This window comes from Ciconia boyciana, chromosome 15 (assembly GCF_034638445.1).
Source record: "Ciconia boyciana chromosome 15, ASM3463844v1, whole genome shotgun sequence".
Lineage (NCBI taxonomy): Eukaryota > Metazoa > Chordata > Aves > Ciconiiformes > Ciconiidae > Ciconia > Ciconia boyciana.
In genome coordinates this window covers 919,300-1,063,478 of record NC_132948.1, presented here as the reverse complement: position 1 = coordinate 1,063,478, position 144,179 = coordinate 919,300, and positions in this window count along the sequence as shown.

Genomic DNA, 144,179 nt, shown 5'->3' with positions numbered 1-144,179 from the left:
AGGGTTAAAAATGTCTCCCAAGATGAGAAATTTCCAACTCACTAGAGGTGACAACAATGCATAATAATTTAGTATTAACAGCGACAGTAAGTAAAATGCTGTGATGCTGATAAGAGAGAATCAAGAGCAAGAAAGCCTGTATTTTTAGCTAAGGGAAATATGATTTCAGTGACCAATGATAAACTCTTCACTATTAGATGAGTTGCAAAATCATTTCAAGTTTAGCTGTCACCAATAATTAGCCTCAAATATATCATTGAAGAGAAAGTAAAATTAATTAACAAGAAAATGGAAAATTTTTTCCAGCAAGGCATCCATTTTATTCCATACGTGTGGTTTGGTAGAGGGCATTGGTGTGCTTCCTCACCCCCTATAACCATGTGTGGTCCATGTAAACGTGATCCAAACTGCATGTCCAGCTGGAGGTGGACAGCAGCTGGAGGAGCTGGGTGCTGCAGTTGCTCTGCATGCGGCCGGTTCTGCCTTGCAGCTCCTAGTCACAGTTTTGGAGTCTACAGATAATTTCCTTACTGAAGAACCAGTTTAATTTTAGGAACATGGGGCTTTTTTTATGTTACCAGTGCATTATGAAATGCATGCGGTGGCAGCTGTTAAGCCTAATGAAACCCACAGCAGGGAAGAAAACAAAGTATCACCTACAAAAAGAAGAAGCAGCGACCATGGACAGTTGTAAGTGGCTGAGAATGCTGGATTTCCAGACAATATAGCCTTTTTTTTACCATTTCAGTGTGGGGAAGATGAGAGAGGACTGGGATGAATGAGGCCATGTGACTCCTAATTACAAGAGAGATTTTTTAGAGAAACAGATCTTTCCCTAAGGAAATACCTCCAAATAGCAAGGACAGATGAACTGTCCTTGCACAGGATTAACAGCAAGGAGAGCATGGCTACCCACAGTCCCTCTGTACACCCACTAGAGCAGAATCATGATAAAGGCTCAGACTGAAGGGATGCAGGAAGCAAAGTCACAGATGGATCAGGGAAAATGCAAGCATTATGATTCAGTTACTTTTGTGTGGAAAGCAATAAATACAAAAGGTAGAAAGAACAATGTTTGTTCTCTTGAAAGTAGGACAAGTGGAAGGGAGAGCTGTAAATAGTCTGGATGTGGAGCTTCCCACAGCCTTCATAAAGAATGAAACCCGTCAATGCAGGCAGGGACTGAAGGTGTCCAGAGATGTCCAGCGAAGAATCCACAGTGTGAATTCAGCTGATCCAGGCTGTCAGGATGCCTGCAGTAGAGAAGGCATCTGCCAGACATTTGCTTTCTAATTCTTAAAATCTGTCACCAACTCTGTTACCACTGGGTTGCTGAACATGTGGAAGTACAAACTCAGTAGTATTGATAAGCAGCAATGTTAGACTGGAGACACGCAACCCTCTTCCAGGGACAGTCAAACCATCCTAACACCACTGGGCATAACTTGGCCATTGAGAAGGAAGCTATGAAACAGAAGGTGTTATCACCTAGGGAGGGCAGGAGTTGGTACTCAGAGCAGGGCATGGAGGAGCAGCGTAATGCAGCACTGTAGTACTGTGGCATTCTTCACATAAACAGGGAGGAACAACAGTGTTGTTGGGATTTGGGCAGCATGCAGATGGAGTCTAAAGCTATATTCTGCAGCTGGATGTTAGAAATAGACCCCAATGTAGCCTACGAGGCAGCTGGAATGCGACGCTCCATTAGCACTGGTGGAAGAGGGACCGGTGAGTCTTTGATTAGAGTCCTTGTTACACCTGTGGAAATTGTGCAGAGTGAGCAGCAGCCAAACAGCAGTGAGAAAATGTCAGGTGAACTGAGGGTCTGCAGCAACCACAACTACTAAACCTTTAAGAAACATGCTCTTTGTTTGCTGTGCCTGGGAACCTATGTCTAGGTAAAGAAAGATCATGGACTCTGTTCTTGAGAGTATGTTCAGAAACATTGGGAAGGATGGGTTGTCCTGTCAGCTGAGGGTTTGTCCATGTATACTAAGGCTACCTATAAGGGTGACCAGCACTTGGTTCTGAAGGAGCTCACTCACCACCAGAGACAGGTGCCACAGTGATTCTCAGGCATCCAGGCTGTCAGTGGTGGATTCCTGTTGCTGGAGAAGGAAATATCAAGGAAGAGGATCACCAACTCCTAAAATCAGCAGTGGAAGTGAGATAATGCAATGGCTGCAGGTAAGTTGAAGCAGGTGAGAACTGGGGCCCCTTATTTTGGATGCCTGATGGCTGGAAGGAGCTCTTTCTGAAAGACAAAGTGCCCTGATGTTATTCGTAGGCCAGTAGAGAAGGGTAACTTCTTCCACTGATGGACAAAAATCCATTAACATCCACATCTGTCTTACAAGGTCATGTATAAACATACACACTGATATAACCACAGTCTCTCCTTTCCTTCCTATCCTGTTTTTTTCATCCATGTCGATCTGTGGAGCTGAAATGGACTTCTGATAGCAAGTATGATTACAAAACACACTCTTTTTGCCAAGCCTGAAAAGTTTCAAATCTGAACTGCAGGCAGATATCCCCTGAAATCTCTGAATTTCCAGAACAGAAAGACAATCAGGATTCCAGGGTCAGCCGCTCCAGGGCAGCCAGCCACGGAGAATGCTTGAGGGCCAGGGACTCCTCGTGCCTGCCAGGGACATGGCATGTCATGAGTTTTAACTAAGGCTTTGCATGGACTATCAGTCCTGGAGACCTGCACAGGCTCTGCCATGGATGACATTTCTTCTTCTGTGGGGGCTGATTGTTTTTCTGCTGAAAAGCTTGATCAGCCAGTTTTGTCCAACAAACTCCCTAAGAAAAAAAAACCCAAAATCAACAAAACAAAAATGTGCACTTCCCTTGATCCTGTGCTCTTGTAGAATGACTGCTTGTTCTTATACTGAGGCAACTAATTAAACTCATTAATTCTGTACAGGAGCAAACTCTGTGTGGCATTGGGATGAGGATACAATCTGCCCTTATATGACGTTATTACCAGAAGAATTGAATTGAGTGGTGGTGGTCAGGTTTTGAGGTTCCCGAACTCCACAGAAGCTGTGCAGGATGACAGAGAAAATAAAGACTGTGCAGGTACAGAGAGGTTAGTACAGAAAGCATGTCTTGAGTCACGGTCTGGGACTCTCTGGGAAGCTCTAGAGTAATGATATGGCATGATATATGTGAACAAACTTGTTCTACCAGGAAAGCAATCTGCCTGTCTCTCTGGTGGTTGATTAAGCTCAGTTGTAAATATTTACCCTACTTCCGTGCATTTAAGATTTTAAAGCAAAATAGCTATGACACAAATGGGCTGCACTTGGCCTGGAAACTGAAACCAAGTATGGAGATAACAGCATGTGGAAGTGTGTAATATAGATGCTGGCAGCAGTGTCAGTGCATGCATTAGCCTGGTGAGGTCATGGCTGCAGCGGTGGAAGACAGGGTCTGTGCATGCCAAGTTGGCAGACTGGGTTAGAGTGGGATGGATTCCTCCCATGAGAGATTCACACAGGCAAATGAGAAGAAGGGAAAGACTACAGATACGTCTACAAGAGTCCTGCAGGCTGATCCTATTAGTGATGTGTGTTGGTGTGCATGGAAGCAAGTGTGGCAGAAAGATTTCTCTGGGTATTCATAGCCAAAGACTGGCTGCCTGGGGAGGATTGGGACTGTCCCAGGGTGATCTCATGGGCTGGCAGCACTGTGGAAGGAAGGGCCACTGAGTAGGAGATGCTTTGAGACCAGGAATGGGGATGAGGGACAAACCAGTTCTTATCTAATTTCTCCTCACAAACAGAAGGGTGATGTACCACTCACTTTCTCTTGCCCATTCTCTCTGCAAACTTGTCTGAAAAAGGTGATGGTGCAGGATAACCCGCAGTGTCCTTCATCATTGTACCTTGAGGAGACAGCCATGCCAATCTGTCCTGTGCTATGACAGTCTCAGGGGGTTGGGGCGTGGCATGTCATGGCACTACTTTTGCTTTGCTGACGCTGCAGTTTTTATGCTGATCTTTGTCTCTCTTAGCACAGAGCTCCAGGACAGAGGGCTAGAAAGTGATGAGGAGAATCACGGTGACTTTCTGTGGGATACATACAGCTGGACAGTGGGTCAGAGGAGTGCCCAACATGCCATCACGTACTCCAAGGGACTGGAACTGTTTGTCGTGGTGTTCATCTCCTGGAAGGCAGCTGGCAGTACTTGCTGGGGCAAGAGTGAAATCGTTCTGTAAAATTGAAATGGTGTCTCCTAGCAGACTTTGCCTGTGTCTCACTGAAAATCAGAGAGTCCTCATGCCGTGTTCCACTGAGAATGGGTTGTAGGCTTGCCAGGTATTTTAGTACTTTGGATGGTTGCTGTTGTAGCCAGAATATCTCTTTCTTGAATACAGGATTCATTTCAAGTCCTTGATGAAGAGCTCTCTTGGTATCGATAGGCTTTGTGTTAGCACTTGTGTTAGAGGGAGAGATTAATAAGCACGGCACTCATTAAAGGAGCCTCTCTGTTGATTGTAGCTTGAAACTCCACTGGCAATGACTGAATGGGGCAATGACCCTGGCAGAAAAGGACATGTAGCTTCCTTTCCTTGAGTCTCATTTTCCTCCCATGGTTTTACCTGTTTACAAGGAGTCACTGGCAGTGAATGAAATTTGTGACGTTCATTTTTTTAAACAGAAAAGTCAGATACAAAGCTGCAAGGCCAGGGAGTAGTGTTGTCATGCATTTCCTGATAACCTTTAGGGAACCTTGGGAATCAATAACATCCCAAGCTTAAAGCTCCCAGGAGAAGATCAAACCATCCTCTCCTGTAGCAACAACCCACAACTATTGGTTTCGCTCCAGTTGCCTGCAAGAAGCTTTCAGCCCTGCTAGCCCTAAGGGGAGCACTTTTCTGCTCCAGAACAGCCTTGGGCCTCTTGTGGACTTGCATTCCCTTGGATGTCCTTGGGCCACAATAGCTGGGGACAATTAAGGGGATGGTAGAGGACTGAAACAGTTTTTCCTCCATCCTCTACAGGAGCTGGACACAAAGCCTTGACTATAAGGGTGGAGATGTAGAGCAAATTGGGACCTGAACACTGGGAGGTGGTGAAGGAGCTCAGTGTGTGTCCGTGCCATGTAAGCTCGTAGCTCCACTTGCTGAGGAAACTACCAGAGCAGAGAGCACTACATAGATGTTATTTTAGCTTCTATGAGGTATATGATTTACCTGCCAAAACCTCTGCTTTAAAAGTGAGCACTGCATCATATTATTAGAGCACTTACATGGTTTAACAATCATCTAACTGACAAAATAGTCGTCAGCAGGGAATAATCATGTAATGATGCTCTTTGTAGGGGTTTCTGTTTCTTACCAGTTGGTCTTATTCAACACTAATTTGGGAAAGAGACATAAAATCGTTGCTAAGAAATTTAGAGTTAAGACAAAGGTTGGAATAATAGTATATAATGAGGATGGCAGATCATAGATACAGAACAACTAGGTTTGATTTGATGGTTAGATGTAAAGCACAACTATAAAGACAAAGGAGGCCTAGCACACTTCTTAGAAGAGGTACTAAAATATGGTGCCCACAGTCACGAAGGTGTCTTGCACTAGCATCCAGGATAATCAAGATGTCTTTACTGAGGAGATCTTTCCATCTGCCACCCAGCCCCAACAGTGGAAGAAGGGGAGGTGTCTCACTGTGGCAATCTGTGGCCCATTGCTGTGCCTGCTAGGGGAGTCAGAGCCTCTAGGAAATTTGCTTTCCAGCTCCTGGCACTCCATGTTTCCAACCTGAGAGCTCCTAGCTCCTCAGGGTCCCAAACTCACCCCAAATTGCAGGTATGGAAACATTTTTTGTCTGAACTGTTTCCAGACGAACAGTATTCTCCCGCTCATAGGAGTTATCCATCATCTCTCTGCACCAGCCAAGCTAAATGAACCAAATTTATCCTAGTGAGGAATTCAGTTCTTGATTGCAAAATTGGAAACACAGTGCACGTCCTCTGATGCAGTACTGGTAGCCTAAAATGTAGGCAGGCTGGCTCAGTTAGGTCTCGGAGCTCCTTTACTGACTGCAGAGAGAGAAGAGACCCTCCAGAAAGCATCCTGCCCAACCTTAAGCACCCATCTTAAGGTAGGATGGGCTGCTGTGGAAACACTTCTCTCTCCATGGACTTTACAGAGGGAATCTAGACAGCTCAAATGAGATGTAGCTTTTTGGTAGTGAAAATGAATCCACCTCAAATGGTGAAATCAATCTCACTCAAAACTAAGGAAGTGAAATGAAGTGAGTTTGTTCACCCGTGGCTGCTGCAGCAGATGATTTAGATGGAGATGAGGTGATCCCCAAGCCCCAGTCTCCTGCAAGGCTCTGTCTTTCCCTGCGCCTGTGGTTGAGATGGAGTCATTCTCCTTTCAGCTCTCTCCCTGTTTATTGTATTTCCCAATATTTTATCAAATAGGGCTTTAATACTGCATGTTCCTCCATCCTCTGCTCTCTAGGTTATAGGGCTTCCTCGTCTTTCCTTGTTTCGTGGAGCTCAGTTATGAAACACAAATGGCAAATGTTATCCTCTTCCCGGTCCTTTGTGGATTTGATGCTTTTACTCTGCTACACAATTAGTGCACTCCCTTTTACATTAACCAGCCTTTCCTGAGACTCAAAACATTTCCATGGCTGTTCAAAAACTTTGTAAGTCTTATAGCATAAAAAGCATAAACTGCTTATTAGCTCTTCCACAGAAGGTTACACATGAAATAATATTAACACTGGGGGGTCATACCAGATCCGACAGGCTGAGAGAGGTGATGCTGCTGCAGCTCCATGCTCCAGCTCCAACCTGCAGCAAGGCTCAGCATGGATTCCCAGTAGGCACATGCACATAAACACACACATATAGCACATATATACATATATATATATGTATACACACACACACACACATATACACATATGCCCCTGGATCCCGGTCTCACCAGTTGCTGGTGAGACTGGGACGTATGAGACCCTGAGGCCCCAGCTGCACTCCAGTTGCTGGTATGCCCTCCCCTCCCCAAAATAAAGTCCCTCACCCAGGAAAATAGTTAGAAATAGCGTTTAATACAAAGACAGGACAGACTGTGCTGATCAGGTGCAGGACATGGCCAGACAAGCATACACACCAGCCACCCATTTACACGTGACCAGCCCTTTTTATCCTTTTATTCCTCTATTTTCCCAGACTTGTTTCTCCCTAAATCACCTAGATACCTCCTTTCCCCACCTTTGGTTCCTCCCTAAACACCCCATAATAAGTCATCTGCCCAAAAGCCCAAATGCCCTTTGCCTGCATCCCATGATCCCACACTCCCAGGCAGCAACCCCCTCAGTCCCAAAGGTGCTCTGACATCGACTCATTGTGGTGGGTTTCACACCTGGACTGTAGGGTTGAGCCTGTCCTGGGACAGCCCTGGGAGGGGCCCAGAGATGGTGTCCCTTCCCCTGAGTCCATAATTTGCGTTCCTGTCTGCCTTTGTGTCATGGTTTAACCTCAACCGGTGTCGTGAATGAGTGATTTAGAGTGCTTTAAAAAATCACCGTCAAAGGTATTAGCAAAAGTGGTTTTAATGTGATTTATAAAAGTGCAACTTAACAAAGTTGGATGGCAAGGCTCACTCTATTAATTACTGCATGGAAGAAACAGACACAGGAAAATGGGGTTACACTCGAGTTAAAGTAATCCACAGAGAGACCGAGGATACAAAAGGGTACAGAGGACCCTCCCGTTGAGTCACGAGGGTCGGAGTAGACCCCCTTGCTTTCTAAACTCCTGATGGAGCTTAGGTGTGGCTAGGTCCAATCTTGGACTTAGAGACCTTGTCTGAGACCTTGTCTCAGACTTGGACAATGGTTTATGTCTAAGGGATTATATGTGCAAAATGTATCAATTCAGCATGCAAAGTTACCAAGACAAAATCAGTGTTACCATACTACAAGGTTATGTGCAATATCAGTCACTTACCAAAGATCTGACGTTGGTAAAAGGTCTCTCTGCTTTGAGGAGCAACCTTGAGAGGTGCTCAAGCAGGTCCCAGCTCAAGGGGAGATCACCGCCATGCATCCACACTACCTAGCAGGGAGAGCTCAAAGAAGGCTCACTTTGGCTGTCATATTTATAGATAAAGTGGTTGGCTTGTAGTCAAATTACATGCGATACGAAAGATACACGAGGCTGCTTGTACCCACAACTTTCTTTGTTCCTTGATAAATGAGCCTTGGGAAAGCCACCCGCTATTCATGTGTTAGTCACATGATGGGTGTTCCAAGCTCATATGCATCGATGCTCACTGTGCCACTCCACTTCTTTGTGGGTTTTCAGAGAACAGGTCGGGACCAGAGGAGCTCTTGGCCTGGTCACGGCTCAGGCCTTTACCTTCTCTGGAGCCTGTACCAAACTACTGCTGGTTTGGTTAAGAGGTCGAGTGCATCTATCACAGCCGGCAACTAAGCCCAACACAGCCACTCACTCACTCCCCCCTGGTGGGATGGGGGAGAGAATCGGAAAGGTAGAAGTGAGAAAACTCACGGGTAAAGGTAAAGACAGCTTAAAAGGTAAAGCAAATCTGCACATGCAAGCAAAGCCAAACAAGGAATTCATTCACCATTTCCCATGGCAGGCAGGTGTTCAGCCATCTCCAGGAAAGCAGGGCTCCATCACGCGTAACAGGAAGACCTGGGAAGACAAATGCCATAACGCTGAATATCCCCCCTTCCTTCTTCTTCCCCAGCTTTATATACTGAGCATGACGCCATATGGTGTGGGATATCCCTTTGGTCAGCTGGGGTCAGCTGTCCCGGCTGTGTCCCCTCCCAACTCCTTGTGCCCCCCCAGCCCACTTGCTGGTGGGATGGGGTGAGGAGCAGAAAAGACCTTGACCCTGTGTAAGCACTGCTCAGCAATAATGAGAACATCCCTGGGTTATCAACACTGTTTCCAGCACAAATCCAAAACATAGCCCCATGCTAGCTACTATGAAGAAAATTAACTCTATCCCGGTCAAAACCAGCACACTTTGTCCCCCTGTGCTCCTCTGGGCTTGTGGAGATGAGCCTTTGATGGCCTGGTGGCTCCTGTGATGGCCTGGGAGCAGCTGGGGCAGGGTGTTATTTGGGCTCTCCCCCACCCCTTTGTCTCTCTGTGCCCCTTTGTGGGGGTGCAGATGAGTTTTTATCACCTAAAATTATACAAAGTAGAAGATTATACAAAGTATAATCTTGGCATCAAAGTACGTTTTCCTTTCCACCCTCACCTACCTTCTGTCAGTTTTGGAGCCCCTGGAATTCCAGATACATTTTCTATTTTTTAATGATACTCTTTTTAGATGGTACAGCCCCCTTTACCCTGCAGTAAAAGTTTAATTTTTTTTCCCTTTTCTCCTCACAGAATCACACAGCCATTCTGCCTGAGTCTCTCATCAGATACCTTAAAACAGGTTTTGTGTTGGTTGTGACCTGCTTAACCTTTAATTTATCCTTCTAAATCCTTTTACCTTGTTTCCAGCTCGGATACAGTTGTGAAAGATGGCGGGGAAGGTGGAAAGCGGGCCCTCCGTGCCCTTTGAATTCACCTTCCTCTTCTGCAGAAGGAACGTGGAGGTACAGCTGATCTGGTAGGGCTGCTTATGGGAGTCGTTATTGTTGCTCAGCTAGAAATGATGAGGAAGCTGGAGCAATTCATGTGTAAGGAGGCAATCTATTTTTATACAGAAATATCTATTGCTGTGTGCTTAAACTAACTCCTTATCATTTATGTTCTCTTAAGTGAAGGAGATCAGTACTGGGGGAAAGAGATGGGCAGAAACACTGGAAGGTTTGAGGTCTGAAAGGGCGAATCTTGGTGGAGATTTCTGAAATGATTCTGTGCAGAGCAGGGTCCAGGAAATGAAGCAGAGCTGATATGAAGCAAGCACAGCTTGGTGCAGCCATTTGGCTCTGGTGCATGAGTGCAAACCTGAAAGGCTTCAAGACTGCTCAGCGTTCTGCAGTTTGTCCCAGGAAGGGCACTTGGAAAGTGTCTCCCCAGCATCAGGTCTGGAGGGCACCCATGGGGAAGGGCACAGGGTCAGTGGGGCACAGTTAGGAGTACGTCACTCCTCGAGCAATGCTTCTGTCCATTGCCAGGGGCCTTTTCTCACTGACCGGGGATCCAGCAGCCAGAAACCTGCCCTGTCCATATGTCTGCCACCAGTGGGCTGGTCCTCTACAGCTACAGGACCTGGGGGTGCCTGCCTCTGACCCTTAAATACCCAGATGCTCTCCCCCCTCTGCCCACACTTGTCCTCTCCTTTTTACTTGTACTAATTTTTTACCTTTGCCTGCTTCTTACTTGACCTTACTTCTTCCTTTTATTTCTGCAATAGCTGATGTTAAATGTTAATAATTCCAAGTGACAAACAATCACTGGCCCATATCCGAGAAATTGCTGCTTATTTAAAATCTCAGGGTGAAACAGTACCAGGGAAATCAGACAGTGATCTGATCCCATCTTTAACAATTCCACAACCTGATACATTCCCACAAAGTTATCACTACCTCTTTCCACATCATTTGGCTGAAATGTAAGCAGCCCAGCATATAATAATGTAACCACCTGAATTATGTGTTTAATAGGAAGCATGCAGCCAGGAGACAAAAAACAAGCATTGAATCTATAAATTATTAAATTTAAAAAGGGAACGAGACATCTTTGCCAGAAATAAGCAAAATGCCTTCTTATAAGCTTTCTGCTGAAATCTCCTGGTGTGCTCACAACTCACTGACACCCTGCCTTGAATTGTTGCTTCAATTCCTGTTTTGGTTGTCACCACTCTCAATTATTTTAAAAAAGGACCTAAAATAGATTTATATTTCTCAGATTTTATTAGACAGTAAAAAAGAGAAGTCTGAGCTGCAGCAGTTAAATAATTTATGACCTTTGCTAGAGGGGCAAGAAGAACTAAAATAAAAATAAAATACATGTATTGGAAAGAAAGGTTTTGGATCTTATTGTTTTTCCTGCCCACTGGTTTTGCTGGATGCAATTTTAAGATATATATTCAATAGAGAAGTTTCTTCCCCATCACAGCTACTTATTATCATCAAATTCTAACCACCAATTCATAAAAGACCCATCTTGATGGAGTTGATCTCTGCTTTGATTTCACGGTGATAAAGCAAAGGTAGGAAGCGGGTGGTGGGTGTACTTTCTCGCATGAAGAGGTATTTATTGTAGGTAGTGTACTTAAGCATTAAGCAATGATGTTTCTTTTTCATGCAACTTTGAAAATCAATATGTTCCCCTACAGTTCCTCCAATACTATCATTAGCTATCCCTCAAAAAAGGCACTGTTAAACAGCCTTTATGCATTGCTTTGCTTTAGCAGGCCTCATATGCCCTAGTCTCTTACTGCTGATCCACAGAGGATTTCGGTGAGGCACTGAATAGTTTTGGACGTCTGCAAGAGGCTCATTGCTGCTGTAAGTGTCAGGGGAACTCTTCAACCTGGCCTAACATTCCTCCAGGGGCTGAATTCCCAAATATAATACAAGTTTAGCACCTGACTGATACTATTAAGATCTGAAGATATTTTCTTTTTGGTGCCCAAAAACGCCAGTGTCAACCTCCAGCCCGCAGATACCCACACAGGAGTTTTATTCCTGCTGTAGTTGTGAAGACATGAATACAACTAAGAGGACATAGATCTACCTGGGGACTTATTCTGCCAGACATGGTGGACAGCACGATATGGAATAAATGTCCATAATAAGCAAATGTTCAATAGTATGCTACAATACTACATCTTTCCTGTCCATAGGGCTTAGTGGCTGATTTAATTTGCGAGCAGGAATAATTTATTCCTCCTAAATATGTATTCTGTCTCTCATTCTTAACACCTCTCCTTTTCTATCTCCCCTTGATAAGCTCTCAGTCTTTGACATGTCTTATAGCAATGAGTTCCACAGTTAATTATCTATTGTGGAAACCAATTACAATAAAACAAACAAAAACCAGTCCCTGCTTCTGCCCGGTCTTCTTCATTAGTCTTCAATCTGATGTGTGTCAATAAAGTATAATTCTCTACAAGCCAGAGTCAAGATTCTGAGTACACCCAATTGTCCTCCAGTTTGCTTAATGTGATGTTCCCCAGATTTCATCTCCTTCTAGACATGGCATGAAAATCTCATTGCTGTTTTCCAAGTCTCTAATCATTATGTTAGCTGTTCCTACAGCCTCCTCTATTCTTACCCTATCTTTTATAAGTTCACTTTCAAGCAGAGTTCAAGATAAGGTTGCCTTGCTTGTAGATGCATTGTCATTATTAAAGTATTATTTTCTTTTGGGTTTTTTTTTGGCCACAACTTCCTGTGACACTAAAAAAATTGGACAGATCATAGGATACAAGACTTAAAGGAGCCTCAGGAGATCATTTAATCTACCACTTGAACTGAAGCACAGCCAGGGATCAACCCTTAATAGATGTTTTAATATGGTTCTCTCCTGCAGTTGTGCCAATATAATTGTCCCTAGCCTGTTCCTGTACTTCTCTCTCTTGATGGGCAGTGGGTTTTTTCTTATTATATTGCTGAAATATTTTTTATGCAAAATCAGCTGTTCATTTTTTGCTCTTTCACCTTATACAAGATGGAGAGCAAGTTGCTGCTGCTCTCTTTGTAACTATTTTCATGTTGTGGGAAACTGGTATGTCTTCCCTTGCTTCCCCTCTTTTCTGGAAGAGAAAATTTACCCATTTCTCTGATTTACTGATTTTTCCACATGGGACCTCTCTTTCTGGTTTTCCTCCAAGCTACCAGCATGATTATTAAAGTCCATTGACACAGCACTAAGCTGATGACCTCCCATCTCTTAATGTCTCCTGCTATGACATTCCAAAATCAGGTTTAGGTTGCTGAATGCTGTACATCTGCTTATTTTTTGCAAAGGTATCGCACTACCAGCTCATAGTGAGTTTGTGGTAGACTCTAACTCGGAGCTGAGGTTGTGCTGTATTGTTGCTAATAAGCTATTCCCCATATTGTATTTGTACACCTGATTTCTCCTTCGTCAAAATGTATGTGCATGAAACTTGGCTTCAGCAATGGAGTTTCTGCTTCCGTGTTCCTGGCAGCTCATTTGTTTCTCTCTACTGCAGATTGCTTCCCCCACAGATATACTGATATGACTGCTTTTGGGGCTGTGCTGTGAACCAGAGCAGAGAACTGAACCAGGTTAGATATAACACTTTATAAATAAGGAAGAGGTATTTTTATTCTGAGTTGTCTCAGGGAACTGTTTTGCAATGCAGCCCCACAAACAGTTGATCATCACACCTAAAAGGGCAACAAACTTATGCTAAGGCAGAAATGAGCAGATTGGAGGTGGGGAGAAGGATAGAAAGTTCTCAAACCAGCTTTGACGGCAAGGGTAACCTCACCTGCCTAAATCCCAGACTGAGCGGTTTGCATTTGTCTCTGTTGGATTTGATGGCATTTATTTTGGGGTCATGTCTCCAGTTCATCAAGACCATGTTCAGTTCTGATCCCATCCTCCACAGTACTTTGAAGTCTTCCCAGTGTTTGTGTCTCAGAAACCCCCTGGTCCTATTCCTGTCTGTTATCTCCCTTCTGAACTATTGAGAGAGGCTGTGAGTGAACTCTATGGAAAGCTGAGAACACACCAGAGGTCACAGCATTAAAAAGAGTTGTGCAACTCATATTTTTATACTGTAAAATGTTTGGCATATTTACAAAGCTCACAAGGTGTTAAGGTTACAAATCATCTGCCAAAGCAGACAGGGAACACTTTATACTAAAATGTAAGGGCTTCCTGCTGAGAACATGGGTAGAGGTGGTACCCTGATGTGACAGAGATGCCCCCAGAAGATGTAGGACACAAGGGCTGAGGCAACTACATCACTGGAGGTCTGGAAGAACAGTGTCAGGAATGGCTCTTCCTACTTGGGGGAAGGATGCAAACACAACTCCTCCAGCTCCTTCCCAGGCCTATTTTTCTAGGAAATACATTTGCTTAAGAGTGGAGGAAGAAAATTTGATGGAACATCTAAGGAGGGGAAAGAGAGAGTGTTATCATGGGGATGGACCAGTTGGAGACCATTGCCACGTAACAGTTCTCTACAGTGTTAAACTCCACTGTTCATTGTGAGTGAACTACATGGAAAAAATTAGACGTTTCCCTTGTAGCTCAATACAAATTCAATTGTGTTTTGTGTTTTATTTCACTAGTCATCTTTTCTGTTTCCAAATTTGGTAAATATTCCTCTGAACTTTCCCCTGACATTGGCTATGTTTACTGTGTTAGAAGCCTATGAGACTGGTGACACTGCTACCGCTGAAATGGTAGCCTGGAGTACTGCAAAAGGCACAGGCACTCCAAAGGGATGGCCACGAGGAAGGGGTCAGAGAGCTGCAGGGTGAGGTGTATTTTGCCAATCTGTAGAAGGTCAGTACAAGGCCTGGATTGATAATTGCCAGGTTTGGGGAGGGCATCAGCAGAAATCAACTCTATTTCCAATGAGCAGGCATCAGGGATCCATCTCACCTGTCAGGACACTGCCTGAGTTGACAGAATATGTTGTGCAAATTTTACTGTATTCTACCGTAAAAGCTATAAAAGAAAATACTGACTAGCATGCAGCACAAGACAAAGCCCTGTTAGAAAAAGCCTCCAAAGAGGTCTGTGAACCACCTAGGGCTATTGCCCAAGTAATGTTTTCAGGGCTGTTTATCCACCATGGTAGTTTCCTCCAGACCATATTTCCCAAGCACACTTGCAAGATTGCCATGTGGGACTATGTCATCAGCCTTCATAGAGCCAAGATATATCACATCTACCACTTTCCCTATCCACTAGACCAGTTGTCCTGCCAAGGAGAGGAAATTAGATTGTTTTGACATGAATTGTTTTTTTTCAAGTCCATGTGGGCTCTTATCTTATTACCTTATTATTCTCCAGGTGCTTATAAACCGCTGCTTAACCTCTTGTTCCAGTATTTTTCCAGGTACTGAGGTTAGACTGACCTGTCTGTATTTCCCCAGGTTCCTCAATTACTCCTTTCTAATGGTAGTTGTTATACTTATTCCTTCCTACTCTTCTAGGATGTCACTCTTCCTCCATGTGCTCTCACAGGTAAAGGCAAATGACTCTGTGACTGCTGAGGATACTCCCTTCAGCACTCTGGAATGAACTCCCATTTTCTTTCTTCCTCTCTTAAAATTAATTGCATTAATAATTGGTAAAAAATAACATTTTATTTTTAAGTGAGGGATGCACTGAATACTTAAGCTTTCTCTGTATCATCTATTATTTATTGTGTGGAATTATCCAAGGATTTATTTCATTTTCCTCATTCTTAAATATTTATTTTCTTGCTACTTTTTGTCCCTTACTAATTATAATTCATTCTCTTCTCTTGCATACTGACCTTCTGCTAATATATTTTCACATTTAGTTTCCACTCATGATATGTTTCCTTTTTTGTTTCCAAGTCACTGAAAATTACCTAGTGCAGCCACAAGTTTCTTCTATTACAATTACTTTTTTTTTTCCTCCTGCATTAGGGCCGTTTCTCAGTCCTTTTTTGCAAGTACGTGGTCTCCTTCATTCCTTTTTTTGCTTGTACTCTTTTCCCATGAAATCATATTTGCCAAATTTCTTGATTTACTTCTTTGGAGATTCCATTCCCAAGTGTCTTTTAAAGGGTTAAGCATAGTATTAATATATGCTATAATTATCTGTGGTTAGATCCTAAATCATCCAGAAGAATCTAAAATGTCATATGTGAATGTTATTTGAAAACAACTTAGAATGACAAATGTTTGTAGGGAGTAACATATACTGTGATGGAAGTAAAGAGCTTTGCAAACAAAACTCCCCCTTACTCTGTGCGTTGCAGGTGGGTCCTTCCTACAGCCCTGCTATCACTCCAGAAACTTCTCCAACTGCAATGATCATAGTTCCCACTGGGTCCCTGTCAGAAGTCGTCTTCTTTTCACCAGCTCCAAGGTGCCGTACGTTTGGTCCTGTGGGCTGGGATGTGCCCTGCCTGCTTTCCTCACCCTGTGCTCCTGCAGGCTCCTCTGGGCTCCCTGGGAAAGGGTACTGACCAGTCCTCCTCCCGGCCTGCACTGCCAGCACAAAGCAGGCAGCTGCTTTCTTGCCTGCTGCTCATCCATAGCCATAAGCACAGCATCCAGTACCCAACAGGAGTGAATTAATACACAGATCCTCTCAACCACCCCATGCTGCAAGTGTGTGCAAGGCAAACTGCAGAATTCTTCTGAGGAGATTACAGGCATGCTGGCAAGACTCAATTGCCAATTGTTGTTATTAGGCTATTTTTATTAAAAAGTGTTAATGTATTTGCCATTTATAAACTGGATGCAGTGTGACCTACGCAAAGAGCACTGGGCTGGAAATGACCAAATAGTGCATCTGTTTTCACTCCAACTCTGGAATGCTTGGAGATCTTGGGAAAATGCCTTCCTCTTCCCTGTTCTTTCTTTGCCAAGTGCTTTGTGATCTGCACATGAACAGAATATGACTATCTGTTGTGGTTTAGCTTCAGTTGGCAACTAAGCACCACACAGCTGCTCACTCACCCTCCCCCTTCCAAGAAAATCAGAAGAGCAAAAGTAAGAAAACTTGTGGGCTGAGATAAGAACAGTTTAATAATTGGGGGGGGGGGGGGGGGGTGTTAATGAAAAGGAAAACAACAAGAGAGAGGGAGAGAGAGAGAGGAACAAAACCCAGGAAAAAAAATCCCCCAGTGATACAACCACTCACCACCCTCTGACCGACGCCCAGCCACTCCCCGAGTAGTGATCTCTGCCCTCTGGCCAACTCCCCCAGTTTCTATACTGAGCATGATGCCATATGGTATGGAATAGCCCTTTGGCCAGTGTGGGTCAGCTGTCCTGGCTGTGCCCCCTCCCAGCTCCTTGAGTGCCTGGCAGAGCATGGGGAGCTGAAAAGTCCTTGACCAGTGTAAGCACTGCTCAGCAACAACTAAAACATCAGTGTGTTATCACATTATTCTCATACTAAATCCAAAACACAGCACTATACCAGCTACTAGGAAGAAAATTAATTTATCCCAGCCGAAACCAGGACACTATACAAAGTCTGTCCCCTTCCTAAAATTGATAGCCTTTCTGGCTACTGGGGAACTGTTTCTTTTCAACTATCTGTGGTAATGGCTTCAGCAAACCCCTCAATCTTTGGTCGTTGCATATAGTACTGATGTATCAATAGACTTGTCCTACAACTGCTTGAACTGGCCTCCTGCTTGCCAAAGTGCTACCTGGGCTCCATATCTTCATGGGCTCAATTATTTTGTGCCATCAGCCAATTTTTGGTGGTCACTTCCAGTCAGCCAAGCAGCAAAGCTATTCATTATCTAATACCTACTTAAAATGAAGACAGCAAAATCCTGTCTCAAATGGCAGAAGCATCATGATAAATGATCTCTAGTCCTGCCTTCTCAGAGGCTCTTCCTTCTGTATGTGCGGCTTGCTCAGGAGAGGGTAGGAGCAGGTGCATCCTTCCAACATCAAGCTTCAGTATTTGCTCTGAGGGTTTTGAACTCCTACACACAGTGGTGCCCTTTCAAGCCTGATCAAGAGCACTTTTCATGGGGACAACATCTCTATTTCATCACAGACACAACCTCACTTAGTAGTCTGATACCATGCAGAAGATGCTTCCACTGGAGAAACCACAGGGAAAGCAATGAAATCTGGTGACTAGATATGGAGAAGCATCGAATGTCAGAATGTAATTCAACTCCCCAGAATGAGGGTTCCTCTGCTCCTTCCCTAACTGCAGACCCAGTAGCCTAAACACACCTTCTCTCACACCCAATTTATGCCCAAATCTATGATGAAGAGGAGCGTGCTCTGAAGAGCAGCACTGTAACTTTGTATTTCTGCTTGTTTTCCTGATATCCTGGACCAATTTTCTGATAGCAGTAAAGGGATCAAAAGAAGGTACAGACTACATTGTTCAGCAAATTATGGCCTGTCACTCTCTCAGCAGCTTAGAGTTCCTTACAGATACACTTTGAAAATCAGATCTTCCTCTTGTTTTCATGGTGTAAATTGTTGGCATAAACGCAGGAAGAAGACACAGTGAAAGCCTCCGAGGTTGGATGTGACATCCCGTTCAGTGGGATCTACACTCCCTGTGGAAAGAAATCTGTGCAAAGCGAAGCAAGGGAAAATCCTGAAAGGATATCTGCCAGAAAAAAAAACCAACAGGCAACTTCCCATGCAAAATACATTCACTCCATGCAAAAGTGGGTTTGATCTCTGGCTGCAGGTCTTCTTAAATGGGATATGAATATCCCCAGACATTTTTGTGATTATATAGGATTAAAAGCAAACCAAACCCCAAACCCGGTATGACTCTGGGGTAAAGGAAGAGTAGTTGCGTGGGAAGTGTAGCCTATCTTTGTTCAGAGTTTATATGAAAGCAGAAGGTGCAGCATCCATGCTTAATAAATGTGAGTAACAAAGGTAGAACAGTTCAATAATCTGTGAATATTTCATAAAATTATTCCTTGGAAAATATTTGTAAGTGCAAAGTTTGTTATGTGAATTTGTGTGCTGGTTAATGATCTGGCCAAACAAAGAAGTGACATTTCAAGACTATTCATCTAGAAACCATGAGTGCAGATCATGATGAACAGATAGGCAGGAGAGGAGGAAGGAAGAAGGGGGAACGTGGAAAATACTAATTCTGAAAAGGACTTAGGAGTCTGTTGGAATCATACTCAATGTGAATGTCCAATGCAATACAAAAGTAGCATCTACCCAGGATCTGTATTTTATTCTGAAGATATGTTTCTATCTCAGCGAGTAATTGGAGAAGTAGTTGCTGAAAGGTGTACTTTATCTTCTGCACAGGCTGCTTGCATGGCTTACATACTGGAGCTATTTTTGTATAGGCATCTTTCAATGACCTCTAGGCTCAAACTCTACAACTTTATGTCCATACCTAATAATTTTTCTTGGTTATGCACATCCAGACAGTAAACAATATTCTAGTGTTAAAAATCAGCTTTCGTCTCATTTTTATCTCTAGAATAAATAACTGTTAAGTCAGTCTAGTGGCCCCTTAAAGTAGTAGAAGAGATCAAATATGTACAAAATAGTTTAATATAACAAGCCCTCCTGAAAGGGGAAAAAAAAAAGTATGCAACTCTTGCTGGTGATGGATTCAGTTGCTGTGGAATGATATGATTTACAATTATTTTCACTCACTACCTGCAGCAGCCTCAGACTTTTACTTTGTGTTTGAATGGTTTTCCTGGAGACAAGGCATGACCACAGGATACTTCTACTTGGAGCAGTAGCCACTGAAGATGGATAAAAAAAGGATAAAAAAGAGGATAAAAAAAAGAGAGGATAAAAAGAGAGGAAGAATAGGGATACCTCTCCAATATCTCCTTGTAGGCTCTAGTGATGTGGAGCACAGGAACGTTATGGGAGAGGATGGTATCCTTGTATCTAATGGTTTTGAATAGCTTTTTCATCCATAGCTTTGCTTATTTTTTTGAAGATTCACATTGAATTTTAGCCTCTACAGTATTCAGTGATGGAGAGTCCATAGCTTATCTTCTGATGGTTTTGAGTCTGCCACCAGTATCCCAGCCTGATGCCCCTTGTTTCCCATACTAAAGTAAGGAGCTATCCTCTGGAGTTTATCCTCTCCAGTCCACTCCCAAATCTGCATTATTTTCCCCTCACATATTTTTTTTTTCTAAATGAAACGATCTACTGTGCTCCTTATTCCAGACTTGTGATCATACATGTTACCTTCTCTGAGCCTTTTCCAGCACTACACTAGCCTTTCTGAGGGGATGACTCAGTGTTCAGGATGCAGATACACCAGCCATTTATACAGGGGCATGACTGTTTTCAGTTTTGCCTTTTCTTAGTACATTCCAGCATCAACTTCCCTTCTCTCTGATTAGGTTGATATTTCCATAGGACCATCTATTACAAAACCCTAAATCTCTTTTGAACCACTGACTTCAAGAACTCTTTCCTAAGCAGTAATAGCTAGCTCAAAATCTGTCATCATGAATGTAAATGTAGGACTCTTTTCCTTATGTTGCATAATTCTATGTTTACCTATGCCAAATTTCAACTGTCATTTTCTCATCTAGTCAGTGTTGGCAGATTTATCTGTGATGTTTTGCAGTCAGCCCTCTTTTCAATCCTGAATCACTTAAAGTCATCAGCACTATCATCTCACCATTCATGGTCCTTTCAGAGCATTTACAAGTATCCTGAGCCACTGGTGACCTCCCTCCACTGATATGTTATTTTCCCATCTTTTAAACAGCTATCTATTTATGTCAGGACCAGGCATTTTACCCCAAAGTAAAATGCATTTCTTCAGCTATATCTGGTGAGGATCCCTCCTGGAAGGGCTGTGGAAATCCAAGGAGAGTGTTAGTGGGTCTTTGTCACTCCCACACTTGTATTTTTCAAAAAAAATCCTAATAAACCAGCAAGGCATACTTTTTTTCTTTGCTGTTTCTCTTGCATGTCATAATTACCTGTATGTCCATTTATCCCATTCTTTAGAGTAGTTTCAGCCAGACCCACTCGTGTGTGCTTGTCTGACCTTCCAAGGAGCACTTTTTTAAAAGTTGGATCATATTTACTGCTTTCCAATTCTCTGGTACTGAGGCAGTTTTAAAAGGGGAAATTATACATTACTGTTGATTGCTCAGCTCTTTTGTCCTTGATTTCCTCTAGAAGTCTTGGGTTGAAAAAGGATTTAATCCTAGACTTTAGATGTTAAGAAGTCGGCTCTGAGCTCTGATCTAAAAATCTGAGCCTGAGCTAGTTTTGCCAGATGCCCTGTAAAACCAGTGGAGACATGACATCCATATATGTCACAATCTGTTTTTGTCTATTGATTATATAGGGAACCTGCAGTGACCAGTGTAGACTTGGACAACTGACCTTTACAAGTCTAAGTTACAGCAGGTGAATCCCACCTGTGAGATTCCTGTTTTCTCCAGGAAGCCAGCCACTGCTGTGACAATCAGCAAGTCTTACGCTAAACTCTCTATTTCATACCATGTCGTCTGGAGACAGCTCGTATTTCAAGGGTGCTGCAGCATAATTTGGCTTCCCTATAGAAAGAATATCGTCGCTCTTTGACTTTCCTATATCTGACATTGTACTTTGGCGCCCTGTTCTGCAGGACTATTTAATTCTTGGATTCAGATTTGTTTAAATTATGATCTTATATAAAGTATTGAATCTTCCTATGCTTAATTTGTGCTCCCATCGTCTGTCATTAAGATAACAAGTATACAACATAGCAAATATTAGTTTTACATATGAGGCTTAGTGGTTTAGCATTTGTAACGCAGTGTTTTTGCCAGGTATAAGCCAGCCTACAGCAACCTTAATTGAAACTACTTCTTTTAGTGTGCCTATATGCCCAACATTAGGGTTTGGAGCTGGTTGTGGGTGGGTTTTTTTCTTTCTTTCTTTAAAAAAGGACTAATCCTAGCTGCATATGTTCTTTGTCTTTTAGACAGGTGTGGGGTTTGGTTTGTTGTTTTTTTTTTTTCTTCTTCATTTATTATTTCTACATTTTCATTTACTTCTGTTTTCTCTTTAATTCTAGGGAATCTTGTCCTCCTATATCAAGGTCTAGTGCTTGCATTGCTTTCCAACAAAGGAAGGGAAAAAAACCCCAAATATTATCTTCTTCAGGTAGCTCACAGACACCTGTGTTAGGAATGATGTATGATCCGAATGTTATGAGCCTGCGTTTAATAGGCAAGTTGTTCTCTTAAACCTATGGCTGTAAATTGTATATCACATTAATGTGCACACCTGGATCTAGCCATGCTGAAGGTGACGTGAGAGTCACTATATGCAGCTGCCTTTTGGTACTTTCAAGAAATATATTTTTTTTACTGTGCAGGATATCTATACTTAGTTCTTTTTCAGCAGCTCACCGTCTGATAACCAACTTTCTCTTTTTCAGTTAAGTGTACACTTCTAAACAAATCTTGTGCTTTTGATCTTGCAAAATGAGAAGTAGCTCATCTTCACTTTTGTAGCTCACTTGACTGATAAAAAACAAACTTCTGAGTCCCTCCCAGTTGTCCTTTCAGTTCTGGAACACTCCAGCCCTTGATCTACTGAGCTGCTCCCTCTCTTCTCGCAGCACCATTTATTCCACTCTTCTCCTTCAGGATGCAGTCACCTATTTCAGCACTACATCTGCTTGGTGCTGTGTAGTGTTCCTGGGCAGTGATTAATGAGCACTCTGAGTTTGAGTTTATAACTAGGGTGAACAACTTGTAACCTAATGAATATTACTGGAAAGATAATAGGGAGTGGAGGATCTGCTCATCTCATGAACTGAGTTGCTACATCCGCTCATTCAAAGTAGATGTTTCCAAGGCTCTGAAAAGACTGCTTATTTTTATAGCTTCCCTCCCACGCTGCTCAACTCTTCACATCTACCTGCAAACTACACTGAGGGCAAGGGGTAATGGGAGGAGGTGTCAGATTATGGCTAAAATCCAGCTGAGTCCATGAGAAGCTTGTCCAGTTTACAGAAGAGGTTTTGTGATATGGCTGTTGCTGTGGAAGGCACAAATCAAAGACCATGGAGGTCTGCTTCAGTCTCATTCCTCGGGTCCCTATGGAGGGAATAATGTGGCAAATTGACAGGAATGTCTTATTTGTCCTCAGTGCCTCATACACATGGGTGTCTGACCCTACACAGTAGTGTCAAGTTTAATGCTGATAGAGAGCTCTCTTTGATAATGATAAATATTAAAAATTTCCCTGGCCTTTCTGGGTAGCTGATGGTGCTCTGACACATGAATAGTTAAGACAACAGTGGTATTTATAGGCTTAATTGAGCATAAAGTTACAGGAAGATCATCTGTTAAATTAAAATTGTTCTGTGTGTCTGTAAGGGTAGTTTAACTTGAGGGTTAAACTACTTGAGGGTTGAGGGTTCCCTGAGGACCCTTGAGGGTTCCTGCATGTTGGGAACACAGGTCTGGTATGGTCCTCGTAGCCACCTACCTCCTGGCCACCAGTGAGCATGTGGGAGTTAAGAGAAAGGAACCACAGATGGGACATCCCTGATTGCCAAACACCAACCTTTGCTAGGTCACCTAGAGGAGGCTAAGATTGTTGCTGTGACAAAATGCAATAGCTGGCAGTTGAACACAGGACAATACAATTATGTGCCCCAATTTTAATGAATTAATATGGAGCCAGAATGTCTGCTAGGTGAAGTGCTGCATGGTTTTCAAGTAGAGGATCCAACTTTGATAATGATTTTTCTGCCGTGATTATATGGGATACAGCTAAATGATGCAAAAGAGAAACTTTCCCGCTTCAGGCTTTAGCTGTTCTTTACCTGGAAAGGGGCTATGCAGGATCTTCTCCTCTAGAGAGAACTTTCCACCAAGATTCCTGCATTTGACCCTGGGCCTGATGGACTTGGTCTGGTCCTCCTTTCCTTTGAGGTGTTCTGAAGAGTGTGTTAGTGAGGAAAGAACAGACTGGTACTTGTTGCCCCCAAAGACAATGTTTGAGCTAATTGATGTTTAAGGAAATTATTTCCGTTTTAGCCATGGAATTAATTTTTAGTTAAGACTACTGAATAAATGGACACAGAAAAGCCTGTGTGGTATTAACAAGATTCTAAATGAAGGAACCAATTCGTTTCATTATTGATAACAAAGTCATCTTCCCCAGAATAGCAAACGAGGTAAGATTGGCACTTTGAGATAAGGCCCTGATTATTGTCTGTGGAATCTATTACATTCTATTATTTCTCCCAGATAAAACTTTAAATCACCCTTCTTAAATGCAGACATTTGGTAGTTATTCCTTCCACAGAACAATTTTATGTTATTTTTCTAACTTTTCCATTCGTATTTATTTTTATTTTTTTTTTAATAAATGCATTACAGAATTTTCAAAAAGTTAAATTCTTTAGCTAAGCATTGGGCTCTAACAAACTGTTGGAAGAACTTAAAATAATGAGTAAATTATTAAATTGCACTAAGCCAATTAATAATTCATCATTATTGATATTTATACCAATGGCTGCTGGTGAGGAAGGAGGTGGAAGAGCATGGTATTGGTCAGCCAATTGGGAAAACAAAGAAATGTCCCTGCAGGACTAGGGAGGTGGGAGGAGTGAGTGGATCAGGCAGGAGAGCTGGCATGTGCTTTGGGATGCCTGCAGCTGCTCTGCTCCTGGAAGGTCTACCTCACTGGGAGAGAGAAAAATGCATGGCAGATAAAGTTACAGTTGCAGGAACAGAAATTAAATCAGAGGGAGAGGGACTGAGGAACAGAATTTATGTGAAGAAACTGGAATGAGGAGAAAATCCAGGGAAACCAGTAAAGCTAAGGAAAGGAAAAGGGTGAAGAGAAGATGCCCTAGGAAGACTTGGCAACTATAACTTACACTACTTCCAATAGGGAGCATCAGAAAACTGGAAGGCTAGTGGTGAGCTCTACTGGAAGTGCACTAGGGGGAAAAAACAGACATTTGTGGGGTGCAGAACTGAAGAGCAGTGGCAAAGGGTTGGGGTTTTGAGGCAGGATAGGGTGTAATGCGCAGCAGTGATGGCCCAACTCTAGCTCCTTGTGATGTTGTATGAACCATCTCCCTAATGGTAGTGCTCCTGTGAGCAGTACCCTTTTAAAAACACCCTGAACAAAACCTGTGTAGGTTGAACGACAGCAGCCTATCCCCTCTAATAACAGCTCCTTCTAATGTCACAGCAGAAAGGTCTTCCTACTATGGGGGAAACTCAGAGCTAAACTGGACTATTATGTGCCATAAGAACACCCCAAGCTGCTTGCATGTCTCCTTCATAACGTGCATAAGGTTTGCCTTGCAACAAACCTCATATAAATGCAGCTGTCCAGCTGAATGCCTCCTAGATGGACTGCTTTAGCTTACTATATTAATGCCAATATCTCAATATGTGTGTCCATCCCACTCTTGGAACAGAGGCATGGGATACCTGGTGCCCTTTCTGTCCATCAGATCCTTCCTTGTTCACCTATGTTTCAGGAGAACAGATTGCATATGGTGTTGCTTCTTATGTGCTGCCAGCCAGGAGTTCCAAGGGACTCAATTAAATGGTGTTCTATATAAAAGTGCATAAAGATCTCTTCAGACTGCAGACAGCTCCTTAGCAAGTTTGTTTTCAATTAGCAGCTGTTTAATAAAGTTTTTCTCATTGACAAATCCCCTTTTTGCTTAACCCACTCCTCCATGAAATTGTACAACCCACTTCAACCCATTTAGCCCTTGATCTAATACAAGCACTTTTAGCACTTTCTGCAAATAATTAATCCAATTTGGATTAGAGGGATTATAGATGGTCTTAGTCCTCACTTGATAACACTTCATTCTTACCCGGCACTTTCAGTTTTACCCAGTATGATGAGATACAGGAGGCAAATCAGGAATGTCTCATTGTAAATGCTCGTACATCATTATTTAGTATGAGAATTGCTGCTTTTGTTGCAGAATCAGGGACAGTGAGAAATTCTGCTTCTTGCATGAATGGGATGACATTTATTACAAAAAATTGTGCACGCCAAAGGAGCAAATGGTTGAATTTTATGTTCAGAGGCTGCAGCATAAAAAAAAAAAAAAGAAAAAAGAAAAAAGAAGAGAGATGTGAACTTTAAGGAAAGCTTTATGGGTCACATTATCAAAAGTTACATTTCAGAACAGCTGAATGGATGTTTCAAAGCTCTGATCCCAAATATGCACTTTAAGTCTGAACTGCTGCTTCTCTTAAATCATAACCTATTTAATAACATTTGTGTAACTTCTCCTACCTCTCAGGGCCTGGATAACTTGCGCAAACATCCATACCACTGCTGAACTGTGCAAGAGTAGTTTTTGCTATTCGTGCTTCGCTTTCACTCCACCTACCTCAGTAGGTAACTGATCCCCATTACTTCCCACCCAGTGATTCACGTCAGCAAGTACTGGTGTCCCCAGCCTGCCTGCAGCAGCAGCTGTGGTACAGAAGGCAATGTGAGGAACAGAGAGTCCATGGGGATTTCGGCAAACGGGAGCAGCGCGGATGAGAGGGAGCACCAGTTGGACTCAGTCTGATAGCTGAGCTCCCCAGGGATATTCTCTGAGTAACTTGCCAATGTCTGCGTAAATGGCAGATAAGAAGCAAAGAGGTGGGTGAGCAAGGTTCTCCACTGCCCTTCCCTTCCTTCTGCTTAGCTGGACTCAGAAGGCCATCCTCACATATTTGCCAGGGTATTTCATGTGACAGTAACTTTGGACCTACAAGAGGCCTCACAGCCCACAAAAACTAAATTACAAATCAACTTGCAGCACTCCTAAGCAAACCAGGGTCCAAGAATGGTTCATTCAGATCCTTGAGAAAGACAGTGGTCTAAGTAGTGGTCTGATCTGGGAACCAGATCATACCACAGAAGGTGTAACTTATAAAAAGCTTTATTCTGGCAAATACTTACACTGGAGTGCGATGGGTAAAACACAGACCTGCCTGCGTTCCTGCACATGTGGAGTACTGTTTTAGCAATATGCTCCTGCACTACCAAGCTGAGAGTGTCAGCAAATTGTCCAAGGAAATAAAACCATAAAAACACAGGAAATTGGATTGACACACTAGAGTTAAACTTGGTAAATTTATTTTACTTTTCATTTCTGGAGAATTGAAGCTCTGCTCTAAATCAATTAGAACAAGCCCCAGGCAAATCTGAAGGTTGATTAATGAAGGATCAGCTTCATCTGCTTGGATCAGTGTTGTTGATTGGAAATGGCTGGGAAGTTTGTTTCCAAAGCAGCAATAGGGCAAACATACCACTGTGGCTTTATGGTTACCTTTTCCTGACAAATAAAAGTGAGTCATCCTGGATGTCATTTCTGTTTCAGTGGTGAAGCTGTGAAGGTTTACACTGCGTAAGCACACACACAAACAAGTGAAGCTTCTGCCTACACCAAACATCCATCTATTGCTCCACAAGCTTTGAAAAACCTACACACTTGTATGGCTGTTTTTCCATTCACACTTAGCATGCGTGCTCTGCAGATCGGACATCTTGCATTGCTGGTGACACAGGCATTAAAAAGCATGGAAAACTTGTACGTTCTTGTCCAAACAGTTCTGTTTCCACTTCTAAAAGTGTTGCTATTGATTGCTTTACCTCCATCATTTCTTCAGTATAATCCATATTGATAAGCCAGTTTCAAAACTGTCTATTGCTAATAGGGGCACTGCAGTGTGATCTGAGTGTGGTTGCCCAGGGTGTAAATTAACCAGATGGCAGAACCTTCTGCATTTCCAGGATGGTGGAAATGAGGCCTGTCATATGGCAAATGGGTCACTGAAGGGACCCCCCTTCCATCCTCACTGCTGCCTTGGCTTGGCAGAAAAAACTTTGAAGAGAGTGAAGTTATTATTGTGGAGGAGTCGCCGAAGACCCGTTACCTTACTTCTCCCTTCACAACCCGGCGCATTTTATTCCTACATTTACTCTGAGCTCTACATGGCCATAAATCATGCAATACATTTGGAGTACCATATTCCTGAAGTCCATCATGAGTTAACGTGTACTGGCATCACTACCACATTCAAAACATTATTAAACTGTACTTCAGCAGAATCTGTGATGTTGGGATGGCCAACACCAGACATATCTTAGCAAAATGTCCTCATCGCAGAGTCCAATCACATCCAGTCCTAGAAATTAAAACATTCCAAGGCTTTATTGTCTAACTACGCAATTAACAAAAAGCTAATGCCTTCAAATGTGTCGGTGGCAAATAATCACAGGCATCACTGCTACACCAAGTTGCAAGGCTCCCCCAGAAGAGAACTTTTCATGAAACATTTCCCATCTACTTTTTGCAGTTTCCAGACAGCTTTATTCCAATCAACAGGCTTTAACTTGACCAAAAAGGAGTGTACTTGTCCATGGATTCTGCAGGGTGTCTGCTAGATACCAGAATAACACCTTTGCAAATGACTAGGTTTGGCTGAAAATCAGAAGGGTTGTAGAGATGCTCAAAGGAAAGCTGTAATTTTTATTATATTAGCCATGAGAAAACAAAGTATTCAGCCTGAGAAAAGGATGAACAATATTTTTGTGTACGACAAAACAGGTAAGTTGCAAGGAATTTTTTAAAAAAGGGTTTAGAAAAAGAGTTAACCACCTTAACCCTATCTATCCCTAGAATCCCAGACTAAAATAACTTCTTATTTGCTATAGTTCTAGCAGAATTTTTTTTTACACATTTTTCCAGTGGGAAATGGCTTTGCAACCAATCGCAAAAGAAGTGTGTTTCATTTTCTTCCATTTGCTTTTGCTTTCTTCTACCTTTAAGAACTTATTTTCTGTGGGGGGTGGGGGGAGGGGAGCCGACTAAAAATCCCTTGGTTTTCAAGCAGCTGAACCAATATTTTAAATAATATGTACAGAAAACATATTTCTGATGAAAAATAGTATGTCAAGAAATTCAGTCCAGCAAAACTGAGCAAATTTGGGCTGTTTTCATAGTCATCTTTGTGCTTTTTGCTTTTCCTTTTTCGGCTTGTAGCCTTTTGCTAGGACCTGGCTGACAGGAACAAGGGCTGGGAGCAATTTTTAGGGGCCTGTGGTCTGAGCCCCAACCCGAAGACCTGGCCGGAGGTAACAAAACAGTCTGACACTCACATAGGCAGTGTTGGGACTCGGTGGTGGTTATCAGCTGCAGCTACAGGCAGTGCTTCACAGAGGGGAGCAAAGGCAGATGACAGGAAGATAAGCAGGGCTTTCATACAAGAACCAAACACCCCTCCCTGCTAGGATGTGCTGCTTTGGAAGTAGGGATCAAGCAGGACCTGGGAAGGAGGAGAAGCCTCTTCTGCCCTGGCAGCCATCAGGCCTGCTGAGGACACAATGGGGCAGGGGGACGTGGGGAGCGCCTGAGCTCCCTACGTGAGCAGCAGTGACAGGGGAGCAGGCTGCACACAGTGACCACGCTCCAAGGTGGCAGAAGCAGCAGCTCTTCCTAGGGTCCTACCAACCTGCATGGAGCTGGTGTGGAGTGGACAGCTGCAAAAAATGTGCTGGAGGCAAGCCTGAAAGGGTACAGTGGCAGGAGACAAATCTAGTTACAGCCCCTTTTTACTCTTATTCTGCCTCATTTTGTCTCTGATTTAAGAAGACACCTTTTCCAGTTTCTATTCCAATGAAACCTGCCTTTATTTCTAAACTCCCTCACTCCCTTTTTAGGGGGGTGTCTCTGATAGGAAAAGGTGAAGCAGAAACTTTCCTCACACAGGAAAAAAGAGTAATCTGGATGTGTTTCAGGACCTTTCTTCACCTTCTGCACACCAGCAAAGCCTTTTCGCCGGAGGCATCTCTCCCCATCAAGCTGTCTGGAGGGGGTGCTCCACCCCACTCCCATCTCACGCACCAGTGGAAATGTGGGGCAGAAAACTACTTTTGATGGACCATATGTGAAGCTTTCTGACCAGTAGATCATATTTTCTCCCTCCCAAAAGAGGAGCAGCTTCTAAATTTTTTGCAAGAGACATAAGTAGATCTGCTGGGAATGAGATAACCCAGATGGCCCATTTTTTATCCTGGTGTGACAGCTCCCATGCAAGGTATCTTTGCTTTCCCTGTCTGTATCTCTCAGAGCCTGCCAATTTCTGTCTGCAGGGCACTTCGCTTTACATCAGTCACCACATCAGAATATCCCATCCTTATTCCCTATCCTGTCAATCACAGGCTACTGCCCCTGGAGGTCTAAGCCAAGAGGTTGGGTATTTCTGGTGAAAACTCTGTCAGACATCAGCCCAGAACTGAATCTGGCAATGTCTAACAGGCTGCGTCTTCTCTGCCCTAGTTTCCTATCACTTTCAAAAGAAGGAAGAGTTGATGAGGAAGTGCAGGGTAGTTTCTGGCTGGCTCAGAAGAAGAATTGCCTTTCCTGTGTCCTTCATTTACTGGAAGACAGTAGATGGAATTAGGAGAGCCCATTAGTCCCTCTTACTCCTAGCTCCATGATGGTCCCTGTGGACTCCACCAGCCTTCACACTTTGATGCCTGCAGCCATGCACTTGCCTGCAGCCTGGCACCCTCCAGCTCCATGGCGTGTTGGCACGGCCATGCTCTTACTCCTGCACACCACGTGGGACTGTTCTTCCACCCACACTCAAATCCCTCTGTGCCACAGCTGTGCCAGTGTGCCACACCACTCACACCTCTACGTCTGCTCTTAGGTGTATCTGAACTGGTGCTGCACTGGTCTGTTCCCATCTAACTACACCTGAGCTACCCATGTGGCTCCTTGCCTGATGGCTCATGTAGATACATGCCCACATCGCATGTGCCTGTGCATCTCCCCACACTGACCACTGACATTTGCATAATGCAAGACTCCATTTTCCAGTGTGACACAGTGTTTCTCAAAGCAAGAAACCAGAAGATAAAGACTTTCCAGCAACAGCCTGGGATTATTCCGAGGTTACTTCTGGAGCAATTTTTCCTCCCTCCCTCCTTGCAACATCCAGTCAATATTTGAGTTGTTAATAAAAAGCTATTTTCTTTTCAGCTTCCCTGACTCTGCTCCACTCAAGAACAACATGCGCCTCGTGTTTCTTTAGCTTTGCTTATCAGATCTCCAGCCAAAATGAATGGCCAAATCTCTTAGAAACAGAGAAATTAAATGAAAACAACACCAGTGCCAAGTTCTTTGCAAACAGAGAAGTGAAATGAAAAATGCCAGTCTCTGTAGGTTCACCCAGCACATTGAATTATTATCTGTCATGGCCTGTTCTTACATTTGTCCTTTCCCTGTGGTTGATAAATAAGACTTCCCACAAGTTCTGAAGCTGTATCAGGAGTTGCGTAGCAGATAATGTTAATAAATCTTAGGGGCTATCTCTCTGACTTGCCTGGCAGCCTAATAGCTCAAAAAGTCTTGTGGTTTCTAATGTCTTTCTTTTTTTAAACGTATAACTTTGAAATCTTTCTTTACTTGACCACAGGCCCAATGGCCAGGTTGATATGGGTATGACTGCAAGTCCTGATTTTCAAGGCAAGACCCTTGGGCTGATGCACCACAATTTTTTGCCCAAAGTTTGTGCCTTCATCTGGATGATAGGTGCCATTCCAGTGTCAGTGCTATTTGCAAGCGCTGTGCTTCATGGCATGTGCAGCCCCAGGGTTTCGTATAGATGGGTGCAGCAGGCACAGGGCAATCCTCTTTGTCAGCAGTTTGACTCACTGTTGCCAAGAAAGAAAAATCCTGTCTCTTGTGAAGGCTAGGCCTCAGAGGCACCACCTCTGGCTTGCTCCAGTCTGCCCTCCTGCCTCCTTTGCAAACGGTAGAAAGACAAGGTCTCCTCTAGCCAGGGGCAAAGAGTGGGTTGCATGAATTACCTTGCAAATATGTCCATTTCTCCCTGTTGAAGGGGCCTGAGGGTGATGAAATCAGACTTAGACATCTAATTTATAGTCGCTTGAGGTGAAATGAAGTCCAGAGATGGGACAAAAAAAGAAAAAAAAAGAAGAAAATACAATACTAGGTCATGCTTAATAAGATTCCTTCTAGGCCACTTTGAATTTTTTGCTTGGAAGCAGACCCCTGTGAAACAGGGCTTAGGTCCCCAGCCACTGGAGGTGAAGAGCATCTTCCTTGTGCAGTAGTTTCTAGTCAATCAGCTCCTCAGTTCACCTGACATTTTCTCACTGCAGTTTGGCTGCAGCTCGCTCTGCGCAATTTCCACAGGAGTAATGAGGACTCTAGCTGAAGACTCACCAGTTCCTCCTCCACCTGTGCTCATAGAGCAATGTGTTCCAGCTGTCTCGTAGGCTGCATACAGGTCTATTTCTACCTTCTGCTTGTCTGCTGAGCACCCATCTGCAGAACATTGCCTTAGATTTGGTTTGCATGCTGCCAGGTTCCTTCTCCGTTATGTTTCTATGTCCCAGTGTTGTCCTGTGAGCACTGGCCACCAATTCCTTTCTGCTCAAGGTTGGGTTTTCCCTTGTTCAAAGACCTCTTGGGCAACAGCACGTCATGTTTTGTGGCTTCTTTGTGGAAAAATTACTTTATGCACAGATTCAGTTTTTAGAAATGTGCTTGAAATAATTCATATTTCTCCCATCTGCTGGTGTTGTGGGAATTATATCCCAGCTGGTTCTGCAGCCCAGTGGGTAAGGGACTAGTCATCAGTTTAATAGCAAAGCTAAGAAATGCATGGTTGGCAGATGCCTTCTGAAGACTATCTCTGGACCTGCTGAAGTCGCTCGAAATATCTCTTCCAACAGAAACCCAGATGCCTATACTGCTGCCGGTGTGGCTGTGTCATCTGGAAACTAAGTGGCATCAAATAGGATGGGCATTTTTCTTCCTTTTGTAATGCTTTTTGCAATATCTACTGTGGCCTCAGATGCCTGCAGAGGGAGTTTGTCTCTGACTGTTTCCTTTATCACAGTCCTGCACTGGAGGACACTGGAGGACACCCAGGCAAACCACTCCTGCCTTGCCATAGTCTGATTTGTTTCCTAGGGCAGTTTAGCTGTCTGTGCAATCAGGTATATTTACCTGGATTTGCTTCTCCAAACCACTTTTACCTTAAAGGTGAAATTACATGCCTGACAATTATCTTGTCTTTAAATAGGGAGAGTTTTCCACTTCCGATATTACATGTGGATGCCAGAATTTTGAACTCCAGTGTAACTATTTATTCCCCTATTTCTGCTTTTTTGTTTTGAATTGAAAATGGTATCCATCTCCTGTCTCCTCCTGGCTGCAGCTACATTGTTCATCAGACATATTTATTAGCTTGTCTAGTGGCTTTGCTATTATTCCTCATGAGTTTTCTCACTTCCTCTAGTTTTTGTTCCTTGACAAAGTAACAAAAGCCTTACTTTTGCTGTCTCATTTTTATCCCTTCTCAGCTTCTCCTTATCACACTCTTTTCTTGTTTCTATTATCAACACGCTTCAGCAAGGTCTTCTGTCTGCAAATCCAGCATTTGTGCTCAGTCTGGGGTCTTTCTAGGTGCAGCTTCATTTTCCTCTAATTTCTTAAAGTTGGTCTCGCTAGACTCTGGTGCCCACATTTCATGTTCTGCTGCTTGCTAAGTATATGAGCTGACTCCATATTTCAAATACTGAATCTGTGCATTAAGTGCTTCTGAAAGCAGTCCAGTTCAATTAGCAGCCCAGCTCTGAGTAAACCTCTGTCCTTAGAGGGATCTCCATTAATCGCTCCTTTCCTTCATCTACATTTTTTTTAAGCTTGTTGCAGTGGGGATTACTGTCAGCAGGGAAGTAAACTGCAGGACTGTACATAATCTCCAGATTGTAAGTAACCCTCCACTGAATGCCGGGAGCAGCCCCAAGGAACAGGACAGGCTGAGCAGTCGGGCTGTCTTTCCCCATGTGTCAGGCAGCCTGTGCAGCTGTGGTCTTGGTGTCATTCCTTGACTCCACGCTGCAAGCTGAATGTCTTCGGCTGGGCTGAAGATGGCACCAGTTGCCATCTTGTGTCTGGTTCAATATAGCAAGACACACATGCTCATGCACGCACACACCCGCATTTGTAACCAAAATGTTCATGTTCCAGACTCTTTTGGTGGTATTTTCCCTTTTCTAAGGTAAGGGAGACAATCACATCTTGCTCTTTGTGTATGGGAAACATTACACAGTTTTGCTCTTAAAACAGTGCGTTCTGTATTCCTACATGAATCAAGTATACCTGATGGAGAAATCTAGAAGAGATGGAGATCTCTGTTCTTTAATTAGTCATATCAATGGGCACGCAGGAATACATTGAGTACCAGCAGGTAAATAAGCTCCTCTCAGAGGAGGTGGGTGATGTTTGTGCTCTCCTGATTCATGGCAGCTGATTCTGAAACCACCAGTGGTGTGAAAGGTGACACATCCAGCCAGGCACAGAGGCACGTCTAACATGGGAAACAACCTGTCCTTGGTCCCGTTGGTCAAGGACTGAGGGGGCTGGTGACAAATGGGAACTCCCCAGTGGGCTCTGTGTGGGGGATCGAAAGCCTGATGGCTTTGCAATGTCTGCATGGGCTCCTGTGGGGGAATGGTTTTGCCCCAACTCGGGCACTAAAGTTAGATAGCTCTGTCCACAAAACTTATTTGGTTTCCTCTAAACAAAAGCAGAAAGTGATTTATCCCATTCTCAGCCAGCTCACACAAACTCCTGCCTAAAGGACTCTGTTTTCTTCCATGGACTTCAAATTGAGCCTCAGGCAACTGGTTCAGACACACTGTCTCGCTCTTAAGTCCATGAATGTATTAGACATGAGTCCACCCAGGATCTTCTGTGTGTCCTTCACACCTTGCCATGATCTCAGGGTGCTCCTTGTCCCAGAGATGGCAGTCAGCTACCAGTCTTGTCTCTGCATCTCTTTCTGCCAGTGAGCATGGGGATAGATGCTCCTCTCTGATCTGCCTTCCATGCACATACTTCTTATGCATCACAGTGCAGTGGCTTTTTGTAATAATCAAAACCATGCATGTCATAGATCCATATTACAGTTTCCTAGTGATTTATTCAAGCAGCATAAAGCTTTTATTACTCACATGCTTTGTAACAGGGACTCCTTTCCATTATTATGATTATTCACTTTAGAACACATAAAAACATGTTAAGGACTCAATAGACATTGAAAAAAACAGCCTTTTTCCAAACACTTCCATTTTAAATAAGGATGCATGGCAGCAGACTTGTGCCAGAACAAGAAAGAAGATAGAGAAGAAGAAAGCAACAAGACTGTAAAGCTGCTCACAGTGTGTGCATTTTTAATTAAGTCTCCCCTTGTGGTCACTTTATAATAGTCTCAGAGCCCCAGGAGCACTGGAGGAATTTTCAGTTCTCCTTAGCTTGGAGATGGGACAACCAGAGGCACCTCCACCACCATCATCATCTCTGAAAGGGAAGCTACCCTTGTGAGCTGGGTGGGTGATTGACTGGGAGCCCAGAGGCTGTCGTTTGGCTTGGGTTGGTGAATCAAATGAGATGACAATAGGCCATGAAAGGATACTGCACTTCCATAGGTTTTCTCATGAAGGCTTTGATACTCAAGCTCAGGGATTTACAAGGTTCTTGTTTTCTAATACTAATGTTAGAATTGTTATCATGTCAAATAAATCATTGTTAAATACAGCCACAATCCAGGCTGCCATGAAATACTCACCTTTGTTTATTCTGATTTTCTGATCTTTAATTTAATTAACCTTTTTTTTTTTTTTTACATTTCACTTATATGTGGTATCACATGCCCAGGACGCAGGCAAGTTCTCCACGTAGCTTGAACAGAGCGGAGAGGACTCCCTGCACTCTGTACACCTTTGCTTTGCCTGGGAATAAGGGCTGCGGGCTGCAGGACATTGCTGCTCCTCTAAGCCCAAGCAGAGCCTCTGATTAGCTGCAAGGGACAGCAGAGAGGAGGCTGCTGCCTTCACAGACCACCTTTGCAGGACCAAGGTTGCTGTTTGTGGAAATGGAGGGGCGAGAGAGCCACTGGTTTCATGCCTGCTGCGCTGCAGCATGGTTCTGAGGAACATCTTGAAGGTCTTCTACCCACCTTGTCCTGGAGCACACGTGGAGTGGTGCTTCACCCTTTGCATGTAGCCTGTTCTACCCCTGGCCCCAGGTCAGCCTCGTCCCCAGTGGACACGGAGCATGTGTGAACGTACACCTCTTCTTCCTTTCTTTTCCTATCCAGTCCTCCCATTTCTTGGTGGGTGCTTCTCCCCTACCTCTGGAAAAGCCCATTGGTACGCCTGGACTGGCTTCCTCACCCCTCCCTCCTTCAGCTCCTTGGGATCTTCCTTTCTTCCTTTTAATTTGACTCTACTCAACATTTTTAGCAAGCCTCTGTGCATGCAGCACCTCCTGGATCCACCGGTCCCTCACTGCAGGGGAAGGTGTCGACATTTCCCATCTCTCCTTCCTCCGAACAAGCTGCCCCCTTCCCTCCCACCACTCAGCATTTCCCCTCCTTCCAAGGGATACTCCCCATCAGCCACCTCCATCCCCATCAGCCTCCTGGACCAGGGCAGGAGCCTGGGAAGGGGGAGCATCACCAAGGCGGTGGTGTGCACTGGGGCTTTCTTCGCAGCCATCGCTCCTGTGGCTGGGGAAGAGGAACGTGCACAGCCCGGCTGCAGCCCCCACTCTTGGAGGGCCTCATTAAAGGAAAATGAAAGTTGCCAACAAATACAGTGGGCTCTAAAGCCCACAACAGCCTCCTTGCTTTCGGGTTGTTGCGAAGAAGACAACTTACCCCAGAAGCCGTGAATACCAAGGGGAGTGTGTAAATAAACAACCAAGCAAACATCCTTTTCCTGCTTGGCTCTACATGTTTCTGATGCTGGGTGAGAGGAACAAAGATGTCTTATGGGTGAGGGAGACGCAGCTTTTGCTACACAGGAAAGCTTTTGCAAAATAAATTAGGGCATGAATATAAAAGAGCTGTAGTATTCCTCCCTGATTCACTGAGAGGGGGATAACAGGGACTCCGCAGGAGAAATGTGTATGTCCCTGATAGGAAGACAGCTCACAGTCTCTCAAAAGCAGAGCTGGAATCAAGAGCCCTTGACAGTCTTCCCAACAGAGCTAGCTGGGGTATTTTGTGCTGCAAACGCGCGGCTGAAAAGGAGATGCTGGGAGCCAAAGTGGGCAAGCGAAAGAGATGCGGTGACAAAGCAGCAAAACTTCAAGCAGGTGCCAGCTGAAATGACAGAACGTGGGAAAGGACTCCAGAAGGTACGAGAACAAAACGAAGGCACTGTAAAAGAGAAGAGTGAACGCTGCAAAAAAGGCGGCACCCGGCTCTATAAGCTCCTGTGGATCAGAAAGGCTTGCAGCGATCCAGGGGGAACTGTGGACAGGCTTTGATTCCTCCAGGGAGGAAAGCCGGAGCTGCGGGAACACACGCGCTTTGCACAGACGGTTGGCAAAGCACACTCTTGCATTTTGGAAAGGTGTTCAGGATGAGAAAATAGTGCAGGGAAGTTATTATTAGTGAGGTGACTGCTCATCAGTGAGGTTCATTGGATGAAGCTGCATTGGCAGTCTCACATCTGATTTTGAAGCAGAATGGGAATAACCAGAGTAATAAGAAAAGATGAAACAACGGTGGCTGTGTTTTGTGAGGAAAAGTATCAGGACCAACTGGTTTCTAAAGAGCCTGGGAGGGATTTTTTATCCTGATTGGGCACCACAGGATAAAAAGTAGTTTATTTCCTTTCCTTTGGTACCACAGCCACTGAAAGAGGTTAATCATAGCTCTAGACAGCTTGATATCACAACAGGGCAGATTTAAGGTCATTTAAGTGTCCTGTACACAGATTCATTTTAGTATGTAGAAATTTGACTTATCTCTAGAATATAGTCATTTCCAGGGGACAGCTCAGCTCACCTAGTTTAGGAAATGGGGTACACTTATGTCCAGGGATAATGAAGTGTGTGAAACAGCCCCATGGCTACTCCACGTAATCTGGGTTTGCCTGTAGTTCACTTCTCACAATTGGACATACATTTCCCTTGATCAGCAATTGCTAATGCGTGCAATGCTTATGTGTAAGGCCGTGCTCAACTTAAACAGTGATGGATGGTGGATATAAAGGTGATGGATGAAGTATGTTAATTATACAATTACAGGGGAAAGTGGAAAATGGTGCTGCTGAAAAGTAAGTAAAATTACTTTGGAAGCTGATATCAACTTCTGGAGTAGAGGTAGAAAACACAAAATAGCACAAGACAGGGCTCTGTCCTCAGGAGGACTCTCCTGAAAGCTTGCCCAAGCTAATTCCAGCGTGGCTGGGTCACGTAGAGGATGGGAGAGCTGTATATTTGCTTTGTATGGCCAGAGCTACAAGAACATTTTTATACATGTGTTCCCTGGGTTAATCCCGCTGAGGGTGGAAGCTCAGACAGGGTAGTTGCTCTGAGCACCTTCTGTGGAGGCAGAACAGGAGCTTTGGTTTAAACTCTTCCATTCATTAAAATATAAGTGTATAACATCACTCAAGCAGCCATTTCCAGCAGGTCTTGTACCCAGAAATAACCCTAGGAGCTTGAGAGCCCAGAGAGACTGGTGAGGAGTCCCCCTGGGATCCAGTATCTGCTCACATTGGTGTGCATTGTATTCAGATCACGTCTGAAATTGTTGTCAAGGTTGCAAGTGCCCCAGTTTCTGTAATCAAAGCCTTCCCAAGATTTGCATCCTGAAACGCAGATGCTGAGAAAAAGCAGATTACATAATAGCCAGCTTTGTTTATTTGTTTAAACTTGAGCTTGTATTACATTTGAGAACAAACAGAAAAACTGCCCTTTTTTCCTGAAATAGTCAGAGGGCAGCATGTAAAAGCCGGTGTGCTCCCCGTTGCAACCCACCTGCCTTGCCCTGCTGAGGGGGCAGGTGAACAGGAGCTGGGAGCCTGGCCCAGGTGGGATCTCCCACCCTTATACCAGAGCCTGTCAGAGAGATTACATGTGAATTAGTGTAATCAGAGAGCCTCGCAGCTCAGAGCTTTGCCGGGGAAATGCAATTGAAAATTCACATGCTAATCCAGAGGGCTCATCCAAAGAATACATTTACATTTCTCTACTACCTTTTATCCCAGAGGATCCCCTTAGAGCGTAGTGTGATGTTTCCATATAGGAAGGGCTTTTATTCCCTACTGGCTTTCACTGTACGGGGTGGGGGGGGGGGGACGACCAACACCGAAAGATTTCACTCACACACACACAAAGTTTTCTGGGAGAAAGCGCAACATGGACATGAAAAGCAGTCGTAGAGACAACGTGCTTGTGACCCCTGCAGAGGGGGTGAGCTGTTGCCTGTGCACAGGTATATTGCCTTTGCTAAGAGTGAGGGAAGCTGAACTCCATGTTCAGGCAATTGCCCCCTCCTATTGACCCCTCTGCCAATGGGAAAAGAAGCAAAACTGCTCTCTGCACTAAAAGGGCACCTGGAGTAGGGTTATGCAGGCGGCTCCTCTGATGGGCAATTTCACAGAGAACTTTTTGGAAACAAGGTGACTCCAGGATGTGATCTTTGCTGAAGCTTTGGGGTTAAATTCCCCTGCCAGGAATGATCATTTGCAAGGTTCTTAGGAGAAAGGCAATGTCTTTATTCAGTTATCTATCACAGTCCTCTCAAAAGAGATGGGCTGAAAGGGTGCAAAGGAGGGGGGGGTGTTTTGGCAGGGCACCTCTGGTTGTCACTGGCATTGCCTCTGGGCCATGCTGGCTAATTTGCAGCTGTCACTTGCTGGACTGATCATTCCTAGAGTCCAGGCTCCTTGCACTTGTCTGGTTTCACTTCTGCTCCTTGAAATACGTTTTTGCCACATACGTGATAGGCAGGTAATTAGCTGATTACTTCTAGTATCTTCCTAAGCATCAACACTTCCTATCTGGACTGTACAATAGAGGTCAGAGGGGCACTGCAAGAGTGGGAAGTGCTAAATCAGGGCTTGGGGCACAAAGGTTTGCCCAAAGGGACACATATTTTGTGACAAAGCAAGGAAATGAATTCCCAGATGAGGACCAAGCCAGTGGGCTATCCTCCCAAGCCAGGGAAAAAAAAAGAGTGACTTTTTGCAATGTGGTTTGTGACTCAAAATACTCCTGGCAGACAACTGGAGGCTTCACAAGAGAACAACAGCATCATCCCAATGATGTTGGGGCTGAAATGCCCATTTTTGCCAATGTTCATTAAATAGACCTGAATATGCATAAAGGAAAAAAGCTTGGAGAAACAGTCTTGCTCCAAATAGGAAGACTAGTAAATACAATGGAGGTAGGGGACTAAATGGGAACCGTCTAATATTAAGAAAGGCAAGATAAAAGTAAATACCAGAGAAAGCTTTCGGTGTTGAGATTTGTGAGGCTGGGAGCCTCTGCATGGGAAAAGGCCTGGAATCTGCATCACCTGGGACCATGAAATCCAGCCTGAGTCTGTCATGGGAAACTTTCTGTTAGAAATGTGTGCTCCTGGAATAACCTTCTAATAAAAGGTGCAAAGGTAAGAAGCCTACATGGTTTTAAGATGTTTTTTGATAGAAGCATCTTTTGGCTCCCATAAAGGAGAACTGGGTTTGATAAGCCAGGAGGCTCTTTCACTCTGCATCTGTGAAACACCAGAGGATAACCCCTACAGAGCACCTGTGCCATGTTGTCCCTCAATGGGATCCAGGAGTTTCCTGAAGGGTTCCCCGTCCCCCTGCACCTGGTGTTGCCAGGATAGGACAGAAAACAGTTTTCTCACTGTTCTCCCATACAGCAGCACGTACTCCTCACCTCCCAGTGTGAAGCACATGGCTGAGGCTGGCAGAGAAAAGCCCTGGATATACTGGCTGTGGTGTGTTTCTTCAAACCCACAAGTCTATAGGAAGAGCAGAGATGGTCATGAACTGCAGGGCAGGGACATACACACCTTGCAGTGAGAGGTCCTGGACAGGGGGGTACATGCAACCCGCTCTGTTGCGAGTACAGCAAGGGCAGCTGGGGTGCCTGCTCCAAAAAGGCCTTCATATCAAAGCAGACAAGCCCTGTAACCTGACCTTTACCCGGAGCTCAGCAGCACTGATCTATATATTTCAGAAGAGCTGAGGTAGTTGAAAGAAAAGGGCGCTGGGAAGATTGACTGGGTTTAATGAGATGCGTGTCCTTTCCCCATGCCACAACATGTGCGAGGAAGCTCTGCGGTTTGCTTTTGAGGGCAGGGAGGTCCGTGCCCGGGCAGCATCTGTTGGTGCAGGGGAATTCACTGCATCTGGAGAGGTTTAGCCTTTGCTACTTGCTACTCATTTGAGGCTTTACTAAACTGAGTGGAAAGGAAAAAGTTCAGTGTTGGGTGACAGTGTTTCACTGATCAAGGGAAAAACTTGTGGTTTTATCCAGGATGGGGAGATCAATCCAAGCAGACAGACAGGGTTAACCTGCTGCTGGTATGGGGGAAGCATATCTGAGAGGCAGGAGGGACTTTGTGACCACAAACGTGTTTTTCGTTGCAGGTGCATTACCTGGCTCCTGGCACACACCTCCAGTACACACACACCTCTCTCTGCCCCATCCATATCTCCTTTCTCAGCCCTGTACGCATGCACCTGCAAATTCTCCATGCAGTAGCCTCTTGCCACAACACATTTTGCTCTAATACCTGGAACACATGGGATGTCCTCATTACTCAAACCAAGGGGGTATTTTGTGTTAAAATTGTGCAAGCAGCTTTCTTGGCTTATATACATCTACTATCCATCCCTCTTCTTAATTTAATAACTCCAGTTTTTACTGGTTTTGCCACCTTTGGGAACATATACTCAGAAGTACCCTCCTTTAAAGTGCTTGCCTAGAAATATGATCCTGCATCCAAGCACACCACGTCCTGCTGCTGATGGGAGAAAAGGCTGCAATACTTTGCAAGAGAAGGAAAAGTAAATCCGTTTTCTTTCTTCTTATCTCTGCAAAAGTTTGGCTTCAGCTGAGTGGCCCCAATGCCGTGAAAAACCAGGGGCTTAGAGAGGAGAGCAGGAGCAGCATGTACCCATTGCTGCCCTCCGTGCCGGGCTGTGGGAGCTGCCACACGCAGCTGCATTTGCTGCTGCCTCTTCCCGACTGTGTGGACTCTGTGTGAGGTGTGACAGGGTGCTCTCATGGCTTTATGTTGCTGCAGGTGAGTGTTCTTAAGCTGTGATATGTCAGCTGTGAGTCAGTGGTAATTCTGCTAGCATGGGATTGCCTCTCACCAACTTCCCTGACCATTTTCCTAGCAAGATCCTAACAAAATGCTTTCCTGGAACATTCTGCACATGCTCGGTTACAGCATCCACTACAGTCCCAGCTCGTATTTCCTGTATTTATTGATAACAGCACTTGGCAGAGATAAAAGGAGATGGTATTTTTCCCAAAGAGACTGCTGAAGTCTTGCCAGCATCTAGAACTCAGAGAAAAGAATCCCAGACTAATTTCAAGATTTATTTTTTTTAATAACACTTTTAAGTTTCATTTTCCTTGCCTGCTCTTTTCTGTACCTTTAAGATATACTAGGGTCACAATTTAAGTTTTTTTCCCCAACAAACAAATCCCAAGACACACTTTCTTGGGTGCGTCCCCCTCCCTACTTTCTTTTTCTGCCTTGATGGAAGCTACAGACGTGAATCCAGGACTTGGGTCTTGTGGAAAGAAAAGATAAAACATCACATAAATTATATCATGAACTGGAAGAGTATGAAAAATTAAACCAACAGGAAACTACAGCAATAGTAAGGATGACAAGCAAGCAAATAAGCAGTAAAAGCATTCCAAATTAATTTCTTGTTAGCTGTCAGCCATACTGTGCTGCTCCATCAGGGATACAGGGTTTCATTTTCCCATACACTGAACCCGCAACAATTCCCTCTGTGCACCACTCCAGGATTTGATTAGGTTATCTTGGCCCAGAGACAGAAAGACAGATCTTTTATTTAAAAAAAAAAAAAAAAAAAAAAAGAAACAAAAAAGAATCCTCGATTAGAGAAGCTAAGAGAAGGGCTCATCAGTCATGCCCAGCAGATTCCTGAGTCCTGCCTGATTTATTTTCCTCCTCTTTGCGTCTGGATGCAGTGCTGGTCCCCAATGCTTTCCCCGTAGGACAGTCTCCTATTGCCAGCCACCCCATTACTGCACCCGGCCCCAAGCCATGAACAATTCCTCAGCTGACCCATGCTGGGGCTCTGCCCTTGGCCACGCCAGCCTCCTTCAGCATCAGGCACCCAGACAACATGCTGGTGCTCAGGTCAGTTTCTAACAACCAAAGGCAGACACTGAGTAGGAATAACTTAACTTCAGATGTCTACAGTATAGAGGTCTTCATCTGAGCTCATCGTTTAGGCTCCTATAAGGAGTTAGGGAGAGAAAGAGGCACTGCTGGAGCCATTCATCTGAGTTGTTCTGGAGATCTAATCATGCCCTAGAAAATGGCTGTTTCTCTCTATCAGCACTTAAGAGTCTGGTATTTATTTCCTACTACACCTTTAGGAGCAGCTGGTGGAACTGAGCTCGCTCCAGAGTACTCTGATAAACGTGCAGAAACACCCGACACATGGCCAACAGATAAGTAGTGAAAAATAATGCCAGGGCTGTAGTACACCTACGAAATCCATAAGGATCCTGTTACCCAATGCAATAGCTCCCAGAAGAAATGCTGATAATTGTGTTGGTGTTCAGGATGATCTCAGTGTGGAAATCAGGGGAGAAAGGCATCAAAGAGGTTGATAAGACCTGCTGTAGGAGAAAAGGTGCATACTGCCAAGAAAGGGGGTCACACTGCCCTGCTTTTTGGAGTTGGAAATGGCTGCTGAGCATCCACAGGGAAGGGAAGCTGGACCTGGATGGTGGAGGATGTCTGGAGCCCACTGTCTCAGAGAACCAGGTGCCTACATTGGTGTTGTAATAATCATTCTTACATTTAGTATCTCCAGTGTGAGTAGCTTCATAAGCAAAGGCATGTAAAGAAAAACTGTGTACCTGCAGTAAAATTTGCACAGAAGCATATATCTATATCTATATCTATATCTATATCTATATCTATATATCTCCAAGGTGCAGTCCTGCACATCTGAAAGGAACTCCCTTTACCAGAAACTAATCTCCCTTTCTGTTGGGAAAAAAACAAAAAAGTGCTTAGCCTAGGGAGGCATTAGTTCTTGTAAGAAAAAGCTCTTTAAGGAAAGGCTGCTCTGATGTCCCATGAATCCTTCATTTGAAATTTGCATGGCCAAGAACTTGGCTCTGGCCTTAGGCTTTCCCTGTAAGGCACAAAAGCAATTTCCATATAATGGGAAAACTTTGCAAAGTGCAGGAAAGGTGGTGGGGTGGATGTTGTGCAACCTGGGAGGTCATGAAAAGATGCAGTTATACCACCGGGCTGCAGCCTTGCTTATACGGGAGAGGAGCTACAGAAGTACAGTCGCATCACGTAAAAGCAGCTCACCCCACCAGATTTGGTGGTGTGACTTCAGATTCATACCAGGGCACACAAGAGCAGATTTTAGCTTCAGATCAATGGTTCTAGAGTACTTCCAAATTCAGCCGCTTCATCTGGCCAAGACCTTTAAATTTTATGTTATAATAGTTACATTTCAGCGATAAGCCATTAGAACCTCAGCCAAAACCTTGTTAAACTGCCATGACCCCCCAAAGATATAAATTCCCCTTTCCGTGATTCATGAAATGTATTAAGAGTCCCTTAAATATCTCTTCCACAAATCTATTCCCTTCAGTGCGGCGGGATGCCAGGTTCACGCTGATGTATTGCTCTGTGGGACAGATTCTGTGCTTCCCGCACCATCCCGTCGCTTACTGCAGCATGTAACATTTTTAGTAAATTGTATTTCTAGCCATGCAGGTTTCCAAGAGCAGGAACTGAGGCGGAGCTCTGCTATTTCTGAGCCATCCCCTCACCGAGAAACATTGTCTGTCTGCCTGCTTTTGTCTCAGAGAGCTATGAATTGGACAGCCTGAAGACTCCAGTCATTAAATCTGTCCCATTCAACAGCACAGCAGGGCAGCTGCTGCTGCTGTTTTCTCATCCGCTCCAGGCAAATAAGCTGACCCGGACATCCTGACCGATCTGTTAATCTGGCTTTATTTTCAGTGCTCAAACACCTCCCCCTCTCATATACATATGTATAGATATGTATGCGTAGTTTATACAAGATCACTACTCCTACTCTGATCATGCAAAGCCTTCAGTACCTTTTATTCAGAACCAAAAAAATGTTTCTACCCCCTCCCCCAGCCTGAAGAGCCCACTTTGGCTGTTGCCTCCTTCTCCCACCATTTACCCATTTCAACCCCTCCTGCTAACCCGGACCCCTATTTAAATCCTTCACCTGGGACTCATGATTCCCAGCATACTGTTTCCTCACAGAGCAATGTGTCTGATTTCCCAGCTCTTAAAGGGCCCTGAGAAATCACATATTCCCTATTGCTTCTTGCCTCCCAGAAATGGAGCCAGAAGCACTCTCGCCATCCATTAAATCTGTAGCTTTTTATGAGAAAAACAATGGTCCTGGGCCTGTTGCCTGTTGTGAATGGCATAGGCTAAAATGTAAGTTTTCAACAGGCTGGACTGAGATTTGTTTACTGCATAGCTTGCAGCTATTTAATCAGGGCACAACTGAGCCCAAGAGTTGATGAGCTCCAAGAAACTGGTACTTAAAAGCTTCAAATGCCCATCTGGCTAGCAGTCACATTATGACTGCAAGAGTGGGCTGCTGTACACAGGGAGGCGAGCCAGGAGCCAAGGGTGTGCAAGGCAGGCAGCGGAAATAGCCTCACTGGCAAGTGATGCACTCCCACAGCACCTGAGCAAGCAGAGCAGGACAGGTCCGGTGACAGTAACCAGGGTCAGCCGAAAGCCCAGCAATGGCCAAAAAAGTCTGCAGTGACACGACAGGTTCATGGTCAATGCAGGAACTCAAGTCAGCAGGGCAAGGTCAGGATCAGTGAGCACAGGCGTGCCTACAACATAGCTTCAGTGCAGCTCCGGATCCCAAGAGCAGAGGCCACCAACAAGGCTTCTCCCAGGTCTCATCCCAGGTTGCACCAAGTCAGAGCTGACCTTCAGCAGGGACAGCCAAGCCCCCAGGGAGGAGGTGAAGTGGCTGCAAAGCCCGTTGGTGCACTCAGGACCCCGTCAGTAATTCTGCTCGGGTGAAAGGAGCTTCCAGCTCAGATCTCGGTCAGGATATCTCCAATCTTCACAGTTCCATCAAGGGCTTGTTCAGAAAGGTTATTCTATAAAATTGATTCCTTGCCAACATCAAACCTTTAAGTATCAGGATATTACAGAGAATGCACTTTATCTGGCCAGTTGCAAGTAGGTGACCCCCACCAGCCTCTGGGTTGCCTTGTCACACTGTACAGGGTATGAAATCCTGACTATACTGGTTCATCTCAAATGAGTTTCTATCTTGTCATTTGATGACAGATACAGGGCACTACATTCTAACCTTACCTTTAAGGATTTGATCTTCCCATACCCTTAGGTCTACCCTAAATACTTGGTCACAGTGCTCTGACTCTTAAGCAGGTTAGCAGGTAAAACCATCATCTAAATATAGTCAAGGACACCTCCTTCAAGGGGCCTGAGATGACACAGACCACAGTGCCTTCAAGAAATACAGCCTTAAACCTTGTATCTTGCTCATTCATATGTCTTTAAAAGGTTGTCAGGTTTCATACAGTCAAAGAGAAGACTCAAAATTGTTGTAAGCCAATGGGGTATGTCAAAGAAACTTGCCCTGGGTATGCAAAAGCAACTCTTCCAAGCAGTACTTCCATGTTTTAGGAAAAAGTCACGATCCATCTGATGAGTTGTCTACAGATGAAAGTGCATCTGCAAACTTTCAATGAACTTCTTAGGTCTCATTTGCTTTGCTGAGGGTAGATTTTCCCTACATGTTAGTTCTGGGTCTATTCTTGTGTCCTAAGAACAGCTGAAATAGTAGGATCTAGCTACAGAACAGATCTCAGGGATTGTTGTAACCTGGGCTGGTCTTAGTTTTAGCTGTGATAACAGCAGTCTAGGGGTCAAAGTGACTGTTGCATAACTCATGGGAATGCCATATATGACAATACGTCCAGCAATATCATATATATAAAAGACATAACAAATCCAGGTAGTCAGTGCATGAGGGACCCGAGTCCTTTGTGTTAAGTGGGGCTGTTTTGCGGCGTTCAAATTTTAGCTGTGATTCAATGATGAGGAAAAAGAGTGTGATGAGAAGTATATTAAAATAACCCATGTTGGAGGAGAAAGAAACCCCACCATGAATATCAGACTCATCCCAGCAAAGGGCTCAGGACACTGCTGCTGTGTCACAGCCCCTACACTGGGCTCAGGGAAGGCTGAAGATTCCAACCCAGAGGGACACAGCAAGGGTGAGCACAACACCAGAGAAAAGGGACGTATATCATGAAATTTATGTACAATGATTTTGACCATATTATTAACAAGCCTGTTTTGTAATAATTAAATAATTTGGACTATTAGGCTATCAAAACATTAATTATACCAAGTGTATTCTTAGCTCCGTATGTGTTGCATGTTCCCTTTTGCCTACAGCAGGGTTTTGAGTGTAACATCCATAGCAAAAGATTTGTAAGTTTTAAATTTCTCCTTGCTTTTATCACCCACTAGATCATGCTCTGACTTTTGGTCCCTTCTTCCTGCCAGGATTGCTGGCAAGAAAGAATACCCTCCATACAGTAATTTAAAGAGTGAAAAGCCTATAAGTGATTGAGACCAACAGATGACTGCGGAGTTTTGCAAATAAAAATTATGGCAGCAGCTTGTTCCAGTTTGACTATTTCTTAGCCATTGATGCCAACGTGAGCCTTCCATTATATGAATGAACTATGAGCTCTGATTTTTCAATTAGCCCTTTGGGATCCTGACACAAGAGAATATCTCCAGGCTTCTGTAGATGATGCAGTCAGATGGATAGGTACCAGAGGAAAGAGAATTGGAAGATCCTCAGGGATAGTCCTGTCACAGACAGGAGGCAAAGTAATGTTTGCCATGTGGTGAAATACCTGACCAAAACTGGGATTATTTCTTGTCCTTTTTTTTCCAGCCTGGACCATGTCAAGTTGTGTAGTCATGCGCCAGCTGTAAAACCAAGCTTGGCATTGAGAAACTTAATGCTGAGTTTCCAGACCCTAGTTACTGTACTTTCGGACTGCATTCATCATGAGATCTCCCCCACCAGCTATATGTCATGCTTACAGCCCATACATGAGAGACCGTACATTCCCTGGTCCAAAGATCTAGTTTCTCAGTCTTCCAGGACAGATCCAACAGCTACTGCCCTCCCAGGGAATGCTTTTCTAGCAGATCCTTATACTAAAGTGATGTATGAAAATGGTATCTTGCAACTTATTTCTTACAAAAAGCCCATTTACATGCTTCATAAAACCCACAACTCTGCAAAAAGTACCCAAAGCGGTGATGTACAGCCAGGCCTTCAGACATCACCACATCTGCTCAGAGAAGAATTAGCAAGACCTCACCAAACTGAAGATGATTTTCAGTGCATAAGACAGCCTTCTAGGAAATACATCACATTTATGTACAAGTTACTGAGACACTTCAGAGGAGTTTATTACAATAAAAAAGGAAGCTCCCACCCCTCCAACTGCACATCTCTCTCTCACTCACACAGTCCTGTGCTGGAGTCCATGAAGAAAAATGATGGTCTGAGGCAGATGTATATGGCTGTAAACAGTTACAGCCTATACCAAGAGAAGATCATGCCACAAAATTATTTTTCCCAGACTCTTTCTCCCTCTGTTTCAAACAAAGCCTCCCCTCTGACTGGGAGCAAACTTTCTGTAGACAAAGAAAAGCAGGTGGCACCAAGTTTGTTAATGCAATAAATGTAAAAATACATGAAATCTGTCAGTATCTCTCCACAATTACTATGACCCATGCGTGCAAAGCAGATCAAAACCCAAAGATCCTACATATGCCAATGCCAAAAATGATGTGCCTTATCTTGCATACCAGATGCTCTCCCATAAGCTCTTAGGCTGAGGTCAACCAGCACCTACCAGAATGAACTCATACAAACAATCTATAAAGCCTAGGTAAAAACAGTTATTACTGAGAGAACATTTTTTCACAAAATGACTACTTCATCCTTGACCTCTCTGTCCCAGTCTTCAGAAGAGACCGAAACCTTCACAAGGAGAATGTAGGAAATAAAATTTCATAACTCTACTGATGATTGAAAATCAGGGACGCCGTGGAGACACTGCATTTTCAGCTTGTTCCTGTTGACCCTTTCCTGTAATACAAATGCCAATGACTCTTTTCTCTCTGCTCTGCAGAGGCTAATAGCCTGTGACATTTTTCCCTGCCAACCTCCTTCTCACTCCGGAGGGGTTACCTACCCTTTCATCTCAGCACTTTCAAAACTTTTTCCTGCCAGAGACCCCTGTGGCAACTGATTTCCTGAACTCTTCTCATTTCCCACCTGTGTTTGAATGCACACTCCACCCTCATCTCCATGCTCTCTGCACATACCGGCATCAGCTCCCTCCCACCCTCTGCACAACCTGCCTTGCACAATGATTATGTTCCAAAGTAAGCACAGAATCCCTGCCACAGATTGCTTATTTTTTTTCCCATATGAAATCCTTGCTGTTCATTGCATACCTGCATACCTGCTGGGCTTAGCTGGCACATGCCTTTGCTGTCACCCATGACGCTCGTGGTGCCTTTTGCACAACTTTATCAGAAACCTACAAGAGAGGGTTTTTTCCTTCCTCTTTGTACCCCAATTTGTCCTGTGACCAAGTTGTTCAGTTGGTCCCTCCCCCTCTCTATATAAAAAGCTTTATTCTCAGGAAAAATGAGGTTGTGTCTTTACACACTGCTGCCCAAGCACCATTGCCTGAACTTGTGAAAATATTTATATTCAAGCTAACATGGATTTTTTTTTTTTTTTGGAGGGGGTGGCACCAGTTGATTTTTTTTGCTCCTGGAAAATAATCCATTTCACCGAATGTTTTGTCAGTGCCATTTCTCAGGCCAACCATGAAATTTCTTCTTGAACCGAAAGAAAAAAAGATCAACTTTCAGCTAGCCACTGTTCAGGGTCCCCACTGGACCTCTGGGAATACTAATTCAATTTTTCACAGTTCCTGTCACAGAGGTAGGATTTTTAGCTGCATTTCTTCCACTCCAGGTACGTGTGCTGCAATCTACTCGCTCTTCCAGTCTCCCTGGTCTGGGTAATGATATTTATTCCAGCTGAGCAATTCTAGGAGGAGAAAACGATGGACTTAAATTAGGTCATATTTTGCAGATCCCTGTGTCCTAAATTTTCCAGAATGACAGAAATCCATTTCAGCCGGTATACCGTGTTGTTTATCATCATTAACAAAACTTAGTGATAGAAAGGCTAAATTAGTCCAGAGGAAAATGCCCAGAGATTACATCCAAGATCTCTGTCAAAATCATGTGTGGTAAATGGGAGGTGAGTGACGCTGACAGTGATTAACTGAAGTTGGTGTGTTAGAGATGAAGCCACACAAAATTGTGAGAGAGGGCTGCTTTGCTGCAGTGGCAGTACCCCAGTACCATCTGTCTCTGGTTTATACACTACGCTCCTTTTAGCAGAAGAGCAGTGTCTGATAGAAATCCCTGGTAAGAAGGTTGTTCCCACGCCTGGGAAGAGCAGACCTGCTCTGGGAGAAAGTCTTGCCCAGACTGGTGTGTGCCTGGCAAAAGGGGAGATGGTGGCAGGACCATGCTGGAGCTTGCAGCTCAGCACGGACTGCTAAGGGGGGTGAGCAGCCACCTGCGAGGACTTGCATCTGGCAGCAGTGAACTTTGTGGGGTTTGGAGGGGACTGGGCAGAGTTTGCTGCAACTCACAGAGTCTCTGAGTTGCCTAAAAATCTGCCAGGACACAGATGAAATGGGTTGTATCACACTTCTCCATCAAACCCTTTTGCAGTCCTGAGTATGACAGTGCAGCAAGGAGGAGGCATAACTTGTCTACTGGAGCCAGGAGGATGAGTGTGCAGGGTAAGAGAGGTGCACTAAGCCTTGCTAAATCATCTCCTTGTCCATGGGCTGTATTTTGAAATGAGTGAACCACATTCCTGCAGGGGCTGATTTTCAGGTGAGTATTGCCTTCTGCATTGGGACTGCACAGGGACACACGTTATCCCTGATTTGGGTAGTGGAGCTCCAGTATGCACATCCAGATCAGATGCACACCCATGCCTGGTGGGTACGTGTGGGTCATGGGAAGTTTCTCCTTGGCTTGCCACAGGACTATCTGGCAGTTTAATTCAGGTTCTCCTTTTACTTATTGACTGTCTAGGGACTGTAAACTGTTCCTTTGGCACCTTTAATCCCCCCGTACTGTAGGGGTTGTGACACCTTGAATGACCTGCCAAAGCCCCAGATCATTTTAGCAAGAAGGCAACAACCTGAACTGGGTTCCCAGCAGAGCACCTCATGTGCTGTGGGTCCGGATGCCCTGGACATTGCAAGTGTCCCAGCACGTACCCAGTCTCTGAGCTGGTGTGGGAGAGTTGTGCCTTTGCTAACAAAGTCTCCTGCCCTCCTGAACAGAGTGGTTGCATGCTGAAAGCCTCTTGGGAATGGTCCCTGGACCATTCCTACTCCCAAACCATGCCTGCAATTGGTTTGGACCAGTGCTATTTGGCCCACATGAAAACCATGCCAGGGAGCATAGCTCTGTGTGCTCTATGCCATCTTTCTTAAAGAGCAGAAATATGCGAACGACAAAAGCCGTCACCCAAAAAATTAGTTCACTGGTTTAATTTTCCCATATTTCTTGCAGGGGTATATTATTTACCCCTAAAATGTGAGACTGGTCTTTATGGTTAGCAGGCAGAATGGTTACTAGGTCTCTCAAACCTTATCTGCTTGAGTAAAGTTCCAGCTCAGCAATCAGAGCCAAAGCCCCACTTAAAGCATCTTTAAATGAGAATCTTGGTCTTGTGTGGTCTCTACAGGTGGAGACAATGTGAAACTATTCACAAACAATAGACAGCTCCAAGCAACTTCTCCCTGAAACATGTCCTGGACTTCTGTTTCCTTAAGTAGAGCAGATTCCCAGTAGAAAACTGGATTAAATTGGGCCATGATAGAAATTAACCTCTTTTGGACAAGAAGAGCCATTACTATGCAGAGTACGACATTAGGTGATGTTCAAATTGTCACGATTGCATTTCAAAACATTCAAGCATGACAGGCATTTGCATAAATACAAGATGTTAATATCTAAATAAATTAGGGTAAGAAATCCAGAGACGGCTTTTCAGACCACTTCAGCACAAAAGTGCAGGCTTAATTTGTGTGCACAGTTATCCCAATTCCATGTCCAATGTACCTAATTAGCCATTTGCAAGGGCAATTACTCAATTTGCATGCATGGCCATGAATATTACACAGGCACTTTGCACCTGTATTTACACATTTGGGGCTGGATTTTTAAAGAGCTTAGCCCTCAGCTACCAGTTTTGACTTACCTACATAAGTTGACCAATTTTGTGGAGAAAATGGATCAGTTTTGTAAAACTCCTGTAGTGACATGGATCTTGTCCCTAAATTTTTCCACTCTGCACTGCAGAGAAGCAGCGGTCCATGATACAAGGGTATGGCAGATGTCACCAGGTGGCACTCTTACATTGATTCTTCCTCATTCTTTTTTTGTTTATTTTGGTTTTATGTATGAGCAAATGTTCAGTATTGAAAAGACATGCTCTGTAGTGGAATTCATTTTGTAGGTTTGGTTTAGAGGCAATTGGTGTCAGAGGCTGTGCTGGGTGGTGGAAGAATTTGTGGAACATTCAGAAGATGTTCTTCAGGAGCTGGCCATGGTTGTTGAAGTGTAATTACTAGAAGAAGTGGTCATGTAGGCCCCAGACTTTCTTTGTGTGGGTTTCTCTGTTCATGCAATAATATACTGGTGGCACTCAGAATATAACTAAAATCTTACGTTACTGATCTCCCTGAAAGCTGGCTAGCAAGGGCTCCCTTTGGGGACATATGACACTAGTGGCAAAATAGGCTAATTGTATTAGAAGGGGGAGAAAAATTGTCACTAACACTCATCCAATGTTAAAAACAAAAGACAGAGACTGAAAGAGTAATTTCATATCCTAGTGTATGAAAATACTAATTTTGGGGCACAATACAGAAGGTTTTCTTTCCAGCGTGTCAATGAATTAAATATTAGCCCCAAATTCTCATGATGGTACTTCACCCAAGATGGACTTGATGATCTTAAAGGTCTTTTCCAACCTAAACAATTCTATGAAAGTTTGGGGTTTTGGGTTGGTTGGTTTTTTTTTGTCTCAAAAGGGAATAGTTAGACAAAGATGTGATTCATCTCAGAAATCTGCCAGGAGGACCTCTAAAACATCAAAAGAAGATTGTTCTGAAATAAAATATGCCTTAGAGAAGGTGAAACAATAGATCAAAAAATATTACTCATAACATTCTACAGAATGTATCCAACATGCTGCTAAGAGTTAAAAATGAATCCCCAGAAGAGAAGGTAAATCCCCCTGTTTGTTTTCTTCTGATTGCTTCTAGACTCTTATTGCTTGAAGTGAGCAAAATCTATACTCCCCACTCTGGGATATTGATTCAATAAAATATGGGACATCCTCGCCATAGAGAAACATGTGAGATTGAAAGATAACAAAAATAGGTAACTGTCTCTTACTTAGGCATCATTTATGATTACGCAATTCTAATGTGGCTTCTATGGGAGCAGTAGCTCAGTGGCCTCTCAGGCATACTGTAGGCGAGAAATTGTCTTCGCATGAAGAACTTATTTTTTTTCCTTTTCAGACTTTTTATTACTGTTGCTTGTTCTTTACAGTAAGGCTGCCTGCTGGAGCCATATCCATCTCTGAGCATCAAACACTTGTACCTTCTTATTCCTGAATAGAAAACTAGTCTTCAGTGGATATCCTTGTTTTGTTTTACGTTGTCCCTGTTGAAATCCGTGAGCTGAAAATGCACAATAATTCCAATTATGCAGATCATTAGTGCTACTACTATTAACAGTACATTCCTGTTGCAACACAAGTGACACAACAGCTCTTGTGCATCTCCCCTTCCACCAGTGAGAAAAGGGGTCTTGCCATGCACCTCAGTTCCAGCCCTGACCTTCTAAAAGTCTGTAAAGAGACGGGGAAGGTTGTAGGAAACACAGTGATTCGAAGACTAAAGAAAATGCCTTACACAGAGTGATTTCAGAGCTCAATCTGTTTGGCTCATTAGGAGGAGGACAGGGAGGTGATGTGATTATGGAAGACAGATGACCTTGGGTGGTTTTTTTCCCCATCTAGTAAGGAAAGACATCACCAAGAGAGCTAGTTCAAGTACAGGCAGTGGGGACTCTGCTGGCAGAGGATTTAAAATGGGCTATAAAAGCCTAGCAGGTGGCATATGCTGCAATGAAACCTACAAATTCTGGAGTACAGCTGCAGGCGATTCATGAACACCACTCAGATGTAGTCACAAGGGCAGGGGTGGTGCAAACGTAATGAAAGATTTGGTGACATGAGGGACTGATTCCAGGTATGAGAGGCAGGTCCACTGGCAATGAATCTTTCAGAATCTTTCAGAGGGACCCAGGGGAGACAGGATACTGTGTCCAGATGGTCAGTCCAGGTCAGTCTGTCACCTGGAGCTTCTGGTGGTTTGGATTCAGCTCCCCAGAAAGAGAATCCCCCGTGCCTATCCCAAACTGGTGGGTTCAGAAGCTCTTCCAGGTTCACAGGTTCAGATATGTGACCTGAGGACATCCCAGTCTCATAAAAGGATGAGACCTTTGGAGTAAAACATCCCTCCTCCTCTTCCTTGCCTGCCTTCAACCAGCAAGAAGGGGCTAATGCAGTCCAGTGAGGTTCACAATTTGGACGTTCAGACCACCAACGTGTGAGAGTTGCAGGATGCGCTCTGGCTGCTCAGCATGGATACAACCTTAAGACCTGATGTACAAAACTAAGACGGACACATTGTTCTTTTCCTGCTTACACAAAATGGCCACTTTTATCTCCTTTTGGCTGCACCGAGCGATTTGTTGCATTTTTCACTACTAATGCATGCAGGCACACACCAGTCAGCTATTGTTCTGCTGTCAGGCTGGACGTGTGCTTGGAAGTGAAGCCTTTCAGGCTTGTTATAGATTCAGACATCTCTTCATCTGGATGTTGCCTGCAGTCTTGGAAATAATCATGTCTTTCAGTAAGAACATAATTCTTAGGTGAATAAAAATCACTCAGCACTTTAATGAGACCATTACATTTAGTTTCAACTGTCTTACCCTCTCCCACAAGATCTTGCAATAGGAGAAACAGCTTTGATCCACCTCCTAATAGAAACGTGTCGTGTGCCTTGAATTATGGATTCATTTCACTGGGTACTCTCCCTCCCACCAAACTCTACAGCTTCACCGGCACTCCGCCCCTGGTTCTCCTGAAGGAGGTCTGTCCTCTCCTGTCCCTTTCCTTCCCCTTCCTGTCCCCACTCCTGGGACATCCCCTTCTGATGTAGCTGTGGTCCCTGAACGAGTATGGAGGAAGAGGCCCATTAAAACAGGACCCTCTGCACTGAAACAATTACGTTCCTAAAAAAGAGACTAATTTAAACTACACTGGCAAAGAGGGAGCCTTCCTGAAGAGCTCTACCCAAAGGGATCCACCATAGAAGGCCTATGGCAACCTGCGGGAAGTGCTCCAGGCCTAGAGCCGCTGAGGCAGGAATATGCCTGGAATGAAGATGCTGCAGCTTGTAAGCACCAATTAACTCTTTGCAGACGCAACTTCTTTTTCACAGCTGCAAATTATTCCTGATAATCAGATTATTTTTCCATGCAGAGTTTAATCCTATTACTTCTAATTATGCCCCAGTGTGCAACACTAAACAAATCCCATCTTTTTGTTACATATATCCTTCAAGAAACTTATTATGTTCCATCTCAAGTCATTATGCATAAGTATCCCTTTTAATCATTCCTTGCATTCAGCCCCTCCAGACCTCAATTATTTCTGCTCCCTCTTAATGTATTGCGATGATTTTGCTACTGAATGGACTACAACTACTTCACCAGGTGTTATAGACCCTAAATAGATAACCAGAGGTCATTAAATGTTTTTCAAGTAACCATTTTACAGGCAATATTTTTATTTTTTTACATGGCCAAATTGCATCACACCGGACAGGTCCTTTTCTTTGGAATGTGGAAGATTTTAATCATAACACAGCAAGCCTCAATGTGATAATTACTGGCAAAATTATTTTTGTTGTTCTTATCAGCACTTTGTCACTGAAAACATTCCATTTCCATAATTGTTGCTCCTTTATTATAAAAGCCAAATTTTTCTGCTGAAGACTTTGGCAGTAGCCAATCTTTTTAAGGTTCCTTGCAGAACAAAGCTCCTTAGGAGAATAAGCAAGCAAGGAAGCAAGCAGTTTCAAGCCATTTTTCCTGAAAAGGATAGTGGAGATTATTCCCTTGTGTAAGGCATGGGTACCTGCCCTTTAGCAGAGGATTTCAGCTTTGCTCCCACAGTGATGAAGAAGTTCTGCCTAGCTGAGAGGCACTAAATGCTGTTAGCTCTCAGAGTACAGTGACACAATTCTGTGTCTGCCATCCATCCGTATCTTAAGGCGACAATTATGAAGCATGAGGGCAATAGAAATGCTCACAAAGACAAGGAGACCCTAAAGCTGGAAGTGAGCGAGGAGAGGAACAAGGGCCCAGGCAAGCTGTGTGTGCACAGGGCACAGGCACAAGACCGCTGAGAAGGCCTGTTTGGACAACTAACATTTTTGGTGAGAAATCCCAAGTCCTACAGGGTTTCACATTTCATAACAGAGCATCTTTTTTTACTGGAAAGTGCCTCAAGAGCGCTCAGAAACTCCTTGTCTCTGCCCACGACAGTCTCTAAAAGAAACATGCTGCAAAGTACTGGCATGGCCAGGTGTGCCTGCCACCATTGCCATCTACCATGTGTGTCTACTATCACCATGCATGACACAATAAGATGCCACCAGCATCATGTATGAACTGTGGAGCAGCTGGAAGCCATTTCTGATAGCAGTTCCCCATGACATGACGTGTCATGATCAGCACGTGCCCCAGAAGAGAGCAGGTGAAGACCATGGCACAGTCTGGGTGGCCAAGCAAGCCTTTCATGGATGCTCAGCAGAAAATGCAATGGAGAAATAGCTGTGGAAATCTCCAGTCTTCCACATCAGCCTCCGTTACCCGGAGGTAATTACCTAGTATCAGGAACTTACCCCAGTAAAGCAAAAAGAGGCAAAAAATAGCTCCTAATTAGTGGTCTGAGTGTTTGAGATCTGCCATTGCGGGGGGTATTCTTGTCCGTCAGAGGTGGTAGGCTGAATGGCAGACCAGCTCGTGTCCCCCATCACCTCCACAACCCTCTGGGATTCTCCTGAGCAAGCTTCTCTGCTTCTCAGTGCCAGGAAGCCTTTGACATCACATCCACAGTCCAAACATGTGGGTTATTTATGAGTGGGATTTACAAGGCATTTACTTGGACAGTGTCATAGCAGGTTGCACCCTGCACCTATATTTGCTGCCCAATGAAAGCTCTTGAATTACAGAATGCTGTTTTCCTGGGAAACATTGCTGCTCCCTGATCTGCACTGGTATATCTCTTTAGCAATGGCCTTTCTCTAACCATCTGGGAGCCACGCTTACACTTGGGCTGGCCTCCTGGTGTTTCTGCAACAGTTAGGGCCCACATGTCTTCATGTAGCCTTCTGGTAATGCCTAGAGATAACATTTTCTCCCGTATTTTATGTTGAGCTCTCTCAGGCTGTCTCTGTCAATGGTTTGTCAGATGTAGAAGCATGGAAAGGTTGGTTGGAAAGGACCATTGGGGGTCTCCATTCCAGCTTCTCACTCTAAACAGGACTATTTCCAAACAGCAGGTCAACCTTCAAGATCTGAGATGCTTCCACCCACTGGAGCACTCTCCCAGTGCTGCACCAGCCTCCTGGTAAAGAAGGTTTTCCTAATGTTCTAACTGAAGCTCCCAGTCTGTGGCTGTTGCCCCTCTCTTTTTAAGGTCTGCCACTACTGGGAATAGGCCTGCTGCATCATCTTTGTAAATGCTTTTCAAGCATCTGCAGGCAGCAGTAGCAAGATTGCAATGTAAACCAGAGGTATTTTTAATTTCTCCCCAGAATGACCTCTCCCCAGGTTAGCTGAGGACGCAGCATATGGCTCACTCAGCTGGAACTGGGAATCAGAGGCAGAAACTCCTGGTCTGCCTCATTTGGAGGCCTTCTTGGTAAAAAAGGTGATAATTCCTAGATCAGAATAGTGGCATTTGCTTCAAGTATTTCCACAATGTCTATCAGCAGTGGATTGTTACATCCCCAAGGTCTTGTCCTCTGAACATGGCACAATCTGTTGCCAAAATTATCTTCTTCCCTGGGGATTCCTTTGTGTTCAAAGATTTCTCTTGATGCTGTATTTCTTTAGAAAAAAAGGCTTTAAAGTCTTATTTTGATTCGTTTGAATCTAAATTAGATTCATTTCATTTTGAGATGGGCTCAGTGGAAGAGTCTATTAAAAAATTAGGAGCAAAAGAAAACATCTGAATTGCAACTGCAGCATGAAAGCATGAAGGCTCTTGTCAAAACCTTGATATAAAGGACAATGCTGTGCTTCATTGTCAAAGGGAGATAATTGAAAATAGCATTGAGTCATGTCATCACAGAACTCCAGAGCTGAGAGAAAGTTCAGAAGGGGTTGATTTTTGTAGCAAATTATTTTCATTGTCAGAAAAACTGCTTGAACAGAAATTTGATCTTCCTTTAGAAATACTAAAAGCTTTAGAATACCATACAAACCCACTCCACAAATTGATATTTCAGAGGCTTCCTTTCTCTATAGTCTTTTTTACATTTCTCTCTGAGTAGAGCAGACAGAATTTGGTCTTATTAGGAAAAATCCATGTATTTAGGAAAAAAAATACATATTTGTTGATACTACCACAGCAACAATATAGTTGATGAAATGGTTCCCTTTGAATACATCTGCCATCATTCTATATGCCTCTTTCTTATTCATCATCACTGGAAAGAATTACAACAATGACAGATCATATTTAGCTATATGGCTAACAAAAAATTGTGTGTGATAGCCACCCCCAGATGGTAGGGTGGTCTAATTATCACTTCCCTAATAATCCCTACTCTGCCAGTCTCTAGAGAGGCAGCAGTGACTGTGATGGTCCCGTCTCCCAGCTCACGGCTGGGAAGCATCCATGAGCATTGTTTGCTCCTTTTTCCTGAACTGCCCAAGATGGGAGAAGAAGGGATGTTTTAAGCAGAACATCAAAGAGATTTGAGATCTACCCAAAGGTACATATGGTAAAAGCAATCTCCTCCAGCCCAGCAGCTCATATGGCTGGACATCCACTATCAGCCTCTTGTGCAATCAAAGCAAAGAAACAGGCACCTCCAGAGAGCAGTTCAAGCTGCCTTGTGTCCACTGATGAGTCTCCATTGACCACAAAGGGCCCCTGATATGCAGATGCTAAGAGGGGGTGAAGGGGTCAGACACCTTGTCCTCCACCACAAGTTCTGTTGCTTCACCCTGATATACAGTGCCTTGCTGCAGGTGCAGTCTCTTTGTGTCTGTACGGGCCAGGAACCCAGCTGGTAGCTGATATAAAACAAGTGTTCCTCATCCTCCTTCCCAGTTATGAGCCTTCTTAGGGATGAACTGGGAGAAAGGGTTCAAAATCTGTTTCCTCTCCAGCACAAAAAATTTCCCAGAAAAACACTTTTTTAAACTGATAGTTTCCTGAGAAATAATGAAAAAAATTAAAACTGCATCCTTCTCACTCTGTATGAAAAGTTCCTTATTTTGACAGTATTAATACTTACTAGTAATTACTAATAAGTTTATTTCTAATATTACTTAATAGTAATTACTTAGTATTGTTACTTATTTTGGTGGTATTACTATAAGTGGGAGTGAAAAATACCTTTTTCATATTTTAAAAAATATATTTTTTTCTGCTTTAATGTAGTGTCACCTTTTCCAGTTCAAAACTTTTCCTTGTTCAAAACCAATTATGAGACAGTTCATCTGTCTGTTATGTTCTTGTTCTCACCTGTCCCCACTTTTTCTGTAATTTCTAAATGCAGAAGAACACACACACACAAAGAAGTGTTTTATTTCTTTTTCTATCTTCCAAAGGCTAACTCCCAGTTTCTAGGTTCTTGGCTTCTGGAGGTAAAGTGGAACCAAAGCTCAACATGAAATCAAGTAGAATTTCCTTTTAGTCCTAGTCTTCAGGTTTCCCTTTAAAAAGAAAAAAAAAAAATCACAAAAATGGCATATCCTTCCCATTTTTTAAAAGAAATCCCAGCATGTGTTGTCTAAAAAAAGTTGATTTCCTATTTTTCTGGCTCATCTTAATGATAAACATCCATCCACAGCAAAACCTGGCACCGCAGCCTTGCTGCACTCCTCCAGCAAAGCTGCCCTTGTTCCCTGCTGCCATCATCCTGTGTGTCCTCCCTGCCTCCACTCCCGCCGTGGTTCCTCCCTCCTGACAGCAAACAGACACCTGGAGTGAAGAGCTCCCTTCATCGATCCACTTGGCACTCGTAGGTCTGCTCTGAGCAGCACTCACTCGGGTTTCATATTGATTTCTTCCAGGTGCGTGCAGTCCTTGACTCGTGGCGAGCGCTGCGAGGACAACTGAGTGGAGCACTCCGGTAACAAAGCCCCAGGAAAACATTTCTACCAGCCTCTTTTTCTGCATCTGTATTGGCCTGCAGGACCTGTGTTTTACATAGTCACGTTAAGCTTTGAATAATTAAATTAGAAATGAGCGTTAGCACGCAACTCATTGCTGGAGCTCCCCAGTCCTTCCAGAAAACAGGTATGTCCTGCATGTATGGGAGGATCTTGCCGTGCACAATCCAAGCCATCTTTAGATTGCATTTTCCATGAAGCCTGAAGCCCTTGCTGCGTAGTTGGAATGTCTTAATTCAAAGTTCAGGATGGGGCTGAGTCTCCTGCCAGTGCCTTGTGCAAGGCCCTGAAGATCTTCATGGAGCTGAGCCCACACCATCAACCTCACCCACGTTTGAGGGCTCCTCAGGAAAAGCTCTGACACAGGAACACAAACTCTTTGCAGTATTTTTTGGGAAGTGCTCAGCAGTTAGGCACTGAGGGTCAGCTCAGCACAGCAGGAGCAGCACAGCCCTAGGTGCCGAGCATCTTCCCTCCAGCCTTCTCTGCTGTTTGTTACACAGACATGCTTCTTACTGCGCCCAAGACCAGCTGCTGTCAGGACCACTGGTTTGCCTTCTCCCTTTTTCTTGATCATGCTAGACTTCACAGATAATTGGCTGACTCTAAAATGAAGCTTTCAACTAGAATTTTTGTAAGTTTTCATAGCATAACAGGAGCAGACACTGCAGTGCAGACAGTCCTTGGATGGATCCACAGACCCCCTATACATCAGGCACAGGAATACAAATTTCCCTGACATCCTTCAGGTGCCTGGTTATGCCAGCCTAGAACCCAGCTCACGTACAAATTGTGTTTGCACTGACTGCTAAAGCATGCAGAGCCCTTTTCCACCAAAGGTGGTAAACTGCTTTTCAAGACAAGTTTAAAAGCACGAAGAGTAATAGCAGGCTAGGAAAAGTGAACATTTTTAGAGCAGAAACTCAGCTTGTAGAGAGGCTCTAAATGAACTGGCACACAATCGCAGGTTTGGTAAAGGCTCATCTGTAAAAATACTGTCTTTAAAAGTGACAGTTAAAAGCCCTAGAAGCGGATGGTTTCCTCTGTCCTAAATGTCAAGGCTTAACTGGTTATGAGCAGTGGGCGATGCGGGCGGCTCCCTGGCATGGCAGTGAGTCAGTACCATCTTCCAGGTCTCAGCCTCTTCCATCCTTGCAGAGTCAAGATGGTTGAAGTTTCTAGTTGTCTGCCTCCACCTCACCTCCTCTGGGGAAAATGCTGTTTATATACTTTACAAACTTTGCTCTGCTTTGTCCCTGTGGAGAACAGGTCTTCCCAGGATCCGGTAGTTTAGCAGCATTTCATCCTTTTAGCCACAGAAGGTCCCCTGCATGGGGATGTAGGAGACCAGTGATCACAGAAATCCCTTGTTACATATACAGATTTGTACAAAAAAAGAAAAGAAAAGAAAATACTTAGGCATTCATACAAATCTGCAAACAACACCTGATTCAGTATCATCAGAAAAGACCTACTGACTCCAGTGAGTTATGAATCAGGTCCCATTGTAGTCTAGACATTCAGCACTGTATTGTGGAGATGTGGATCAGCCAGAGTAAATCCAAAGGAAACCATTGAGAATGATCAAACATCTGGGGAACACAACCTGCAAGGGAAGACTGAAGAGGTGGTCTTCATCTAGTCCTAAAAATAAGCCTGAGTCTGGACTTTGTGATGGTTTTTGAATATATTAATGTTAGGAAACAAACTATAATTTGTATCTCTGTGAAGGAAGGAGCAATTTTGTTGCTAGAAGAAACTTTCCATACCCTAATAACCTGACTGGGGAGATGATGTATCTGCCATTGATGTTTTTAAGGTACAGCTTGGACAAAGATCAGTCAGGAATCACTTAAGCAGAACTCACCCAGCCTTGGAGTAGTAGGATGGCCGAGGGACCTCTTCTGCTTCCTTTGTGCTTGGTTTTCCCCAGATCGGTTCTTTGTGGAAAGTGAACATGGTCAGCAATCAGTGAGTGTGTTAGGGCAACACGGACCTCATGTACTTCACTAGTGGCAGGAGACTGTCTATGACTTCTGTGGCTGGCCTCTCCAGCAAACGGTAAAGCTGTGTGTACAAAGCACGTCCCATGGTTTAATTTCCATCTTGATGTCCTCAACACAAGCATTTATATCACATTTGCAACCACGAATTCATTACAGCAGTCAGGGCTGGATGAAGATCTGGAGATGACACAGTGGTAGTGACTTGGAGGGCTGCCCTACCAGCAGAAATATGGTGAAAAGTGGCAGGATTTTGTAACACAGACAGATAATGAATGAACTTTCAGTGAGTGATTAGACTAATACTCAGGCTGGAAAATTAGCATGCATCCTTAAGGCTGAATGTTACAAAACAAAACTGAATTGTCAAACATTTCTGAATCATGAACACATTTGTAAAACTCATGGTGCTCTTAGAGGGATGATTGGAGAAGTGCTAGAGGGGCAATTTCACTGAGTAAACAATACATTGGGAAGCATTAAACCTGGATGAGTCCCCGATAGGTCTGATCTCTGTTGATCTGAATGGGGACAATCTAGGCACAGTGCTTGTCTGGAAGAACAAGATGCAGTCCCAGAGTCTCAGAGACAGAGGTCCCCTTTCAAGAGCAGAAGAGCATCCAGGAGACCCAGGCCAAGCAATCATCTTCAAGAAGAAGGCTTGTGTTTCTAAAATAATGATAAGGTTGCTGCTCACCACTGGTAGAGGTTGCATTTTTGCTGGAGAAGGAGACAAGGACTTGGGAGGGCCAGAATGGAAGAAAATGATCAGTGAAATAGGAAACTGCCTGGAACTCCAGTGTATCTTTGCAAATCAGCAGATTTGCAGGTAAATGTATTGCCCCAGTCTGTGACTTCAGGCCTTTCTCCAGCTGAAGTTTATCGAATGCCATGCCTTGTCTGACCTTTTTGTTGCCATGGGATCTCCTTAAAATGAGAACAAAGGAAGAGGGGCAACCCCTAGGGGCCGGAGCATGACTGGTGGGAAGAGATGCTACTCTGGCAGGCTGTTATGCAGGAAGTGATGACAGTAAAGATGATTCTGCTTTTATTCATTTTAAAACCCACAACTTTTCCATGAGATGCTGCGATTCATGCTTTGCCTACCTAGCTCTGATCATCTCCGAGCCCCGGGTGATGACTCAGTGCTGTCCCTAGAGCTGCAGAGACAAAGCTTGGTACCTAACTGAGCTGTGCGGCTCATCCACATGGCTCATGGAGAAGAGAAAGTTCAGAAATGCTGTAACAGATGCAACGGCAGTTTCTCTCCTGTTCCTGCTGAGCACACACCATGTTATGTCTGCAGAGGACCCATGGCTAGCAGGGAGAGCAGCCTGGTTGATGGCCTCTGTTTTGTTCAGCTGATCATTTTGCCATGGGCCTCATCTGGAGGAGGAGTCAGAGCATCACCTGGAGTACAGGCACCAGGAGGAACCACCTTCCTGCTCCACGAGCATGGGCAGAGCTGTCCCTGCCGTGACCCTGGAGCCACAGGAGCTGTACTGCAGTTGTGTCCCTCCTCTCACTCTTCACCTAATGCAACGAGAGAACAGCTGTGTTTTCATGCCATCTCTTGGGGCTCTTCCATATCTCGCTGAATATTGTCGCAGAGAGACACATTAGTTTGTTTACAGCATTCTGTTTACTGAATATGTTCTCTATTTAGGTTTTTTATTATGATATTTTATTTTTATTGCTCTCCGCATGATCTGTTTGTTTGCATTAACTTGATTCTAAGGTTTCATAATCTGATTATGGGGAGCAAGGCTCAGAAGGAAGTTATAAAACACGCACACTGTAGCAATATACCTGCATTACTGCACACCAGCTGTGTTTGCTCCTTGAGCCTCAGCCTCTTTCTTTCCTAGGGTCTTTCCTTGAGAGGAAAAATTGCTGATGAACCTGTGGACAGCTGGACACTGAAGAGGGGCATAAAGGTAAGGCATGCAGGATTTACAAGTCTGAAGACTTGTTCCTTATCTTTCAAGGTGCTCCATGGCTGTGCCCACTGACCCAGGACCTGCCTGTCTATGAGTGGGGCAGGGATAACGGGTCTGTGGGTCTGAGTGGACCAGAGTGGAGCTGGTGGAAGTGGCTCTGCCTGGCTGTGAGTGACAGAGATGCTCCGGTCTGTTTCTGTTTGGGAAGAAAACCAGTTTTATGCTCTGCAAGGTCATAATGCAGTCTTACAGAGACAGCACACTTTCTTGGGTTGCCATACTGGTTTCACCTCTGCTCAGTTATACAGGGTCAATATGCACTTGTCCCATGATCTTGCCTTTGTGTTGTGCATAACATGAAGGTAAGAGGTTTCTTTCTTTTCAACAGACCCATAGAACCACTTTATGTCTCCTATTTTCTTGTAGGAGGAAGTTTTGATGTGTAATGCAGCTTCTGGTTCAGAAAATCATCAAGCAATCATCAGGCACAGTCAACATGGATTCACAAAAGGAAAGTCCTCTGATAAGGTCACCTGCCTAGTGGATGAAGGGGAGGCAGTGGATGTAGTTTTTCTGGATTTTAGTAAGGCTTTTGATACTGTCCCTCACAGCATCCTTCTGGACAAGTTGTCCAGCTGTGGGATGAGTGGGTTTATGGTGTACTGGGTGAAGAATTGGCTGAACAGCAGGCCTCAAAGGGTTGTAGTGAATGGGGCTATAGCTGGCTAGCAACTGGTCACCAGCAGTGTTCCTCAGGGTTCAATTCTAGGGCCGGTGCTGTTCAATATATTTAGCAACAATCTGGATGCAGGAGTTGAGTGCACCATTAGGAAGTTTGCTGATGATACCAGACTGGAAGGTGCTGTTGACTCTTTTGAGGGGCAGGAGGCCTTGCAGAGGGATCTGGATAGATTGGAGCATTGGGCAATGATTAATGGGATGAAATTTAACAAGTCCAAATGCCACATCCTGCACCTGGGATGGAGTAACGCCAGGCACAAGTATAAATTGGGAGAGGAGCAGCTGGAGAGCAGCCAGGGAGAGGGAGGGATCTGGGGGTGCTGGTCAACAGCAGGCTCAATAGGAGCCAGCAGTGTGCCCTGGCAGCCAAGAGGGCAAACCGCATCCTGGGGTGCGTCAAACGCAGCATAACCAGCTGGTCAAAAGAGGTGATTATCCCTCTGTATTCAGCATTGGTCTTCTGGCCTCACCTGGAGTACTGTGTGCAGGTCTGGGCCCCACAATTTAAGAAGGATGTGAAGGTCCTTGAATGCTCTCAGAGGACGGCAACAAAGCTGGTGACAGGGCTGGAAGGCATGCCCGATGAGGAGTGGCTAAGGACTTTGGGTTTGTCTAGTTTGGAGAAAAGGAGGCTGAGGGGCGACCTTATTGCTCTCTGCAGCTTCCTGAGGAGCGGAAGTGGAGAGGGAGGTGCTGATCTCTTCTCCTGGGTATCCAGTGATAGGACACCTGGGAATGGTTCAAAGCTGCCCCACAGGAGATTTAGACTGGACATTAGGAAGCATTTCTTTACTGAGAGGGTGGCCAAACACTGAAACAGGCTTCCTAGAGAGGTGGTTGATGCCCCAAGCCTGTCAGTGTTTAACAGACATTTGGACAATGCCCTTAACAGCATGCTTTAACTTGGTCAGGCAGTTGGACTAGATGATTGTTGTAGGTGCCTTCCAACTGAGATAGTCCATTCTATTCTATTTTAAAATCCCCAGATGCTGATTGCCAGAAGCAGGGAGGGTATCACGGGTGACTTTGATCTCTACTTGTTCTGCTTTTTGTACTCTAAGTGTTTGCTTAGGGAAATAAGGTTCTGGAGTGGGTGATCTTAGGTCATCTCAGTGGTTATCTACCACTCATCTGAGTGCCAACACGTGCACTAAGCTCTGGCAAGAAGGAGCCAGTGCAGAGGAAGGCATTTGCATCTTTCATTAGTGCATCACTTTTACCTTCAGCAACTTTTCTTTGCCTAATTGGATACAAGCAGGTAAAGAGCTCAATAATTCTCTTTTTCACTCATGCCAGCAACTGGCAAATTGCAGGAAAGATTAGTCTGTAGCCAGATGTTAGCCAGGAAATAAATTTGCCCTTGAGCAAGGGGACTTCTAGCCATTATGTTCAACACTGAACATGCATCAGAATGATGCATGAAATAATATCATTAGGTCTTTTTATGGCAATTTTCTCAGAAAAAGTCAAGGGAGGGGTTGACCGAGAGCTCAAATATCCCAAGGCTTTTTATTACAAATAACAGGACTCGCAAATTTCCACATGAACCTTGTGAAATTAGCTGTCTTGGGGCCAACTGATTCAGGGCTTCATCCTCCATCTGTTGAAGAATTTCAAAGGGATGTAGATGCCTAAAGAAGCAGGTATGTGATGAAGTTTCTATAACCTCAGAAGCCTCTGTAACCCAGAAAACTGCCTAGCAGAGTTTGCTAGCAACAGAACTTCCTGAGTGATGGAAGTGTTTTTTTTACAATTTTCTGAGCTCCAAGAGCTTGTGTTAGAGTATCTGCTCCGCACCCCAGAAAATACCTGTCTTGCAGACATAACACTTGCTCTCACCAAGAAGACCCAGAGTAGAAGCTGTAATTCATTTTGGATGAAGAGAGCTCTCCAAAAGCATGTGGTTCAGCAAGATAAAGGGTTATAGCAGTCTGGATTGCTCAGGCCTGGACAGATGGACATTAAAATAACACTGCGCCTTCCTGCAGCTGATACACAGATTGGATTAAGCACAGTGCTGTCCTGTAGGGATTCTGGTAAGTAAAGGAATGTTATGGCTAGTCCCTCTTAAATCTGCTGTCTTCTCCCAAGAGTTGCTGAAATGACTGTGCAATGAGAGACCCTGCATCTAACGCAAAATGAGGTGAAATGGAGGATGGAGGTGGTTAAAGACTGGAGCAGTGGCCCAGAGGAGCTGTGGGAATCTCCATCCTTGGAGATATTACAACATTGACTGGGCAAGACCCTGAGCAACCTAATGTAACTTTGAAGATGACCCTGCCCTGAGCGGAGGGTTGGACCAGGCAACCTCCAGAGGTCCCTTCCAACACGAATTATTCTGTGATTTTATGAAAGGCAAAAAGCAGGCCGTTCAGCAAGGTGTCCTGCTACAGCACTAGAGGCAAAAGTCTCGCTGCATTTTTCATAAGATTACCAACCTGTTTCTGTGGAGTTGGGGAAAAAGACCTACAAAAGCACCATGAAAGGAGAGAAGCACGCACGGAAGTGCTGCTGTTGCCTGCCGGAGGAGGAATGAGCTGATCAATGCAGCCAGCCTTGCAGAACAGCTCAGAAAATCATTCCTTTCCTGTTCATCCAACAGGGCAAAAGGAGCATCCACGTAGCTCAACTTTGCACATCCCTCTGAACCACAGTGTTGGATGTCCTGTCTCCATTCTCATTTTCCTTTTGATTGTTTAAATCTCTGTTAATTGCAGAGACATCTGCTTTCAGCAGAGGATGAACAAACAAGTTTCAAAGCCAGCTTGCTTGGTGCCAGCAGCAGCTGCTGGCCAAACAAGAGATCCCAACTTCACCCCTCTGTGCTTCTCTATTGGAGAAATATTATTAGGCATTCCCACTTTACCAAGCACTGGATGCTGATGCCAAATCAGTTGTTTGATCCTAGATATGAACATCAGCCTCTAAAGGTGAACTTCTTCAGCACCTCAAAAAGCAGTGCTCTGGCTTTCTTAGCTGGTGTATCACATCCTTTTCTCCCCTGTACTGAGGCAGTGACTGGGGAACTCAGCTGAACTTCATCTTGTTGGAATATCCTGTCCAAGCCTGCAAAAAGAAGCACTGGCCAAACCCCAAATTTTTCTTTCTTTGCTAGCAGAGATTACTGAAGTGTTGCAAAGAAAATCTTTCTGTTAAAAATCGTTTTCAGAAAAAATATTTTTGAAGGAATTTTTAACACTCCAAATTGTATATTTTTAGAATTTTATCAGTCTTTTTTATTCCAGCTTGCTGTCTTGTAACAAAACAACAATTTTTGCCTCTACACATCTTACCTTCAAGCAGAAAATAGGATTTTTCAGATTTTTGTGCAATAATCATGGTAAGATTGATGTAAAAATAAGGTGGCAGATGCGATGAGCACAGCAATGATGTCTGTTTTGAACCCTGCAAAATGGAAACAGAGTTATCATTTCATATTTCTTGGATGAGATGTTTTTTGATATTTATCAGGCAAGTGAGGGCAGGTGGATCAAGAGAAGACTGTGCATCATGCAGAATGCTGAAGACGAAAATTAAGGCTGCTAATTTTTGGTCTACTCTACCTGGTGGTGTGCACCATGATGTGGATGAGCTGTGAATGCTTCTGGGTGTGGGGGATTCAGCCCTGGGGACAGACTAGCTTCTCTAGAAGCAGAAGCAATAGCAGGGATGCATCAACACAACATTCCCAGCAGGGTCAGTTAATTTTTAGTAAATACTCCAAGGAAGCCCACCTGAAACTACACACTGGGTCTGATCTGAATGGCTCCAGGCGGCTCTCAGGCTGTTGCCAGTCCCATTTTGATGATAAAAGCTCCCTTGTCCCAGAACCTGGACCATCCCTTGGGCTGACTCATCTGGGAGTCCTTGCTGGATGCTCTAATAGTCTGCACCAGGTCTCCTCCCACGTATCAAAAGTAGGAGCTTGTTCTCCTCCCCAGCCCAGTGTGCAGCTCAGAGGACCCCAGTGTGGGACAGAGTGATTCCTAAGTGACATGTTCTTTTACAGGCTTTTGCTGTGTGTCACAGCTCAAGAGATGGTAGCTGTGGTGCTAGGCAGGCAAACGTAAGGCTCAGCTTAGACAGCCTGCCTGCAGGGAAGCTTTGCTCAGAGCTCAGAGCTCAGACCCTAGTGTCAATCTCCTCTTGACCACCTGCAGGAGAAACAGGTCTCATCTCCAGAGCTACGGGAGTCCCATCCATCCTTATCCCACCCCATGGTGCTTGGCCTTCAGCTCCTCTAGACTGAGCTTCCCCACACCCTTTGTTGTAAGAAAAGATCCTTCCCACAGAGACAATCTAACGTGCTTTTTTGCACTGCCAGAGGTCACTCTTTCCCACCTACAGGTTCCCTTGCTACCTAGAAAATATGAATCTCCATTCCCAGGAGGTGGGGACAGTCTGCAATGTATTTATATCACTGGTCCTTGCTCCATACCATGACCTAATGACTCCTGAATCCTCTTCCAGCACTACCATGCTGTATTTACACTACAAATAGATTAGACTCGGGAACCCTTCTTGGTGACTCATTGATGCTTCTTAAAGTTAGCTGCTCTGAAGAAACTATGAAAGAAAGCATGGATCCAGGGATGGCTGTGGACAGGCTGCAAAAGGAGCTGTTGATAAGGAGCCATAAATACTATGTTGGCCCTATGCCACCAGACCAATGGTACCACGTGGTTGCTGCGTCTCAAAAGTGACCATAGTCTTGATAGCCCCTTTCCACTCCTCTGAGGATCTTGACTTTCTCGTGTTTCCACATTTGAAGCCCTTCTCTGAAATATTTCCCCTTCTCAGCCTTCCCCTCTGCTCTCCACACTGCTCTCCATTGTCTTCATCTGCAGGGAGTTTTTAAAATGCAGGAAGGGTTAAGGCTGTCTCTGGACAACTCTGTTCTTTCCACCCTCCGAATAGCAATGGCACACAGAGCAGGGAGGCACTGCAGGTGAGGGTGTCTGCTGTGGGTGAGGGTCTCTGCTGTGGGTGAGGGTCTAGTGCAAAGAGCTCTGTCCTGTGTTATCTGTGCCAAGAGCTGAATATGGCCCAGAGTTTGCACAACTTGGGCTATGGTTGTGCTTTCTGATGGTTCGTTCCATGCTGCGGTGGGATCACGCACCACAGATTTGCATCCAGAAATTACATCCTACTGCACAATGAAACTATTCAGACAGATGATATTTGAGTATTAGCAGCCCTCCTACTTCTGTCTCCACTGTAATTGCTGCTAAGTCATCCTGATAGTTTTTTACATGAGGAAGAGATCAAATACGTACAAATGCTTATGATGCATTGTAAAATAACAAACCCTTAGGAAACATCAGCCTTCAGCACCGAATGTGGGTTCAGCTGATGTGGAATTGTGCTATTTGCAAGCACTTTTGCTTATTTTTTCTGGGCTTCTTGGAGGGGAGTAGGAGAGGAAGGGGAAGGTGTTGAGCATTATTGGAAAGCACTTGAATCCACAGCCCCTATTGGTCTCAGTCCTGGGCCCTGCTGAGACTGTCCTGGCCAGTTCCTTAGGTCAGGAGTGCCTGTCGACCAGCTTTGCTCCTTGGCCCACTCAAGTTATCTGTTTTCAGTGTTAAGTAATAAGCTCTCTGGCCTTATGTACTGCCACTCTCTTGAATATAGCTTAAACCACTCCCATAAGTATGCAAAAATACCCCTAGCTAAATTTGAAAGTTTCATTAACTTTCCTTCTTTAAAGAATAGGGAAGACCAGACCCTTTGGGACAGTCTCTGCCTAGTTACGGTACCACAAGGCATGAGCAGAAGAAACCTAGAGGTAGAGCAACTGTCTTCATTGTGTTAAACGTGGCCTAAGACAAAGCTTTGAAAGCTCTTAAGATGCTAATGCTCCTGGCTGCAGCATGTCGGAGACTATCAGGCTGATTTTTATCTTCAGAAACAAAATATTGCAGTCAGTAAAAAGAAAAGACTCTAGTTTGTCTACTGGAGCTCCCCCTAGTTCTGAGTATCAAGAAGAAAAACACACACAGCAGGGACTATAATTAGAAAGGAGCATTACAAGAAAAGGAGTGAAAATTGCTCTGTCAACCTCAGTTCTGTTTAGGCTGTATCTACTTTCTCCATAATGTGCTTTGTCAGAAATACTACACTGGGCTTATAATGTCTGCGGAGTCTAATAGTGATAGCAACACCAATGCCTTCCCCCAGAGCCACACTGAAATTAGAGGTTTCAGTGTTCTCTCTAATAGGAAAATTAGCTTCCATTATTTGGGAACTGCCCTGCAATGGAGCAAGCCCCACCACCAGCAGGGAAACCAAAAGACACTCAATTCTAGTTTTTTGATGAAACAGTAACATTCCTCTTCTGTGCACTTGGGGTCATTAAACAGGGCACTTTTCAGAAGTGCCACTCAGTCTATTTTCAAAAATGCATGCAGTGAAACTCACTTTTTCCTTCTTCTCCTCTGACAGAAGAATGAAAAAAGTTTCTTGTTTTTGTGCCCAGCCTTGAGAATTTCCTGAGGAAAATCTGGATAGCAGGATCCACAGTGTTGTGTCCTAATGAGGCGTCAAGTAGGATGGATGTGGATGTTCCATGCTGCAAGTGGCCACCAGTCGTGTGGCATTTCTATGGATATTATTCTCACTACAGAGACGAGGCGTGAGTCACTGACTTACAGCCAGGCACACAGTCTCATTCTGTAGCCACTAGATTTTTTTCCCCACTTTGCAGATGTCTTATGGCTGGTAATTTCCTCTTGCATATTTCAGATATTTGGGGAAACGTCCTGAAAGCTGTGGTGGCTAACTGAACCCTGGCAACAATGCTTTCTGTTGGAGCAGTTGTCTAGACAGTCTGCTGAGTTAGGCTTGAATTTTTTTACAAAAATCTTCATATTTGCTGCAGTGGATCTCATTGTTTACAATGTTCTGTTCCTTCCTTACCTGCAGATATATTTCACTTAATGAAGACAATCACTGTCTTTACATCTTAATGTTGTAAAACCAGGTTTGTTTTGTGATGCTTTGTCTCTGATTGCTTTTCGGACCCGCTGAGACTGTCTTTGTTGTTTTATGGATTATATACCTTGGGTATATTTCTCCATATTTTCATTACTGTTTCTATTGCATTCGTAGAGCAAAGCTTCTTCCTTCAACTCTCCAAGAACATCTTTACATTCCCATGGGTGGTGCTTAATGAAAGACGCTGTAGCTTAATTTAGTGCCAACAGTATTTGTCTTAAGGTTTTGAAGGTAGCAAGATCAAATCCAGAAGGAGATATATTTTTATTAAAAAATAACTCTGGTTTCTTATTCTCTGCATGTCAAATGGATCACAACAGTAGCACTTAATTATCTTTATCTACCCCTCTACTGTCTTCTTAGCATTATTTAAATTGCTCTTGTTCAAGATGCAAAGCTTAATCTTCAGCAGGTGCTTGATCTTTCAACCCTTATTTATATGAGAAGCTCAAATCAGTGTCACTGGAATTTGTCTGACAGTGGGTTTCACTTTCTCTGCATCTAATCAGCTCCCCGATGGTGCAGGGGTAGTACTGGGGATTTGCACCCCACTACTTTTCACTGTGATATACAGCGTAATATCTGAGGAGCAAAATATTTAGCCTACTGAAAGCCTTTGGGTGTTGGGACCGCAGCAAAGGGCTGTGATACACGAGTGCTCGGAGAGGATGGTCCTTTCTGTCCCTTCATTTGAGGATGCATGTTTCTGGCTGGACGGTCCAAAGTCAGAGCAGCGGATGAAGTTTTCTCCTGCACCCACTTGTGGCACACGCAGTCCATCGTGCTGCTTGGAAAGGAGGCAATTTTTCAGTGAAGTCTGTGTTTTGTCTCCTTCCGAGGTTTCACTGCTGTAGTTACAGGCTTGTACATCCTTGCAAGGAGAATAATACATAACCACAGGTGCTTATTGACTGGGGCACTATTGAGTTACAAATAGACTTGTGTGTGCCTGGGACGGGCGTAGGGGAATGAATTATTGATAAGGGCTGATAATGAAGGAGGGTGGAGATGGCCCCTCTGACTCACACACCGGCTTTCCTGCTGCAGCTAAAACACATCAAAGGGATGCACAGAGAAGCTGCTGCTCGCACGCCAGTGCCAACGCGGCAATACGTCTGCAGAGGCAGAAGCAAGCACGGGGCTTAATTACCAGACACACAATGACTCCCAGAGTCATTAAAGGGGGATGAGGTTAATCTTCTGGTTCCTCTGAGCTGAACACAGTCTGCCAGGGTCTCACCCAGATCTCTGCACTTTTCCAGTGAAAGCAGAAATTTTCATGAAATGCCAGGGCTGGTGATGGGAAATGAACTTTGCCTCCAAGTGCTCCCTAAACAGCAATCAAGGCTTAAAAGGATTATTGACCTGAAGGAAGGAGAGATGATTTGTGAGTGATCAGGAAAATCAATAAGCCACAAATCATTCCAGACCCAGTGTTGTCTGCAGATGACTCATGGACTGGCTCTGACACCCCAGAATGAGGAGGATCCCTCTTCTGGATGTGTCCCTGCAGATTTCCAGGTGCAAACCTGCCCTACAACACAGGGGTATGAGGGGTGATGGTGAGCACATTGATTTATTGGAGTTACTCACATAAGTACACAGGACTCGGATGGAGCAAGAGTTGAAGAATTAGTCTCCTATGAAAAGGACGTTCTACAAAGTGTTGGTCGTGAATTTCAGACCCAGCCCTTAGCTTTTTCTCCTGTCTTGACTGTAAGGTGCATAAATTATCCAGTTGTTTCTGGGTGTCTGAGCCAGTGGGCATTCAAACTTCATTTGGCTTTGCAGGAATATTTTGCAAGCTTGTGATAACCGCCCCCCTCCCCCCCCCATCAGTTCCCTTCCCATTAGAACTTGTGTAACTCTTTGCAGGGTAGAACATAACCAACTGTTTTGCACCAACTGTTTTCAGCTCAAGGCTGTGTCCAAACATCAAGATGCAGAAAGATATTCCCATGGCATATACAGAAATACTTAAATAAATGAAGTGTTTTCATTACAGCAAAAAGCAGCTTGTGCAATTCCTGAAATACTGTCACTTCATCTTCCAGAGACCAAGAAATAGCAGGAAAAAATTCAGCTCCTAATTCTGATCCAGTCAAAATTCTTGTAGGTTGTTTCCATAGGAAAGATTCAGTTAAAATTTGCCCCCTTCAGTTATTTTTTCTATCACCTCCCTTCCACTGATGGCAACTTTCTCTGCTCAGATACCTATCAAATAGCCTAGATGCCTTTGGAAGATTTTAAAGTGAACCTGCAGGGTTAATTCCAGCTAAATTTAAATATGTTCTGATATAAAATGTAATCTCCTATCATCAGCAGCTCTCCTAAATGCTACTTTGCTAAAATGCCCAGTTTCCAAGCTGTGCTTTGATATACAGTTTATCCATTCACCACTCATTTTTGATTGGTAGTAAAGGCTTTTAGTAAGGATGACAGAAATGTTTTATCCACCATCATAAACATGGTTTTATTAAAAAGAAAAAAAATGGAAAGGGTAGGAATGAGAAAAATGCAGGTCCCCAGTCCTCTTTTCATAACTTATTGGGAAAGACTTTATAGCTGAATCAGCTGCTGAGTTGCCATGTTTTTATCTAGGAGGATGCAAATTTAAGTGTTTCTGGGCTGTAACTGTGGTACGTGCAGGCTCTGGGGTACCCACAATTACTGTCTGAAGGCTTAGTACTGTGGGAGAGAAATAGGCACTTTATTGCATTCGTCCCACCAGCCTGGATATTTACAGAGAATGCAAGAGCAGTCCTGCTGCCTTTTACCCCAGCCCTCTTTGTAATGCATGGCATTTATCTTTTTGGACTTCTCTCTCAAAAACCCCCTGTGTATTTCATTTTTTTTAAGCTCTACTGTGAATGAGCTCTTTCAGGACCTACACTAAATTAAGTGAGGTCTTGCAGCAAGAGGTCCTGGCCCCTTGGATTACTGTGGACCCTTCCAAGAAGCTAAGGGACAGGGAATTATTACACTTATTTCAGGACCGGTCACTACCAGAGAAACTTCCAGATTCTGCTGAGCTTTTTCCAGCATTCCCTATGTCAAGTCTTGGTGCAAACCCTTTCAGAGGTACTCTCATTGGGATGTGCCCCAGGGAATATTGGGTAGTGTCCACCAAAGGAATATGTTCAGATTGGCTCTTCACTGGATGAGATTGGATCTGCTCGTGTCTCATTGTAAACCTTAACGCCGACCACTGCCCCTCAGTGTCTGGCCCTTAGCCTGCTCATTGAAGTCTGCTGCAACTCCTAACAATGCTCGGGAGACCCTGGACAAGCTTGGAGACCTGCCTACCATGGTGATGTACTTATATGAACAAAATGTTTTAAGCTCTACTGTGGATGAATTCTTTCAGTGAGGTCTTGCAGCAAGAGATCCTCTCCCCTTGGATTACTGTGGACATTCAACATCCCAACAGCCACGACAATGTCCATCCTTTGCAGTGCAACAGCCAAGCCTGCCATTTGCAAGAAAGCAACTTACCTTCCCGAACCAACCCTTCCCCGGGGTCTCTTCCCATTTGAAGGAAGGAAGCTGAATAGTTTATTTTATGACTGCAGATATCTGGACTGAATCCTACCAAATGCTTTAGCATGGGCCCCTGCCCATCTGTCAGCGAGTCAGCATGGTGAATCTTGACACTGTGCTGTGCTGTACCTTGCATATTGATCCAGATCTAGCACATCTCTCAATCTGGTGGGGAGAGAGATGTGTGGCAGCTCCTGCACTGCTAAGTACGGAATTTGGTAGAGTGCCACCAGGCCTCTGGAGACCCTGCAAGTCTCCGGAGAAGAGAAACCTAACATAGCTCGAGAGATGGATTTGTCAGCAAAAGAGAATGGTGATGTTTATTGACATCAATCGAATGAATAAACAAGACAATAAATTTGGAATTGCTGCTAAAATTACTTGGAAATGCTGTATATTGAATTTTACCTATTTTTATTGTTTGTGGAAAGGGCTGCTCTTTTACGGATCATCATCTTTTTGATATACTGATTTTGTATGATTTCATCATGTATCCTGGGAAAAAAACAGAGGGAAAAAAAATTACTACCAAGCCTTTAAGGTAAAGATGAACTAAACCAGATGATCATGCACAGATGAACTAAACCAAAATCCCAGAAATAAAAATGAAATTATTCTAACCCAGTGTGACAAAGTGAAGTGGAGGTCATCCTGGGAAACAATGCTGGTACTTGTAAGATGAAATGCTTCAGTAGCTTCCACAGCACAACTTTCCTCCTGACTTTCTGAGCACAGTAAGTTAAGAACTAGGAAATATAAATCTTCTGGACTCCTCGTTCTCTAACAGGCCCCTCATGCGATGGGAGAGTGGTCCAGGAAAGTGGCTGGTATGGAGTGTCTTCTCAATGTATTTGATTTTGCAGAACAAAGACTCAATTAAATCCTGCCCAGAGATCTTGGCTTTTCATGTGAATTTTGAAAGATTCTTTTGTTTTACCCCATTTGTAATAGTTTTGATTTTTTTCCCTCCTTATAATCCCAGGGAGTTTGGAGCTTTTTCTACATGAGCTCTCAGGGAGTGAGCTTGCTTCAGCTTAGTGTCCATATTCACTTGTATCCGAGAGGATTTGTGGGAAGAGTTGTAACTGTTTGGTATTGGCTACCCATTCTTCTTCTCAAATTTTTTGTCTGTAAGTTTCACCAATGGGCACATACAGTACTGTGGGACCATGGCGCAGTCCTGATTCCCTAGGGATTAAAATCAAAGTTACTGTAAAAACAGCATGGCTATGTTTTCCTTGCTTTCCCTTTTCTCAGAAACACCCTCTGCCATCTCTGGCACTGGCCAGTTTAATCTGATTTATGTGGCACCCTCCCACAAGAGCAGATGATCGACCACTGCTGAGCTAGGCAAAAACAAGGTCCAGAGCCATGTGACCGAGGTGGAAAGGTTGTTTTGGCAAGACCAGGTTACATGCATGGAGGGACTGTCAGCTTGAGCACATGAGAAATCTTGGTCCATGAGAACTGTCAGAGACCCTTGACTTCAGTAGTGTGAGTATTTTGATACAGGCACTTCAGAATTGCCCCAAACCTTCAATATGCTAATATCAAAGAGGAAGGACTAGGAGACACACTGGAGAGTCCTTTGGGCAAGATGAGCTCCCAAAGCAAAATGTTCTGGGCTGGCTGTGACCCACAGGTGGGGTCCTTGTCATGGGAAGAAGAAGTTAACCCTGGGACCTGTCAGAAGACATCCTCAGCAAGAACAAGGCACTCTAACTTGCTTTCAGGCAGTCATGCCTGAAAAGATTGAGGCTAAAAAAAAATAAAGCGTTCAATGTTCAGCTGCCAGTTGGACGCTGAGGTTTGCCTTAAATCAGGTCATTGTTCTTCCTGCTTTTCTTAAATGCAGTGGTGTCGGTCCCAGCAGAAGCATATGTGCTAATCGTATAAGGATGTAATAGCTCTGGACTCCCCTTGGAGAGGTCTGTGGCTCCCATGCCTCTGTTCTACCCCTTGTGGGGAAATGTATTAAGGAATTTAATATTATTTGGAAAGCTGATCACAGGAATATGTTTCTTATTCATTGCACCATTGCAGTCACATAGTGACATTAGCTTTCCTGTCCACAGGCCCCTGCCAAGTGCTTGCCTGTCCCACTGCTCCGGCATATTTTAAAGTCTTTTCAGTTTTATGGTTTCCTTTTTATTTATATCTCCCTGTGATACTCCCCTCCTTCTTCCCCAGCATCTGCAGTCATGTAAAAAAGCTGGGGAACACCGGTTCCCAGAGGTACCTCCAAAGTTTGAGTGGCTTCTTCCCTGTCACAAGCCTGTCAATAAGGAGCTTGATGGGGTCTCTACCTCCCAGTCAGGGGTGGGATCCGATTTCCCAGGTTACCAGCAAGACACAAGAACAGATTTGTTTTCAAGCCTCTTTATTAAAATTCTGCCTCGCACAGCGGAGCTGAATGTTCTTTATTTCAAAAGTTACCTTGTAGTTTGTGTTTGAATAAAAAATGGCATTAGAGACTGGAAGCCTTTTTGGTATTTTTGGTCTTCTGGCTTTAAGGAGAATATAGGGAATTTCCATTTCAAGGCTTTGGAAGACTAAAAGTCCCACCAAGCATGCATATTATTGACTAAAGCAGGATTCTCTGAAAAATAATATACTCCAAAGTACACACATCTCCCTCTGCCTAGGTGAGAGAATAAACAACACATGACTATTAATCATACTGCTTAATGCATTAGTGGATAGTACTGGAACGTGGTTGTGCTGATCATAGTGTAAGAACCCATTTAGAAGAAAAATTAATAAACCTGAGAATGTAAATTCAGATGTCCAACACTATTTAACAAGAGTGACTGCTGCTTTCATAGCACAATACCAGAAATTGAGCCTTACTGTGGGCAGAGCAGCTTCCTATGCCATGCTGGAGGTTGACAGTAGACGTTTCCATGCCTTGTTTTTCAAGGGTTATGGATAAAATAGAAAGGGCATTCAGAAGCTGGAAAAAAAACTTCACCCATGTGAAGACTGCACTTAGTTATTTAAAGCTGGTGAACAGCACACTCCCTCCAGTATATCACATGATCAGCACATTCATTCAGTAGTGAAGCCAGTGAACATTTGCTTGGTAGATATGGACTACTTTTTTTTTTTTTTTTTTCTTTTTTTCCAGTGAGAAAAGCCTCACCTTTTAGCCTTGTTTCCTGACAAAATGAGTTTTATGTGAGTGGGATGTCTGTTCACTTCTCTGTCTCTTAGGTCGTTTTCCTGATTATTGGAGAATGCATGAGGCAATTGAGCAAATTGAAGTAGAGGTTTCAACTACAAGCAGCTCAAGAAAACCCATAAACACAGTTAAAATTCAGCCTTTACCTGTTTCCACAAGGAGTAGCCTGCTTAAACCACCAAGCTGCCGCCTGTGTGTTGGTTCAGGCAAACAGAAAAAAGAGGAAGATGGAGGGCTGAAAATACAGGAAAACAACAGGAATCCAGGAAAACTGTAGAAGGAAGAGATCAGGGATGTGGATCACAAATCCATAGGCAATAAGATGATAAATTGTTCTAAACTGGAATGGTGAGGAAAAAAAAATCTTAATTAATTTTCCAAGTATATTTTTATTTCAGTTTGGATCTTGAAAAGCCAAAAAATAAATGCATTAATTTGGATACTGAAACAATAAGAAATAAATAAATCCCAGAAGAGAAAAAGTCAAAACACAGATTTAGATAAAGCTCTGTTTTTGAGAAATATATTTTGCAGTAGGTGTAAAGTGCAAGACTCTCTCTTACAGTTCAACATGTATACACAGGCCCAGACAGAGGTATTTACATTAGCAGGTTGGGGAAGATTTCTGGAGAAAGCAAGTTTTAGGAATTTTTACTGTCCTGTCCACACCTGCTAGACTTTTCATGCTATAAACTTCTGAATGATGGCATTCACTACCAGGATGTTTCTCAGAAAATCACTTTTCTATGAGAAAATCCTAAACACATGCCGAAAACATAATTAAATTGTGTTGGTCTTTCTTATTGGTGTTCTAAGACTAAAAGTTATGTCTTCAACCTCAACAACACTTTCACTGAGGTCGCAGCTATGTAACCAGTCCCAAGAAAGTGTAAGGTCTTGATTCTCGCCTGCAATAATAAAGTTACAGTAGCACAAGACCACTTAAAACCATAATTGCGTAATTTTAGATATGGGATCAATCTGATCTTTTCACTACATTTGGACAGTACAAACTCTGCTGAAATTAATTAATTAATTGAATGACTAGTTTTAAATTCTTTGCTCAGCTCTGCTTGTGGCCTTGAAAGAACAAGGTATAATCAGTGCAGTTCCTAATTAATGATACCTTTCCAGACAGTCCAGATCAGCAGTTAAAGTTTAGGAGGTTCATTGCTTTCGCGCAGCCATCGCATGGCTGGGAAATGAGGCTGCCTTGTGCCAATGCTTCCAGGAGTTAGTGATCCTTGAAAAGACACCTTTGCTGATGCTGAAGCCTTGAAAATGCCCTGGGAAGGATTTTGCAGCAGCAGCCTTGGAGACAGAAAGGATAATTCTGTGTTCTACTAATACAAGTGAGGTCAATCCAAGGAAAATTATTCAGCAGGCTTTATCAGTGCTGTTGGGATGGGTAAATTACACAGGCGCCTGAAGTCTGTTGGTACAAAAAGCAACAGGCTTTCACTGCAGCTGCACTGAGCGTTTAGCATGTCTCCACCTTCCAGCTATTTAGGACTCTCAAAATAAGCAACCTGGCAACGTTGTGGTGGCTCCCCTTGGCAGATACTCTGAAACCACTTGGAGTGCTACTTTTATCAGTCGATGAGTGAAGGAAGGCAGGAAAGGGGCCACCTATATTCTGCAAAAGAACCTAAGGCTACACAAGTGGACACATGGGTTTAATCTCTCTTTGACCTGACAGAATCCAAAGAAGATGGAGATGGGGCTACACTTTAGTCCCACCAGACCGAAGTCGGGCCTCAGTCCAGAAAAGTATAATGAGAGTTATTGTGCTGGAGAAAGAATGAAGAATCAGGCCTGGATGATGGGAAGCCTCTAGGAAGTGGGGTGCTCCTGAGCTGTGCTCCTGACTCCCGTTTTGCATCTTATCCAATGACCTTTCAATGTATCGTGTATAAGCATGCGGGACTTTGCTTCCCAGAAGACCCAGTTTAATCGGTTATACGAGTGCTCCATGGACTGCAGCCATGCTGCCCCTGGCAGGTCAGAGCTCCCTGCCAACAGCTCCTTTGCTGCCCTTCATGACTGTGTGCCTCCCAGTAGCTGAACTTGGACTTGTGCATTGCTGTAGCCCCTCTGCCTTTATCCAGAGGTCTGGCACTGATTTTACAGTGAGGGGAACTGCACCTTTAAATTGCTTCCGGGACAGTGGGTCTAAAACATGTGCTCTGTGTCACCACTTTCATTTTCTTTTGACCCTTTCCTCAGATTGCCAGCACCTTGAATCCTCACCTCTGCCGCTGTCTCCTTGCCCTTTTCTGCCCTTTCCTTTTAGACCTGGACTACCACCTCCTCATATCTCCCACTCCCAGTCCCTGCTCCTGCCTCCTCAGGCTGGCACAGTTAACTCCTCATCTCCTTCCCTGGATCCTTCTCCTGCCTCCATATCTCCCAGCCTTCTGACATACCTCCTCACACTCCCTTGGCAGCCACAGGCTGGATGCCTTGCTGAGAAGGTCATGTCTGCCAGGGAACATTAGAAAAGCTACTCTGAACGTGTGTGCCAGGAAGGGGAACCGGGTGCTCAGAGTAGTTGAGTTCCTCAGTGGCAGACAGATTTGGAGATACCTCTCTAGTGTTGCCACAAGTTGATGCCAAAGCTACAATGAGAGTACGTGCCTGCTCATATCAAGTTCAGTTTGCTGACAAGAGACTGTTCATGCCCAAGATGTCTTGTTGAACTATTGGAGTGTTTTGTAAACAGCTGTTGGACAAGATGGCATGGACACAAAAAGACACTGGTGGACAGCCAAGACCTCAGGCCACTCCTGCAGAGCTGGGAGGGGAGCTCAGTGCAAGGCTTAGTGCAGAGGCTGACTGCAATAAACTACACCTAGACCTACAATTCCCAAAACTGCTCAAGAGGCTGGAAAAACTGGAACCTCCTTACAGAATCAAACTCCACCAAGTGCTCAAGCCTTTGTGCTTACAGACCCTTGCTCACTGCTCCTTCCTGTGACTGACACCCTCAAGTAAAAAACCCACTAAAATGGGATTCACAAATTCCGTATCAATCAGCCAGGTGAACCTCCTCATCTGCGTATTCCCTAGTTCAATGGGACAACACCTTCTGGAGCTGCGGTCACCTACTTGGATGTCTGTGAGTGTCATGGGAACATTGATCTTGTGTCCTACTCCAGGCAGGCAGCTGCGCACATCTTCATATCCCCTAATGACATGAGCCCACAGTCTTCAGCAAACTTGATGCTCAGTTGTCAGACAGAAACTGTCTACTCTGTTGAAGAGCTATGGTTCACATACCCACCTTTTGGAAAATCCTATGCACATGGGATTCAAGCCACATGCCACAAAGCCTGGCAGTGGCAATCCCGGGTATTACTTATTACTACCAAGATCACTGCAAGGACTCATCAAGCCAAGTCTTGATGACTTCCTCTTTTTAAGAAAAACATCTTGGGATGGAGTGTTGCTTAGAGAATCAGTACCTAAATCATGTGCTGAATAGTGGGAGTCTCTGGTGTACTGAAGGGTGAGAGCATCAGGATGCTGCCCTCAGGTAACAACAGCGAAAAATCCAGTCCAGCAACTGTAAGGAATATGGAACCATCTCTTGGAGCAGCCAAGAGGGTCCCTGAGGAAGCCCTGGGCAACTGAAAAGCTCTGTCTTTAGTCTGAGTTTATAACTTCTTTACAAAGCAGAAGAAAAAAAAAAAAGCCCCAAACCCCAACATGTTAGCCTTATTCTACACATTAATCATTCACCACGCTTCCTGCTATCAGGACTCAGAAATCTGTATCAGGAACTGCTCTTTGTACTAACAGCCAGGTACCAAGATATAAAATAGGAAGTAATTCTTAAGCATGCAGGAATTTTCTCTCCATGAAGGTGTTTCAGTACAATTCCCTTTACAGAAAGATAAAGGTAATAGTACCACATCTTATCTTGGGCTTTCCAGTATTTCCTTTCAGGGCTTTTTGTTAAATGGGAAATTTGGTCAATTATTACTGGAATGCCCCAAAGAACTTTGTCACACAGTTCTGGTGCTTTCCCACCCCTCTTCCAGGAGTAGAAATGGAGCGGTGCACCACAGGGAGTCAGCATGGCTTGGCCCCTTTACAGCTTTCTGCCTATGACGTTTGCTCTCAGCATCCCTGCAGAAGAGGCTTTGACGTAGCCTTTGAGCAGAAGCAGCCAAATTAATTTCCTGGGCCCTGCATCATCTGAAGTTAGATGATGTCTTCTGAACACCACCAGCTTGCTTGACAGTGACAAAAACGAGCTGGTGATCAAGACCATGAACCTTTTGAGAAGATAATAAACAAATGCCACTATATTGTCTAGGAAGATTAGAGGAATAAGGCTGAGAAGGCATACTGCCAGAGCCAGAAGACCAAGAGACTGAAGCCCAGACTGTAGAAGATGTCATGAAGCTGCAGAACCTATTGCAAGTTAGGAGTGAACGGTCTAGAAGAGAATAGGTGTGGAGGTAAAGCAAGTGGGACATGAATATCCATATTTCTGAGGCACAGTTTGGAGATGGAATGACTGGATATCATGAGTTTATTAATGTGTGTGTGGGCTGGCTAGCAATGCTTGAAGAACAGGCTCTTGAGAAGGGTCTGCCCTGGGCCAGGGACGAGGGGTGGACTGGAGCTCTCCCATGACAAGAGTGAGCTGTGATAGGAGAGGTGGCCCTCACCTGGTGAAACAGATGATTGGAGATGTGGCAAGCTGCTGCGATCTTGCCTGTGTACTCCAGAAAGTCTGTGGTCCTGGTGACACCTGCCAAAACCATCCTGACAGCCACACTGTACATACAATGAGGGTTGTGCAGTAAGAGCTTAATGAGAAATAACCCCCTCATGCACACACCTTTCCCAGCAGGTCCAAAGAGCTCCCAGGTCATGGTAGAAGAATAGCAGTTCAGTCAAGCTTTGGAGTCAATGGTGAATTGCTGAGACCTTGGAGGTGATGGAGGACAGTGCAAGCCAGCATTGTCCAACCAATCTCCCTGCACTGACTCTGCAGTGCCTGGAGGCTGGGCATGTGGACATGGCTGTGGAGGCAGAGCAGTACTGAGCATGGGCACGATGAGCTGGATGGTGCTGAGGTGATGACAACCAAGGCAGTAGCTTTCTCCTTCTGCTTTCCATGGAGGGGAGCTGTGCAAGAGGGAGCTTTGCTGCAGAGACCGATGCACCCAGCTTTCCAGGTCACAGGGAGCAAGCAGCAGGGCTGGACCTTCTCACTGTACTGATCTCTGGCTCATAAGGGATAATGAGGAAACAGACCTTTGCTCTCACTCTGTAAGGCCGCCCCAATCTCCAACACGGGGCATGGGTTTTGGTTCTTTTCAGTGTACTTTCGATTTAAACTTCCCCTTTCAATCTGCATAACCCCCTGTCCAAGGGCTGGCTGAAAAGAGTGGAAAAATAGTTATGTACTTTCTGAAAAATGTTGGGAAGTCTCCTTGATCTGTATTCAGTAAAGTTAAACTACAGAGAGGCTTCAGAGACCAGTAGTTGTCAGTTGGAATGGAGTTCACCTCATCCACTTTGCCCTGCAAAAGTCAGGTATCTACTCTGAGATAGTTGCCCAAACTCCCTCTGCAATCAGTGGAGACAGAGAGATGAAACAATTTATTCCTAGAAGTGCCCATCTAACCCAGTAACAGTACACAACTAGCTTAGATCAGACATTAACACCCCCTCATCCAACATTTAATTTGATAGAAAACTGCAATCATAGTGGCTGCAGGGCTAGAATCGGATATCAGCTCCACTAGGGACTTGCAGATGCATGGAGGGATTGACAAGGCAGATTGAAAAATATGAAATGGTGTGCGGTCCTGGGAGCATCCACTGCACAAAATGGCACTGTGGGTATGTATAGCACAGAGCAATGCAACTACCAAAGGTGTTCCAGAAGCCCCCATGAGTACAGGAGGTTTTTGACAGACAAGATATGGCAATAAGGACACAGAGTCATCTGTGTTGCTTGAGAAGATCTCAGACAGGTGCTGACCAAGAAGAGTTACGTGACTAAGCATCAGAAGTCACAACCAGGTGGGAAAGGGGATCTCACAAGCCCGTGTGATAGGGAGCAAGGGGTCTCCGGCACTGACGGAAAATTTGTATTTGGCAGTATTGGGCTGTGCTAATGTCAGCTGTTAGCTGCTAATGGTACATCTGGTGGGAGAGACCTGTTCAAGGAACAAACTGGAAATGACGGTTACATCGTGCAAGGCTCATGTTGCACAGTATTGGCCAGTTAAAGTTTCAAGGACTCAGCTCTGAGTACTTCCTGAAAAATCACAGCCTCTCATCTCTGCAGCAGCTCTGCAAAGAGCCCATAAATAATCTTTCCTGACACCGTACAGTCTGCTCACCTCCTCTTGCGTCTCCTTAACTTGGTGACACAGCTTCTTGTATAGCCCTGGCAGGCAAGGACATGGCCCCTACCTGCCCCAGCCTCAGCCAGAGGCACTGGGCTCTCCTGAAGCCTGGTGCCTGCCCAGATCCCTCCCAACGATGCTGAGCAGGTGAGCATCGTCATCACCACGTGCTCCTGTTACCTGCACTGCCTCCACAGCACAGACAACGATATGGTTGTATAAAGTCTGGTTGGGTAACAGGCTGCCAGTGTCTGTTTAAATGAGTCAAAGCAAAGGGCATTTCTTCATCTTTTAAGGAACAAAAGCCTCATAAAAAGCTGGACCTGGATTTTATAATGAAGTTTTGTGGAAACGTATCACTGATTTTTCCTTTATTTTTTTCCTGTGCATAATTTAGGCTGAATGACAGTGGGATAGAAAAGTGCCCGGCCACAGATCACTTTCTGTGTTATTTAATAATAATCAAAGTGCTCACCCATTTAAAAACAAATCCCTCCAAATGAAACAGACCTGCCTGACATGTTTGGTATGGCCCTGGGTGCATGCACAGACATGGAACAGATTTCCAACCTGAAAAAGCTTTTTTATATTAGTATGAATTTTAAGTCATTTTTCTTATGCTATGTGAAGTTTATCAACAGACACAGTTGGAAGAAGTTAATGTGATGAGAAAAAGATTTTAGACTGTAAAGATCAAGTTTGGGGAGATTTTAGGGCCCATTATTCTGTTCCCAAAATCAAAATTCAGTGCCACTGGTATTTGTATAGACCCAACAAGAAAGCTTTCTTATCCACACTGCTGGTCATGTTGTTGCAATAAAACTCCAAATGCTATTTCCTCCAGCTGCTCTTGCAAACCATGGTACTGGTCTGGCATACATCAGCACAGATGTTTTGGCAGGAAAAGGTGTTAATGAATTGAAACTGTTGCTAATATTAAAATCAGCTCTTTTCCTTTCAACTTCCTACAAGCCCCAGGAACAAAATCAATCCCTATTTGCCAGCTGAAGGGCAATCATCCAAAAAGGAAGAAGCACTCATATTCAGCTCTTACAAGGGTTCTGCAAACAACAGAGAAGGGAATAAATGTAATCCCATTGCTTGTTACAGCTTTCTTAAGTCAGGAAGTATTGGGGAGGCTCTGGAAATCTGAATGGTTTTCCATAACAGAAGACAAGGAGGTTGCTTTGCATTTGCTTTGCAAAATGACTTTGTGGTCTCCCATCTATCTAAAGCATCTCCTACTATAGATCCTAATGGGAAACAAACTCACAAATCTACCCTAATCCACAGTCTGCTGTTAGTAGGAGTGGGAGATCTCTTCCTCAAAGAGATCAGCTGAGACCCTCACCTGTGACCATTACTGATGCCTCCAAAGAGCAGAGCTTCAATGTTATAAAGCAATTACTGCTGGCAAGATGATGCAGCTGCTGATGTCAGCTGTGAAAACAAGCCCAGATGGGGGTAATTGGGACATTAACTGTTCTGGGTCATCCTCTGTGGCCACCTCCCTCCTTAGAGTCTTTAAAGCAGGAGATGCTCTACAGAAAAGAGCCACTGAGGATGAAGGGAGACAAAAGAGGTTACAGCAGATATGGAACTATTTACTCTGAGATCTAGGATGCTATTTAGCAGATATGGAGACAAAATACTGCTGGGCTCAAAGGGGCATAAAGTCCCCTTTGTTTTCCTCTTTGATATCTTTGAGGAACTCTGGCCTAGACTTCTCCAACGTCACAGTGCAGGCTGTGTCACTGTACTATCACTGAAGGCCACAGGATTAGACATGAGAACAGTCTGATACACACGGGGTTGTGTATCATCCCAGCTTTATTTGTCCACGGATGCAGCTGGAAGGGAAGCATGTGGGGAAAGCTGATAGTGGGGGAGTGCCTGTCCACACGCATGCAGCAACTCCAGTTAGCGATGGTATAATCCTGCTCCAGATGTTCTAGGTATCTCCTGCTATCAAAGATACAGAGTCAAGAGCAGTATTTGAAGCATTGCTGGTGGTGCTACCAACTGGAACAGGAGTAGCTATTAATTCCCTAGCCTGAAGACAGTGCTTGGAGAGAGCAGCTGGCACTCCACAGCAGCTGGCCAGGAGGTAAGCCAGCCTCTGGGGAAAATGCTTCATTCATCACCCCTGAACCTTTTCTGTTTCTCAGCTGTGTTGCTTGTTGCTGTCTCTAGCCAGCTTTTCTCCATCAGGGATTCCTCACCCTCCAAAGGCTGTGTGCAGTGAAACAGGTGTAAGATGGATCTTTAAAAGCTTTGCAGTAAGTTAGAGAGTTTCAATTTTGCAGTTATAATTAGTAGAACATGTCTTCTGAGATGAGATTTAATGTTTCTTTGTGCTGCGTGGACCACAACGTGTGGCTTGGATGTGGTGGTCTAGAGATGCCTGGAGGTGATGCATATATGCTGTGGTGCATTTTGACATAGGTCAGTGTGCAATCCATGCCCAACAAGGCTATCAATGCCAGCACTCTGTGCGGGTCAGGTTTTTGTCCCTTAACCAGAGTTTATGTAGGTGTAAAGATGCCTTACTCAGACCCTTGCTTAATGCTATGGTATCCTATGGGTTGGTAGCAAGGGAGGAACCTCCTGTGCCCTGGATTTACTGCCTATTAAGATCACACAACACTTGTACCAGCAGCAGGAAAACAAAGGAGTAGGTAGCAAAACAGGAATGAACACTCAGCATGTTTCCATGATGAAGAGCAGCTTTAACTGAGGAGTAATCTGGAAGAAAACCACGACAACCGACACAAATCAGAGAAAAGAAAATGGCACATGGCTGAAGCAGACACCTCAGTGGCCCAGAACAAGCTTGCACGGGATTCTTAGTCCAGGGAGAGGCCTCCTGCCTAGCTGTTTGTCTTCCTGACACTGGGAATAGAGGAGATTTGTGGTCAATTTTTCCAAAGGTGTTGGAAATTTTCCAAATGTGATTTGAACCATCTGAATAACTTGCACAAGAATAGAAAAATAAGCAACAGGAGCAGGTCTTGACCCTGAGGTTTTGATCTCCTCAGGGGACGTAGATTACACCATGAAAAGGCAGGACTTGTGCTGGCGGGAATCTGTGTCCAGCCATGCAACCAAAAGAGACAGGGCTGCAGCCTGCTATAACTTGGTAGCCACCAGCTTCTATGTCTATATGCCAGATGGCATGTCTTCTAGCCACTTCCTCACTGGTACCTGATAACCACAACACACCGTGTGTATGAAAGGATCATGCTTCTTGTTCGCAAGGTGTTACAAGAGAAAAAAGGTGAAGTGTTTTGTGTCCTCTCTGCCTGCACTCTTGCCCTCCTGTGCCCCATATACTGCTTTGGCCATTGCAGCCCCAGTTCCTAGCCCTTGGAGTGTTTCTGATCTCTATGACTTTCGTCTTTTATACAGCAGCATTTTGTCATCAGTAGCAGTGTAGGCAATAATCATTCCGTAGCTGCTTCTGTCTTATGTAAAACTAAAATAGTTCTGACCTGGACTTAAAAGAAATGTCACGTACCTCAGGCCAATGTGGGAAAATTGATCCTTGTGATGACAATAGAAGAATCATGGAGATGTACAGTTGGAAATGTCATCTTCTCTTTATTTCATGTTCTTACACACACTCGTAGGGCTGTCTTGCATGTGCCATGCAGTCTGCTTCTCCCTTTATTGGTGACTTCCCCAAACACATCTTCCAATTCCACGTCTTGCCTTATTAAGAACTACAGGAGGACTGTGTGTTCTCATCTCTGACTGGGCAACGCCTCCAACGCCTCTAAGACGTGTTCAGGCCTGACAGATAAGCTTCTGGGCTCCTGTCGCACCTTTTCCAAGCTGCAACTTTGCAATATAAGGGTTGTGATCCTCTTCACCATCTGTATCATCCACAGTTGTGTCTTCCCATGACCGTCCTTTCAGTCATCCTGCTGCCAGGATGCAGCAGAGCTGCCAACACAGAAATGCCTAGAGAGAAGGCGGTTGCTTTGCCTCTAATCCAAGCAGAGGTGTGTGTCCCACGGAGAGGATGTTCATACACATGACAATGCCCTGCAGAGCAGCCCCATTCACACTTTAGCAGAGAAGCATTTTAATTAATTGTCAACAGTTTTTTAATATATAGATTTAGCAGCTCTGCCTGAGTAAATGCTGTTTGAGAGATTAAATTCTGTTTGGATTAATGGCCTCTGACAGCTTTTCCTCCTTTGCAAACAAAGTGGGTTTGAAGTGTAATAAAACAGCGCGTGGGATGCATTGAACATGGAGAGCTGTTCAAGCTGGCAGCCAAGTGAAACATCACCAACCTCCATCCAGAGGAGCCCACAGACAAACACACCTTCCAGGCACAAAGGTTTTTATCTGATGTGGCTTCAGGCGCTCCAAATGCCTCAGCCTCCCGTATAGTTGCTTGTGGCAATGCACAGCAGTTGTGTGTGTGGAGTTTTTGAACGTAGGGCTCTGCAAACTGTGGGGCTGCCATCTGCAGCATCTGCACAAGGCAGATACTGAGAAGCTTTGTTTATTCTCCTTGTGTCGTGGTTGAGAGGAGAGCAATCCACAATATGGTCACATAAACAGGTGAGATATACTTCCCAGGAAAGGTCAAAGAAGAAATTATGTTGATCCTAGGGCTATAAAGGACTTTGAGGAAGATGTGTTTTTTCCCCCTGCTTATAGAGAGCTCCCAGCTGGGTCAGCCTTTTAGGTGGATCATGATAATGATTAGTGAAACCTTTCTACCAGGGCATTGTTTCTTTTTCATATGCAGTCCAAATTCCATGTTTTTGAGACTGAGAAGCAATTAGTTTAGCACCCAGACTGTTTAGAGTGGGGAACAAATGAACAGACTCACCATGAACCTTACAACCAACCATCCTGCCATGCCATACACACTGCTGCACTAGGTCAATCCCACATGGATGGACTACAACCATCTTACACCCTCAGGCTCCAAAGCTAAGGCAAAAACCCCTGATATCCTCCTTTCCATGATACAAACAGATGTCCTCTGGGCCTGCTGAGAGAAAAGCAGGAAAGACGTTGGAGACAATGCCCACATGTACTGGGGCACAGTGTACAGGAAAGTATAAGGCACCTGCTCCTTTTCTGTCATGGGTATATCAACTCTCCTGAGCTAGGGCTGAGGCTCAGGAACAAGCAGCTCTGGAAAGGATGTCCTACCTCCTTAGTTTTGGAAATAATTTTGTCATTTTTATGGAAGCCTGACATGTCTTGTCCCCGTGGCACTCTGTGCACAAACCCTGAGGTCCCTTGACTGCATGTTTCAGAAGAATATCTCAGTGATTAAGTTCTTCTTACGGTTAGACATGCCCAGTAAACTATGTACAGCTTGTTTGAACACGTGTAGCTTCCGCTTTCATAGGCACCCATGTGTACCCTGCCTGCATTTCCTTAGATACATGTCTGAATTCAAAAGTGATGTAGCTCCCTGGGGTTTCCGATAGGCAGTATACCCATCCTGGCTACAGCAGTTTTGGCTTCCCCTGTTGTATGTCGTCCTTCCCACACTGTCACTATCTCACCACTCTTTGCATCTTCAAGCACCCTCCACAGTGCCTCACACCACACCTCAGGGCACACACCAGGTAACCCTGATGTCATGCTATTAAAAAGAACACTCTGCTCAGTTGCTCTGAAGCCCTCCAAGAAAACCCTGGTATCTTCAGGCTGCAGGGGGACCACATGGTGCGAAGGAAATCCAAGGCCAAGTGCATCACGGTGCTGATGTCCCAGTTCACTCAAGAAGGCGAGTGGCTTTGAGCACAGAAGGTCTCAGCTGTTCTAGTCCATGGGTGTGAGGCAAGGCAGTGGTAGATGAAATGTAGATGTGGTCTTATACTTTTATGCCCGTAACCATTTGTTTCTGGTTGCCCTCTACTTGGGTCTGCAGGCTGCCCCAAGCCTACTGCTTTTGAAGCATGGAAACCAGGGCATGGGGGGACAAAAAGCATTAGTGGAAGAAGCATTGGCCAGTACACCACCTTTAGTTTGGGTTATCAGCAATTTTTTACTGATTTGTAGCGTTTCCCTTGAGACAACATTCTTTCTCATACAAGATGACTTTAAAGGGCCAGTAGAAATAAAGGGGAAAGGAGAGAATCTTTTTTTTTTTTTTAATAAATTTTGTGCCTGGTGTTTAAGATTTTTGCTACCCCTCACAATGATCAGTGAAAATGAGGGTGCTGTTACTGTATCATCATTTAGAGTTGTAGGACATCTTGAGCTTCCTGCTTATGGGATTTGAGAGTTGCAATGCATGAAAACATCAAGAAGAAATCCAGGACAACTAGTAGCAGCAAACTTACTTTAATGGAACAGTTACTCAGATCATACTTTTAATGAACTTGTTGAATTTCTAATTGTTTTAAAGTATAGACTTGAGAAGTCTTTAATGTGTGTATGTTTTATTCATGAAAATGGAACTTAAAGACATTAAAGAACATGGTTTGTATGACAGTTTTATGAACTTTAAATGAATGATTTTAACAAAGGATTCAAAATGTATTAGGAAGTAATTATCAAATAACTTGTTAATGATATCCAAGAGCTATATAGTATGACAGACCATTGCTCTGAACTCTAAGCCCTTGTGTGATTATTTTGGTGCTAGGAAGGAGCAAACTGCAGCTTCAAAGGCAATGAAAATTTTCATTAGAAATAACATTCAATAACTAACAATAATCAGGATTAATGGCACTGTCAATGATGATTCAACCAAAAGGAATTTTTGAAGTTAAGTGTACCAAAAATCATTTGAAACAGAAGTTTCTTTCCCAAATCACATTATTTCATAGCAAAATCATTTCCTTTGACATGCACAGACCTTCTCTGTCTGTCTGAACATGGATTGCCCTTTAATACAGAATAGGATGGAATGATTAGAGATAAGGTATACATTTTCAACAGTAACTCAATGAAGCGTCTGGTGGATCAATGGAAGTCTTTAAACTTAAATTGCATGTCTCCTTTCTAAAGGTCTGCTTTAAATCAACCCCAAGTTGAGATACAAAACACAGGGTGGAAACTGTACTAAAAGCTGGTATAAAACTGAAATTGCTATCCTTCAGGAAATTTCAAGATTCCAAAATTATAATTTGCCCTAAGTTGAGTTACAAAGCAGGTTAGAAAATTCCCCTAAATATTTCATTTTGACACTACCTAAACATTTTATTTTGGCTGTGTTTTAAAGCTTACTTTATATATATCAACTCTGTTATCCATAGGCAGATTATCCATGTTATATATTATCTATGCTGTTAGCATTAGGTTGGCCACAGTGCTTCCAGGCACAGCTCTCTTCCAAATGGTTCTGTTTTCCTGCACCATGGACATTACCCGTCTTCATTCAGGACAGTTTGTGTTTCTCTGCACAGTGCTTCTGTGTCTAGCCCTACCTCACATCTCAGACAGAGCCAGGAGAACCCAGGAAGGAGATAAGAGTTTCCCTAGGACCAAGAGGAAGAAGTAGTGACTGGTATTTCTGAAGCATGTCCCCTTGTCTCTGGGAGTGGTTACTGGTGCAGATGCAAACTGCAAACATACAGATACTGTGGTTAAGGCAATTAGTGCCCTGGGAGCCACAGGTTGAGGGAAACATGCAAATACACTGATTTGACTCGGCAGTGTGGGTCCCATGTGTCTGAGTAGCTCTGCACCAAGTCCTCAGTGTGCTGGTGTCATCCTTGCATTTCGTTATCCAAGGTGTCCTGATTCCCCATTGCCCTGGGAAATGGAGAGCTGGATGCGTACAGCAGCTTGTTGTATACTAGCCAAATAATAAGGGCTACAAATAATAAATCAATATGGCTAAAGCCAGCATAAATAGTCTTTTTTTCACTATGTTCTTGGCAAATGTTCTCAACATCACAGCAGAGCCCAAAGGGAGATGCCCACTGCTGGTAAGGATTTGTATGATTTAGGAAGTCAAGAGCCTTTTGTGTATCAAGCAATTATCTGAACAGAAGGATCCGTTTTAATTATTTGCTTATTTTTCTGGGAGTGCCAAACAAACGTTCTTGCTGTAATGAAGGCAATGAACCGATGTGACTCTTGTGAACCTGAAGGCGTTTAATCTACAAAGCTCCAAACGGGGCCTCAGTCTACGTTTATTTGGAGCCGTGAACATACGAAATAGAAGCTCTCTGCTTTGAATTAGAAAGGTGGATGTGCCACATCTTGCTGCTGCAGAAGACAGTTTGCTTCTACTCACGGTAATATCTCTGGGGAGGCATCCTTAATTCTTTCACCTAGGGAAGCAGTTTTCTTATCACAGAACTACATCGAATTATTCTGGTACAATTTACCAGCGGTAGACCATGATATATGTAATTTCATTTGCCATTTACTTAACTGTTTTTGTTATTTTTCATTCAACCTTTATCGTACAGCTTTTATTAACACTCAGGTCACAATAACAAGCCAGAGGCACTTTTTTTCTGTTTCAGATATAGGTACTACACTTGTTACTCTGCAGTCATACCCAGTCACCCCAGCCTGATAAATGTACTGAATACATTTGCTACAAGAAGTATGGCTTGGCATGCTAAGTCATTCCAAATTCTGGATGGAGGTTACTGAGTCCCCTTCTCCGGAGTTTATTATCTTGGTTATTCTGAGATTTGCCCTCACTTTAATTGTGACCTCTTCTCACACCTATGACTTTTTTCCCTTTGGCCAACCTATGGTGAGTAATTACTACATCATTTGAACACCAAATACTTGCTTCATTTTGCATGCTGCCTGAACCTGCCCTTAATCTCATCTCTTCCTCTCCATTATCACAGCTACAGATCTTTCCCTGTTCTCATTTTACTTGAATGGCAGGACAAACTTTACCTTTTTGCCCTTAGTACCCTTTGTAAGGTCCAACCCGGGGTGACATCCTGTGATTTTCATCATATTCCTGCATTTTCCCATGCCAGGAAATTATTCCCTGTTCCTCAAAACCCATTTCAATATACTAAACTTTGCTGAACTATTAATTACTTATTAATTGGATGTTGCATTCAATAAACATGCCACAGCTTCTCACGATCTAAGATTTAGCTCTTTAATAAGCACATCCAGGAGTCTAAACTCTGCTGTTATTAAATCCTTCAGAGACATAGCAAATTATAAGTTCAGATTTTCTTTTTCAAACATATCCTTTAATGCTGGAAATTTTAAACAGAAAAAAAATATAAAAGCAATTGTGAACAAATTGGTCATGAATATGGGTAGTTTAGCAAACAAGAAGTTCCTAACCAGAAGAGTAATGGCAGCTTTCCAAAAGCCAGGGACTGGGCTCAGGGACTGGGAATCCTTCCCAATCCCTTTGATCTCTTAAGAAACTAAATATTAACAAGATGATATGAAGAACATTGTCAAGGAAATATTATCACATTCACAGGGAACTTGGAAGACCTTAGATCAAGGTGTGACCCGGCCAAATCATTCAGGTCTGTGTTCTGCTGGTTGCCATGATTTCTCTGTGGTTTGCTTCCCCACCTTCAGCTGTGGGCAACAGCAACGCCTTAGGCCAAGAGATGGTGGAAGGATTAATGTCTATAAGATAGTGCAGTGTGGTGGTATAGATGTGCTAAGAAAAGCAGGTGAACTCCAAAAACTATTAAGTCTGTCACATCAGCTTCCCCTCGCAACCACAGAGAAAGCAGCAGCAGGAGGAAGGAGCCTGCGTGAAGACCATGTAACAAACTCCATGGGCACTCTGCACAAGGACAAATACAAAGCCTAGGCAGTTTTTCTGCTGATTCCAGGAGAGCTGGCATGCCTGCCCAGCAGAGGAGTTACAGGCTAGTTAGTGGAGCAAGAGAAAGGAAAATAAAGATTAGGCTGGCTGTTGGGAGGACTTGAATGGTATAGGACTGCAGATAGAGAGCTCCGAGATAGCTCCTCAGAATGTCCCTGAGATCTGTTGCTTGGCCTCCTAGCGGTACTCACCATGATTTCCTTGCCCAGGTACAACGTGGGGCTGTCACTTCATCTCTCCCACCCCGCTCGAGGCCTGATGTGTGTGTTTGGAGAGGGCAGGAAGCCACATCTCTTGCTGCCGTGAGAGGAGTCAGACATGGGAGACCTGAGAACATCTGAGGAGCGGGAGCATCCTTATGCTCCTTTTGCAGATGGGCTGCGGTGGCGGCAGGGGAGCTCCGCTGTTCTCAGCTGCCTGCACTGAGCCACGCTTATGCCCAGGGCATCCTCCACCGGCTGCCCAAAAGGAACATCTCTGCGACCTTTGCATTTCACAGCAAGGAACTCACCAAGCCCCACAGTTCCCCTTCAGGAGGATTTAAACAAATCCTCTAGACAGACATCCAGGCGTGATTTAAGGACCAATAGACTCTTCAACACAGCAAAAATACATTACTTGATGTGGAGATGCTGAAGTACTATCATGCTAAGAGAACCAAATTGCTATACATGTTAGTGTACAACTGTTTTCCTCAGATAATGGGTTTTATCTTCAGCAAATTTGATGGTTTGTTATAAAATAATGTTAAGCACAATGAAATAATAAGCAGCTGGCATGTTTTCTTGTTAAAAAAAAAGCCATTAAAGTTGTAAACATCATAACAGCATAGCACTGCTATTGAGGGAAATGGGTGATAAAACAGTTATTTTTTTCCAATAAATATTTTGTAGGTGATGTATTTGGAATGTATCAATTATTTATCTCCCTATATGGTTGAGATGTGCACTTTAATAAAATGCAGAAAGGTTTCTAATTTTTCTAAACAGTAAATGCCATTGATTTTGTGACTAGCATGAAGAATAGATTGACTCTAATGTCTTTTTCTTGTAGTATTTTGTATTGTTTTATGCGGAAATCTCGAGTTTAATAGATTTTTAAAAAATATTCTACTAAAATGGTCAGAGGGAAGGATAAATGTCATTAACTCAAAATTCTTAATTTTCCATATGCAAATATGTAAGGATTATCATTATCTTTTCTTTCATCTGAATCCAGTGTTTGTCATGTTTATTTGTTCTATATTTTCATAAACATTTAGGATTATTAATAATTTAGAAAAGATGTTTAATTTTGGTGTAATGAATTCATGCAGGCAAAATAAATATGCAGGGTAAGTAGTCAGTACGTCTAGTAGCTATTAAACATACTTTACTCTTTCTGTTCCTATCCACTTGAAATATGTGAACCTGGCTTAAGCAGGCAAGAACAGTCTCTCACCTTAACGCCGCCTTTTAGTGTATATCCAGGGTAGCCAGGGGAGTTAACTCTAATTTATATCTGCGCATTTCAGCAGCAGGCACAGTTCCAGACATCGCATTGAAATTGCTCCTTACTTACAGCACACTGAGCAGCGCAGCTTCTCTGTGGACTGTCACGTAAGCGTGTCTGATAAGCTCAGTTCATAAAAGGGGTTGTACTCGGTCAGGCACAGGCTCGTTTACCTGAGCCTCCTATCACCAATCATAGCCAACAGCAGAAGATTACAGGAATGGGGCAGGCATATAATGATAATTCCCCAGGGAAAAATCTCTTGTGGCATAGGGAATTCCTACCTGTTTATAGTCTTAACTGGCTTTTCGTCCAAGAGTTTGCTGGATCTCTTCCAGACCAGTGAAGGCTTCAGCATTGATGCTCTGTGTCTTCATCCTGAGACACAGGACATGTGCAGACAACATATTGCTTCAGTTAGCTTTGATTAAAGCTTAGATACTTATAATTTAGGTTTGCACATGGTCTGTCCTGATGCTTGACATTTTGAGCTTATGGTACAAAAGACTCTACACAGAAATTACAGAATTAAGATGCGATTAAAATTTTAGCTCTGAAATTGCCAGCTTTGCATATTTAAGATTTAACTTGAAATTTTGCTTGTCACTATCAATGGCAAATGACAGCTTGGCCTGAAATACCAGTTCAGAATTCCCTCTTTTTTCTTTGCATATAAATTTGATATCAGGTTCGAGCTTCAACATTCAGTCCCCTCTTGTTACAGCAGTGCTTGAATGCCAACAGCAATACATGACAGCTTTTCTGAGACTCGTGTCTAGCTATTTCCTCTACTATTAAAGTTAAAACTTCTGCTTCGCTTTCACACACTGACTTCTGGATGCAGAAAAGCCATGATACGTACCAGCAGAATGTGACCTCATGTGGTCCTCTCTGTCATGGCCAACATTTCCAGCTGTGTTGCTCCCAACCTGCCTCCACATTCCTGGCAAAGTTCAGTGCTTGGGATGAGGCTGAAGCACTTCCCCTTCACCCCAGTTCCCTGACTTTCTCCAGCTGACAGCAAGGTTTTCAAGTGTTAAGATAAATGTTCAGCTCTCCTTCCTTGTAATGGTCAAGTTCTGCTCCTGTTCTGGAGCTGGATTAAAGCTACCTTCAGGGCTCAAGCCCTGCAGGATTTCTCAAAAATTATTTTGATACACTTGAATCAATGAGAGATTCCTGGATAATTATTGAGTCTGGCTGAAGATACTTGTGACATCCAAAATTTCACAGTTTAGTACAATTCTTTATTAGCTTAAAAGTTCATCATAATAGTTTGTTACATACTGTTTATTGCTCTCTTCTCTAAAATCTGTTATCTGCTATGGGTATATAGACCACCTTCCCCTTCCCAAACAATTATATTACTCAACTGACAAGGAATATACTTTCAAACTGACCCATGAGCAAGTCATTCTGAGTCTGAAACCTGTTTAAACAAACACCCAGGCAAAAATCTAAATTGATTAGATAATAGTTTTCTTATTAAGACTAGTAAGGTCCTGGATTGTGCTTCTTTCTTAATGAACAAATAATTTTCATATGCTTCTCTGCGATGACCAGTAAGCAAACATGCAATAATCATAGGATGCGTACAAACCCCATGCTGTCACCCTCCTTTCACTGATGCAGAACACAGGGTGCAGACATGTCCCCATGGTGCAGGCTGTGGTACAGCGATCTCTGCACCATATTAGAGCAGCAGTGTGTTAAGAGTTTGTAACTCCTGCATGGTATTGTGGAAATAATCTGAAACTAGGGCCACTGCAGCGTATTGATGTATGTGAGGGTGAAGTACATCTCACCAGCCTGCACTGTCTGCACTCATCATCACCTCTTTAGTCAGTGGGGAAAGATCACATCAGCGTTGGGATGGGGTGAAAGACCCTCCAGGTGGTGCCTATTTCTAGTCACTCTGTCACTTGTAGGGGCCTCTCTAGAAGCAGAAGGATCCCAAAGCCTTGGTCCATGGTGCAGGCACATCTCGCACCCTTCATGCACAGGGTTTGAGCGTGGCTAAGGTTGGGGCATTTGCCATCACCTGCAGGAGCTGAGAGAGGAGGAGCAGACACAGGTGTCCAGGGCATGCAGAATCGCAGAAAGACTTTTCAGGGTGAGTGGTTTATGCCGAGCATTTCTTTTTCTTCCTGATTGACCAGGGGTTTGGGGGGCAGGGGGCAAGGTTGTGATTCAGAGCAGATTTATTGACATTAAAAGTTGCATCACCTGCCTGCCTTCTAGCTGTGAAGGAGAAAGCTGTCAGCATGGCGAGGCTAAGATATACAGGCTTGCACTTTACCCTGACTCCATGGGAAGGCATCGGCTAATGAACTAGATGATTAACATGTCCACCTGTCTCAGAACAGGGGAGAGCAGTTAATGAAGAGCAGAGTTGCAAGACAGCAGCCACAGGAGAGCAAGGGCAGCCACACATTGGATGGACCAGTTCAAGGTTTGCGCAAGTGACTGGAGCAGAGGCAATGAAAAAGTGGAACCTGATAAAACTAGCCATTTCAAAACACACCTTAGGTAAGAACTTTGATTTTCTCATCGAAGGAAGAAGATTTACAGGTTTTGTTATTTTCCCCACTTCCACGTTTTTCATTGAGCAAAGCCCCAGTGCTTCCAATCAAAATGAGATGTTTTCATGCAAATATCTACTTGGGTCCAGAAGCCATCTCCAAGCCTGTTCAGCTGCCCTGGGATGCCCTGCATGAATGGCCGTGATGCTGCACACCCACTGGGCTGGCGCTTGGAGGCAGGGACCACTGTCACTGACTTTGGAGGTGAGCACAGTGTAGAGCGTGAGGTGGTGCTGCTCTGACCCAATTTTGCTAACAACCACAGGAAGAGCCTAACACCACAGCACAGCCTTCCCAGGCATCCCTGAGATCTGGGTATTAGGAGATCTGTCCTTTTCACTAGATCTTCACTGTTACTACACCAAAAGCAAGGACCAAAGTGGCAGCAGTCACATTTCTGCAGCACTGCTGCCCTTTTCAGTATTCCTTTTTCACCAGCTGCTCCTAAAAAAGCACTGGTGACTCAGCAAACAAAGCTCTATAAAGCCTTCCCAATTCTCTGTATGAAAATCATGGCCAAATTGTGCCTACCTGGAGCTTCAGAGACCAGATGCTCCTGTGCAGGAGTGTGCCTGTGTGTCCAGAACCGAGCTGAGGTCCATCTGCTCTGCGTGCGAGCCGCTTTACTGACATCCCAGGCCAGCCAGGGGCTGCCTGCAGTTCAGTGACATGGTTTCTATTCTGACTTCCTCCCCTCTCTTCCTAAAGACATCATTGCTTTGCTGCAGAAGCCCTTTGTAGAAAGCTAATTTGGGGAAGAAAGAGGAGCCAGCTTAATTGATCGAAATGTCATCTACTTAGACACTTTTTTAGCTTCTAAAAATTAAGATGAATGTTGTGTGTGTTTTATGTTGAAACAGATCATTTAATACCAAACCAATAATAGCCGAAGACTAAACATGCAGCCCAGGGTGTCCATGTGTGGTACAGTATTGAGCAAAAGATTGAATGAAATAACAGAGTTTAAGCAGTCAGAATCAATATCGAGGAGGTGTCCTTTAGACTGGAGCTATTTAACTGCAGCCAGATAGCATCAAGGTTGGAAAAGAAATCGCACAGAAGCAGGGAAAAGACACAAGGACATGAATTTTAAGGTTTCTTTATTAGCACAGATGTAGCTTTATACCATGGCCAGACAGTGGCTGATCAAATGACCCACAGCTGGATCTCTGCTGGTGCACTGCATAAACAATGCCAAGGGGAGGGCAAGTGGTGTATTCCTGCCTCAGATGGAGCAACGGCAGCCAAGAGGAGGAATGGGAACCGCTAGGAGCCCCAGATGTGGAGCCTGACCCTGTGCATGCACCTTGCTCCTGTGCTGGAAGAGCCAGCAGGAGCAAAGAGGCAGGGCTCCCCTTTGCTGGATAGACAGAGTTTGTCCATGTGTCCAGAGGAGCCCTGTACAGGTTGCAAGGCACTCAATCTGGCAGACTTACACAAAAGCCTGTCTGTGCCAGCACTGCAAGGAGACAGATTCAGCGTGTCCACATGGTCAGAATCAGTTATGTCCATGGATCATAGGAACAATGTCTTGTCTATAAGCATCACGATCCACAGCACATCTCACATGTTATGCTTTGGCACCTCAACTTTACGTTAGTCTCATCATGCAGAATCATCTCACTAAGTCCTTTATCAAGCCCAGCCTGGAAATCCTTTGCCTTAATTTGAAGCTGATGGACAGATTTGCAATCCAGTTTCAGTGTAGCAGAGGAGTCCAGGAACAGATAAAGAGGTGCCAGGATTTCCCTTAGCCCTCAATGTTCACTGTACTGGCAGGCGTAACAGGAGTAAGTGTTTTAAACTAGGCATAATTTTTCTCCTTGAATATTGGCTGGAAAGCAGATACTGCTCCTTACTTTCTGGCTTCTCCCATTGTTCCCATTAGAATGGCTCCACTGAGCTAGGCCTGGCATTGTGTGCTTTCCCATGCTTTCTGGATGCAAAAGAAAATCTACTTCTTTTAGGTCCAGCATGCTTTCTACTCTACAGCTATGTACATTATATCTGCAGAAGCAGCAGACAGGAGGTCACAACACAGGAAAGGAAAGATCTAGCTGATGCACCAATGCTGGTTCCAAGGTTACTGCTGTGTAAGGTGGTGCTCAAAGAAGGTGAGTTTCATGGTGGGTCCTCCACTGTGCCACTTCAATGTGCACATAGACACATGTGCAAGTGGATTAGGTATCAAAGACTTTGTCCTTACTGCCTGGGATGTTAGAAGTAGGTGATTTACCCATAAGTTGACTGTAGGTAGGTGAAAGAGGAGTCTTTAACTTCCAGCCAAAGAGCCCTCTTTAGCAGGAACAAGACCCATAAGATCCTGATACTGGAAAATAAAACAAAACAAATTTCAAACACAAATAAGGTTCAGATTTTAAAAGTGAGACTGCAATATTTATCATTATCCTACTTGGGAGATGTCATTTGGTTTGAAAGGGTGGCTATGGTATCTACCATAGTTTCACAGAATCACAGAATCGTATAGGTTGGAAAAGACCTTTAAGATCATCGAGTCCAACTGTAAACCTAACACTACCAGGACCACACTAAAAGTGCATCCAGCTTATAACTGGATATCTGTGGCTCCAGTTTCCGGCTATTGGATCTCTTGGAAAAATAACCTGGGAACAAAGTATCACTAGGCAGCAGATTATCTTCTAAATAGAGTCTGTATGCCTAAAGATATCAGCCACACTACAGGCTGAAAAAATGTGCAGCAATTGCTGCTTAAGGTGCTTTAGCTTGGTTAAACATGTTGAGAGGCCGATAATGAACATTTGTGAGTTTAAAGCCTGTTTACCCTTGAGACAGGAAGCACAGCAATGCCATATCCATTCCCCACTGATGCCAGGGTCATTCCTACTGAGAGTTACACTTCTGTTCTTCAATGTCACAGAGGAATTTGGTTCCCGATACCTTTAAGGTACAGCTTTTCCTGTCACATGGCTGGCCTTTTTTTTTCTTTTCCAGGATCCATTCTTCACAATCCTCCAGAGAAAGCAGTCTTCGTTGGTCAGAAAGGATCACATCAATCCAAAGGCAGAGCATTTTGGAAACTACTCAGAAGCTTCTTCTTGCATGCCACCACCAGATCTGCAGTCCACAGAACGCTAAAGATCTGTGTTCTTCTCACCACACTCACAGAGCAAGCAGAGTTTTCTGAACCCTGAAAATGGAGAGAAGCCCCATGCTGAACCTATGTTCATTTATTGAATGTGGAGGATGTCCAGGTGCTATGACATAAGGCAGCAGTACGGTCCATCTGACCAAGAAACAAGGTAAAGAAAGAGAGAGGAATAGAGAGACTGAGTCAGTGTGCACCAGTTTAGCTGTCCTCACTCAAATGCATGAAAGGTAAGTGTGGACAATCCATGCTCTGGCTAGTTCAGGGAAAGAGCATCCTAAATCATATTCCACTCTTGTGCATATTTGAGTCCAAGGGACAGACTCAAGTGAAGTTATTCATTTCCTCACAGCTGACCACATCAGCAGCACCTGTCAGCAGCTCCAATAATCTTCTTATATGCATTAGAAGCCCAAAAAGCCCCTAGAAAAAGAGGCAATAATAATTCTGAATGAACACACAAGAGTCCACAGGATGAAGCAAACAGCAGCTTTTGGGAGACATGAGTTAACAGACAATCTTGATGGCAGGACCTTGTCGTGGTTTAACCCCAGTCGGCAATTAAGCACCACACAGCTGCTTGCTCTCTCTCCTCCCGCCCAGTGGGACGGGGGAGAGAATCAATAAATAAAAGTAAAACCCATGGGTAGAGATAAAGACAGTTTAATAGGACAGCAGAGGAAGAGAAAATAATAATAATCATAATAACAACAACAATAATAATAACAATAATAATAATAAAAGAATGTACAAAACAAGTGATGCACAATGCAACTTGGTGCAATGTGTTGAGGTGCTCACCACCCACTGACCAACACCCAGCCCGTCCCCAAGCAGCGATCACTGCTCCCCAGCCAACTCCCCCCAGTTTCTATACTGCGCATAACGCCATATGGTATGGAATAGCCCTTTGGCCAGTGTGGGTCAGCTGTCCTGGCTGTGCCCCCTCCCAGCTCCTTGTGTGCCTGGCAGAGCATGGGGAGCTGAAAAGTCCTTGACTAGTATAAGCACTACTTAGCAAGAACTAAAACATCAGTGTGTTATCAACATTATTCTCATACTAAATCCAAAACACAGCACTATACGAGCTACTGGGAAGACAATTAACTCTATCCCAGCCGAAACCAGGACAGACCTACAGAAAGAAGACTGAGTGAGCAAGAAGGGGCATTGTAAAAAAACTCAGGCACACGAGCTGAGCTGGGAATCAAGCTCCTGGCAATCACAAGGTAACGCTGAAGCTCAGGGGATCCTTCATTGCAGAGGAATACCTCATGCACTGCCCTTGGAAGAAACATCAAAGCTGACTGTAGTAGTGTGGGGATTGCAGCACCACTGGGCTGGGCTGCCTTTGGGTGTCTGAAAAAGCACAGTAGGCATCTTTGAAAAATGCCTCGTTCTCCTCTTGGTGCTTCCCAGAGTAGGAGCTGGAGTGGGAGTAAGAGAACAGGAAAAGGAGAGAAAGGGCTATGCTTAAATCAGTTCTTGCATGCTACCTGAGGCTCAATCTACATGCAAATGCAGAGCAGAAGCTGTGATGTTCCCAATGGGGATGCAGCACACTATTCCCATCAGGACAGGAACAAAATCGCTATGCCTTCTCACAGCTCTTTCCTACCCCTGCTCTTCCTTTCCTTACAGTGAAATTATGTTGAAAAGGAGCTCTGATTTAGTCCTATGCTTGCACTGGTTAGTCCAGAGACTCCTGCTGTAGATGACTGAGGATGCCATGCACCAGGCACAAGTGTTTATCATTGTATTCACCCAGTAGAACATTTGCAGTTAATACAAATCACCCTAACTAAAATATCTATATTCATAAAAAACCCCAAACCTTCAAGTAGGCAGTTTGATAGCTTATCTGCTTGAAAAGTAGCTCACCTGGGACAGGTATTTTGCAAATGCCATTAGCCCAGCAAGGTTCAGGAGTTTTCTGATTTTGCCAATGTACCTTTTATTTGGTAATGTGGTGTGGAAGAGGAATAAATCCCCCCAGCCTGTCACTCTGTAGATACACATTGCACCAAGTTCAATTGTTCTAGCTTTCTGCCAAGTGGCAGGCTTGCCAGCTAGAGACAACAATGTTTAATTTATGAAGGGCTGAGTTTTAATCAGTTTTTTATTGTTTGTTCCAGCAATAGATCAGTTTAATGGCAGTCTAAAAAATGCACCATAAGCAAATCTCACACATGTCATTCTTCTCCCCGTTAGATATCTCACATCAAAAGTTTGACATCAGTGCATGCTGGGAAATAGGCAACCTGTGAAACTTGGTGTTTAAAATAAGTGGCCAAGCTGCAGTTCTTATGGCATTTGTGGGTTGGTGGATACTGCAGCAATAAGGGCAGATTTAGAGATAAATCTGTATTCAGAGCCTTTTCGCACTGAATCATGAGATTCCTTTTTATAACCAAGAAAGCAGACACTATTACTGTGCACCTCCCTCAAGCTTGGTCACGGAGCTGGTGGTGGAACCTTGTCTTCTAGCATCAACACAGCCAAGCTTTACTGAAAAGGACCTTTGCTGACACCCCTGGACAGTCCTTGTCTTTTTTTGTACATGGAACTCCAGCTACAAAAACCACATCAATCTCTCCAAACACACCTAAACCCCACCATCTCCAGTGGAAACCTGGCCCTGCCAGCCCATGTGCTGTGTCATGAGCCATCATGGTAATAAAGTTCTGTTGCTTGGGCAGAATTGTAGAGAAGAGCGATGAGCCCTGGCTAAGGTAATTTATTTTACAGTCAAAGGAAGATACATGAAACACATTTACTGCTCCATTTGTCAGGCCTATTTTCAGCCGATTAAAGATGTAAAAGGTTTGGGTCTGAATCCAGCCTGAGAGTGGAGGGTTTGGTCCAAGCTACATCTGTTTTTTGAGAGGCACTCTCTGAGAAAGAGGAATTAGTTGAATCGTATCTTCTGTGACACCAAAGCAAATCCAGAGAGTGGTTATTACCACTGCCACGCACAGGCAATGAGAACTGGAAGTCCTCATTACTTTGCAGAGCTCTGTGAGTTGCCTTGGTTACTTTTCTTCTCTTCCACGGTTATACATGTATTCATGTCTGTCCTTGGCTCTCAGGGTGATGCTAGAATAATTGTTTCATGGTAGGAAAATGGTGGTCAGCTGCCCAACCAGTGCCAAGATAAATGCAGCAATGAGTATGAAGAGATTCAGCAGATACAAGAAGATTAAATATATTTTACAGGGGACCAAACATTTCCCAACAGATTTATTTTGTGGAGAATAAACAGCCTAGTTAGACAGTTGGGTTATGCTGGTTGTGGCTCTGGTGAAAGTCAACACCTTTCACCACAGCAGGGTTTGACCCCATGTCAGGGAGCTTGCCAACAGGCTAGACTCATCCAAATCATGATCATACCGGAGGCTGCACCCAAGGGGATGGCATGATGAGAGCAAAGTGTCTAGAGCAGCAAATGTGTAGGGACAGTGCAGCCCCTAAAGAGGTGCAGGATTTCTTAGTCTGTGAGTCCCTATTTGCTTAAAGTTTAATTACTGCCTTAATCTTACTTAAAGTGGCATCAGAGGTTTAGCTGCTCAGAGAGGAGGCTGGTGAAAACAAGGCAGAGCATTCTCTAAAGCACCTAGGTAGTTTAGGACCATACGTCTTGTTTTCAGAAGGCAATTAATATCCAATTCTTAGAGGTGCTAAGATCTCTAGAGTTGCAATTGGTGTATAAGCACTTTTGAAAAAAAGACACACCTACCTGCATGACAGACCCACAGAAAATAGGGCTGGAACAGATCTGAATAAATCACCTCTTCCACCTCCCTGACATGAGGAAAGTTTGGCCTTCAGGAAAGGTGTCTGTAGAGATGATTCTGTTCCTAGAAGCCTCCAGCAATGGAAACTACAACAAACCCAGGAAAAATATATAGCAGTGTTTAACTATCCTTACATTAGAATGACTTTTCTTAACAACTAATCTGAATTTCCCTGTGATTTAATTACCTCATCTCCTAAGCAGAATGAACATGCAGAACAAATTATTCTCTTCCTCTTCACAGAAACCTTTTATGTAACTGCAGACTATTATGTTTCCCCTAAGTCTTCTCCTGACTAAAGAACTCCAATTATTTCAGCCTTTCTTTGCAGGTTACTACTAATAATTCTCATTCTCACTGCTCAACTTTTTCATTCATCCTTCTTCAACTGAAACACTCCAGATCAGATCCCATATGCCCCCTGAGGCTCTCCTGTGAACATACCCAGAACAGTATTCACCTCTTTATATATTAGCATGCTCAGCTCGTGACACCCAAGTCCTTTTCTGCAGTACCGTGTGTAGCCAGTCATTCCCTATTCTTTCTTAGTGCAGTTGCGCATCTAAACGCAGACTCCTCATTTGCCTTTGTTGAATTGCATGCTGTATTTTCCAGATCATCTCTTGGATTTCTCAAGATCCTCCAGAATTCCAGCTCTGCCCTCCAAAATGCTGTTGGTCCTTCCCTACACGAGGCAAGAGCAGAGTTTGTATACCCTAAGGTGTGTGGGCAGTCTCTGGTAGTATGCCAGTCCCCCACAAGACAGCCAAGGAGAAACTTTCTCACCATGAGGACAGTCAAGCATGGGAGCAGGTTGCCCATTCTCCATGGAGGTTTTCAAGACCAGGCTGGATAAAGTCCTGAGAAACCTGATCTGACCTCAGGCCTGATCTTGCTTTGAGCAGGCAGCTGGAGCAGATGAATTCCAGCGATCCCTTCTAACCTGAATTATCCTGTGAGCCTTTATCTTCCCTTTATTCCACTCCCTCCCACAGAAAATAAAAAAATCCTTGTTTAGAAAGATGCTCATGCTACACCCACCCATACCCGGACTGAGGCCATGAGAAGGAGGCTAATCCCAGAGTGTCCCGGATCACCCCGTCTTGGTCACTGTGATTGTTTCCAGTACTGGAACTACATGGGAGCAAGGTCTCTGCTACCAGGAGCATACTGCTAACAGGAATAAAACTTGCAAATTCCTGGAGTAGTTCGGAAAGTAAGAAGTGAGGAGATTGGGTAGGACCAACAGACCCTACTACTGTGGGAAAACACACTAGACCAAAAGAATCTCCAGAAGCAGCCACGAGAACTCCTCACCTCCATGCAGAACAGCAGTGGGATTGTCCTGTGGTAGAGATACCATACTGTTAGGGTTTGCAGAGACTGGGCAGGCTCACTACTTAGATGCAAAGGGGCTGAGGTTTCCATACTTCCAGGTTTTGCGAGGCACTTGCAAGGCAGATTATCCCAGAATTAGAGACCCAGGAAACACTTGCACTTAGTCATTGAAACAGTCATTAAAACAGACTCTGCTGGAATGTCATGATATGCAACTCAGGATCCTGGAGCACAGCAATCTCAGGGAGCAGGTAACCTGAAAACCTCAGGCTATGAGCTCTCACCGGCATGCAGCTTTTTGTAGCACAGCTGGAAACTGTGCTTTGGGGATCCCTGCAACTGAGGCAGGTTTCAGAAACTTGCAGGTTGGGGTGGGGTCCTGGGATTCCTAGTGCTGAGACACTGACCTAATGGGGCTACCACAAATCTGGGGAACCATTGCTGTGCTCAGCAAGGAAGATACACACATTGAGCAGGAACTTATCTTATATGAACTTATCTTATTCTTATCTAGAATATCTTATTTTGGAAGGGTTTTTTTTTAATCTTTGCAAAATGTTTTCACAATGCTTCTGACTCATGGGGATTGAAAAACAAACAAACAGTGTTGCTTAAGTCCACTTTGGAAACAGAAATATTAAGCAAACATTTCTGGCAAATTGGAAACCCTGCTTGCCAAAGATTGCAGGGGTAAGTATGTTTTTTCAGAAGTCATATAAACTGCTCAAAACATCTCAAATTTTTGCTGCAATAATGAATTCCAAGAATAGAATAATTGGGGAAGAAATCCAAGCATTCTTCAGTTTTTGACATTTTAGGAAAAATCTGAAGAAGATTTTTTTATATTCACGACATCCTTTGTCATGATGGAAAGAGAAGCTTTAATTCCAGAATAGCGGCAGGAAAGGGCAGGGAAAAGGAAGATCTTGGGGATCTCATTTCTAAATGCAGCAATGGTTTAGTGATGACAAAAAAGGATTCTGACTTGCTAATTAGTTTTGCATAATGATGACTAAACTTGATTACAGCATGAACCAGTCAAATGTCTTTGTAGCTCATAGGCTTACTGTGCGCTCCAATTAAAAGGGTTAGGTTTGTATATGGCTCACAAGGTGCTTCCCGGAGACTAAATAACTTACAAAAGGGTGCTCCGAGCTTTGCTGTTTCAATTGGCTGCTGCAGCAAATTAACTGCTGAGGAGGAATTTGATAGCATCTATTTTATCATACATCCAAAAGCACGTCACTGATTCTCTACAAGCTCTTGCTCATTTTTTTTCCTCCTAAACAGCTAAACAAATGGAGAATAAAGCCTTCATTATCTGTTCATCAGTTGCCATCTCTGCCAGCAACTGCAGAAGCTCTCTATATGCTATTTTTCTCTATTAAGAAGAGCTGAGAGAAAATCTGGCCATAAAAGATCCTTGACTCTGCATGTGTGTGTTTGTGTGTAGGGGGAACGCTTGGAGTGGGTGACACATTGAACACCTTCCTGAAACGCCACTCACTTTCCCCTCAAGTGAAGGACACGGGGGCTGTTGCAGCATCTCACCATCCCTGTGGTCCGTCTGGATTCCCATGGACAGAAATCCTAGCCCCTGTGGCCCCATGCCAGACTTGCACCCATGCAGAGCCCCAGTCAGTCCCCCAGACTGGGATGCAGCCTGGATGCCAGCAGAGCTCCAGCAGCGAGTGCTGGGGTTGCTGTGCCCGACTTTAACTCATGCACAGCTACAGAGGGCACCAAGACCCCCACAAACACAGTCAAGTCCAGATTTGGACTGCCCCATGATTGCTGGAGGTCCATGTGTCTTGTAATTCTCGGTGCTGGCAGGGCTCTGGCTGGCACTGGGAACCAGTGTGGGGCTGGGGACTGGTGGGGTGAGATCCAGTGATTCACCTCACCAGGATTCTAGCTTGAATCCTTCTTAAGGTCTGTGCCAACTCCACATTTCTTCCTGTAACTTGAAAACAACACAGAGGAAGAGAGAACACTTTACTTCCCTGCATAATTCCCTTCAATGAGGGACTCGCTGAATACAGATTAAGCTCCCCTCCAGTGGCTGGTGAACTCTATTACAGGGCTTGCCCCTGCCTCTGACTGACAGCATCCCTGTCTGTCTGCAGGAATGGAATATTTTTCAGGGACACCTCACCTCTAGCAGCGCAGAACATTGTCTCGTTGCCAGAGCAAGTGGCTTGACAAAGTCAGCGAGGCAAGCGCCAGCTTATCAGACCTTCGCTGTGCTGCAGCTGAGATCCTGCTGGGTGGTCCCTGCACCCGAGCAGGGAGGTTCAGCTGGGGTGGCGTTTTGGTTATGAAATGGCTGGAGGGGATTGAATTAAAGCTGGGAAGCAACAGTTCGTTTGGCACAAAGTCAGCTGAGCTATCGATCCTGATAGCAGATGCTGTTTGCTTCACACCGCCCTCCCGTTTCCAAAATGCCGGAGATTTCAGCATTGCCGACGCACAGCTTCAACCTGCAACGTGAATGGGAAAGGCCAGTAGACTGGGAAGCTTTACAGCTACTTTAGCTTTTCCTCAGCCTCCCAGGGGCTTCCAGTCTAGCACAGCACTCCTGTGGGGTTCTGGGCCATCTCTCCAGCAGAGGTGGAAAAGTCCCTGACCCCCAATTCTCCCTATTCCCCAGTGAGGGGTCTTGCAGGCAGCTAGCATGCACAAAATGGGCTCAGGCTACAAAAGGGTGTTACAATATTTCTGGCTTTCATACATCATGAAACAGAAATGGACACTAGTTTTGCCAAACAGGGGAGTTTCCCATAACCTATGGGTGTCATCAGAGAGGTGTGGCAAGAGGAAGAGCTGGGGAATTACAGACCAGTCAGCTTGACTTTGATATTCTAAAAAATACTGGAGCAAATTATTAAATGATCACTTTATAAGCACTTAGAGGATAAAAGGCAGTAAGAAACAGCCAACATGGACTTGTCAAGAACAAATCATGTCAAACTAATCTAATCTCTTTCTTTAATGGGGTCATTGGCCTATGGACAGAAGAAAGTGATAGATATGATATACCTCGACTTTCATAAGGCTTTTGACACAATCTGACATGAGAGTCTCCTACACGTAGGGAAATAAGATTGAAAGGAAATCATACAGCATGGGGACAATTTAAAAAACATTAGACTTTGAATTTAATATCAGGAATGTGTTCTGAGGCAGGGAAAGTGATTTAAGTCTTTTAGGCATCTGTCCTGGGCCCAGTTCATTGAAAAATTTTTGAACTTATAATTCAAGCAGACCAACAAAGTCAGACCAATATCCACACAGAGAATATACAAGAATTTTGTCGTTAAATGTTAAATGTCGTTTGATGTTAAAACTGTTTTACAAATAGAAAATATGCAAAAAAAAAATCAAGAAAGAATCACGTATTCTCTGTCTCATTCAAATATATACTCATATATATATATACAAGGTACCGTTTTAGTTTTAATGAATAATAAAATTACTCATTGATATTGCAAGAATGGGGACACAAGTTAATTGTCTGGTAAACGTCTGTTATCGTTGTAGATGAAGAACAGATTTCCTGATGCTACTCAATCTTTTACTTCTTTTCTAGCTATCTGACCTCACAGAGAATTATTCCAGCTGTACAATTTACCACAGTGTGTAGTGTCATATTTTCATAGAGATTGAAAAGACAGCTATTTGTTTCAATCTTTTTATTAACAGCTTAGATGATAGAACTGATCAGACACAGCTAAATGCCTAAATATGGACATCTGTTCAATTTTAGATACCCCCGGGTATCCCATCTGGCTTCCAGCTGCCAGTTTGGCAGGGTGCTGCTCTCCTGTGAGCTCCACATCATGATTGTCAGATGGATGCACCAGGCTCTCTTGAGTACCCAACGCATCTGAAGTAGCACCACACAACTACGTTGAGGCAACTGAGTAAAACTCCTATCAATCAGCTTTGTGGATAAACTTGGGGGTGAGGGGTGGTGATGCCAACGCATGATTCAATTAGAAAGGTCTTGCAAAATCAGTCAGATGAAATGCAGTACAGGCAAGTAGGAAGTCAACACAAGGAGAAATCAAATGCGAAAACTGAAGTGTGGTTAAACAAGTGGCAGCACCATTGCAGAAACTGATCTGGGCATTAGAGTGGGTCCTACAAAGGGGACAGGCAAGGTTTGCGATTGACCCCCACTTATCAGCAGGAGCTGTGGATCCTCAGGGCTTGTAAAGGAGATGATCCCCACTTGGGGCACTGCACTGTAAGAACAATAGAGACAAAATAGATCTGAAATGAAAAGAGGAGAATGAACAGAGGCTGGAAATCGGTTATATGAGAAAAGATTGAAGAAATTCAGCCAGTCTGTTTTCCCTAGAGAAGAGTAAAGCTGCCCAAATAAGGATGTGACAATGGTGTAAAATACGTACTAGGTTGTTCTGAAGCAAGGATTGAATAATTGCTCTCCATCTTCTCTTAGGGTAATTGGCCTGCTTTGCAGCAGAGGAGATTTAAGTTAGAAATTAGAAAAGTACCCAGCTATCAGGATAATTTTGCGCAGCAACAGGCTACCTAAGGGGGCAGGGGAATCCCTTTTTCCATGATCTCAAGGAGCAGATCAATGACTCCGTGGCCTCTTCTTTTTTTGCCAGGACCTGGATCCAGCACGGGCCTTTTGAGTCTCCTGCTTTAAGACGGTGGAGTGAAAGGAAACATCTGTGCAGCTGTCTGGCCATAAATTCATCTCATGCCTGAATATGGCCAGTTGTTCATAGTTCCATCCATCAGACTCTTACACTTGGGCTGCTAATTCCTAAACAGGAGGATCTCTACAAACAATAGAAGAGGTACACAGGACAACAGCACAACAATGGTAGGGAGAAGGAGGGAGATTAAATAGACCTGGATATTTGGGTTGGAGAAGAGAGAAGTTAATTATGGTGAGGTATGTAAGAGCCTGAATTGCCTTAGGAAGTTGCACAGGGAAGGATTGTTCAGTCTCATTTCATACGATAGCGTGTATGCTCACTATGTTCTTATGTCCTGTTCATGGCAGCGGAGCAAAGGCTGTCTCAAAGGGGTTTCTTGCTCTCTGTGGGTGGCAGGACAAATAGACAATGGAGGTATTGGTGAAGAAAGAATTAATATTCAGTGGAGCAAGGACTGCCTTTCCATGTATCTACCTGAGATAGGCTAGAAGGTAAGGTGGTCCTCGTCTTCTGGAGCAAATGGCAAGAGGTGAGCCAGCTTCTGTGGTAAGTCAGCATGATGGAGGACATCCAGTTTCACTGAGGGCAGCACAAGAGGTGTCTAATACTGGTGATGCCTGTCAAGAATGACCTCTGCGGAACTGAGGGCACCTGCCTGCAGCGCTCTGGCTCTGTGCAGGGTAAGCCTCATAAGGATACCCTCCTCAAGACTGTTGCATGAATCTGATCCTTGGGAAAAAAACTTCCAGGTCTCGCAGTGCTCTGTTGCATCAGAGAGAGCTTGGAAGAGACTACTCTGCAGGATGTAATAATATCAGCTATGAAGAGTTATGTGGAGACAGAGGAGAAAATGGAGAAAGGCAAGTGCCAGTGTGCTCTATACTGGATTACCAGTACTTCGTATCCTGTAGATGGAAAGTAAAATGGAAATGTAAAAGAAGATAAAGCCCTGCCTATCTTGCTGCAGGAGGCACAGGACACATGCAGAGACCCAATGCAACCTCATCCAGAAACATTCCCTCTGAAATATGGCCAAAATCCCTGGAGAATGACCACATGGCAAGAGATCATCCCAGAGTATGCTGGACCTGAGGACCCTCCCCTGACGGGAAAGACACTGAAGCAATCCTGCCAACATCTGCAACTGCTTGAACAGGCCAGTTTCTGGTTGGACTGTGGGTGGCAGGCAGACTATGCCTGGGGTAAGGAGCCAGTGGACAGTTAGAGCATGTCCTAATGCAGTGGTTGGCTATGGTGCACTCAAGTGGTGAGAGGGGCAGCTGTAGCCCACCCTGTCCTTTGCTCCTCTGCATTCTCATGGGTGGAAAGTGCAGTGATCGGTCGTGTCTGCTGCTTCTCTGGTCAAGAAGGTGTTGACCATAACAAAGGGGGAAGTGATTTGGGAAGTGGTGGCAGCAACAACCGTACTGTTGTTGATCTCCTCCATATAGAAACAGCTCCAGCAGTCACTCCAGTCCTCTGTTCCTGTCCACAAAGCAAAAGACAAGCCTGGTCCTTCACTTTTTACTGATCACTATTACAGACCTGGTTTGGGGGAGGATGCACCCACCTTTGCTGTAAAGTAGCTTCATATTCTCCATTGGGAGGAAGGGAAGAAGCAGTGATTCATGAAACTTTGAAGATGACAGGATCAGCACTATGAGCAGCAGTAGGTGGAGCTGGCTGAAAATCTTCCAACAAAAAGCTAAATTTTATTATTATGAGAAATGTGGCTTTATTGATAAAAAAAATTGGGCAAGAAAGTATTGATCCAGAGAAAATGTTTCAATCTGAGGAAATGACAATTTAAATGAGTCCAAATGTTAATTTTTAAACTCTTATCCCAGTGCAATTCCTAATGCTGGCAGTGCTGAGATCCACCATGCATTGAGAACCCACCTCAAATCTCCTGTTTCTTTAAGTGGTCTTTTTTTTGGCATTTAATGGAGTGGTGAGTTGCAATTTTGAGCAGTGTCTAAAAAATTGCTCATCAGAACTTGAACTGAAAATTAATGGCTTCTTCTCCATCCCACTTGATTTGGGCAAAGGACCTCTGCAAGGACATGGCAAACTTCCTGCCTTTGCCATGGGCATGGGCTGTACAGTCTGGAGTCCTAAGAAAGAAGGGATCTTCTGTCATATTCCTCTTCCCCAGTCCAGATAGACAGGACCCCTGTGACTCATCAGCTCCCCAACCCTTTGCATGCTACCTCTTCCCTTGATGTGACCCATCAGCTCCCACACTCTTTTGCAGCCCAGACTTAATTTCATTGCATTGACTTCTTCCTCAGCTTTTGATTTTAGACTAATGTGGACAAATTATTGTTCCCCTTGCAGAGACACTGACAGTCAGCTGGGTAATTACTGTCATTTGTACTGATAAACTGGGACACTAAGACACCCTCACTGTTACTGTTAGGTATTTCTCTGAAACAGCCCCAGCCATTTCTTAATGGCAGGAAGGAGTCAGTGATCGTGGAGGATGATCCTGAGAGACACATGCTACAAGAGCTTGCATTCAGCACTGGGGGTGGCAGAGGCTTGTAGTTTAGCACATACTTTAATTAATTTTGTCATATTAATAACAGTACTCAGATAAGGTCCTACACAGTTGCAGGCTGAGTCAGTGTGAATGCTTCCGCTGACTGTAACAGGAGTTGACGTGAACCTGGTGTGGCCTCCATGTTTACAACACACTCTTATCACACACATTTTGTATTAAGTGTCTTCAGGAATGAACAAAAAACCCCAGATGTAAATGCAAGAACAGAGACTAAACCGCACGCGTGCCCCTCCTGGTTGAGCTCCTGCACAGCAAGCTTCAGAGCCCATCTCTTCTTGCCTGCTTTCCTCTTGACTTCATGAATCTCTCATACATACATGGCTCTAGAGGTGTAGAATCTGCAGTATGCATAATGTGTGGAGAGAGGGGTTAAATTCCCTCCTGTGGTAATCCCACAATGATTAGGGAAGCTATGTTGGTTGCAGATTTCTGTGCCTTCCAACTGAATGCATTAAAAGTTGGCCTGCAGATACTGAATCACTACTTCTGCCACCTGCTGGGACCCTGGCTGAGACACCACCTTTAGGTCCCTGGGCTGGTCCCCAGCACCTGGAGGTTGTCTTGTCATACAGCAGGGTCTGCTGCTCTGCAGATACTCCAGAGCTCCAGTGCCCTTCTGGAGCACTGGCACCACTGCTGATAGCACAGGGAGACCTTTGTTAGCTCCAGAGCTTGACTGACTGGGGTCACCTCAGCAAAAGGCTGGGCTTGAGCAACCAGCCCTGCAGAAAATGTCCAGAGGCATGCTTATGGACCAAGTAAGTATCTCGCAAGCACTGACTCACAGATTCACCATCTCAGCCTTGGCAGTACCCTATGAGCAGCATCTCCTGCTAAGTCACATCACTCAGATTGACACTGCAGTTAAAGCTGGGCACCTGAATGTCCTGAAGGACCTAGGCTTTGGTCCTGCAGTACTCAGTAGAGGAAAGTTTTGAGAACTTAGCCAGACATGACTGCTTCTAGGAGGTGGAGACAAAGTTGAAAATACTACCCAGCCCCTGCACATTAAATGCTACTGATTTTTTTTACACTTCCTCTTTAAAAAACTGGCTCTGTAAGGCATATAAGCTGCCACCCACTTTAAGCATATTGAATCCTGCCTCTGATGTTCCTAGGACTACCTATTCAGCTTAAAACTAATTGATGCCTGCTCAGAAGGCTTGGTGCTTTGCATCCTCAAATGCCATTTCTTATGTTTGCTAAGAAAAGTTTGCTGGTGATAGACAGGCTCCTGTCTCCTGGAGAGTTTGAGAGCTCTTCACACAGTTATGCATACTAGCAAAACATTCAATATTTAATTGCTCTTTCTTGACTGTATGGACATTTTCTTAATGTATTAGTTCAGCAGAGTAATAGGAATCTCCCAGCTTGGCGCCTGCATCCCAGCTGTTTGCACAGCATTACTCACTGAGTACTGTGTGTTCAGCTCCTCACAAGACTCTACTGCAGCAGCACCAGGGCCCACGTGCAGCCCCTCTCTGCTGCAGAGCACCACGACATGGTGTCCACACAGACACTGGAGACACCCAGCCTCGGGCACCAGCATCCACAGGATGGCCTTCTCCATAGCACAAGACCTTGACTCAGAGCAGCAAGGTTCTGAACTTGGACGTTTAGAGGCCTTTTGGAGTTTGGACAGGACTTTATCTGCACTGTAATCCTCTTTGCTCCAGATGCATCCTTCCCACTGCACCTCAGTTCTCTTCTCGCTTCTCCCACCTCTTCTTTGAATGCCTTTCCTTTGAAGAAAAAGCCTTCCCATGCTTCAGAAAAAGCAGTAGTTCTCAGGGAACATTTTGATTTGCAATAAAAACTCTAACAAAACATGTTGGATTGTTTTCCCCTTCATAACAAAAAAAAAGTGGGTTTTTTTTTTGCCAATGCCAGGGTTGCCAGTCGTGGTGCTTGCTCTCCTTTCACTTTTTGAACAGAAGAATGCTCTGGCAACATCCAGTCAAACTTATTATGCCTTCTTGCCACCTGCAAACGCTTCCTAAGAGCTGCTTTCTGCATCAGCTGAGCACCCAGTGTTGCCTGCCTACATCCAGGTCCTGGCAATATGTTTCATGGGTGTCCCAGGGTCTTGGATGCCTCTAAAGTACTCACAGCTCCTGAAGTATGTTTGTCATTGCCTGGGAGATGGAGTGATTACTATCTGTCAAAAAATTTGAGACCACTCTTTTTATCGGAAAGTATTAAGGAAAAATACAGTTGATTCCAATACAGCATGCAGCGAGGAAGCAAATTTCTAGATTTGGAGAGAGGTGTAAGGCAATAAGCACAATAATACACCTCAGTCACTACTTTACAAAGATATTCTATTTTAAGTCGTGTATTTTCTGTTTCATCCAGGAGCATAGTTAATTTTCACAGCTTGAGAGGTGTTGGGGCCTGACTCTTTGGACAAACTGTTTTCCCTGGGAATTGTCTCCCCCATTAGGCATCTTTACCTGGGGCAAAGCTCACCATGTTATACCTGTACTCTCAGGTATCCCACAGAGTATATATCCCGTGGGATTTCTCATAAATTTCCATCTCAGTAGTTAATCAAGATGATCTAGCAGCCTTAGTAATGAAGCCTTGGTTTACAAAGATGCTCTAGAAATATAGTCTCCTGCTGGACAGACCCAGATAGGTTAGCACCTTCTTTATCAGCTGAGAAGCCCTTCACCACAGTGCAAGTGTCACTTTCCATGAAGAACAGGCTTTCAAGGGAGATTTTAAGCACCTCTCAGCTTATAAATATTTCATCTTTCTTTAACAGGTACCTCCAGAAACATTCATTGTACAAATATGTTAATAGCTGGAGAGAATATGTCTAACTGCTACCTCTACATATACAACAAGAGAAACTGGACAACATGACATCCCACCCCAGGAGGACAGCTCAGAGATGGCAAAACCACTGGTTATTTTCAATGTTTGCAGGAGCTGAGGTGGAAGCCTCTGCCTTTAAATGAATGCAGACAGGCATACACACTCTGAGATGTGAATATGTACCTACGCAAATTTGAAGCTACCATGTGGGTAGTGGTGCCCAGTGGCTGTGCCCAGTGGCTGAGACCAGCTAGAAGCAGTGATGGGAAGCCAGAATTGGGCCTCCTGGGACAGGGGATTTTAGTGAACAAGACAGCCCTCAGCAGGCTTGACAGAGGAGAGAGAGCAATAACCCTAGGCCCATCACTCAGTCCAGAACCCAAACAGCCAACATTAATCTAATAGTCAAGTCTAGGGTCCACCAAAGACAAAAGTGTCAGGGACCCCCATCAACAGGGCCAGGTCAAAGAGCAGGACGTGAGAAGTGTGGGTCAGGAGTAAATTCAGGACCTCGAAAGCCCAATTAATGATTGCACAGCAGGAGGAAGTGGTAGAAACCTTTTAAATGCTTGCTGGTGGGTCAGTGCACTGGTCAGGCTCCCAGCAAGACTTCTGGAAGACAGATGGTGGGCAGGAGGCATCTGCAAGTTGCTTGCCTGGGCAGGGATGGACAGAGTCTAGACAGGGATTGTTCTGGTTGATCCGTACAGAGCCTGGTGTAACCATGTACCATGACATAGCCCTGTACCAAAGTAATGAAGGCGCCTGAAGGGTCGGCAGGGTAGTCGGCAGCTCCTCACAGTTGCAAGGGAAGAAGAGAGGCAGAATCATCAGTGGAGCACTTTTCCAGGCTTTGCAGTCACTGTGTTGGGGGTGAGCTGCAGGAGTGTCACAGCTTTTGGAGGCCACAGCATCAAATGGGGCAGCAGCTTGCTTCTCTGTCCTGGAAGGGACTGAGTTTTCAACCTACCTGGATCCAAACAGCCTGTGCTGGGAAACACAGCAGAAAGGTTAAATACCCATCTGACATCCCTGTGCTGAACCCCATGCCTCTACTGCAAGTCTGCAGTCACTTGTGCATGTCACGTTTACCTTGGTGTGAATGAAACCATAATCTGACAGCTTGCAGTGAACCAGGTCAAGAGTTTATCTTCAGGGCCTGCACCTCTTGGCCCTAATTCCATCCCTCAGCTGCCTGAACCAAGCTTTCAGCATGAAAGCATGTTAGTTAGCTACTCGCATCTTTTCAGTAAGGCAGTATCACTCCAAGATGAAGCACAGCAAGTGAAGGACAGATAAAAGTAAGGAAAAAAGAGAGGCTGACTTGAGAGGAGAGGGAGTAGTTCATCTGTGCTTCTCCATGAATATTCAGAACCAGTTCCTTGACTTGTATTATGGAGTATCGCCGGAGGAAAAATAGGAACTTTTGGGGGGCTTATTTATTGATTGATTTTAAATAGCCTTGCCTAGATCTCACAAATGCTCATAACTTGTGGATGTGTTTGCTGCTGGAGTTCTGTGGTCCTCCACAGATGAGCTCTTTCTGAAAACACGGAAATCTTCCTGCTGATCACCTGCAATAATCCTGCTGATCACCCACCCTGGTCCCCAGTGGAGGAAAGAACTATTCTAGAAATGTGCACTCAGGAAAACTTGAAGAAGGACTTGAATCTATTTAGAAAACCTGAAAGGAAAACTGATCATAGGCTATAAGTCCCTATGGACGGAAAAGATTTCTGATAGCTGAGGGCTTTCAGTCTAGCTAACAAAGACAGCGTATGATTCAGTCATTAAATGTTGGAAGCAGCCAAAATCAGACCGGAAATAAGGTGCTACCTGGGAACTGTGAGAGAGATCAGGTTATGAAATGAGAAATCATTTCTTGATTGCCTGGAGCCTTTGAAGGAAGATTCAGAGACTTTGTGAAATTTGTGCACTCTAACCACACGCTGTGTGAAATTCTGGAGACGTGGGTTGGATTTGGGGACTGAGCCAAATTCACCCTCCATGATCACCATGGTCCCTTGAGGCTTCTGTGTCCAGGACATCTCCTGCAGGATGTTAATGGATTTCTCTGGGAGTGACTGGGCAGGGGGAGCTCATCTCTGCCTTGAAATCTCAGAAAGTCTTCCTTTCCTGCTCATTCCCCAGATGTGACGGTCTATGCATAGGGCCTGCTGACTCACAAACCAGTTTAACCTGAGCATCCCCAGAGCAGTGTTTTGGGAGCTGGATCATCCAGCTGAGGTAGTCCAGCTGTGTCTGCACTGGACTGCTCTAGTTTGTCCCCAGGGAACAGCCTAGCCTGCATTTGTTATTTATCACCTCTTTTCCGTGCATTTTCTTGCCTGCAAATCTGGTGACTGATACTGTTTGCAGAGCTCCAGAAATGTTTCCTGCTGCTATATAACCAGTGCTGGTCTGCTGCAGGCTGGTGGGAGAGCTCTCTGCCTTGAAGAGCTCATAGACCTAGCCTGAGCTTGAATTATAGCCACCTATGAACTCTTAAATTTCCCTACTAAACAACAGAATGTGTTGGGATTGGTTAGATGAAGATAAATAACTCCAGACGGATAGATTCCCTCCTGAACAATTGGACATGGAAGAAGGAGGAGCACTCGTGCTGGAGACAGGCCAGCTCATGCCTTATCAGTGATGGAAGGTGCTCTGCCCGCAGTCTGTCACCCTCTGCTAGGCACCAGGCAAGCTCTGCCTGCTCTGTGGAGCTCTGCTAGGCACCTGAGGTCGCTTCTGCCATGGGGCCATGGAAATGTGCCCATCCAGGGAACTCTGGTCAGTGCGTGCAGGCTGGTTTTGCAAGCCTCTGTGTACACAGGTGTGTGTCCCCATGTGCTGGAGAGCCCAGAGCAGCAAACACAAGTGGATCCTCTCCAGTCCATCACCCTGGGGCTTGGCCCCTGGCAAAACTAGTGGGAAACAGGGTGCTTTGGTAGTTTCTTCTTCTGCTCTCCCAAGGTACCAGCAGCCACGCCGTACGTGCAAGACAGGGACACTAGGAAACAAAGCCTCTGCAACTGCTGCATAACTGAACTGAAATTTTCATTCCAGTCATCTTTATTCATTCCCTGTACTTTGAGGCAATTTTAAAGGTTCAGGTGAAGGCTGAGCCTGCAAGTTCTGGAAAGACACATTGCTATTACTCAGAAATAATACCTATCAGAACAGACCAAACAAATGTGACCCTCGTTGTCTCCAGCCCTCTGCTAAGCCAGCTGCCCTATCTCATCTTTGCATTTCTCCCTCTCAGCTGAATCATTTAACATTGTGCAGAATTCATCCATCCTGCTGCATCAGTCCGTATTCTCTTGGCAAATGCAAGGTCTCAGTCATCCAGCCAGTGACCGGCACCACAGTGTTGTAGGTAACAGCAGGGTTCCCTGAAAAGTTCCCAAAGATGCGGACGAGTTGTAGGAAAAAATTACATGCCAAAGGCTACAAATGCTGCAGTGGTGATGAGGAGGTCAGAGCCATGACTTCTTCCCCTTCATCCTGGTGTTGTTCTGCCCTTTGACCTTGGCGAAATCATCTACTTTTTTGGTGTTTGGTTTTTAGGTTGGAATAATAATCATGTGCAGCATGGGACAAGGAGAGAGGAAGGAAGGAGATGCTCTGAACTTCCCACTGGTTCTGGGAACATTCATTCTGAGGCTGTGCCACTGCGTGTGACCTGAATGTGAGTTTGGGCTCAGATCTCAGTCTGAGAAATTTGCTAGAGCAAGAAAAGGAGATCTGTGGTCAGGAAGGCTCCCAAGGGAGAACAGAGTGTTCAGAAGGGAGCTTCACTTGACCATCTTAAAGAAGAAAAAAGTGAGTTAGTCCTGTGCAGGGAACATGCAAGGACACACAATACCTGGGGATAGTCCTGTAACTAAATGTGTTGGTAGACCAAGAAGACACAACAGAGGAAGGGTGATGCTCTTGCTGATTTTATATGGTGACCTTTCCAGGGCTGAGCTTCCCTCTAAGTGTTTCTTACTGACTCTTTTCTCCCCATTAATCTGGAAGAAGTTAGGTAGCTTTAAAATCCCTCTTGTCTTTATATCATGGAAAAAAAATCTTCCCTTTATTATGCTTAGACACATATAACCCCTTGAACCTATATTCCCTCTCTCTCTGCTGGTCCAGCAGTGTCCCAGTTTCTCCTCAGAGATCTGTGCATGAGATTTAAACTTTGTTAGCCAGCACCCGCTCCTGTTCCACATGGCTTGTTTTTCCAGGAGTATAATTCACAGTTTCAGACACATTAAGTACCAGCTGGGCAGCTCATCTTGTTAGTAGGATTATAGCCGTAATAACACTAGAACCCATAGTTATGACAAATTTACTGTCTAAATTAGTAACAGAAAATTAGCACCTGTCATGAACCTGATTTTTCCAGGGCTAGTTCCTGAACTGAGAGGTTTGGCCCTGCATTTTGTCACTGGGATGAATTCCTCTTGAAGACAGATATGAAGAGCTGAGGTAAGCATCTCCTGGTGAAGGGGACAAAGTCCAGCTTGCTGAATTCCTAGGGTGGTCAGCAGTGGATGCTCAAGGTGTGCACAGAGGAGCCCTGAAGTAACTGTTCAGCTTCCCACAAGCAGAATTAGGAAAAAGTACCAGTGGCATTTCAGAGGGGGACAGGGCAGCACTAGCCTTTGGGCATCCACTGGAAAAGAGTGAGGATGAAAGATGCGTGACCCGAGGGAGGAGGAGAAGAATAAAATGTGTTCCTTCAGAACCAAACTCAGTTGAAAGCCTACCTCTGTGAACAGAACAGAGCTGTTCTCATGCAACAGACAGCTCCTGTTGCTTGGAGCCTGAGCTTGCATTTTACTGTGCCAGAAATGGATGAGGACCAGCCATGCTGTGCAGTGTATAGGGCAGCTCTTCCTCCTGAAGGAAGGACTCAGTAGTCCACATGATATTTCAGAGATATCCGTGCCAGATGCCCCTTGGACGGCACTCATGAAGGTGAGGATGAGGATATGTAAGGACAGGGTAACTGGTATGTACAAACCAGCCTGGATAAAATCCTCTGCTCTAGTATTTTTATGCAAACCCTCACTTCAGCTTGGTAATAGCCAAACCTTTCCTGAGGGTCGGGCATTCAATGCAAACCCCTCTCCTGTCTGTAGTCTCCATTCCAACCTGCCCTGATGCACTCAGAGCATGGATCACATGCTTTAGTGGGCAATTACCAGCTGCGGTGTATGGGATCACGTGCCTTGCACAGAAATTACCATATGACACATCCTGGGCTTGATTAGGAACAAATCAATATTCATTGGGCTAGCTGGGTTGTTATTTTTCCACTGCTCCACTAATATAACAATCTGACTGGCCTATGTGTCTCCTTCTGATGCAGGCAGGCACCACGGTCAGTTAAAATATGCATATTGGAGAAGTATCCTTCACCTTATGTCTTGCAAGAGTACTAGAATGAATTTAGCCAGAGTGCCCCCACCTGCACAATCCTGTCTATGCAGGGAAGGATAGCGATGGAGTCTGCTTTTCAAAATCCCTGCATCTCTGCAAGAACAGCAAGAATCGATCCATCTCACCTAATTCCATTTCTTATTTAATATTTGTTTAAGTTGAGCAGAACCTAAAGGGAATATAGGAATTGCTAACTCATACCCATGAAAAATATCTTTAGGAGAGTGAAACACCAGCTGAGAACTGACATAATATCTATGTCTCTCTTTCCTTTTAGCCAAGGCACTTCTTTGCTGGCATTAGTGTTGTTTTACATGAGTGGAAGGCAGATGGCTTTTCCTGTCCTTCAAGAAAGGGTCTGTTGCAATGTAGCAGGAAGGAAGGCCACCTCACGCTTCACTTTTGAAGCTGACCGGTGTTGGCCCTGGGTTGCTGATGAGAGACAGGGACCTTCTGCAGAACTGCTGATGCAGAGGTGCCCAAAACTTATTAATTTGTAGCTCTGGATGGTAGGAAATTCTACATGACACAAGTTCAGCCAGCACATAATTGTGCCTGCTCTCTTCTTACACCCAGGAGAAAGGAATAAGCAGGCTGTTTCTGAGGTTTTCAGAAACAAGTTGCTCGCTACTTGTGGAAGCAGAATAAAGCTACGTCTGCTTTCACTGTTGGCATTATCATAAATAATGTTCTGAGCCTGAATCCATTACTGTGTTGGAGGGGGACTCCTAGACCTTCAGAGGCAATTGGGATCATTGCAAAGGACAATGTGTTCTTTTTTTGACATGTACCTGTACAGGGTTGTTACTGTGTCTGCAAAGAGATGCTTGGGAACTGCTTCTTCTTTCCATGAAAACTTCTGATAGAAAAAATAAAAGCTTTTAGATTTACTAAATATTTTTCCAAAGCCTCTAGGATAGTCTTACAAAAAATTTGAATCCCTAAAAATCCCAAATTGAACATTCTGGGATTTAAAAAGAAATCCTGAGAAAAGGGTCACTGAAATTGGAGGCTTTGGGGGGAGAAATTTCTCTTTCCATGAAAATTTTAGTTGAATATCTGCCTTGATGGAAAATTTCTGTCTCAGCTGCTAAGTTTGTTCTCTGGGGCTGGATCTGCAGGAGCTTCCATCAGGTCAGAGACCACAAAGATTTCCATTTGAGAAGGAGCTGGTTGCTCCTGCTGCTGCTGACCCCTGAGGCCTCTCTGCAAGCATCACGTCCTCTGTAAAGTCAAGTGGCCTTGTAGAAAGACCTGGAGGGACGGCAAAAGCAGTTGGCATGAAACCCCAATTTTTCATAGTTTTCTCACACACTCTCTCTCATATTTGTTGTTCTCTGCTGTTACAACCAAGATACATCGTGGTACATAAGCACCAGCTTGGACCACTCGTTGATCTCACTGTTCAGCTCGTTTAGGATACCCCCGGTTGACTCTACCTGTTGGTCTCCAGGACCTGCTGCCTGCACCCTCTGCCAACACTGGGAAGGCTGCAGGGGGGATTTTTCATACCTTTGTGCAATCTTGCGTGCAGCTTAGCCCCCCCGCCCCCCAGACCAGAGCTAATTATGTAAAAATGGTAATTGGGACAAAGCTACAGCTGCTTTCTTAAGCTCTCAGAGAAGGAGATTTACCCAATTTGAGCTTTTTTCACTAACTATTGCTTCTCCCCTGATTATAGAAATGGAGTGGGCGGCAAGAGACACCATCCACAGGCAGGAGAGTTGAGAAATCTGAGGAAAGATGGAAAAAATAATAATCCAACTAGCCTGACAAGCTCCAAACAAGGCATCTGCCTATCCCCCCGTGGGCACACTGCCGATGCAGGGCCAGAGCCAGGCTTGAGGCTTGCCCACACAAACAAGAGAGAGCCGGGAGAGAAATCGTAGCCTCAGTGGAGTACAAAGGGTCTTGAACATGAAATTTGGTGGGGTCATGATTTTAACCAGAGTCTAAAAGGTGTCTCAGCAGTATAACATGCAGTGCTGCCAAATTAACATATGGCATATTCACTAGGCATGTCTTCACTGCAGAGGTCAGGTCTCATCGGGAGAAATGTGGTAGATTTTGCTGATGGAGCTTTTTGAGGAAAGAGTCTCTGGTTTCACAGCTGGGGAAGAGAAGTGAGAATAACTCACAAACACTGTCTTGGGGAGATAACTATTGGTCTTGATCACTTTTATTTGGTATTGTTGTTTATGGTTTTGTGACAGTATTCAAGCACAATTCTACAGGGGGAAAATTCTTCTGTACATTTGCAAGTAGTGAATTTTGACATGAACAATGTTTAATGTCTTTTTTGTTGTCCAGGAAGAAAATATTGAGTCACTGCAGGTGAAGCTTGCATAAGGCACAGAAGGTCCAAGGAGCAGTAAGTAGCAGAGAGGATGTAGAAATGCTGCACATCCCATTCAATTGCCAGGAAGGCTAGTCATAACTTAATACCACTAAATGCAAGCTCTTAAGTTTTTGCATAGACTGAAGTTCACTAAAATGTAGGGAGAGTAAAGACATGGGAGGAATAAACACAATGTAATGGGAGCCTTTCGCTATGTCCATGTGGAGATGTTAGATGTTACAATGAGATAAGGTATAGAAACTAAATTTTAGACACTGTAAATGGGAAGTTCTTGGAGCAAATGCTCAGAGATCCCACCAGGAAAGAAGAAATTATTTGTGTAATCCTGAATATTGAAACGATATTGTTCCAGATGCAGTCATCAAAGAGTGACTCTGTAATGATGATCATTATATACTTGTATTTGTACAGCTTTGTGGGAGTGAGAAAGCCACAGGTGAAAATCCCCTTTAATAAAGTCTTACTTTAAAAGGGCACGAAGAAGTAATGACACAAAAATGAGAAATTTTGCTAAGAGAAAGTAAAAGGAGCAGCAGAAAGGGTAAAGTATTTTGGGGTGACCTATTTAGAGATACAGTATCAGAAGTATGTAGTAAGGGCATATCATCCACTGAAAAAGACATAAACAGTCCTAAAATAGGGAGCACCAGTTAAACAACAGGGTAAGGGGAACTATTAGAGTTAAACAGGAATTATTTTAAAAGAGTAAGTCATTGCAAAAAAGATGAAAATAGAGAAGACCTCTTGTGACTTAAATATGAAACTGTAATATTGTAAGTTGAACAAGCTTCTGAGAAACTACCTGCTGAAGAACTGAAGCTTGAAATAAAAGATTTTTTTCAAATACATTATAAGGAGGCCTACCAGAAAATTGCTAAATGATAGAGGCTTTAAAGGAGATCTCCAGGAAGATAAGGGTCCCAGAAGACAGGAAAGGTTATTTCTTTGCTTTGGTGCTTGTTATGGAGAGCTTAGAGGAGTCTTTTTTTACAGTGGGTGAGTCTGACCAACCGTCAGAACTTAAGGAGGAGGCTTTTAAAGAAATGATAAAATGAATGGTAGGGAATGAGCAGGAACAGATGGCATTCACCCAAGAGGTTTAAAGGAATTCAGATATGAAATTGCTGAACTACTCGTTGTGTTGTGCAAAGTATCACTTAAATCAATCCCAATATTATAGCAATGAAAGAAAACAAATGAGGAACCAGCTTTTGAAGGAAACTCGGAAGCATCTGGAGAAATACAGACTTGATCACAGACTGGTAAAACTGGTCAAAAAGAATATTTAAATATAAATAAAGTGAAGTCTTGCTTCAAAAATATGAGAGATCTTTGAAGGAGTTAATAGGTGCATAGGTGATAAATCCAGCTGATGTATTTGTCTTTCCAAAAAACCTTTAGTAAGGTCCCTTCACTAACAACTCTTAAGGAAACTAAGCTGTCCTGAGGGAGGTGAGATGCCTCTTGTGAACTAGTGAGTGGCTGAGACAGCTTTCATGATGAAGGGAAAATGCCAGTAGAGTTTCCCAAGGATCTGGGTTTGACCCTGCGCCTCTTTACTTTTTCACAAGGGAGTTTTTGACTTTTTCATAAGGACTGGTTATCAAAGTCCCAAAATTTGCTGTGGATCAACAACAACAACTAAGCCTCTAGGACAGTCAAATCTAAAGCTGCTTGTGAAAAGCTGAGGGAAGATCTTACAATTCTGAATGATTAGGTGATAAAATGCCAGAATAAGTTCATGGTCAATAAAGGCTGAGTCATAAATGTAGATAAAAACAGCCCTGACTATACACACGTAATCACAGGGTGTGAATGAAATAGATCTGGGTAGTGGGGAAAGTGCCATGAAAACGCCTGCTCAGCGCTCAGCAGTGCCAAAGCCAGCAGAGATGCTCTCAGATTCATTAGAAAAGGGACAACCAACGCAACAGAGAACTGCCACCGTCTAACTCCATGGCATGTCCAAAGCTCATGTGTTGTGTGGCTGTGCTCCCCCTGCCTCAGAGAAGACGCAGCAGAAGTGGGAGAGGCTCAGAGAGGGGCGAGAGGTGTGACACAGCCTCTGCGTGGGAGAGCACAAGCACCGAGCGAGGGCTAGCTTGCATCATCATCTCTGCTTTTGGCTGCTGTCTGATGGGTTGAAAAGGCATATAGACAAGTTCCTGATGGAGATTTTTTGCTGGGAGTTAGGTAGGAAGATGTATATGTAACTACAGTTCAAGAAGTCTCTAGTCTGGTTGCCTGGAGCAAAGCAAATCAGGCAAGATGATCATAACAGCTTCTCCTGGTCATCTGCCTACACATTTATGATCACATGTACTCGTGACTTGTGAAGCTCTGTCCATCATCACTGTCACTAAACTTAAATAATTGCAAATGTGAATGGTGTTGATTCTTTTTCCTTTTACATGAGGTCACGTTAGTGTTTTTGCCCCCTTCAGGCTTTCTTGAAGCAAGGCTCACTGTCATGAAAGCAGGATCACCTGTTGGGACTTACCTTCATTTTCACACACAAAGATGTGATCTGCAGACAGTCCTGTCTGCATCCCATGTACTGGAGCCTCAGCGAATACCTCTGTGGTTGAAGTAGGTGCTGTTTCTATGAAAGTTTTTCTGCAAGGAAGTCATTTTAGGGCACAGCAAGACATGAAAGAAGTCATCCAAACACCATTCGTTTTATGAAGGAAAATAACTAGAAGCTGGATAAACAATTCATATTGTTCCTCATTAGTTCACACTAATCAGTAGAGTGTCTCAAATAAGCATTTAATTAAGAATTAATGTGGCGGCTGTTATAAAATGAAATATTAATTGGAAAAGGAAAGTTTCAGGTTTGTTTAGGTGAAAGAAATCTGCCTGCCTCACGCTTAACTTGATTACACAAGTGCTTTCCAATTCCTGAATTGTTTAATGTATACAAGTCATAAGGACCTGACATTTAACAAGGGAACACTGGCAAATTAATTCCATTCAGTGCTAAAAATGCATCTTGGCATTTGGTAGTTGGTATGTTAACCAGTGCCTCCTCATCAGAATTGCATGTTTTGCTATGTGCTAATTAACTGCCCTGTTATCCCATTTCAAAAGAATTAAGAAACAATTGGGATTTAATGTATTACTAATAAGTGGACCGATGTCAGCTGCAAGGCGTGGGCTTGGTTCCAAGCAGAGGGCAGGACTGTCTGTCCTCCTTGCTGGGCAGAGAGAGATGCTGCTGCTTAGGGACTTCGTGTAAGGTATCTCTGCTGTCAGTGGGGGCACTTACACCTCTGTCTGACTTCTCCCCCCCCGGATATGGCCCAAAGACTCACAGGCACTTCAGCATGAGGAGCTGAATGGGGTTTACCAAATTGGTTCAGTGGATGGACATCCCTCTGATGCTCCGGGCACCGTGAGCTTCGAAGCTGCCAAAGGTGAGCTATGCTCAATTGTCTACAAGCTGGAAGTTTCAGGGACTGAAACTTTCATACATTGATGCCGACTGAGTTTGCCAAATGCTTTCAGCCAAGGAGGTAGTAAAAGAGAATTTTTTGAACATGTCAAAACACCTCATTTTCACATTTTCTAGAAGGAAATGTTTTGGTTTGGAAATGAGAAAATGCTTCATTTTGATATTCCCCATGTGACAATGTTAAGACTTCTTTCTAAATGACAGGTTCTTTGTTGTTTAAAATTGATCAAAATTTTCCCTGTTAGTGAACCCTTTTATTTTAAAGACCCTGAATAGAAAAGACAAAAGATTCTCTTTTTGTTTGAATGAAAGAGTTTGGGTGAGCCCAGAACAATATTTCAGTATTTTTGCTTTGCCAGTAGCCCTTGAATTCTCCTGTTTTGCATCATCAGAAACAGTTTCCCTCCCCTGCCCCTCCTCTCCATTAGCACTTGCCCAATGTCATCTCAGCATCACGAGGCAGGGGGAACAATTGTCATGCCCCCAGATCTGCAGGGAAAGTGGTTCCTTAGGACCATTTATAGTAAGTGGGTTTGGAGGAGAGGGACACCAGGGATATGAGACTCTCCAGCCTTTGAGCTGGTGAGCTAATGGCTCTGTGCAAGAGGCAAATTGCAACGCCTTTGCTGTGGGCTATGTATGTTGTACTGAGGAGTAGCTGCAGGCAGTCAGGGGGAGAGAATGTTAATCACTGGCAAAAAATAGAGCTGTAAAGCCCTCTAACAGCCTTTCAATTCTTATCCCTTTTCTCCTCTAACGTAAGTCCTCAACCCTTGCAGTTCCATCTCCCCTGGCTCTATCCTGACCTTCCAGATGTCACTTTCTCTCATCCCTTCTTGTTTGTCTTTGGGTTTCTTGGTTTTACAGAAGTAATAGTCCAACCTGTCCCTTTTAAGGGTGAATGCATGGGTACACTTTGTTCTGCTCCCAGCCAAGCTGCAAGAACCAGCATTTTCCCTTTGACTCATCAGCAGTGTTGTCTCAACTCCTTATGGTACCACCTGACCACTCCTATGCTGGCTTGATCCGGTAATTGAACAGAGCTGGTGTTGGGTCCATGAAGGACTAACTTAACTCCAGTTAATCACTTAACTCCAGGTAAGCAGTGCGTTCGGTAGTGCTGTGTATGCCCCTGAAACACTTTTCTCCATAGGTTCTCAGCCAAGATCCACAGACCTGCAGTGCCTCTACATACAAGATAAACAGCCAAACACCTCAAGAAAAAGGGCCAAATCTCAGAACATTTGGGGCACAATGCAGCAAACCCAGAACTGGAAGCTGTATAGTCATGTCAGTGTCCTGCTGAGCCAAAACTGGAGCATGCCACTCACCTAATTCTAACTTGTGCTGATATCTCACAGATCGGCTCACTCGGAAGGCTCTGCTCAGTTGGAGCTGGCTTGAGCATCTCCATCTGACCAAGACTTCTAGTGCTTATTTCCCCCACTGCCCACATTATTTGTGAGTATGTCACCACCAGATGCCATGAGCTGAAGTGTGAGTTCACAGCATGTCAGCACCTACCAACTCTTCTGGCTGGATGTGTAAGCCAAGGGCGTATTACATGTCCAAAATTCAGTAGATTGCCACCCAAAGTAGAATGGTAGGTGAGTGCTAAAAATGGTAGTTTATCACCCAAAGGGAAGAGTTGGCAGGAAGACTCCAACTACTGTATCCTAACCACCTACACAAACACACTTATCTTGTCAAAAATGTATTGCTTTCATTGAAAGAGCATCGCATTATCCATGGGTCGTTGCAGGGCAGCTTTGCACATTGAAACGACAGTGCTGCTAAAGCTTTGCAAGTTCATAACCTACCTCACCTGAACTAATTTGCCCTTGTGCCCATATTTGCAGATTTACCGTGTTTTAGCTTCTGGTTTTGTATCTTTTCCAGCTCTTCTGCCCAGCCCTCACTTCTTCCTCGAGATTTGAGTGACATGCGAGTCCTAAGCTGTCCCTGTGCTTATGCATGAATCCAGCTCAACTGTGAATGCCTTTTATACTTCAGCGAGAGTACCTGCTCTCCCATTCTTCCTGGTATACCAGAGCTGTCCCCACTGCTCACTGTTTCCTGGCTATGACATGGCTGAATGAAAGGGAAAAGTTACTAATGTGCTTTCCAGCTGATTGCTTTGAAGAGTTGAAAGCAGTGGAAGTGCTGCCTGTGAAGTTGCGAACTCGGTGGTTATTCACTGCACATCCCGGCTTGAACGCGCTCAGGGAATTATGACACACTCTCTCTGTTGATCAGAAAGCACGGGGAGGTCCATGGGCCAAAGATTAAGTGCATTCCAGTGTTCATAATTTGATTTCTTCTTGGCTTTCTCCTTCAGTGAGACAGCACCTTGCTTCTGTACAGAGTCCAGCTGCAGTCTAATGTGGCTTCGCTGACTGGGGAGGCTTTGCAGGGCTGAGCAGCCAGCAATCAGGTGACTGTTAACCAGGGACAACCTCCTGCTGTGGTCTCTCCAGCCTAATATCATGGCTCTCCAGCCAATATCATCACCTCTCTAATACCATGGCCACCTGCACATACCCTGCCTGAAAGTCCCTGTGCTTCTGCTGAGGCTGGAGCTAGGGCTCAACCACTGGCTTCCAGTTGAATTTGGCAGCAGATGTCTCTGCCTCCCGTGGGAAGGGCTCTTCATCCAGCCTGTGTGGCTCCAGGCACAACGGCATCTCACCAAGGTGCTGCATATGGGAGCAGAGCAGGAGGTCTGCACTCAACCTGGCACACAAAGCCATGATGTTCAATATTAAGGCTGCATCATGCAGTAGGGTGGGGACTGCTATGCTCCCAAGCAGCCTCAAGCAACAGCAAACAAGGAAAGGCTCGAGGAAGAGGGTTGGAAGGGCGTGAGTGGGGTAATGTCACTCACCCCTCACCTCCCTCAGCTCAGTGCACAGGGAAGAAGCCTGATACAATAGCTACAACAGAGCTGGAGAGCAGTGGTACAGCAGGAACTGCAACCGCACCCAAAGCAAGGGCTTGACCTCCTATCTAGTGCTGGGAACCTGTTAGCTTAGGTCAGTCCCTGTGACATTTTGTGTGACATTGCTGTGCCAAAGGATTACATAGGAAAATATCCTTGAAAGATGCCTCATGGAGATGGCTGGCCCACAGGAAAGATGACAGACAACAAGAAATGGTCCAAGTCTTCCTGTTTCCCACTCAGGAGGAAGCTCAAAGTGTAAGGGAGCCACACCACCTCTTCCACTTGTCCCCTGGCATGGCAGGGGGCTTCAGTGCCTGCCTTTGGCACCCTGTCAGGGCACAGGGAACAGCTTCAAAAGAGACCACAGGAAAGCACTGGTGCTGAAAAAGCTGTCTTTCTTAGAGGAGAGTTAATCCAAGCAGGACCTCACCTCCAGTGGGAGTTAATTTTGAAACAGGTATTCACTCAAGTGACTGGCAAAAATCCATGTGCTTATACCACAGCAAAAAAACCCACCCTTTTCTCTCTCTCTATCACTTGCCTCCATGATAGGAACAAATTCCTCATCCTTTCTTTTTGTCTCATCCTGCCAACAGCATGAGGAAAGTCAGGCAATCACCTTGTCGCCTCCCACATCCCCAGTCAATCTTTTGTATCAGAGAAGAGCCAATCACTAGCTCCTATCTTCAATTTTGTGATGCTTCCTGTAAGCATAGATCCTAGTTTGATGGATTTTTTTAATCTTATGTTCATGAAAACACCTTCTCCAAAGAAAAGGCTGTACGCATAGGTAAAGACTCTTCAGGGGCAAAAGTTATGCATGCAATCTTACTTGCAACAGGAAGAAATGCACAAAATATTAGCCATTGTCACACAAGTCCTTGTGAGGGACATGTCAGTATATTCAGCTATGACAAAAATGCACAGCTGCAATCAAGAATGTGTAAGAAAATACTCTTTCAAATAAATAAAAAGTTATAGAAGTTGCAATCACCTTTCAGTCTTTGTAACTTTTAACATGGCTGTACCAGTTAGCATCATGGTAACACTGAAGCCATCGCTGTATGTCATGGAACATTACTTATAAACACCATTAACAATTCTCACCAAAATACTCATAAAACTTTAGTGACAAACATTGAGAAGCGATGATGATTACCCTCATAATCTCTTATTTCAGATATAAAAGTGGTTACACTGAGTCTTAACAAGGCGAAGAATATTCAAGCTCCTGTGCAAGTAAGTATACCACTTCTCTACAGCTTTTTCATCATTTCTAGTTGGAGTTGGCCAAATTATGTGTCAGGAATGCCATGTTGGCTTCATTCAGCCCTTCCCCCTGTTTGTGAATAACTCTCAAGCACAGTCTGGGGTTTTTACAGCAATCTTCACCCACCTGAGAAAGCATGTCTGTACTTGTCTGAAGATGAAACCAGAGGATATTGAAGGCAGGCAGAGTGGAAATGGGAGTACTGTAATTGCAAGTTGGCTATGCCATGCTGGGAGCCATGGGAAACACAGGGAGAGTGAGACACTATATCATAGACAGGGCAGATGAAGGGTGGGAGAAAGCAGCATCCATGAGTGGTTTAGTTTGCCTATTTGCTATTTGTTTACAGCAGCATGCAGTGGATTCCCAGATCGCTTGGTATCATTCTTGCTCGGGGTGACTTTCACCCAGAACAAATTGATGCTTGACATGACAGTAATTTAACAAAAGAGGTTTCCCTTCATTCACAGTGATAGAGCTAAATAATTGTTCAGCGTTAAAGTGACTCATTTCTTCTCGCTTATATCCTGCTCTTGCTCACCAAAGGGGCTCACACTGCTCATCTTCTGTCCCTGTTAATTCCCTTTCAATCTCATTGATATCCTTGTTGGAGTTGATATCCCTGCTGTTTTCCCAGCAAGGCACCAACTTCTTGCTCTCCACCAAGGATGTTATTACTTTATCTGATGCTTCCTCTTATGTCTATTAGACCCCTTTTGGCCAAAAAGCATTCTTATGGAAAAGTTACTTCTTAAATTGCAGTGCTGGTAATCAAAGGAGTATCAAATCTCAGCCTACCAGTGTTGTGCAGGGGAATGTGAAAATAGCCCAAGAAACTTCCCTGAGCCCTAGAGGACTTGTGACTTTTAATGGTGTACATAAAATAACCCTTTCAATGCCAGATAATTCAGGAGTTATGATATCTACATAACAGCCAGCTTAGAGCACAGTATTTTCCCTGGAATTTGTGGAAATAACTTTGTGTTGTATTTGACTGCAGCTATTATTTACACATAGATTTATGATAAGATGGGAGGAATTCAAGGAGCTAGAGAAGTACCCTGGAAACCACTTCACGTCCTGGGAGCTTTCCCCCAAACATCTTGCCTTGTGATTTGCATTGCCCTACTGATATTTCTGCACTGTCTTAAAATAGCTCTTACCATGTCTCCTCCCAAGTGAGTATGAGCAGATGACCAGGGTCACAGATTCCTTTCTCATAAAATTATGTCCAGTTGGGAAGTTTAGCAGCAGCATATACAGGAAATAACAGTTCTGCTCCTAACCCACACATCTGCATGCAGCTCCACATGTGAACATCGAAGTTTGTTTGTTTGCACTAAGTCTCAGAGAAACATTATTGTTCCTAGAGTGGCTCAACTCACCCATTTCTGAAGAAGCACTTTTGAAAGCGACATTTCATACTTGCAATCCTGATCCATTTACACACTTAATAGATTATCATGTATTTTTGGAGGCAAGCGTTATCAGCTTTTGTGCTGGTAGCTGGTGATGAGTGCAAAATGATAAAGCTTAAGTAAAGCTCTTAAACTCAGGGCTAAATTAAGCTGAGTCGTCACACATATGTTGTGGACTCAAAGTGCATGTGCCAATGGTTCCTCTGGTTCAGCTGATATGGGGTAAATTCCTTGAAGCTGTGCAGCCAGTTAGGTGACTTGGACATTTTTGCTCTGAAGATCCTATTAGACCATGGGAAAATTTCCTTAGGAATTATCCCTAGGAACTGCAGGCAAGACAGGTAGAGTGGATCCTTGCTCCATGTCAAGTTGCATCCCCTGTCAGTGCAATGATTTGTGGTGAGAAAAAATCCCTTTCCAGATTGCTTGATGTGGAAACTTGTTCCTGTGTGAGGGGCTGGCACAATTCCCAATGGCCACTTTGGGGTAATTTAAAACCTCTGCCCTTGTGCTGATTCTTTCCCTGGGACGAGTCACCCCTACTGATTCAAGTCAGTAGGGCTCATTTCTACACTCTGGACTATGGGATCAAGTGCGCTGTCAGGGAAAGCAGCCCTTCAGCAGATGCCCTTCGTTCTAGAAGGACTCCATCTCTGTGTTCTAATGACTCAGTGTGGCTTGGGACTAACAACCTGTCTGGACCAGAATGTTTTGTCTGGAGAAATGAGCCACGACTTTTAACGGATCCTCTCCTGGCTGTGTATCTATTTGAAGCACTTTGTCTATCAAACGTGAGGAGGCCATTACCTAGTGCAGCTCCCACCTCTGCTGACCTGACCGTCCACACAGGCTCTTCCACTTGTGCCCATCACTCTTCCCAGAGCAACCACTGCCGAGACTTCAGTCCCTGCTCCTGAGCTCTGAAGTGCCACCCTTGACCCTGGCACCTAGACTTCACAGCTTTCCAGGAGATTTTCCCCATTCTGCATCCCCTGCCGGTAACAGTCTGCCAGGTGGGAATAGCAGGGGACTGGGAAGGTGAAATGACACCAATGGAGGTCTCACCCTTCCAGGCAGAAGCTGCTTTTCACGAGCTGGCAGTTTCTTCAGTGCTGAAAGCTGTGTGGCAGAGGATGTGCCTTGGCTAAACTTCTGGGAAATAATGTTCTGAGATATTTGCAGGAAAACGGATACATTAATAAATTTTCTTTGAGCTTTCCATTTCCTGAGAAGGAAGGCTATGATTTTGATCATGAATATTAATCATTTGAGGGCAAGGGATTAAGAGAAAGTCTGAGGCTGCCTGCGGGGGACCAGAGTCTGTATCCCAGTGCAGGCAGGGAGAACGAGACCAGTGCAGCCATCCAGATTTCCCCATCCTCTACCCCATCGCCAGCAAAGAGGGGCAGAGTTCGCTCCTGAGTGCCTACGCAGCTCCTTCATGCTGTGCAATCTAAAATAGCATGAATTAACATTGCCATAAGCTGAACTAGGGGCAGTCTTATTTTATTACTTTGTTACTGGTGAGCATGTAACAAGAGTCCCATTATTTTGCTTGCAACCAGGGCCACGTCATCCCCAAGCCATCCCATCCAGCTTTCACCAGTACTGCTGGAGAATTCCATCCCCTGGAGCATCCCCAGTTTGCCAAGAGTTCATTAAAATTAATATCAGCTCATTAAAATTAACATCAGCTGTGTGAAGGCCGCCTTAGGTTTTATAAGCCTATGGTGCAGGTGACCTGGGCCTCCAGGATTAAATGTATTACCTTTATCTGCTGCTGTTTAACATCATCGTTAGCTGCCGTGGGACAGAGCAGCTCAGATTCTATGCAACGCGGCAGCCTCTTCCATCATCTCTCCAAACACAGCACTCCTTTAATACTTTTGCTTGTTTTACTCCATCATTGCTGATTTCATCACTGCTGTCTGCTGAAGGATTTGGTTGATTGCCAGACCTACTCTTGGTCCTTATACATTTTTTAATCTTTTTTCTTTTTTTGTTAGCCTGGTAGATACTGCTATCTTATAACCATCTTTAGGTTTCCTTAGCTATAGCCAAACTCCTAATATTTATTCATCGTTGTTAACCTCAGCTCCCTTCTTCCTACTTGATAGTGAAGTATTAGTAATAATAGTAATATCGCTTATGATTATTAGTGTTAAATATTGCTTTTTATCCCCCAGCCTTAGTGAAAGGGTTTTGCAGTGTTCAGGCTAGTATGCAGGGGTTTATCCTGTGACTCACAGTGCACATTTAAACAAAAGGTGGTGGCTGAAGTGTTCAGATTTTCTGACTTTCAAATGTCAGAGAGTATTTTGAAATAATGTCAGACCTTACTTCTGCTCTTCTGAGTGACCGAGGGCTCCCTGAGGACTTAATTCTGCCTTAGCTGATGTTTTACTTGGGAACATAATTTTCCTGTGTTGTTTTTTTGTTTGTTTTGTTGGGTTTTTTTTCCCTAAGAAACCTAGAATTTACAAAACTATTCTTTTCTTTGCTCCTGGTAGCATTTTACAATGTTAAATTTCTTGGAGAAGTGCAAACAAACAAACAAAACCTTGTCTAAATAATGAAGGAAAACCTTATTAACCTACATAGAGAGCAACCAGCCAACTCGGGGATAAAACAACTGTCCTAGTTTAGGTGTAAACATCGGGGGGGGGGGGGGGGGAAACCTGCTAGAAACCAAACAGGCTTTCATGTATGCATAGGTGGTGGTAAGCAGGACAGAGTCAGAGCTGGGGAATAAAAGAAGGGACAGTTTCTGGGTGGACGCTGGGGGCAAGAAGTGCTTCAGCCCCTGGATCTAGTGCTGCGATTCTTGGGAAGAGCCGTTGTCTCCAGCTCGCCTCGGTGCTGGGTGCCCCATTGAGCCCATTCCCCTTCCCCTGCAGGACCATGTATCCCAAGGAGCCAGAGGCAGCTGGCCTGGGTAAGCGTTGGGACAAAGATTTGGGAAGAATTTGCCATTTTCTTGGATGCGGATCAGCTTTACCAAATTTCTGTGTGTTTACTCTTAAAGGCGTTATTACCAGCGGGATCCTCAGTGAAGTGCAGAGTCCACACAAGGCTTCCCAGCTCCCCAGGCCAATGCAACTATCATGATGATCGTGGAAATTAATACACCAGTCTTCTGAAAACCCTTCAGAGAGCCCAAATCTCGATGAAGATACCCTTAGAAAGGAAGTCCAAGCCCTATTACCCATATGCAGAACACTTTGCAGAGTCTGGGCCAGAGCTTGTAGTTTCCATAGCAAGATTACTTGACTCATGGTATTCTCAAGGAAAGATGAAACTGCTACAAACAGCAGCTACATCGATCTCCATGCCCCCAAATGTCACGCGTACTGTGCCTGTTTACCATCAAGCTTCCCAGACAATGCTCTTCTCTGAGAAGGATATCACACAATCCCTCTCAAATGGATATACTCAGCCAAGGAAGCTAGAGTGCAGCTCATAATCATTTTTTTTCTGGCATTTTTTTGCCTTCCCGTGGCTAGTTTGTCAAATGACTTCACAAACACAATTTTATGACAGAGCTCTACCATGAAGACTCTTTGATACATATTCATAGCAGATTCTTGGCTTATCTCTGAGCAACATTCACACATGCTGCTTACTTGAGCTGTTGTTTTTTTAAATGCTTAACATATAAAAGTTTAATCACAAAGTTGCTTAATGTTTGTTTCTTATGAAAAGCATTATTATTGCTCAAGAAAATTCTCTAGAGGTTTTTCATATATACAGTGCTGTTTGATATGTGTTGAATTTAGATCAAGTGTACTGAGATGCAGCACTGCTAGCGTCCCGCTCATCAGGGCTTCCCAAGGTCAAATATTAGGTGAGAAGTTATTGATGGGACAACAACATGGCATGAGCCAGAGGAACTGTATGCATCTTCTGGCAGCATATTGGGAGATATTGCCTTCTTAATAATAATTACTATGATGTAGGGCTAAATAAAGCTTTTCTGTAGCCAGAGTAGGTGTTAAGTCCTCTTCTGGAGCCCAAAGAACAGATCAACCATGAAATAAGCCTTTGAGTAGCTGGGAAGGGGAAGATAACAGCAGAAAGGGTCTGTTTGCTGGGAGACAACTTCTGCTTAGGCTCTGCCTAGAGTCGGTGCAGGCTCAGGCAGCGAGGTGCTGCTCAGCGCACCGGGCAGAGGGGAATATTTGCCTTCACAAATATTCACCAGTGCCCTGCTTCCTAGAAACCAAGCAGGCTGTTACATATGCAGACCTTTTCTGGTATTTCCAGGGAAATACAGCAGCCTGGTGGCTGCTGCTAGAACTGCTGCGGTGGCCTGAGGGCAGGTGTAAGCAGGAGGAGGCTGCGAGGAGCAGGCGGAGGGGGTGGCTGTATCTGCTGCACCAGGGAAGTCACAGCAAGGGATGCTGCAGCCGCTGGGGCCTGAGAAACACAGGAAAGAGACATACCCTGGACATGCTTAATATGGATAGGGGGTTTATCGCTATAGTATAGGGAAGCCAGATTATAGGGGGTGTCTAGCAACCCTCTGAAGAGCTCCCAGTGCTGCTGAGTGCGCCTGGCTCTATATGGCTCCGTCTTCTGTAGATGCCTAAAATAACCTTGCACCTTCAGAAGGAGGGATGGTTGCTGAGGATTGCTGACATGAGCAAACAGGTTTTCACCTCATCTTAGCCAGCAGGGATGTGATTAGATGGAGGCAAAACTCAGCCAGGCCTATTGTGATACTCCACAGAGGAAACAAAGGCAGGAGAGGATTACTCATGCTGCAGTGGTTGGGATGCTGCGTGGTCGAGGATGAAAGCACCTGATTGTGGGTCAAAGAAAAAGAGAGTCCAGAGAAGGGAAAAACTCTCTTGCATCAGCACTAACACATTTCCATGCCTCTGCCTGAAGCAATGCTGAGACAGAGAGACACCAAAGTACTCTGGGGCTTGCTACAAAGAGCTCCATTAGTGTTGCAGAGGTGGTTATAGTGCCCTTGGAGGGGTCTAGCTGAACTTTTCAATTTACCCACAGAAGTGCTGCCCACATAGACAGGGACAAGGTCACATGGCTTATGAGGAAAGACTGAGGCAGCTGAGATGGTTTGGTGTGGCAAAGAGCAGGAGGCTAAGGGGGGTGGAGGGTCTGACAGCAACCTTTGCTTGAAAAGGAGTTATAAAGATGATGCAGCAAATTTCTTTGACAACAGAGCAGGGGGTAATGGCCACATATTGCAACTTAGGAGGTTCAGGTTGGACGTTAGGGAAAAATTATTCCCTAGGATGGTGGTGAAGTCCTGGGACAGGACCAGAGAGCTGTGGGAACTGCAGACACAAAAAAAAAGCTGAGTAAAACTGGCACAAACATGCTCTGAGATCTTAAGAAAGAGGGTGGAAGACCAAGTTTTAATGATAAAGCAAGAGATATAAATAATTAAGCAGCAATCTAACTATTCCTTGACATCTTGTTGGATGGTGCTACATTGCTGTCTGCTGCAGAAGTCCAGAGTGGGACTTTACAGTATGTTCAGCTGCCTGATCCCAGCATCCCAGACATAGAACAGCTTTAATGAAAATGCCCTTTCAAAGTGAACGTGCAAATTGAACCAAGTTTCTGAGAGAAGTCGGGTCAAAGGCACTGCTCCACAGCACGAGATGCGTTGCATAATTCCTGTCAAGTCATTGCCCTCCTCCTCCCCATCTGTTTCCCCAGTCCCTCTGCCTGTGTCCTCTGCACACCCTGTCCTCTCACAGCAGCAGAGTCCCGAGCATACCCCAGCCTTCCTCCCCCCAGGGCTCCTATATGCAATGCTCATTTGCTTACTATGTATGTGACCTCTCATGTCCTCAAGCTATTCATGTGCTTTGGCTAAAGGGAAGGCTCAGGAGGGAGTTTCTGCCAGGTATCTGTGACCTTTCTTGTGGCCTGAGCTTTAAGACATTAAAAAGCAAAGCGTCCTTTGCTAATGAGCTGGTCCTGGGCTGGAAGAACAAGTCATCTCTACTCCTCTTGCCTCCCCATCCCTCAGCCCCCAACCAACAGCAGCTGGAGCTGTGCTGAGTTGCTGGACATTAGCATGGTGCCACAAGCAAGGGCTGGTGCGGATCCCAGACCAGGTTGCCCTGCAGAGACATGATACAGTGCACAGGGCTGGTAAAGGGCTAGAAGCTTCAGCAGACCACTTGAAAAGTCTTTTTTCTTTTATTTCCGGTGATAGCTAATGACTCTCAGCCCTTCCAAAACAGAATGGCTGGGATGTCAAGGCACTTCCATGTTACTGTGAGGCTCAGGAGGCAGGAGAACAGGGCTGGCTGCAGAGGTTCACCTTGTGGAAAAACTCAAATGCCTCATCTTCCTTGTGACTCTCCTTGAGGATTTTACCCTGATGTAAACAACCTCAGCCCTTCCAGAAGTGAAGACAAGCAACAGGGACCTTTGAGGATGCTGAAAGTCATTTATGAAGCAGGATGAGTCACTTTGTGTTTTGTGGCTTCCTAAACTTTTTGTGTTGTAGTGCCATATGTCCAAGTAAATCTCCCAGGCCAGCACTGTGGGCATATTTGCTGATGTCCTTTTCAGACCTGAAGTAGACAATAGTCATTCAGACACCAAATCCCAAAAGGCTTCCCAAATTGAGAATCAAGTAACTTGCTCCCAAAATGTAGCAACTGTCAGGCAGGAGCCATGTAATGACTGCACCATAATGTCAATGTCAAGGAGAGCAAGAACTACACAGACTGTGATGGTGAAAGGATCTGAATGTGATACACAACATGGGTCTTTACTGACACACACAGCTCCACCATATATCCCTGTTTGCTAGGACATTGTTTTTCAGCCTCCTTTAAAAATGTGTGGCATCTCCAAAGGCCACAGTATGGTATGGACCAGAAGGGCAATCATTCTTACGTTTTTCCCTCCCAACACAAGTATGTGTGACTCACGTAACCTGTCCATCCCAAGGAGTTAGGAGGAACAGATGGGACCCATGGCCAATCTGCAGGTGCACATACAAGCTAGTGAGAGAGGTCTCAAGAGGAGATGACACTAAGCCAACAGTCCCCAGAGGGAGCAGCTACATCCCAGAGAGGTGTGAGCATTGCATGGCCCTTCTGGAAACTGCGCCTCAGCCCATCACCCTGAGGAACAGTCTGGCTGCTGCTCTGCTTCTCGTGGTAGACCCCTTGCACTCTTCATGCAGATCCTAAGCAAAGCTGTGACCAGAAAACTCAGTGAAAGGGAACCTGCAGCACTCCTCCTTGCAGAGGCGGAAAGAGACCATATTCAGATATCTTTTCCAGCTGCTGGGAGCCAAGTATACCTCCTTCCTCCTCCTCGCTGTCAACACCTAGGAAATGCCTTGATTTCATGCATTACTAGAATGCCTTTTTTATCTTTGACTTGTTCTTCCAAGTTGATCCCTCTTAAATGATTGGGTTTTCTTGGGTTTCCCAGTATTGAAGACAAAACTCAGGGCTCCTGGAAACTAGGGTACACTGTTGACCCAGCTGCCATGAGGGTTTCTCTCCCACAGTGCACGGGTAGATGTGACATTGTATTGGGTCTCGCTGAGATGGAGTTAATTTTCCGCATAGCAGCCCTCATAGTGCTGTGCTTTGTATTGGTAGCTAGAAAGGTGTTGATAACACACCAGTGTTCTGGCTACTGCTGGGCAGTGCTCGCACAGCACCAAGGCTGTCTCTCCAACATTCTGCCCTCACCAGTAGGCTGGGGGTGTGGGCAAGATCTTGGGAGGGGACATAGGCAGGACAGCTGACCCAAACTGACTAAAGGGATATTCCATACCATGTGACACCTGCTCAGCAATAAAAGCTCAGAGAAAGGAGGAGGAGGAGGGGCATTTGTTATTATGACATTTGTCTTCCGGAGCAACCACTACACGTCCTGAAGCCCTGCTTCCTGGGAAGTGTCTGGACATCACCTGCTGATGGGAAATAGAGAATAAATCTTTTGTTTTCCTTTGCTTCCGCAGGTGGCCTTTGCTTTTGCTTTATTAAACTGCCTTTATCTTGACCCATGAGGTTTTTTCCATCTTATCCCCCCCCGTGCCCCCCCCCTCCCATCCCCCCATCCTGCTGAGGAGGGGAGTGATAGAGCAGCTTGGGGGACACCTGGCATCCAGCCAAGGTCAACCCACCACAGACATTCTTCCTGCAAAGACAGAGATGTGCAGAAAATAGCACATACTGTAGTATTACTGAGACCCCACCTACAGTGCTCTGTGCTGGTAGATGTGTGGTTAAGGTTCCTGATCCTCTGACCCAGCTATAGTATCTGGTATCTTTGCTTCTTCAGCCGTGCTCTAGTTTTTCTTTAGGAGACATCTGACCACGTGATGGAGAACTTTCATGGATGGCTGAAAACTTGCTCCCCAGAGATCACCTGCTAAGTAAAACGTGCTCTGGGGACTAGATCTTGAAGATCTGAGGGTGGCTGAATCCAAATTCTTCTGGTCAAGCCCCTCTCAGCACTTGATACGCATCTGCAACATAAGCTCTTTTCTCCTGTGCAAAAACAAAAAATCTGGCCTTGAAATTCTTGCTGCTGAACAATCCTGAGCCAAGACCTTGGAGGCAGTGTAGGGAAAAGCCCTCGGTTGCCTGGAAATGCCCCTTCTGCCTCCTCCCAGCCTTTTTTTGCACTTTGGTTTGCTTCTGCTGCTGGGTGAATCCATTTTATTAACAGCTCTTCATAAAGCCTGGCAGCATTTGAAAGACTGCAATGTTTGCCTCTGAATATCAATAAGCAGCCGCCTTTCCAGCCTAGGGAAGATTTGAAGGAAGAAAGAGTGAAGCTCTGAGGATCAGTGATCAATGCCAGCCCCATGGGGAGCCCGAGTTTAGGAGATTTGTTATTGAAATATTAACTGAATTCCAGCCCAGAGTGGGCTGAGCAGGAGCTCTGAGCTGCTACGTGAAGCTGCCTGGCAGCTGGGAGGATTGCAAAGCGCCGGGTCTACAGTCACGATGTGCACTTCAGAGCCGGCAGCATCCCTGGGGCATCGCCTCCCACCACCCCTGATGCCAGCACCAGCAGCTGTGGCCTGCTGGGCCTGCAATGCATAGAAACAGGTCTCTTCTTCCCACCCAGCCTGTTTTTTCTGGGTGAGATGTTGGCAGAATTAGACGTGAAGCAGCCCTTCCTTCTGCAATGGAAAGGAAGAGAAGGTCGGGGCATGAATCTAGACAATGGCCAGCTTGATTTCAGGCTCCTGGTCCTTGGGCTTAGCTCTAAGAGCCTAGCAGGACTCAGGAGGGCAATGGAGGCATGGCAGAAGTGGGGATGGGCAGGAGTTGTGTACTGAATTGTTTTTTGATGCAGTGTGTGTGTGTTTGTTTTGTAGAAAAGACCATTTCATCTTTTTTTGTTTTTACAGAACACATTGGTTTCAATGAAATATTCACGGGAAAACAGTTTCTCTGGTCCAGGAGCAATCTTTCAATAAGTGAGTGACAGAACCACAACAACATGTTGCCTGGTGCTTGGGGCATTGACATAGGACTCAAAAGACCTAAGTTCTAATCCTCCAGAAGGGACAAGAGCACAGAGCTCCCACTACATGGTTAATCCCCTGCACAAGAGCTTTTTAGGTTGGCTCCCCAGCACATTGTTTTTGACCTGAGATCCCATCCCAGACCTTGGCAGTGTTCTCGGTTCAGGTTTAATGGAGAATTTCCAGCAAGACATTTCACTTTTGACAAAAATAAACAAACAAACAAGGCTGGCAAAAAAAAAATTATTTAGTGAATTCCCTGATCAGCCTCTTGGCTGTCTCCATCCCATCCAAAATCTGCTTCTGTTCCTGCAAATAAAGCCTGCAGGCACCCTCCTTTGGCTAGCTACAGAGCTGCTTGTGCCTGTACTTGCAAATGGATAGAGCTATAGCAATTAGGCATCTGGTTCTT